General features: G+C 46.9%; 7 protein-coding genes, 2 long non-coding RNA genes and 1 other non-coding gene across 28 annotated transcripts in view; 5 read left to right on the forward strand and 5 right to left on the reverse strand.

Annotated features, from left to right (window-relative positions):
- AMBRA1 (autophagy and beclin 1 regulator 1) overlaps positions 1–13,330 on the reverse strand; it is a 166,224-nt gene extending 152,894 nt beyond the window's left edge. For 2 of the 6 annotated variants that reach the window (XM_043482806.1, XM_043482801.1), the window contains exon 1: positions 13,102–13,330. The gene's annotated coding sequence lies outside the window, so the exon portion shown is untranslated. Of the gene's footprint in view, positions 430–12,561; positions 12,626–13,101 lie in introns of those variants that run through there. The other 4 variants (XM_043482808.1, XM_043482807.1, XM_043482802.1 and 1 more) reach the window with 3 other exon arrangements.
- Positions 13,331–18,973: 5,643 nt separating this feature from the next.
- HARBI1 (harbinger transposase derived 1) lies at positions 18,974–28,533 on the reverse strand. Of its 2 annotated transcripts, none has more exons than XM_043482234.1 (3): positions 28,427–28,533; positions 26,605–27,422; positions 18,974–20,709 (listed from the first exon to the last, which is right to left on the reverse strand). In XM_043482234.1, the coding sequence occupies exons 2-3, from the start codon at positions 27,272–27,274 to the stop codon at positions 20,330–20,332; spliced, it is 1,050 nt and encodes a 349-aa protein (XP_043338169.1). In that variant the 5' UTR covers positions 27,275–27,422; positions 28,427–28,533; the 3' UTR covers positions 18,974–20,329. The 2 variants fall into 2 exon arrangements, with proteins under 2 accessions (XP_043338169.1, XP_043338170.1); XM_043482235.1 differs by lacking the exon at positions 28,427–28,533 and adding an exon at positions 28,344–28,422.
- Positions 28,534–28,701: 168 nt separating this feature from the next.
- Positions 28,702–74,772, forward strand: ATG13 (autophagy related 13). Of its 7 annotated transcripts, none has more exons than XM_043481462.1 (19): positions 28,702–29,184; positions 29,570–29,682; positions 52,310–52,391; positions 53,364–53,444; positions 53,828–53,947; positions 55,908–55,954; positions 57,424–57,564; positions 60,447–60,487; positions 60,878–60,974; positions 61,315–61,413; positions 62,230–62,323; positions 65,425–65,523; positions 66,285–66,395; positions 66,809–66,945; positions 69,129–69,243; positions 69,772–69,849; positions 70,015–70,131; positions 70,677–70,805; positions 72,517–74,772. In XM_043481462.1, exons 3-19 carry the CDS (start codon positions 52,323–52,325, stop codon positions 72,592–72,594), a joined length of 1,653 nt encoding a protein of 550 aa, XP_043337397.1. In that variant the 5' UTR covers positions 28,702–29,184; positions 29,570–29,682; positions 52,310–52,322; the 3' UTR covers positions 72,595–74,772. The 7 variants fall into 7 exon arrangements, with proteins under 7 accessions (XP_043337397.1, XP_043337400.1, XP_043337401.1 ...); XM_043481465.1 differs by having other exon boundaries at positions 70,057–70,131; XM_043481463.1 differs by lacking the exon at positions 29,570–29,682 and having other exon boundaries at positions 28,822–29,184.
- Positions 74,773–77,650: 2,878 nt separating this feature from the next.
- ARHGAP1 (Rho GTPase activating protein 1) lies at positions 77,651–97,038 on the reverse strand. Its single transcript, XM_043481850.1, has 13 exons — positions 96,883–97,038; positions 93,030–93,211; positions 92,681–92,776; positions 86,332–86,419; positions 82,058–82,189; positions 81,605–81,691; positions 81,312–81,410; positions 80,565–80,672; positions 80,408–80,484; positions 80,155–80,232; positions 79,694–79,822; positions 79,430–79,533; positions 77,651–79,292 (listed from the first exon to the last, which is right to left on the reverse strand). Exons 2-13 carry the CDS (start codon positions 93,160–93,162, stop codon positions 79,104–79,106), a joined length of 1,320 nt encoding a protein of 439 aa, XP_043337785.1. The 5' UTR covers positions 93,163–93,211; positions 96,883–97,038; the 3' UTR covers positions 77,651–79,103.
- LOC122449812 lies at positions 79,308–84,619 on the forward strand. 2 transcript variants are annotated; one of them, XR_006272029.1, is made up of 3 exons: positions 79,308–79,392; positions 81,698–81,783; positions 84,490–84,619. It is a non-coding gene; the product is annotated as an uncharacterized LOC122449812 (long non-coding RNA). The 2 variants fall into 2 exon arrangements; XR_006272030.1 differs by lacking the exon at positions 84,490–84,619 and adding an exon at positions 82,768–82,856.
- LOC122450696 lies at positions 83,888–83,992 on the reverse strand. The gene has a single exon (XR_006272193.1). It is a non-coding gene; the product is annotated as a small nucleolar RNA U13 (small nucleolar RNA).
- A 68-nt stretch (positions 97,039–97,106) lies between the features above and the next one.
- ZNF408 (zinc finger protein 408) lies at positions 97,107–102,964 on the forward strand. Of its 2 annotated transcripts, XM_043481855.1 has the most exons (5): positions 97,107–97,427; positions 97,714–97,991; positions 99,016–99,077; positions 99,301–99,560; positions 100,641–102,964. In XM_043481855.1, the coding sequence occupies exons 1-5, from the start codon at positions 97,379–97,381 to the stop codon at positions 102,161–102,163; spliced, it is 2,172 nt and encodes a 723-aa protein (XP_043337790.1). In that variant the 5' UTR covers positions 97,107–97,378; the 3' UTR covers positions 102,164–102,964. The 2 variants fall into 2 exon arrangements, with proteins under 2 accessions (XP_043337790.1, XP_043337791.1); XM_043481856.1 differs by lacking the exons at positions 97,107–97,427; positions 99,016–99,077 and having other exon boundaries at positions 97,817–97,991.
- An 8,450-nt stretch (positions 102,965–111,414) lies between these two features.
- Positions 111,415–125,817, forward strand: F2 (coagulation factor II, thrombin). Its single transcript, XM_043481858.1, has 14 exons — positions 111,415–111,578; positions 111,922–112,085; positions 112,683–112,707; positions 112,941–112,991; positions 114,405–114,510; positions 114,650–114,786; positions 116,039–116,353; positions 116,685–116,813; positions 116,898–117,024; positions 118,019–118,186; positions 118,706–118,879; positions 119,120–119,301; positions 125,349–125,419; positions 125,555–125,817. Exons 1-14 carry the CDS (start codon positions 111,500–111,502, stop codon positions 125,690–125,692), a joined length of 1,866 nt encoding a protein of 621 aa, XP_043337793.1. The 5' UTR covers positions 111,415–111,499; the 3' UTR covers positions 125,693–125,817.
- A 475-nt stretch (positions 125,818–126,292) lies between these two features.
- LOC122449816 lies at positions 126,293–137,910 on the forward strand. 2 transcript variants are annotated; one of them, XR_006272031.1, is made up of 2 exons: positions 126,293–128,119; positions 132,070–137,910. It is a non-coding gene; the product is annotated as an uncharacterized LOC122449816 (long non-coding RNA). The 2 variants fall into 2 exon arrangements; XR_006272032.1 differs by lacking the exon at positions 126,293–128,119 and adding an exon at positions 129,881–131,110.
- The window catches only part of CKAP5 (cytoskeleton associated protein 5), a 97,176-nt gene continuing 86,561 nt past the window's right edge, over positions 128,874–139,488 (reverse strand). For 3 of the 4 annotated variants that reach the window (XM_043481851.1, XM_043481853.1, XM_043481852.1), the window contains 9 exons: positions 136,078–136,257; positions 135,174–135,361; positions 134,584–134,659; positions 133,699–133,887; positions 133,470–133,607; positions 132,970–133,053; positions 132,721–132,880; positions 129,730–129,881; positions 128,874–129,589 (listed from right to left, as the gene is read on the reverse strand). In XM_043481851.1, coding sequence (XP_043337786.1) covers positions 129,347–129,589; positions 129,730–129,881; positions 132,721–132,880; positions 132,970–133,053; positions 133,470–133,607; positions 133,699–133,887; positions 134,584–134,659; positions 135,174–135,361; positions 136,078–136,257 — 1,410 coding nt within the window. In that variant the 3' untranslated portion in view covers positions 128,874–129,346. The remainder of the gene's footprint in view (positions 129,590–129,729; positions 129,882–132,720; positions 132,881–132,969; positions 133,054–133,469; positions 133,608–133,698; positions 133,888–134,583; positions 134,660–135,173; positions 135,362–136,077; positions 136,258–139,488) is intronic. The other variant, XM_043481854.1, reaches the window with a different exon arrangement.

The raw sequence follows: 139,488 nt of genomic DNA on the forward strand, positions 1-139,488 counted from the left end.
ACCATCAGCCCCAAAGGAAGACACTCTCTCACATTAGCTTCCTTACAACTGTTCTTAGTTTCAGTTCCATTCAGATATTCTACAAGTCACATGTTTCTCTCTGTGATCCTTGGCAAAAGGCGTGCAGTGGCCTTCTATACCAAACACTGCCCCAGACATGCTCAGTGTGAACGGAAGCTTGCCAGCTCAAAGCAGCAGAAAGTTCCTTAATGCTGTAATGCTTTGAAATTTTGGCAATGAAAAGAAATGAATGTTTTTAGTCAAATCATGGATGTACAGAGTTAAATGTGACTTAGACATCACTTTGAATACAGAGTCTTAAAAAGGTATAAACCCACTTGCCCATTTTTATAAGACTCACAAGGGCAGCTCTCAGACAAAAAGCCCAGGTCTCTCAACTCATCGTATGGCGTTCCTTTCCACCCTTTCTTCTTTATGGCCAATGAAAACAAACTTAGTGATGTTCAAGTTTTTCTCATTTCATCAATGATAGATGTATTCATGAATCATGTGCAGTTTAAAGACAAGCTTTGTCACAAACAGGAATGCTAGGCACCCATGGGATACACACACACACAGGGAAAGGAGACCCTTTGCTTCCACCCTGTCTACCCTTGATATGGAAGGAGCTCTTCAGGCATTTGGGAGGCAGATGTTAATACACTAAAAAATTGCCATCATCCACATATGTCATCATTAGCAATAGCTAGTACTGGAGGGATATCTATTGATACTATGAGCCAGGTACTCAAGAGTATTTACATCCTATTCCTTATCCTTACTTAGATATATATCCTCATCCACTCTTGAAAAAGGTGTTATATTGTCATGTATATTGGGGCACACCAGGTTTAAAGAAGAATCCCCAAACCCCACAGCTGCCCAGGGGCCGGGCTAGAATTTAAACTCTATATATAGAGTCCATGCTCTTTTCCCACTCCATGCTCCCTAGGAAGAGAATATCTGCCCTGTCTGTACATGTGGCTGTGACATCAAGTCGCCTCAAACTTTGACATTATTTCTTGAGTGGCAATTACGTAATTTAACCATCTTTTCAATCTTCAGGTTATCTTAACTAATTTTCTTTCATGATTCCTTGGTGGTCTTCCACGTTTTCCCTTTTTTTTTTTAAGAAGCAAAATCCTTTGTCCAAATGATCTGAGGTGAAAACACTAAAATATAAAACAGATCAAATCAAATATAAAAATACCATATTTATATATATATATGAAGCGCCAACCTGCTCCAGTCTTTTTCTTTTTTTTAGTTCTACCACGTTATTGCTCCCAGCCCAACTCCCTCCACCCTCGTGCACACACGCTCAGTCATGTAACCCCATGGACTGCAGCCCGCCAGGCTCCTCTGTCCATGGACTTTTCCGGGCAAGAATACTGGAGTGGGTTGCCATTTCCTTCTCCATCCAGTATTCTTAACTCAGAAATTCCATGGACAGAGAAGCCTGGCAGGCTTCAGTCCGTGGGGTCCCAAAGAGTCAGACATGACTGGGCACACACATATACACACACACACTCATTTGAGAACCAATGGACCTCACCACACGATTTTCATGAGAGCCCTGAGATCCCTCATGAGGCATCACTTCTTATCCTTTACAACAGAGATGTTGCCATCCACCTTATAGGTTTCTTATGACAATTAAGTGAAGGAACAAATATAAACTTCCCAGAATATATAAGTATTCAAAAGTTGGCTCCCCTCTCTTCTATCCTGCAGAGGTAATAGTTGTTGCCAATTCAAGAAAGCTCAATTTGATGGTATTTTCAGTAGCAGAGACATAAACAAGTAAATGCTCCCATAGCTCAACTAAAATAAATAACCTAGCAAACCTTTCATTAAAGAGACCACTGGTAATGCTCCCTCCCAGCCGAGTTTCCAGTCAATGACCCATGGATCTCAAAGCACAACTTTCCTAGCAGACCTGAGATACCTCATGAGGTACCATAACACAGACCAAAAGTGTCACGCGAATGAGTTAGTGTTGTTCTAAGCACCTTAAATTTGGCACTTCCTGAGCTGAGCATATAAACTGGCAACTTAATACTGCATTTAATGAGTAATTTTATGCTTATGTTCTACAACAGAATCTAATGTTCATTTTGCCCATCTTCTGGCTTCTATTCCTCCAAGCACTGTAAACCAAAAATGTGCTGATCTCATGTGCACCTTCACCCAGGCAACAGTAACCTGGCCCTTCCTAAACTCATCACTAAGAATCTATCACCTTATGGATGAACCTATTTGCAGGGCAGGAGTACAGACAAAGAGGTAGAGAAAGGACTTGTGGACAAGGTGGGGCAGGGATGAATTGAGAGAAAGTTGCAGGAATCACATACGTTACAATGTGTCAGGCAGACAGCTAGTGGGAATCACATATGTTACAATGTGTCAGACAGACAGCTAGTGGGAATCACATATGTTACAATGTGTCAGACAGACAGCTAGTGGGGGGTTGCTACACAACACAGAGCTCAGCCCTGCGCCCTGCGGTGACCTAGAGAGGTGGGATGGGGGGTGGGAAGGCGGCTCCGGAGGGAGGTGATACATGGGTATACTCATGGCTGGTTCACGCTGCTGTTCACAGAAACCAACACAGCATTGTAAAGCAATTATCCTCCAATTAAAAATACATTTTAAAAAAGAATCTATTATCTTAGCCTGCTACTGAAAATGTGCTCCCTTTTCTGTAAGTGTAACAGGAGACTGTCCATTTTCGCAGGAAATAGGTTCTCACTCCCAATCTAAACCCAACCAACAACAATTCTCAAATCACCAACTTTATGGAAACTGCAGGTGTTGGCTTTGATCCCTACAGCTTAGGAAGAATCACAACAATAATACATCATACCGTCATGAAAAGACTCGTTTATAATAAAGAACACACCCCTAAGCGTTCAACATGGGAGCCAAAAGGTTCAGAATGCTAATCTTCTATTTCACCAGGAGACCTTGAGCAATTCACCGACTCTGTAATGATGATTTCTTCATAAGGAAAATGAAAATATACTCATTAAAATGCCAGCAACACTGCTTGATTAACCATCACACTACTATTTCCTGGGGTTAAGAGGGACCTCAGCAAGTCATCTTTGTCACTGCCCTCATTTCTTAACAAGCCCACACCGACATCACCCTAGAAAGATCTTTACGAAGTCTTTGGGAAAGATATTTCACAACCTTCCTTGGTTAACATTTAAGTATCTTGTAGTCAGGAAGTTCTTTCTAATTTGTAACCTATACCCCTTCTGTTGCAATTAAAACTCATCTCCTCTTGTCCTGTCCACTATGGAAAAAGAACATCTGCTTACCACCACCTGAACAACATCCCTTCAAGAGATTATAAAACGTAGGAAGCCTATTTCAAATGATTTCATGTAAATGCAACATGGCTTTAAATGGGTCACCTAGACAAAGGACATAATTAAGAGCCTTAAACTACCAGTTCCATCACTGACTTGCTCTGAAGATGATAGGAAGTTAAAACCACGCAGATGCTGTACCTCAATTATGCCATCAGTAAAATGCAAAGAATAAAACCAGTAAATGAGAACTCAGTTCCTGAAAAAGTTATACATACAGGAAAGAGAGTCTCAATCCCAATCTAAGCCAACAACTCACAAATCACACACTCTCTATAGAAACCGTAGGTGTTGGCTTTGATCCGTACATTTCAGAAAGAATCATTAACAATTACATTAGCATAGGGCTCTGCAATTCCACTCCTAGGTACATACCCAAAACAATTGAGAACTAGTGCACACACACTCGTGTTTACAGTAGCACTATCATAATATCCAAAGGGGGAACCAGCCCAAAGGTTTGTTAACAGACGAATGGATCAACAAGTCATGGGGTGTGTGTGTGTGTGTGTGTGTGTGTGTGTGTATACACACCAAAGGTTACATATTGGACAATTCCACTTATATGAACTATCTAGAATATATCGATCCACAGAGACAGAATGCAGACTGCTGGATTTCAGGGGGAGGAAAAATTTTTAAAAACTGCTCAATTGGGAAGAGGATTTACTTTGGAATGATGGAAATGTTTTGAAACTAGACAGAGGTAGCAGTTGCACAATATTATGCAAATGCCACTGAACTGTTCACTTTAAAATGGTTAATTTTGTGTTATGTGAATTTTACCTCGATAAATTATTTTTAAAGAAAAAAAAAAAAACTGCTAGGAGAACTAATGTGCACAATTACCATAAAATCCTTAGCCTTTCCCAGGAGAGTCATCATACAAAATTCTACGTAGAATAGTAGCCAAAATGTTTAATATTACCTCAATATACCCAATTAGACTTTGAGTAAAGAGTGTGTAAAAGGCAAAAAAAATAGAAACTGAAATAAAGTCTATAGTCATAATTACACAGTATCCTACATAGAAAGAAGAGTCAATAAACAGGTGAATGAATAAAGAGAAATAAAATAAATAACCAAGCATATCAGCTAATTAGCTATGGAATGAGCTTTAAAAACCAATACTGAAGTAAAAAAGACCCACTAGTTAGGGAGTAAGACAGAAAGGCTAATGATAGCAAAGCTGAAAAGTACCTAAGCCTTAAACTCTGAGGCCACATATAAAGACTATGAGAATCTTTATCTCATCATTGTGAATATCCTCATTCCCTCTCCCCTTTCTGCTTTAATACAGCTTTTCTGCAAGACACCAAGGTTAAAGCAGCCAAGGACACCAAAATGAAATGGTATGGTTCCTACGTTCCCAAGCCTTCTAATATTACTTCTTCTTCTTAAAGTCTTACTTTAAAAAAAATTATTTATTTATTTGACTGCATCAGGTCTTCAATGTGGCATGAGGGACCTAGTTCCCTGACCAGGGATCAAACCCAGGCCCCCTGCATTGGGAGCCCAGAGTCTTAACCACTAGACCACCAGGGAAGTCCCACAGTCTTACTTCTTATGGGAAGACAGACATGCTAATCATCAAAATACACCAACCATCTCCACTTCCTCCCTTTTCACTTCTTCAACGCTGTTCTTGCTATGATCATCAGTGATCTCTGTTTTGCTAAATCAAACAAAATATACGGAGTCACTTCCTCTTTGAAACATGCTCCTCTCTCTGAGATTTTCTCCAAAATTCCTTGGAGCTTGGTCCTGAGCGACCTTCTAATCCTAGTCTTGGACACCTTTCGTCTGGGTAAAAGCATCGATTTTCCTTGGCTGTAAATACTACCTATGTACCACAGGCATCCAGATTTATTTCCAGCACCACTTCTGAGCATTAGCTCAGTAACAGCTTACTTGATGCCTCCATTTGTATTATTTCACAGATAATCCACACTCAGCACGACTGAAATTGAGGCCTTCCCAACTTGAGTTGGAATCTACTCCTCCTCCAATGCTTCCATCTCAGAACTAGCAATTTAATCTACTAGATACTCACACCAGAAATCTGGGAATCATACCTGACACCTCTCCCTTCCCACACAGCCAATCCATCATTAAGTCTTCCTGTTCTCATTCTATTTTTTTTTTCATTTATTTTTATTAGTTGGAGGCTAATTACTTCACAACATTGCAGTGGGTTTTGTCATACATTGACATGAATCAGCCATGCCTGTTCTCATTCTAAAATATCTACTGTATCTTTCTACCTTCCTCCATCTGCTATGCCTACTGCCTAATGCAAACCATCATCATCTTTTGCTGGACCACTATGTGTGCGTGCGTGCTAAGTTGCTTCAGTTGCTTCCAACTCTGCGACCCCATGGACTATACCCCGCCAGGCTCCTCTGTCCATGAGATTCTCCAGGCAAGAATACTGGAGTGGACTGGCATGCCCTCCTCCAGGGGATCTTCCCAACCAGAGATCTAACCGGCGTCTCAGGTGTGTCCTGCATTGGCAGGTGGGTTCTTTACCACTGGGAAGAACTACCGCTAGTTCTTTACCACTAGCACCACATGGGAAGCCCCTGGACCACTATAAACCACCCTAACTTCTATACGTCCCCCAACTTCCTCTTCTTCCAGATTTTCCACAATTTCCAATTTTTTCCCTCAAAGATTTCCAAAAATTTCCACAACATAACCAGAATAATTTTTAAAAAATCATATATTAGGTCACAACACTCATTCTTAAAACCTTCAAAGGCTTCCAATTATACTGAGGGGGAAAATACAGAATCCTTGACACAGTCCTGCCTAAGTCTCTCTCTTCTCCCTATGCTCCCATTCTCCCTCCTGCTCACTGTATTCAAACCACACCAGGCATCTTTCGGGTTCTCAAATGTGCCAAGTTCTTTCCCACCCCAAGGCTTTCACACCTGCTATTCCCTTCAGTTCCCCTTTTGTCCTTCTCACGTCTGCCTAAACCTCACTTCTGCAGAGAAATCTCCCCTGAAGCTCCAATACAATTCATGCCCCCCCCAACTAAAATCTTTTTTACTTTTCCATCATAAAACTTTGCACACTATATAATTATATACTTGCATATTTTTTGTTTACTGTCTCTCTCTCCCTCTGGATCACTCTCTCCATAAGGGCATAAACAATATTTTTTTCCCCCCTCACTGTAGTCCTGGTATAGTAGCAGTAATTTAGAGAGTTTAGAATTGTTTAAAGTAGTTTAGAATCAGTATACTTTAGGGATTAGGATCAGGGAGGCCAGGCTGCTTGGATTCAAATCCTGGTTCTGCCACTTACGAGCTCCATGACCTTGAGCAAACTGCTTAACCTCTCTGTGCCACCATTTCTGCATATGTAAAATGGGGAGAACCAAAGTCCCTACACCATGAGGCTGCTCTAAGAATGAGAAGAATCAGTGATGCAAACACTGAGAACAGCCCCTGGCGCAGAGCACGTCAGTCAACACTGGCCCTGATCGGCTCTTACTAGAGCATCCTCACCACCTACCACAGAGGCATTCCACAGACACTCAATGGATGCATGACTGGGAAAAAAGGCTTTACCATAATCTTTAAATAGGCTTTTGTAAATGATACAGCAGGAATATTATAGAGATTTGGAGATAAAAACATAAACAGTTAATGCAAAGAGTGAAGAAACCCACAGTTTATAATGGCATAAAGGGATAAGAGTAATAAAAAAAACTAACTCAACAGGATGCTCAGTCTTCATAGCTAAGCAAAAAAAAAAAAAAAACAGTTCACTTTTCCAGAAGTTTACCCAAGGAGACTTGGTAGCTTTGACTTTTCCCTAAAGTATCACCCTCTTCTACAACTTTAATCATTTTCTTCAAGATCCTTCAAGCACCAACCGCAGTCCAAATAGATGGTAAAATTCATCTAACTTTAGTAGATACTAATATTAGTAGAAATATTAGATACTAATACTGTCTACCTGTTTTGCAAAGAAGTGTTTTGCTGTTCCTAAAATAGCTCTGGACTGTTTTGCTACATACATTACAAAACCCTCCAAGCTTTGCCATCTACCTTGTATCTGGAATCCTTTCAGACACTGTTGCTTTGGAGGTTTCCTCCTTTGCAGCAGAGGTTCCTCCTCTGACTCTAAGTTACTCGGAAGAACACTGAGGGGAAGGAGGGGCAATTACGTGCTTGCCCCTTATTCCTACTTCTTATTCAAGCTTTCTCAAAAGACGCTAAACTTCAATCTCCACATCACTATTATCTGTTCTGCTTTTGAAAAACATATAATCTTTAGCTCACTATAATAATATTGAAAAACAATTTGACAGCTGGAGTATATAGTGCAATGTGCTATTCTAAATGCTTTACATATGTCAACTCATTTAATTCTCACAACAACCGTCTGGTATTCTACAGATGAGAAGAGGCACAGAGAGGTTAAATAACTTGCCCGAGTCACAGAGCTAGTAAGTACTGGCACTGTGATTCGGACCCAGACTGCCTGCCTTCAGAGTCAGGACCATTATGCTATTATTTCAAGAGTTTGGCAAGACATGTTTTTCTGCCTTGTTTTCACAGGTCAGCTAGATTGAAATACTCCGATTCTCTCCCCCAAATCAAGAACACATACGAATCCTCTCCAACTCGGCAAAATTTCAGATGTTTCATTATATCACTGGCATATATACCTAAAGCAACGTAATTTTGGTTCATGGGAGAATGTATGTTCTATCCTGGGAAGTAGAAATAAACAAACAATGAAATCATGAAATGTGAAATTTGCCTGAGTTAATTCTGCAGACATAAATATGATTCCAGTGAGTAGCTGAAAAAAATGTTTGCAAAATGCTTTTAATTTCTTGAAGGAAAAGTACCAAAGAAGATTGTGTTATTATTAACATATACACTCAACAGCAGCCTACATTTTCCTTCTCCTAATTTCACAATTCCCCTCAGTCTCTCCCTTTGCGAGCGTGCCAAGTCGCTTCAGTCATGTCCAACACTTATGCGACCCCATGGATTGTGGCCCACCAGGCTCCTCTGTGCATGGGATTCCCAAGGCAAGAATACTGGAGTGGGTTGCCATATCCTCCTCCAGGGGATCTTCCTGACCCAGGGATGGAACCTGAGCCTCCTGCTGCTCCCACATTACAGGCAGATTATTTACTCCTGAGTTATCAGGGAAACCCCAAGTCTCTCCCTTTACATAAAGCTAAATACTTCTGTTTATTCCCTGCTATGAACATATGAGGACCCATACGCAGTTTTCAAATTCACTGAACTCAACTTCCAAAGAATAGTTTTTTGGGGGAAAAAACTAATAAATGGAAACTATAAGAAGTAAAAATTAAATTCGTTAGTCAAGCATGCAGGATATTTATTAAGTCACAGTTATCCTTTACTAAGCCAAATCCAGTGTCATCATACATTAAGTAACAGACAAACATTACATACAGCAATCTTAGATGAAGACTTCCATTGTAATGGCAACAGGAGAACTTTAAATCACTGAATCGTGGTATATTGTGATTGCAACTTTTTAGGAGACTTAGTGTCAACTCCCACAAATGCCCAGTGCATTCCTCACGGCTTCCTCTCTCTCTCTCTCTCTCTCTCTCTCTCTCTCAGCCCTTCTCTGTTTCCTTAACAGCATAGCCTAAATTTAAATCTATCAGATACCTGGTCAATTCTGCTCCCCACTCGAATTAATTCCATCAAGTCAGGAACACTCATATCTTACTTTTATACCCCAGCATCTAATGAACCTTCCATAATTATTTGTTAGATGAACAAAAGTCTGAAAAGGTAAGGGTTGAAACATAGTTACAATCAAGAAAGAGTTCCAAAAGGTCTGACTGGAGTATTTCATACCTAAGGACAAAAATACAGTACCACAACAATGCTCAGTGAAGAAAGGAGAAAGTTTAGGTGAAGAAGTGAAGATCATCAACCCTAAGAGCAAAGGAAGAGACAGAGAACAAAAGCTAGAAAAGACTACTCCACAAACAAGCCAGGACTAACTGGAATAGAGGGATAACAGGCAGCACCTAAAGCCTCTTTCCCTAGCACGTCCAAGGACACACTCCTTGACACAAACACGTTAGTGAGCTTCTCCAGGGCACTGAACGTTCGTCACTTCTATTTTCCGCGACTGTCAGACACAATGCTGCCTTCAAAGAAGCAAATGGACCAAGAACCCAGATGACATCAATTCATTGTTGCTGCAAGATAACATAGAAGTTAACATTTGAAGAGCACCTTATCTTTTCAAAGCAGCTGCGTGTATTTTCTTTTTCTCAACAGAAGTTATTACAATAGCAGCATTATCTTTCCCGTTCTTTAAATACAGACACACAAAAGTGCTCTAAGCCTTCAATTTGAACCCTACCTCTGCTACTTATGTGCTGTGTGATCTTGGACAAATTATTCACTTCTCTGTGATCTGAGTATCCATGGGGAAAAATGATATGCACCTTAAAGAACTGTGCTGAGCATTAAGTGAGATTAACACTTGCAGAGAACACGACACAGTAAATTTAGCTTAATAAAGGAGAGTAACCTTCCCTATGGCCTCCTTCAATAGTTCGTACAAGGTTTCTCCGCTAGTAAGATGGTAAACCTAGGACTTAAACCCAGGCCGCCTGATTCCTTAATCTGTTTTCTTCCAGCCACATCACTTTGGCAGACTGCCGCATACTACTGACACATAAATATATTGACAATAACTGATCACAAAATTTTTATCTATCAGTAACTAAATTTAGCTTTGAGAAAAAGGGACCAAAAAAAACCCCTGATCTAATTAACTTGGGGGGAGGAGGGGTTTGAAAATATAAAACATAAATTATATCCCCAAGCCGCAGCAGAGGTGGTACCACAGCACTTCCGTACAAACAGAAAAATATGACAAGAAACAGACAGTTCTCTCTGGGTTTATGAGGAACAATTGGAGAAAGAAACGAGCATGGCTATGATTAAAGGAACTTAAAAAAACCTTAGGTTTTTTTTTTTTTTTTTGGTAAACCAAACCACTGGGCAAAAAGATTTACATCCCATTCCAAAATATCTCGATCAGGGCTGAGAAGTCTCTTTAAAAAAAGAGACCGCAGTGTGCTAACAACAAACTTTTTCTTCCAAGTCTTTTAAGAGGTCGGTAAATGGGAAGAGTGAAGATAAACCACCAATGTAAATTGTCAACATACACGAAGATCCTTGAAGACCATAAATGTTTGTTTTGGATTCAATATTAATAAACAGCATAAAGGAGCATGATCAAAAGGATAAAAGTTTCATAAGTAACCTAACACAAGTTGAAAATATTTTGAAAATTATACAGTATAAAACTAAGCTATTATTCTGTTAATAAAAATAACCAACTGCTTTCAAGTGATATATACATAACTAATCTTTTTCAAGTGGTATACATAACTCCTTTCAGGATATGTTCTAAAATACATTCAAAGAAGTTCACATCTTTAACGATCCCCAAGAACTTTTTTACTAAAAGAGAAGACAGAATAATTCAGTCACATTCGGAATTTGTAAATTCTGAAAAGAAAGGCCAGAAGAGAGCTTGACCTGACATTAGCAGAACGCAAGATTTAACCCAGGAAGGTAAAAGTTGAGTGAATGTCTACCACAAAGCAGGGGAGAAGCTGATAAGAAGTTCTACCCCTTTCCACCACAACCAAATTTCTTGTCCTCTTCAATTCAACTTAAACCTCTGCTAAATATTTTCCACGGAAGCATAACAAAATACTCCTAACATTTCTTCTGACACTCAGAGCGAATTTCATTTCCTATTTAGCATTAATTAGGAGCCACTAACTCCAAATTCTATGCAGAACCTATCAATCTCCAGGGGAATATGTCCCTCCCTTTTCTAAATTCTTAGCTGTTGTCACTGTTCAGTAAGTTGTGTCTCTTTTGCAACCCCACAGACTGCAGCCTGCCAGACTCCTCAGTCCATGGGATTTCCCAGGCAAGAGTATGGGAGTGGGTTGCCATTTCCTTCTCCAGACCTTCTTCCCGGACCAGGGATAGAACTGGGGAAGCCCTCTAAATTCTTTTTTCTGATATTAAATTCTCTTCTGTCATAGAAACTTTTTCAGAGAACACACATTAGCCTAACTTCCCAATACAGATTCTCCATAAAGACAGACTAGTGACTCTTCATTAATCTCTTCCTGGGAGCACTCAGGATCTGGCAATTAGGAAATCACTCAAGATCAAGGGCCCTACATTTAAATTCTGCTGACCTCACTAAAATGATGATAATAATAATACAAAGAAAAAACAATAACCCTTCCAAAACTCAAGTGAGAAGTCTAAATTTGTTAAAGTACATAGACTTGTATAGTCTCCCTCCAAGGACTACAAATTTAGTCCCTTCTCCCTTAAGAAAACCCAACTCCTACTGATTCTAAATTTGTACTATGGAAATACTTATTCAACCTAGAATGACCCCTAGGTTGATTATTTTTTTCAACAAAGAAATTACACAAATTAGAATCATGCCACTAAATCCAGTGAAAATAAAACGAGGAAGAACATTTAGTCTCCAAAGTTTCCGGGCTAGGAGAGAAAAGGAAAAGATAATGAGTTCCCATATTTAAACTTTCAATTTAAATATGTCAATATTTCAGTGATTTCTACACATAGCCTTTTTAACTCTAGTATATGCAGTAACTAAGTCACTAGTGAAATACAACAACCCTGGCACAAAAGCGACTCATTGGGTTTTATTTGATTTCTTCCTAGAAAGCAGTCTCTCAGGACAAATGTCTGACTTCAAAATCTTGACCATCCTCTTCAGGACATTAAGTACTTAACACCACAGTTGAAAGACTTCCAATGAGAAACAGGCTGAGGGGAAGGAGGAGACAGAAAGTATCAACCCGAAAGCAAACCAGACAGGGAACAAAATTTTCTATCAAGAAACAGAAAGAAATTGTCATGACTCCTCCCGCTAAAATGATACAGACTTTCAAAGCAAAACCAGCCCCAAGACTGCGTGTTCCCTTTACTTCTGAAGTCTCCAGGGACGGAATCTACCTATATCCCTCGGAAGGAGGGGCTTAAGAGAGACAATCAAACAACAAATCACTATGTGGATAAAATGACTGGTATGGGGCGGGGGGCGGGGGAGGCACACAGTGAACCGGTAAACAACGAAAAAATGAACTCACGGTGCATTTAATGATCTGTGCTGGATACGGGGGAAAGTCACGTCCCAGATCAACCTCAGTGTCCCTACCCAAAAAAAGGCGAGAACGTGACACTTGGCTCAGAGGAACCGGAGGGCCCTGCGGCCGCAAGCCTCCACCTAGTCAAGGGTCTCTTCGAAGGCCGGACTCGGAGACTGTCCCCAGTGCAACTGAGTCGTGACACCCGGAGCCTTTGGGGGGCGGGAGGCCAAAGCGCGCAAAGCTCTATCCGTTCCTGGAGAGCGGCTTCCCCCAAACACTGGGGGTACCGACACCCTCCCCGGACCCAACGAACCCTCCGTCCCGGACCACTCCAGGAGGCAGCCCCGGCATCCCTCCCTCCTTCCGGCTTCTCCCCCCGCTGCCCGCCGCCTCTCCGACCGCGCCCCCGAACGCCGCCGCCGTGTAGCTCCTCCTTTGCCTGAGTCTCCGCGGCCGACCGGCCCGCTGGCGCCAAGGTCTTCCGAACCCGGCGGCGGAAGGATGCCGGGCCCGGGCCTCCCAGGCTCCTCCTGGGCCTACCTGCGAGGCGGGCGGGGGCTCGGTTTGCAGTCCAACGGGTGGACTGAGCCGCGCACTAGAAGGAGAGGCAAGAAGGAAGCGAGGGGTCCGCTCCGCCGACCGGCGGGAGAAAGCAGCTTGAGCGCGGGGGCCTCGCGGACGAGACAGCCTTCGACCCGGCGCCGCCGCCGCCGCCGCCGCCGCTCGGGAGACATCAAGCGAGAAGACGGCGCAGGAGATCACCGAATAGACGAACGCCCCAGACCTCAAAGGAGGAGCGCCCAAGCAATCGTTCAGGGAACCGCAGTCGATCGTCGAGAAACAGCTTCGCTCCAACTCCGGGTCCGGCTCCTGTCCAAGGCATAAACAAACGAACCCAGATCATAAGCCGTGGAGTCAGAGTAGACTGGGCTTCTGCCATTTTCTGTGTCGAGTGCGGGCTGTCTAAATTGTTTAGAGAACTGGAATTTCTCTTGAGAATGTTGAAGATCAAGTCATAGTATAACACTTTGTTATTTAACTGTAATTCAGAGACTGCCTTATGGACTCTCGACAGTGTTTATCCCACCTGAGCCCATTTGACCTTATTGGCTCAGTGAGGTGAATTTCAAAAAAGATAGGTAGATAGATAAAAATATAACAGAGGCACAGAGAGAATCCAGGCTGAGGAACAAATAATATCTATTCAATCTCCAAATAGCTCCCATAAGCATAGCAGAGAAAAGCTGGGAACGTTCAGGGTTATGCAGTCTGATCTTAAGGCAGGAAATATAATACACATACTGCTTTTATTTTATTCCAAAGGCCTAGAACCACAGGTGTGCTTCTTAATAATACATAATAACCAATAGTCTCTTTGGGTTCTAAACTCAACAAAGTGTGTTATCGTCACAACTATGGCCTTTTATTGAACTCTCTTAGTAGACAGACTGCACATGGTCAGCACAAATACGATCCGCACAAATATGATAATATGGTCATATGGTCAGCACAAATATGATATGTTCATCCCAAGCATAATTTAATAAATCATGTAGATCACTGCAGTATGGATTACCAACTGTGAGCAATAAGTTTATCTTACCCTCCTTAGGTGTAAAAAAGAAAAGATAGCCCCAGCCCTTTATTAAAGAGTATATAATCCAAAGTGAAAGCCCACATACTTACAGCATAAGCTTTATTTACAATTATTTACAATTTACAATTTTCTGTAATTTTTAAAAAATCCTTTAAATGCATGAAACTATTTAAGGGGCAATTCATATATATATACATATATATATATGAATTATATATATATAAAATAAAATGCAGGATAAGACCAGCATCCAAAATATGAGGACAAAACGCTTTATTGTCTATCATTGTTTTAGAGGACTTTTCAAATGAGTAACCATTATAGCAACATTTATAAAGGCCTAAAACAAAAGAATGTAACCATCTTCCAAAACACAAAGTTTTAATTTATTCATATTCCCATGAAGTTCTTGGATATATCCTATAATAATTTTTTCCTTTTTTTTTTTTTTTTTGACCTCACTATGGGCTTCCGTGGTGGCTCAGAGGTTAAAGCGTCTGCCTGCAATGCGGGAGACCAGGGTTTGATCCCTGGGTCAGGAAGATCCCCTGGAGAAGGAAATGGCAACCCACTCCAGTATTCTTGCCTGGAGAATCCCATGGACGGAGGAGCCTGGTAGGCTACAGTCCACGGGGTCACAGAGAGGCAGACACAACTGAGCACCTTCACTTCTTCACTTTCTATGTGGTTGGAGCGACCTTAGTTCCTCAATCTGGGATTGAACCCAAGCCATGGTGGTGAAAGTGCAAAGTCCTTAACCACTAGAGGGCCAGGGAATTCCTCTACATAATTTTTGTTTAATTTAAGCAGAGATACAATAGCATTATTGTTTTGCATTGTATCATTTCCATCCTAAAGCCTTTAACACTTGTTACTTTAAATGATTGCACAATATCCTGTTGAGAAGATTTACTGACCATGCCCCCCATTTTGAATATGTATGTTACTTCCAAACATATTCCCTGTAATTGCAGCTCCTGCAAAGAGGCAGTTTTAATCTTATTATTTATGATGAGGACCTATTACACATAAACAAAAAGAGGAAGGAGACAAGGCAGAGGTTTATTTCTCTGTCATGTAAAAGAAATCCAGAGATGCACAGCCTATGGTAAGGTGCGGCCACTCAGCATCAGGGATCAGGCTTCTATCGTGTTGCTGTGACATCTTCAATAAGTGGTTTTCATCTTAGGTCCAAGACAGCTGCGCAAGCTCTAGTTATCATGTCTACATTCCAAGCAGCAGGAAGCTCAAAGAGGAAAGGCATGTCTCCTAGCCATAAGGACACATCTTGAAAATAGCACAGGACATTTCCACTTACATTCCACTGGCCAAAATAGAGTCACATAGCCACACCTAACTAGGAATTTGTCTTTACCCTGGGAAGCCATGTACCCATGAAAAGTCAGGGGCAAGAGGACTCTGGAGAAGAAAATGACAACCCACTCCAGTCTTCTTGCCTGGAAAATCCTATGGACAGAGGACCCTGGCGGGTTACACTCCATAGGGTCGCAAAAGAGTTGGACTCGACTTAGCAACTAAACAACAATAAGCAGTCTCTGCCAAGTTCCTGGAGCAAGTTGAGTAGCAGGCAAATTAACCTTGTTTTGCTGTTATCTCAGGGCTGGGCTTCTACCCCTAGAATACATGCTTTAGAGAAGCTTCTTTCTTGGAGAGACTTGTGGGGCTTAAGTATCTAAAGCTACAGCCCACACCCAAACTTGACCTATGCAATGACTTTACTTTGAAACGTTGATTTCAATGAGGAAAACTAAACAAACTAATTTCAAGGCGATAGGAAGCTTTTGGTTTTTTGAATCTGGAGACTTTTATTTTGGGAGAAACACTTGAAGGCTATGCAAATATAAATCTAAAATCCACATGTGAAAATGCAGATGTTTGAGGAGCTGAGGCTAGACTGCTCTGTGAAACCAGGGAAACGGTTTTTATTCTGCAGGCAGAGTTGCATCTTTACAGAAAAATTTTGTTAGAGAAACCTGTTTCAAGTGTGACAATAAACCACTACTTATTATTATCAAGTCTATTGGGGCAGAAGAGAAGATAACAGAAGAGCAGGGGCTGAAACCCTCAAACCTACAGAAATCTTCTCACGATGGAGGGAGACCTGAAAAAAGAAGCCAGATCATCCTGAGATACATAACAGACACCTTCAACTTGGTGTTAAAAAACTTAGTGACTCATTATTTTGTTGATTGTTCATTATTGTATCCTGGTAGGAGTCTTCTGGAGGAGTCACCCCCTTGAAAATAAGAGGAGGCTTCCTCTGAAGTAGGGTGACCAACTGTCCCAGTTTGCTAAGGACTAAAGAGTTTCCCAGGACACAGCACTTTCAGCGCTAAAACTGAGACAGCGGAGGGCAAACCAGGAGAGTTGGTCACCCTAAGAATAAACCAAGCCGCTGTCAATCGTATGGAAAAATTTGGAAAGACTAAGGCAGGAATGAGGCCTGGGATTTATTGACCTGGGGGAATTGCTTGTGATAAAGGGTGAAGGGAAGGGACAGGAAAGAAGGGGAGGAGACTGTTCCTTATTTTGCTCTGGACTCAGAAATTTAACACACTGGGTGGTAGGAATCAAGTCTGAAGCTAGGGTGAGATAACTCTGTAGCAGTACCACGAGTCATCTTCATAGGAAGCCCGGGAAGAGGGGGCTTCCCAGGTTGGTCAGTGGTAAAGAATCTGCCTGCTAAGTAGGAGATGCAGTTTAGATTCCTGGGTCAAAATGATGAGCCAGTCGGAGGCTCTGCGGTTGCAATTTTATTCTGTTCTTTTGTCATCTGGTCTCATGGCACCTTGGGATAATGTACACACTTCAGGCTGAACAGTAAAGGTAGAAGCAGTATAGCGATAGAGGAGCTGTTCCCAGAACAGCAACTAACCATTCACAGAACAATATCTGGGATTATTTATCTAGGATCAATTTCTAGTAGTGGAATTTAGTCAATGGATTGAAACATATGAACATTTTAAGACTCTACAATGGCACCAAACTCAGTCCTTCTATAAAGACAGCTGTATATGTAAGGGCTAGATAAAGTCTCAACAGTATGAAACTGAATGTTTTGCTGGGCAGACACGGAGATTCCTTTCCAAAGGACTTTGAAATTTACAATCCTATGATTTCAAGGCCTACTTTGCTTGCATCATATAATATCAGGGGATCTCATATTTTCTATTTGTTTATCACAAAGTGGGATCTTAGATGGTAGCCACATTAAAAAAAAAAAGCCTGTGAACTTTATGTGTTAGATACCTGGGGTGTCCCCAGCCTTCAACTCATATTTTCTCTTCCTTTCTGCACTATCATTCTTACTTAGTGCTGAGTCCATGATCTCTCATACTCATAATTTTGTAAAATCTAGGTGGGATCTAGGGGGAAAAAGAGCCCTGAGGATATGTGCATGCACAGTGGTTAAAACCCCTGCTTTCTTATTTTCTTGACTTCCTCTTAACTTCCCCTCCATTTGCTAGGGAAATCAACAGTTAAGCTTAGTTCTTGAGTTTTCAGTTTATTATTTCAGGTAGGGATACAATCACAGTATGTTTATTCTCTATCTAGGCTCTATTTTACTCCTCGTCTCTTATACTATTTCATATCTGATCCCATTAAGATTGTGACTTGTTTCTTTGTCCCTAAATTAGATGAACTTGCTATAGATCCTTTATAGTCCAGGAAAGGAGCTCCATCTCTGCTCAGTTCATTTTAAACTAAGAATATGTTCATGTTCCCTCGTCTGTATCATTTGGAACTGGTAAACCGATGGTAACCCAATATTGTAGTTTTTCCTTAGTATAACCAGAGACTTCTACTGTTTTGGAACAGCTAAGGGCAAATCTGGAAGACTCTCAGACTGGCCAGATGGAATCATCTATGGGAAGATGAAGCTTACATAAGACGGACAAAATCCTTGACTCTTTCCCAAAGCTATACCACGAAGATACTATGTATCCACAATAAGCCCCTCAAGAGAAGACTTCTCAGGCACATAAAAAGCTCCTATGAGCAAACCCTTGGTAATGTGGAAATACAGATCCTGATCCCGCCCCTAGATCATTTTGGGTAAAGTATAACTATGGACTGAAAAAAAACCCTGGCCTATAGAAATACATATCCAAAGGAGATTAAAGGAATAGATTTGAACAGTTACTCGGTGGAATTATTAGGAAATGAAATGCTCCTGGGGAAAAACACTGCCAGCCAATGTTGTCTTTTTAGCACTCAGAAATTACCTTTGGTGTGCAAGTAACAGACTTGAAATTGCTAATGAAATTCCCTCAGACTGTCCTTCCCATTGAGGCTTCCTGTCATCAACTAATGAGTTAAGTTATAAAAACCCCAATTTTCCTTTAATGTAGTTTTTGAAGGCTAAAAGTCTAGACATTTTTCAAGATTACACTCCACCTTGCCATTTAACATGCACAGGTGGCAGTAAGCCTTTCCTCTTGCAATATTCATAATGGAACCAAAACTTTATAGGGAAAAATACCTATCTCAGGAAACTTGGAAAGACTGTGAGAGTTAAAATATTGCCTCATGAGGGAGACAAAGCAAGCCTGGGTCACAAGTTAAAACTTCACAAAGAAAAAAAAATGAAAACAAACATAACCAGGCACCTCTATTTCATAATGAATAGAACTAAAGTTGCCAGTTTCCTCTTCTTTGTCCACTCCCAGCTCAATGATATCACTATACTTGTCAAGCTCCACCTCCTGCCAAATGGACCCACTCTTTATAGAGTAGGATGGTGATGGGAAATAGCATTTGGAGTAGAAATAAACAGCAGATAATAATCCATAATTGTTTTTAATCTTGAGGATGAGTCAGCCTCGATTTATTTCCAAATTTCTTCTGTCATCAGCTGTTCATTTCTTTACTTTGAAAATCACCAGATTAACACTGCCAGAGGCAGGTAGGAAAAGATCCAAGAGGACAATTCAGAGCGATCACATGGTGAGTGGCTGAGAAACCGGGAACAAAACAAACCTCAGGAAAGTCTCTTTTTCGTCCTGACAAAGGCACCAATGTGTGAACCTAATTCACACTTTCATTATTCCAATCGGGTTATTTTTATATCAGTATAATTTTAGAATAAGACTTGGTGGGGGATTATTTATTTCCTGAGAAATTCTGTCCATCACTTTGCACACAAGATATTCAAGTAGATCTAACTTCAAAATTAATTTCAAACCAAGAAATTATATCCCTTTGACCTCTTTTTTTCTTAATACTTTCACGCCTTTATTCCCTAAACTTTCCTTTTGAACAAGGAATTTCAAAGCAGAATGGCCAAACAGACATTCTAACATCCTGACCATAAGAAATGTGATCCATTTAGATGGGAACTGTCTAAACCTGGGTGAATCCCCTTTGCCCATCCATCTATCAGGGTCTTTAGACCCTCTGTAAAAGTGTAAGCTTTCTGTTTTATCTCTATTTGACTTGTCTTTTTTAAGCTGATTGAATTCCTAAACCCATTTAGCCTTTAGCGCCTACTCAGGGTTGGAAGTAGGAGATTGGAGTCCAGATGTTCTCCCTGGGAGCTAGGTCCAAGTCAGCTCAATTACTGCAGACAGATTAAGATGGAGGTTTCAGACTGTCCCTCACATCCTCTTAAAAACGCACACTGCAAACTCAGATTAATAGCCATTTACTTTTGTCAGAAGACCACTCCCCAGCTGAAATTCACTCTTCACGATTGCCTCAGATTATGTCTACATAGGTAGGAAATTAGAAAAGCTAAAAATACCATTCAAATAATTCAGGACAAATATTGCTTTCTTTTGAAATCTCTAGATAACTGCAACAAACAAAGCATTCTGTCTGGCTAGATGCTTTTTTCCTCTTTGATTCTGTAAGCATGATATAAATGTCTACAACCAAGGAACTTTCAAATGAGTGAATGGTGCTAACCTGGTGTTCAGTGCATAGCAGGGAACTGTTGGTCTTGGGGGTTTCTGTTTAGTTAATAAATTTGCAAATGAATCAAGATATTCTGGTGTTGACCAAACCCTTCTAAAACACGCAGATTATATATCAGTTTGTGACAAGTGTCCACACACTCAGTCATGCTAGACGATGGGACTGTGGAGGGGGTGCTGAGAGGGGAAGTTCGTCACAGCTCCTGGAAAGCCTCCCTCCTCCCCACCTTCCACATTAGCTGAAGTGAGTGAGCACCAGCTCTTGGCGGACGCGATCAGCCTCCAGGTCCAAGGTCTCCATGTGCTCATACTCCTCCTCGGGGGGCTGTTCCACCGGGCCAGTCGCTGGAGAGGACCACACATCCATCCCGTGCTCCAGGGAGATGTTGTGGAGGACACAGCAGGCCAGGATGATGTGGCTGGACTTCTCCGGGGAGTATTGCAGTGCCCCCTTGGATCCATCCAGGCAGCGGAATCGGGAGCAGAGCGTTCGGAAGGTCTTCTCAATCACACTGTGAGTTGCGGAATGGGCCATGTTATAGCGATATTCAGCTGGAGTTTCAGGAATGTGAAGTGGGGTCATTAGCCAGGTGCGGAGAAAGAAGGAACTGTCACCTGTGGGGAAGGCCCAGAGAAATCACAGGTTTATAACTAGAATACAAAAAAAAAAAATCCAGGTGCATATACAGAGAATGGACAAGAATATGTAACTGTTTCTGGAGCCAAAGCAGAGCAGGGAAACAGAGAGGGAAATGCTGTGGCATAGAGAAGGCATGCCCATGTCATGAGCAGAAAGACAGGCGTCTTGGCTGGGAATACCCTCGGTTAAAACCAACAGGGAAAAAAAGCTGACATGGCCAAAGAAAGCTAAGTCTGATGGAACGTGGGATGGAGATGAAAGCACTAGAGCAAATGAAATTCTTTAAAATTATTTTTTTCTTTTTTTGGCCGTGATATGTGGCTTACGAGATCCTAGTTCCCCTACCAGAGATTGAACCTGGGCCCCCAGCAGCAGAAGCACGGAGTACTAACCATTGGACTGCCAGGCAATTCCAGGATTTTCTAACTTCAGAGATATTGTTCTTTAATAAAAAGTTAGTAGAAATTATCACACAGCAAGCCAGTCTTTAAAATCTCCAGGGACTTCCCTGGTGGTCCAGTGACTAAGACGCTGCATTCCCAATGCAGGGGGCCCGAGTTCAATCCTTGGTCAGGGAACTAGGTCCCACATGCCACAACTAAGAGTTTGTATGCCACAACTAAAGATCCCCCGAGCTGCAACTAAGACCCAGAGCAGCCAAATAAATAAATAAATATTTTAAAATAAAATAAAATCTCTAAAGAGCAAGAGTGTAAGAGAGAAATAGGAAGTTCTGCCAGAAGACCTCGAAACATTTGTGAGGAAAAAAAATCTCAAACTCTACCATTAAAATGTCAGGTCTGAAGGCACTACTAGGGGATTTCAGAGGATTTTATAGACAATAATCATTCATTCTTCCAGTGCTAAGAAGAATAAAAGTGCCAGCAGAGATCAGAACTCAGGTGTTCTGCCAGTCTAGAAATTATACTCATTAGAACCACACCTTTGTAACAGAGGAACTGGTAGAATTTCACATTAACAAGGAAGCATAAATATAATGATGCAAATAGTAACAGTCAGGGATAGGGAGATAAAATCAGAAGTCAATTAAAATAATATACACAAGGCATTTCCTTTAAATGACTTCTATATCAACGATCCTGGGAAGCACTAAAAACAAAACTGGTGTGCAGTGTCCCATTACAATAGCACAATGTTTCTACAATGTTTAATTGTCTTGATTCACTAAATTTGGAAGGTGAAATGTCTCAGATAGAAGAACAAACCCTTAGAAATTTGAGACAAATAGACCCAAGGAATACCAGTTTGCATAATTGCTGTGTTCCTCACCCACCATCAATTTCAGTAAATAGTTATGGACTGTTCAGAGAGTGCTAGGCACTGTTCCAAATATATAGAACTCTTTTCTTTTAGGCGCTTACATTTCCAAGAACTGGGTTAACTTTAAATGCAGTTTTTTAACTAAAAACATTACTGAGATAGTGACATAAAACACTGTATTAGTTTTTTTATTTATTTATGGCTGCACTGGGTCCTCATTGCTGTGCGCCAGCTTTGTCTAGGCCTGGTGAGCAGAGGCTACTCTCTAGTTGCGGCCTATGAGCTTCTCATTGCAGTGGCTTCTCTTGTTGCGAAGCCCTGGCTCTAGGCACAAGGGCTTCAGCAGTTGTGGTTCCAGGGCTCTAGGGCATAGGCTCAATACTTGTGTCATGTGGGTTTAGTTGCTCTGTGGCGTGTGCAATTTTCCTTGTTAGGGATCAAACCCATGTTTCCTGCGTTGGCAGCTGGATTTCTTTACCACTGAGCCACCAGGGAAGCCCCTGGATTAACTTTAAGTATCTGAGATATCAAATATTTTCAAATTGTATATTTAGCTGACTTTTTTCCTCCTAAGTACAACCTTCTTTAATTGAACTTGTCCCTACTAAATACTGTATATAAGAAACTGATGTTGTAAGTCATAATGAAAATAATATCTATGACATTGAATACCTACTATGTAGTAGGCATCGTATTATCTCTTTTCCAATCCCAGCTCTGCCAGGCAGATATTACTGAACTCATTTTATAAATGAGAAAATAAAAATATATGTCAGCCATCCTATGATCTATCAGGCACAGGAAGAGGAAGGAGCTAGTCAACTAAACGCTAATAATGTCAGACTCAGAGTCACTAAAACAATGGTATAATGCTGCAAGAGACAATTTAAAAAAATTTAAGATGGATGTCGAGAGACTTCCCTGGCAGTCCAGTGGTTAGGACTCTGTGTTTCCAAGGAGTGTGGGTTTGATCCCTGGTCAGGCCACTAAGATCCCACATGCCTTGTGGACAACAAATAAATAAATGAATAAAAAGATGAATGTGAAAACACAGAGATGCTAAATATTTGTTAAATGTCACTCTAAGAAACAGTATGAGCTTTAATTGGGTAAACATACAAGACCAGCTAGTTAGTGGTGAACTTTTATAAAACACATCATCACCACTAACTGGTTATAATCCAGAAAGACACTCAGGAGGGGATTAGGATCAGAATTGCTAAACAGATTATAATTGCTTATATGATCAGTCATCCAAGAGACATTCTGGCAGAGCTTACCCGAAGCTGCTTAACAGGACTAGGTCAAGAGCTGAAGGAATAACTCAGGCTGAATTGTATGTAGGAACAGGTACATTTAGAGAAGAGGAATTAGCTGTTGCCCTCTGAAGGGGCAGACAAGAATGAGGAAGTGAAGGGATGACACCCAAGGTGAAAATATGCTCAAAAAACAAACAAACAAACAAACAAAAAACCCAAGGGGAAATCACAGCTAGTTCTAGGTTTAGCAAAGAACCACTCTACAAATCTGATGGTGTACTTAAGATACAATCAGTCATCTTATCTTTTTTTTTTTTTAACATCTCGTCATTCCTCAGAATCCTGCCAGTTTTCCCTACATGTCCAGACCAGTGTTTTCCAAATATCTATTCATTACAAATAATTTGGGGCACCTGTTAAAAATGATGATCGGATTCTTTTCTTGAAGAATCTCATTTCTGAAGTTTGAAGTGGGTCCCTTTATTTTAAACAAATTTCCCGGATAGGGGACTTCCCTGGTGGTCCAGTGGCTAAGAATTCACCTTGCAATGCAGGGGATAAGGCTGCGATCCCTGGTCAGGGAACTAAGATCCCACATGCTGAGGGGCAGCCTGTGCACTGTTACTACTCAGCCGGTACTCTGGAGCCCACACTCCACCACTAGAGTAGAGCCCATGTGCCCTGTGCCTCAACTAAGACTTGACGCAGTCAAAAATAAATAAATACATTTTAAAAATTCCCCAGATAACTCTTTTTGATCTGGAAAATTTGTGAAACACTACACTAGTTCACATGTTTTCAAACTAGTTTGCCTGTTACAGCTCATGGAAGCTTTTCAAAGGGTCTGTGTTAGAACTGAGGATACTAAAGGAATTAATTTCCATATCATCAACTTCTGTGGGTATACTTTCCTTGCATCATTAGTGTCTAGCATGTGGCCTGGTACCAAAACTGGCCTTAATAAACATTTGCTAAGTGTGGTTGCAATGTTTCCATTTCTGTCAAGAGGGGAATCAGAAAAATACATAAAAATTTGTCCAAATTTTTTCTTATTTTCAACTATGTCCTGTAAACAACTAAAAAACTACTGCAAGCCATAATTCCAACTGAATCTGGGGTCCCCAATTATGAAGGAAAAGAAAATCAGTAATTGGTACATGACCTTGAAGTCCTAGCAAAAAGACAATCTGCTAAATAGAGTAACTCCTCATATGATTCATTCTAAAAAAATAAACACAACTGGCACAGATGTTCTGTGCCTTAATTTCCTCTTCTGTGAAAATGCTGACATTAGTATATAACTCCTTACAAGTTTTTATAAGGATTAAGTGAGATAATCCAAGGCAAAGTACTTACAAGATTGCCTGACTAACTTGGAAGTGCTCAGTCATTTCTAGCTGGCTTTAGAGTTAGGGTACCCAGGTGATGTCATAAGAAATCAGCTTGGAACCCAAGTACTTCCCCAGCTGTGGAAGAAGAAGCTGGATGAGACATTTGCACAGTCTTTCCTTCTCTTCTTGGTACGAGTTGTATGATAATAGAATTTAAAAATTCAGAGTAGGCAAAAGGCAGGATTAAGACAAACAGCCAGTAGGGTAATGAGAAGGTGATGTACTGACAACAGTGTGTAGGAGCAACCTGAAGAAAATCAGTTAAGTCCCAAGATGTCACCACGGTGCCCTGGCAGCTCTAAACCAGCCAGTGTGACAGCAGTCTCTTTTTACCTGGAAGGGGGGAAGGGTTCTTTTTCTTCTTTTGACCACCTTGTCAGGCATGTGGGATCTTATTTCTCCAACCAGGGATCAAACCTGAATCCCACACATTGGAAGCACAGAATCTTAACCACTGGACTTCTGGGAAAGTCCCAAGTGGAGGTTTTTCTTTAACTGTCAGTAAGCACATTAAAGAAAAAAAAAAATTCCTTGAGCATCCATTACATGTGAAACACTGTGTAATGAGCATGTGCAGTGCAGACTGGCCTTAATAAACCAGGTTAAGATTCATGGTCTTGAAAGAGAGGTCTTCTGATGCTTAATGTGCTCCTTCACCTCTTACATATGTTGTATACAAGATAACCCCTGTCTTTCTGCTCAGAAAAAAGCAGTGCTTTAAAAATAACAAAAAAGAAAGCTGCCAGGCTTGAGGGTTTCATCAGTGCTAACTAACTGTATTCCTCTCATCTCTACAGTCACATTGGTTTGCACTGCTTCGTACTGAATGGGTTCTTGTTCTACTCAGATCATTAAGCCTGGCTTTCTGAGGGCACTTAGGCAGGCAGATCTATGAAGTGAGTTTCCATAAGAACTGTGTAAATGCACTGTCTACTATCATTTTCCTATAGACATCATGGTGACAGTCACCGATGGCAAAAAGAATACATTTGCACAATACTTCAGAGTGAACTTCCATATGTATTCCCTAATCCTAACAATAGATATTACTGCCCTTAACACTACTTTCACTATTTTACAGATGATAAAAATGAAGGCTCTGGGACTTCCCTGGTGGTCCAGGGGTTAACACTCCATGCTCCCAATGCACAGGACCCAGGTTCAATCCCTGGTCGGGCAACTAGATCCCACACGCCTCAACAAAGATTCCATGTACTGCAACTAAGACTGGTGCAGCCAAATAAACTCTAAAAAGTTAAGGCTCAATTGTATCTGCACTGATAAGTACTTTGGTTTATTTAAGGGGAATTTTTGTTGTTGTTGCTGCTGCTACTGTTGTTTGTGACTACAAAATACTGTTGTGATGCAAGTTCCTGTGTGTAATTTTGTCTTACGCATTTCTGAACATGTACCTCCAAGACAAATTCTTAGAAGAACTGAGTCAAATCATATGTTTTTAAATGTTAGTAAGTGTCTTTGGGGACTTCCCTGGTGGTCCAGTGGTTAAGAATCCACCTTCCAATGCTGGGAACTCAGGCTCGATCCCTGGTCCAGAAACTAAGATCTCACGTGCAGAGGGGCAACTAAGCCCATATGCAGCAACTCCAGAGAAGGCCCTGTGCCTAGAGAAGCCCTCACACTGCAAGGAAGAGCCTGTGTGCCCCAACTAAGACCCCCACACACACACAAAAAAAAGACCCCACACAGCCAAATAAATAAATATTTCTTCATGTTAATATGTGTCTTTTAAGTGTTGATTTAAAAAAATTAAGGCTCAGAGAGTTATCATCCGAGGTCGTGTTGAAAAGAGAACAGGACTGAGACTCAAGTCTATAGACCTCCATATTTCATCCTACTTCCCAAGCATCTTTTCTTTTTTTTTTTTTCCCAAGTATCTTTTCACTATCTACAGAATGAAGCATTTATACCTCAGACTTACCAAGAAGCCAGCTCTCTTTGTGCATCCCAGCTTCAAACTGACTGCTCAGAGAAGACTGCTGTAGCACAACACAGTCTTGGAGGCTTCCTGGCCAGCTTGTCTCCACAGTCATCAGTGCCCCTCTGATGTCACACACCATCAGGCAATTTAAAGAATGAAGACCTTTACGGTTCACATAGGAAAGGTCTTCAGCATTTGGTGCCTTGATTGCTACATGCATACAGTCAACTACCCCTATGACCCCTGGTATCCCTGCCAACCCGTAGAATTCATCCTTTAGAGCCTGCACAGAGGCTTCATCAGCTGGAAAGTGGATGAACTGTGAAGCTCTTTCCACAAGCGCTTCGGTGACGTTGGCAACACATCGACTCATAGATGCCTGACTGATTCCAATAGCGTCTCCCATCCGAGTCTGGAAGGAACCTGAGGTATAGAAGCCCAGTGCTGCAAGGATCTGTGTCTCTGGGCTAATAGCCCTGGATCTCTGAGTAGGTCTAGAAAGGCTTGCCCCCAAGAGCTCCACCAAGTAATAAATGAACTGTCGTGGAAACCCATACATGGACATCAAGTATTCATCTGTCACATCATCCAGCTTAAAGCGGTCCAATGTCCGGTGACCTCGGCCATATAGCAAGAGATCACAGTCAAGTACTGTTATTGGTATAGCCATGGTACGTGTAAATGTTGTCTCTTTCCCTCTGCTACTTTTCCTGAACTCTTCCCAGTGAAGATGCTGATGAAAGAAAGTATTTTAAGGAAGTGTCAGAATTCAACGGCTAACCTTCATTTAAGTGGCTGCGGTATTTATAATCTTCTCTCTGTAAAGGTTAAACAACAACAACAACAACAAAATCAAGACGTTAGAAATCCACGAAAGACTTTAAAGTGATTCAAAGGCCACGACAGATTCTTTTCTCAAATTCCCATTTTGTTCAAGCAAAAGGTGCTATAACTGTAACTCTGGGTTTTTCTCCACTAACTCATGACCACAGGACGGGCTTGCTTTGGCTTGGAGGAGAATGGGAGTTGAGTATTGGTGGCTCATTTAGTGCCTGCCTGGCTCTTGAACTGCTTCCCTCCTAGCTCAGTTGGTAAAGAATCTGCCTGCAACGTAGGAGACCCAGGTTCAATTCCTGGGTTGGTAAGATCCTCTGGAGAAGGAACTGGCAACCCACTCCAGTATTCTTGCCTGGAGAATCCTATGGACAGAGAAGCCTGGCAGGCTACAGTCCATGGGGTCACAAGAGTTGGACATGACTTAGCGACTGAACCACCACAACTTGAACTGGGAAGAGCAAAAGGTTAATGGAGGTGATGGCATAATTATTCACAAAGTAAGAGGTCTGCTCCTAAGTAGACAGGCCACGAAGCAGCTGACACAAGTCATAACTACTCAGGACAGTTATGACAGAAGTCATAACTACTCAGGACAGAGATTAGTCACGGCGGGATTCATGACACAAACCTCTCTGGCTCCACAGGATAAGTAAGGGGTAAAGAGACGCGGGGCGGGGGGGGCTTCAAACCGGTCTAACAGGGAAGGGGCAAAAAAAAAAAAAACCCGCCCACGACCCAGGCTTGTCGAGGCAGATTACGTGCTCTTAACAAAAGGCTTTCCCCTCACCCCAAGAAACCCAAGTCGTGGGGCTGAGGGCTAGGAAGCAGAGAAGACCAGGCAGGTGGGAAGGAAGGCACAGAAGAGGAGGCTGGGAGAGCTAGGGGCTGACAGGCGACTCCACCTCAAAGGCTTTGAAAAGCTGACTTAGAAGTGGATACGAAAGTGTGATGGTCCCGGCCCAAGTCAGCGAGGCCGCTCACCCACCTCTCCGCGGCTGCCAGGTTAGCCGTCACACTCCCCACCCATCCACCGGGCCCGCCTCCGGAACCGGCGGCCGAAGACAAGCCGCCACGGCGCTCAGTATAGGCCCCGCCCCTCCGCGTCAGCGCCCGCCCCAAGCCGCGTCCTCACTGCCGCCGCCGCCGCGACCTGCGATTCGTTAGCACACATTCCACACACGGCCCAAACTTTCGCGCTCTTCCAACCCCTCCTCCCCTCGCCTCTGTTTACGCCTTTCTTTTCTCAGACGCTTGAAGAGATTGGGGAGTCAGACTTGTATGGTAAGGAAACCAGTTTTTACGGGCACATCAAAGAGGAAGAAGATTAAGTAGGGCATCCACTTTGTGGCGAAAGTGCGACTGATGTTAGGTAGCTGTACTTCCCCCGTAGCCCTCTTCCTCCCCCGGCCGTCACCGAAGCGGATGAAAACAAACACTGACGATGGCGGCACCGGGAAGCGACCGGTGGCTGGGCTTAAGGCAGGAGTGATCGCTTGAGCTGTGAGGGAAGCCTTGAAGAGCGCCTTGTAGACGTGAGTGCGACGACTCGCGCAGTCTTGGGAACGAAACTCCTGGGGCCTGCGAGCCACGAGGCTCCCGAGGTGTGAGGTATTATCTGCGACCCGTGCTGTCACTGCAGCTCCGGAGCGCGGAGCCCTCAGCCAGGAGGCGCAGCTGGCCGGCCCCAGGCCCCGGCCTCCGTAATGAGAGCCCCGAGCCACACTCTGTGTCGCAGCTTCACAGGTACTAACTTGAGGAGGAAATACCGCCGCCCCCCCCCCGGGTCTCTCAGCGCCCCCGGGTGGGAGGCTATGGATCTGCGGTCTGCGGCCTGCGGCCTGTCGGGTATCTCCTGGCGAAGCCAAAGCCTGCTAGCTGTAGGTCAGTCCCCTGAGCTTTCTTTGGGAAGTCCGGTCAGTGTAGGCCCCATTGGCCCTTGATCATTCCCAGTCCTTACCAAGATCCCCAGAGCTTTTGACTACTTTTCTCAGTTCTTTGGGTTAAATCATAAGGCTTTTCTGGAGGGAATTTGTGGGGCCATACCTCTGTGGTTGGGTACCAGTATGAAAAACATAGGTTTTCAGTCAATCAAGATTTGTTGAGTGCCAAATATGTACTCCGCGTGTAGGTGAGGGAGACTGTTGACTAGTGAAAAAAGGGACCCAAGGTTCACGACTCTCTTACTGGCAGTGGAACGACCTGTGGAAACCTGCGATCCATTCTCATTAAATAAATCTCTGGGTAAGTGGCCAAGCACCTTCTTGGGATTCATCACTAACTTATCTCAGTTTTCACATTCCCAGTCAGTTATTTACCAAGTTTTGCTGATCAATTGAGGTAGCGTTTCACTTTTAGTATTTCTTCCTCTTCTGGCCATCCCACAGCCAGAGAGAAAGGGGTGGAAGGTGGGGCGGTGGGGTCGGGGGGAGATACGAACTAACTGAATATGTGAGAAACAAAAGTACCTATTTTTTCATTATAATTAGTTTAATAAGTTTAAAAGTCATCTCCTAAGGTAGTAGAATTTATTGAACACCTTCAATGGGAGATGTGCAATAATATAATAAGAAGCAACAGATCCTTTCTTTACACTAAATTAGCTCCAGGTTATTGTGTGTTGTTTTATGTGTTAGACCTTTTCAAAAAATGTGTGAATATTGTGGCTCCAACTAAATTATAAGTTTTTCTTTGTTTCTTTCAACTGCATTTTTCAGCTGAGCAGAAGTCTTGTTAAATGCTTGTGAAATGAAATCCTGAGTTAGTATTTTTAATACCTAGTGGACGATGAATAAGTGCTGAAGCAAGTGTCATATATACTGATCTGTACAGTAGAATGTGTGTGGTTAATTCTCTTGCTGTTTTCAAATTGTACCCCTTTGGGTCTAAAGTTATGACTGCTATGGCAACTTTTGAGATTTACATTTCATGAAAGTTGCAACTACTGTACTTACACCTAACAGTTCCTATTGTATATTTGTATTTTTTTCCTTGGGTTGTTATTAAGATCTGCAAAAACTGCAGGTGTGCAGCTATTAAACGACCCAAATTACATATTTTTTTTTTATTTAAAGCCTAGGAATCAGCTGGACACAGTTCAGTCTTACTATATACACATCCTAGGATTGTACTGTATGGAGGTAGAGGGCAATAATCTCTTTTTTCCATTGTCTTAGCTGCTTGCCTCTACCCAACTGCCTTAGCTTATGACCTCCATGACCCAGAACAGAGTGTCCATAGTCTAAATGCAAAAAGAAGCCTAAGACATTAATATTGAGCTTCCAAAGACCTAATTATACATGAGTGAGTTTTCAAAGATAATTTTAATCATAAAATGCAACCACTGTAGAACTTATTGCTTTCACTTGATAAGGTTCATTACTGATGTTCTGCAGTTACATTTTGTTCCAGTTGTAGTGGAAGTTAAAAAATTTTGAAATTTTTATCTGCAGGGAATTTATTTAATCTTAGTTATACCTGGAAATCCCTAAAACTTTATTTTTAAGTATTTATTTTACTTTTTAAACACTTTTTACTTTATTATAGAAGAGATGAAAATGACATCATAACACTATGGTTGAAGCACCGCTTAGATCACAGAGAATGAAGAGTACACCTAAAAAATTCCTCAGTTATGACCCTTTATTATTCAACTTAAGTGTTTTTTAATGGAAAAATGTACAGTAACTCACTGATAAGAAATACAAGCTATTCAGGTAATATTTGAATTACCATATTGTTTAAGACTCTTTTGACATGTTTGTTGACTTGAGAGTCTTAAAATATGTATACTAAAAGTTTATTCTTGGAAAAAGCTTACCTAAACTTTATGTGTGGATGATTTAGAAGTAATTTCCAATTTTTGGTGATGAGTAGAATAAGGTGAATTTCCATAGGGCACCATCTTTTCTTGCATGGATTTAATAGAGGAGAGGGTTCATGGGGTTTTGATCTTTGCCTCCTCTTTGTTAAATCATAGACAACAATAAAAACGGCAAGTAGTCACTGATGGTATAAAGGCAGTGTAGCCAGGGAGAATACAAAGAAGGCTAGCTAGTCCTCTGTGACCAAGGGAAATAGAGAAAGTTTTCTTGGGAATTGTCTAGCAGTCCAGTTGTTAGGACTCTGAACTTCCCCTGTAGGGGCCATGGGTTCTGTCCCTAGTGGAGGAACTAAGATCCCTCATGCCATGCAGCAGACAGACAAAAAAAAAAAAGAAACTTAAAAATTTAGGTTTTAAATCTTAAAAGGATTTTAAATCCCTTAAAAGGACTTAAAATTAGTTTTAAATTGTTTTAAACTGTAGAGTAAATGTGGGCCAGTTTACTAGCAAAATCCCCGAAATGCCAGAGTAAGTGGCACCAGAAATTTGTTTTTGCCCTGGTGGTGTCCCCCATATGCCCTTGGTTACAAGCAATGGGATAAGAGGATAAGAGGGAATTTCCCAGGTGGTCCAGTGGTTAAGACTGAGCTTCCACTGCAGGGGGCATGGGTTTCATCCCTGGTCAGGAAACTAAGATCCTGCATGCCCTGACACAGCCCAAAAAAAATTAATAAGAGAAAGGATAAGATTGTGAATCACCATTACATAGAAAAACAACTAAATTAACATTGAATAGTTAATCTGTCAATAGTAACTTAGTAAAAGTAAAGGTAAATAAAGAGTTTATAAGCAACCTAGATGTCCACCAACAGATGAGTGGATAAAGTAGTTGTGGTACATATATACAATGGAATATTACTTAGCCATAAAAAGGAATTAATCTGAGTTAGTTCTAGTGAGGTGAATGAACCTGGAGCCTGTTATACAGAGTGAAATAAGTCAGAAAAACAAATATGTATTAATGTATATAAATGGAGTGTAGAAAAGTGGTACTGATGAACCTGTTTGCAGGGCAGAAAGAGAGGCTTAGACATCGAGAACAGACTTATGAATACAGTGAGAGGAGGACCCGGATGAATTGAGAGAGTAGTGTTGAAATATAGGCATTACCATGTGTAAAATAGATAGATAATGGAAAGTTGCTGCATAACACAGACAGCTTAGCCTGGTGCTCTGTGATGACCTGAGAGGTGGGATGGAGTGGGAGGTGCCTGGTGCTCTGTGATGACCTCAGAGGTGGGATGGAGTGGGAGGTGCCTGGTGCTCTGTGATGACCTGAGAGGTGGGATGGAGTGGGAGGTGCCTGGTGCTCTGTGATAACCTGAGGGGTGGGATGGAGTGGGAGGTGCCTGGTGCTCTGTGATGACCTGAGGGGTGGGATGGAGTGGGAGGTGCCTGGTGCTCTGTGATGACCTGAAGGGTGGGATGGAGTGGGAGGTGGGAGGGGGAGGTTCAAGAGGGAAGGGACATGTGTATACCTATGGCTGATTCATGTTGTTTTATGGCAGAAACCAACACAGCATTGTAAAGCAATTATTCTCCAATTAAAAATAAATTGTCCTCCAATTATAAATAAATAACATTTAAAAGTATTATGTAAATTAAAAAAAGGAATTTATAGAAGTTATAACCCAGTATTCTTGTTTTGGAAAATACTGCTTTCATTTTCGACTTTTGATTCATACAAATATAAAAGAAAGTAAGTTAAAAATCATATTATACCTTTCAGGCTTAAGGTTTGTCCCCACCCTCACATTCCTTCTGTATTGCCCACAGCTATTAGGTCATTAGAAGATATTATATTGAGAAATACTTGTAGAGGTTTAGAAGTCTTGTTTTAAGTATGAGCTTAAGGGGGTTTTTATCCTTTAATCTATTTCTGTTGGATTTTTCAAAAAATCAAATATTGGCCTTATTTATTCTTTAGACTAGTTTTTAAATTGTTCATAATTAATCAGACACAGCTTTTATCTTTATTCCCACCTCCTATTTTCTGTTGGTTTATTTTACTCTGGTTTCTTAAATTGAATACTTATTTGAGGCTTTTGTTTTTTTAGTTATAAATGCATTTAAGGCTGTAAATTTTCTTCTGACTTCTCATTTGTTGTCATGTATTCTTCATTTTGTTAATTTCTGGATCATTTGTAACTGGTTTTTATTTCAATATTTATTATAAAAATGTTTCTAATGTATACATAGTTAACTTTTTATTATGTTTCTAGTTTGCTTGGAAAGAAAATTTTTTAGATGGTCAAGAACATGATCAACTTATGGTGTCCCTTGAACTGAGATCCCTCATGCCACACCGAGCGGCCTAAAAAAAATTTTTTTAATAAAATCAAAACAAAAACTCTATGTTAAAAATTATAAAACATAGAAGTTATTTTTTCAGTGATCAGTGTTAACTTTTCCCAATTTTAAGGGCTAGAGATATTATCTGGGATCATTTTTGTATGGTGTCATGCCAAATTATTCAGCTGTTGCTTTGAAATTATTGGCCTCTTCCTTTCTTTATTGACTGTCTCACCTTAATCCAGTGTTATCACCAACTCTCATCTGGATTATGGAAGTAATTACTGTAGTCAGATTAATGTCCTTAAATTGTTACCTGTAGAAGAATTTCCATTGACTCCCTGCTGATATACTGTTAGTCTCTTTTGCCCACTTTTATGTCTCCCTACTAATCTGGACTGATTGTACTTACCTAATTTATTTTACTTTATCTCTTTACATGAAAATTCTCAGCTATATAGTTCCTAATTTGCTTCTCCCCTTTTCTTTTTCCTCTTCCCTCTGGCATTCCAGTTACACATATGTTAGACCTTTCCCTGTGTCCTCAGTATCTCAGATAACCTCACGTATCATTTTGTACCTACTGTCATGATATAACTAAACACCTTAAATAGTGCCCTTTCACACTCAAAAGTATCCCCAAAGTTAGTGGTTACTCCGTATCTCTCATACAGTTTTCCGTATCTCCCATCCTTTTGTCTCTCTATGCTTTGTTCTGGATATTTTCTTTCAGTCTATAGTTCCTTTCAGTATATCTGTCTTCTGCTGATCTGATTTGCTATTAGACTCAACCATTGAGTTCTTAAATTAGCGTTTTATTTTTTAGTTCTAGAATTTCTGTTTGGTTCTTTTTATAGATTTTTGTTCTCTATCCAGATTCTCAATTTTGTCCTTCATTTAATTGAACATACTGCATAGTAATTTTGAGGTCTGTGTTGGTAGCAGTTAATGTTTCTAATGTCTTTTGGATTTTGATCATTCGTGTTTGTCTCCGTGAGTGCCTAATTCACTTTAACATTTGCCAGAAATTGTATATGAAAAATTATAGAGATAATTTGTGGGCTAGGATAACATAATTTTCTTTTAGCAAGAAATTGCCTTTGCTTTTGTCAGAGGCTAAGGGCCCACCTTATTCAACACTGTTGAAGCTGAATGATGTTTGAAATTTTTCACACACAAGTGAACTACAGCTATAAGCAACTATTATCAATGATGCTCACAAATATAATGTTAATAGTAAATGAAATAAATCAGACAAAACCATTTATATGAAATTTTAAAACAGGTAAAGCCAATCTGGTGACTGAGTAAGAACAGTGGCTTCTGTTGGGAGGTGAGTGCCTAAAAGGAGACACTCGGCGAGTCTTGGGTGCTGATGCTGTACCTTATCTGTGAGCCAGTTGCACTGGTGGGATTGGCTTGTGGAAATTTATCAGGTTGCAATCTAATGATATGTACACTTCACTGGGTGTATATTTTCAATTAAAAAGCTTACTTTAGTGAAAAAACTTTCATAATAAAACTTAAAAAAATTAGCTTGAAGTCATACTAATTAAAACTACATTGGTTTTCTGAGAGAACTACTATCCACTGTTTTTGGAAATTAAAAAAAAAAGTTAACAAATACAGCAACAGTCTTTTTATCTGGGTTATTTATTATGGGTTAAAAGGGAAAAGAGTAACAAGGAAATACAAGAGAATCATATGTTAACACAAAAACTTGCCAATGAGTGTTCTTAGCAGTATTATTCACAATAGCTGAAAGGGGGAGGCAACTTAAATGTCCATCACTTGATGAGTCAGTTAGCACAATGTAATCTGTCCATTCCGTGGAATATTATTCAGCCATAAAAAGGAATGATGTACTGACACATGCACCAATATAGAGCGAACCTTGAGAATATGCTAAGTGAAGGAAGCAGGTCACATTTTCTTTATGAGAAAATTCCAGAATAAGCAAGTCCATAGATATAAAGTATACTAGTAGGTTGCCAAGGAGAATGAGAAGGGGAATGACAGATAACAGATGTGGGATTCTTTTCAGTGTGATAAAAATGTGGGGATGGTTGCACATCCTTGTGAATATACTAAGAAACACTGAACTGTAAACTATAAAACACTGAATTTTATGGTGTGTGAGTTATAACTCAGTTAAGAAAAGCTATATAAAGTGATTTTTTAAAAAATTTTGACCCACCACCTTTCTCAGCATTCTAAATCAGCATGTTTAACAAGTTCACAAATAAGCATATTTTCTCCTAAGGTGCCGAATCTCCTACCTCAGATGTGTAGGCTATTACACTTTCTTGTTCTTTTGAGTTCTTGGTGTTTTATTTCCATGTGTAATCCATAAGTTTTTAAATTCTGAAATCATCTAGCTAAAAGTTGGAGGGAAGGGTTATAAGTGGCCTGGCTGTCAACAATCCAGATCTGTGAAAGCTTCTCTCAAGGGCTCCTTCAAACTTTCTTCTGCCTGTTTCTAGGGGTTTCCGTGGTTCTAGACAAGTTTTTAGGTTAGTTTCTTGGCTTTTTGTTTCCTTACAATTCACATAGGTGATGTAAATTTTGGATCTTATATCTTTGTAGACTTATGGTTTTGAAGTTTTATAGTGACTTCCCTGCCTCTGAACCTTGCCCTGATAGATGGCAAACCTGTTTATTGCTTCTCTAGGGTTCTTCTGGCCTCTGATCAGGGAGCACTTGACTCTGGGGTTTTATGCAGGTTTCTACCTGCTTATAAGCTTGAGATACGATTTCCACCCCCTGCAGTCTTGTTCTCATGTGTTCATTACAAGAACCTGAGCTTGCTCCCCATAGGCCTCAGCTCCCTGTCATCAGTTTTCCCTTGTATTTATGGCGTTAACTCACCTTTCCTCTGGAACCTGGAATTTTTCAATCTTTCTAGTTTAGCTATGTATCAAGACCTTTTTTATTTTCATATTTTATCTGCATTTGTATGTGCTTGTAGTGGCAGGTGGTGGGGGCAACTGATAACATCAGTTCAGTCCATATTGCTGTCAGACCTCCTCCTCAGAGATTTCAAGCTCATGTCTGTCATGGTGCAGTGCATTAAACTCTTTGTCTCATTTACTCTCAAGGCAAGGATATCCTGTGACGGGATCTTAGAAGTACAGCTAGAGCAGTCATTCCGATGTTTGAAAACTTGTATTTGCAATAGATGTACAAGGAGATAGAAAACTTCTATGCTGGGTGAAAGTTAGTTACGATCTTTACCCTACTATAGCCCATTTGATGAGAATGAATTTTGTTTCTGAATTTAAATTTTTTTTAAAAAATGAAAGAAATACAGAAAAATTGTGAAAATATAACAGTGAGCGTTCATATACTCTACAGCTTGGTTCACATATGGTTCTCTCTTGGCCACACTGCTTTACTTTTCTCTGTCAGTATCACACAGTGTATAACAGAGTAATACACAATTTCTTTTTTTTCCTGGACTCTTGAGAAAAGTTACTTGTATCTCTTTAGAATAAGAACATGACCAAAGTATAATTGTATCAAATTCAAGAAATTTAATATTGATGCAATGCCTTTAGTAGTGTATAGTCAGTATTGAAATGTTGCCAAATAGTTTTCATACTGTCCATTATAGCAAGTTTAAAAAAAAAGTCCGGGATCAAGCATTGCATTTAGTTGTCATACCTCTTCTATTGCCTTTATTCTATAACAGTTCTTCAGACTTTTTCTCACATTAAGATTGACATTTTTGAAGGGTAAAAGCCCCTTATTATGTAAAAGTTCCTGTCTTGCAATATAAGCTCATCTGATTGCTTCCTTGTGGTTAGATTTGGATTATACAATTGACTAGAAAAGCGCCGTGTCAGGTCATTTTCACTATATCACATCAAGAGAATGTAATGTCAGTTTTTCGGTTGTTGGTATATTTCTCTGATTACTTTATTAAGATTGTGTTCACTGATGACTCTGAAATTAGTAATCATTCGCAGGAAGACTGTTAATATACCATTTGCCGACAGACACACTTTCAAGCCATGAATTTATCATCCGCTGGTGATTTGCTTGAACCAGTTAGTCCTGCAGTGGTTGCAAAATAGGTGCTTTTTCTAATAACTTTTATTTCTTATACATTTACTACTTGGCAGTTTACAGCAAAGAAGTATTTTTTTTTTCTGCCCCCATTTATCATATAATTGCCTTTGAAACCAGTGTTGGAGAAAATACGAAAATTCTTGGTATATAAGAATGACTATGGCAAGAAAAGATTATCTCTGCTCTTCCACTGTTAGTGGAAGAAGCAAATGTAAAATTGTCAGTTTTAATTTCAGTGTTCCCCAGATTTACATACTGCATGATAAACATGAGTTTAAAAACACTTGATGGTACAGAGTGTTATTTAAATACTTATCAATCTTGAAAATGTTTGTGCTAAGCGTTTGTCAGCCAAAAAAAATTTTTTTTAGTTAAAGGAAAAGTATCCTGTTATCTCTGTAATAGTTTTGAAGTTAATATTTTGTAGAGTATTGTGAATAGAAATAGGCATTAAAGAAATGTGAAAGCAATATTGATAATATGCCAGGAGATGTTACTCAAAATAATGGCATTTGCTTAATAACATTCATCCTTAAATCAAGGAAACTTTAACTCTTTAATGTTAGAGTAGTTCAATATATAAATATGCTTTAAAAAAAAAAAAGCTCAAGTTGTCTAAGAGAATTAGAAAATAAGCTACAGGGGCTTCCCTGGTGGTCCAGTGGTTAAGAATCCATTTACCAATGCAGGGGACACAGGTTTGATCCCTGGTCCAGGAAGATCCCACGTGTCGCGAAGCAGCTAGGCCCCTAAGCCGCAACTACTGAGCCTGCTCTCTAGAGCTCACGAGCCACAACTGCTGAAGCCCTCACGCCCAGAGCTCGCGCTCTGCAGTAAGGGAAGTCATCACAATGAGAAGCCTGTACACCGAAATGAAGAGTAGCCCTGCTCACTGCAACTGGAAAAAGCCCGTGTGCAAAAACTAAGACCCAGGACAGTCAAAAAATCTAATAAATAAATAAATCTTTTTTAAAAAGAAGAAGCTACAGACTGGGAGAAAATATTTGCAAATGACATATCTTTTAAGATAACAATGAGTTGCCATCTCACACCTATTAGAATGGCCAAAATCCAAGAACACTGACAGCACCAAATGCTGGAGAGATCATGGAGCAACAGGAATTCTCTCATTGCTGGTTGGAAAGCAAAATGGTTTAGCCACTTTGGAAGACCATTTGATGCATTCTTACAGAATAAACATACTCTTACCATATTATCCAACAGTTGCATGCCCATTCATCACTGAAAGGAGTTGAAAACTTGTTTTCAGCAGGAGACTGAGGGCTTCTTTGGAGAAATACCCTCAGAGGGAAAATATACTGTAACAATCTTTCTGTTTATAGGTCCCTCAACTAGAGTCATGGGTCTTGACTGTATTAGGACTCCCCACTCCTATCACGTTGTGATTCCTTCTTTCTATCTTTAGTTGTGGAAGATCTTTTCTGGTAGGTTCTGGTCTTTTTCCTCAATAATTATTCTATAAATAATTGTAATTTTGGTGCTTGTGAGAGGAGGTGAGCTCAGAGTCTTCCTGTTCCAGTACCTTAGGACCTCCCAAAGGCCAGTTTTCTGACATTAGGGGGGAAGGGTTTAGAGTGGGCTCTAACTGCTTCTCCTGGGACTTTGAATCTTGTTTTCAGCCCCATCTGCCACCCTACTTTAGGAGCTATCTGGTAACTAATTCCTTAGCCTTTCTCAGGTTATTTGGTTCAGATGAGCTTTCTTTGCTTAGGGTTTCTCCTGCTGCTGGCTTGGATATCAGCTATGCTTGGCTTATTCAGTTATCTGTTTGTCCTACTTTGCTGGACTTTGATGCTGTTATCTCTTTAAGTTCCTCACTCTTTGTTTTTTAGAAATGAGTAGAACAAAATAGAAACATCGAAACGTTTATCCTTAACCAGTCCGTTTGCCTCTCCCCAGTATTTTGTTGACATCTTTCATTGTTATTTCCTCTTCTTGCTTTATAGCTTTTGTATTTCTGTACTTTGAATTCAGGATTGGTAAAATAATGAGATGAATGGTTTCTATCTGTTTATTTAAAAGATTTATTATTTATAAAACATTTATTTAAAATGCTAAAATTAGCATTTCAATGTGAACATAAGTAAAAGATCTGGAAAACCTGTCTAGCCAGATAAGTGTGCTTAGCTGATTATATTATTTGCAGTTAAGGCATGTTGTAGAATCTCTGTCTAGTATTTGGATGTTGGTACTTATCTACATCCATTGCGTAACAGTGGGAAACTTTATTTATTTAATGGCATCTTTGTGTGTGCATTAAAATATAAGTCACCTAAAATTTACCGTCTTAACCATTAGTGATTGTGCAGTTCAGCAGTGTTAAATATGTGCACACAGTTGTTCATCCTTCTCTACTCTACATCCTTATAACGTTTCATCTTGTGACGCAAAGTTGACCTACTACACAGTAACTCCCCATTCTGTCTTATCTCCAGCTCCTGGAAACCACCATTATACTTTCTGTCTCTGCAGTTTTGACTTTTAAGTACTTCATGTAAGTGGAATCTTGCAATATTTGTCTTTTTGTGACTGACTTATTTCACTTAGCATGGTGTCCTCAAGGTTCATCCATGTTGTAGCATGGTCAAATTTTCCTTCCTTTTTATGGCAGGCTAATATTTCATTGTATGTATATACCACATTTTGCTTATCCATTATATTTTCAGATAATTATTTAAAGACTTTAGTATTGTACAAACACTATGGGAAGCTGACAGACTTACTGGTTATAGCAAACTTCTGTTAATGAAATGAAAATGATGTATAGAGAATGTTGCTAAATTGAAATTGAAATTGTTAATCAAGGTCCAGTAAATAGTTTTTGTTATTTGTTGAATGTATTAAGCCTTAATTAAATGAGGTATTTGCAAGTCTGGGAAAATAGGTGTTGATGAAGCTTGAAGGGACAGCAGTATTTGTAGGAGTTTTATGATTCATAAATATACTTTTGACCTAATTAACCCATTTCAGGAAAGGTGACACCTGATAAATTTAATCAAATATATTATATGGGTGGGAACCACATAGAACTTCTTGTAAATATCCAAAATTATACATAGTAACTGGGTCATGTCCCTAAGGTGAAAAAAATTTAACAAAGAAGGTATTAAGTAACTCCAATGAATTTACCCTTTCAGCATATTAACAAGAAAGGGAAAAGAAATTTGAATGTTTACAGAGGAGTTTGCTACATAATTGAGAGACTAGACTGTTAAGAGGCAAAATGACCTTGACTTAAACTGAGTGGTAACCTGAAAGCCCTCCCCTTCTTGGCTCACAGTCTTGTCATGGCATGGGGACTTGTGTAACTCAATGAAGCTATGAGCCATGCCATACAAAGCCAACACTCAAGACAGACGAGTTGTAGTGAAGGGGTCTGACAAAATGTGGTCCACTGGATGAGGAAATGGCAACCCACTCCACTCCAGTATCTTTGCCTTGAGAACCCCATTAACATTATGAAAAGGCACAAAGATATGACACTGGAAGATGAGCCCCCTAGGTCGGAAGGTGTCCAGTATGCTACTTGGGAAGAGTGGAGGGCAATTGCTTAAAGCTCTAGTAAGAATGAAGTGGCTGGGCCAAAGCAGAAACGTCGCTCAGTCATGGGTGTGTCTGGTAGTGAAAGTAAAGTCCGATGCTGTGAAGAACAGTATTGCATAGGAACCTGGAATGTTAGGTCCATGAATCAAGGTAAATTGGACATAGTCAAGCAGGAGATGGCAAGACGGAACATCAACATCTTAGGAATCAGTGAACTAAAATGGATGACAATGCGTAAATTTAATTTAGATGACCATTATATCTACTATTGTGGGCCATAATTCCTTAAAAGAAGTGGAGTAGCCCTCACAGTCAACAAGAGTCCAAAATATGGTACTTGCGGTACTTGGGTACACCCTGAAAAACTACAGAATGATCTTGGTTCATTTCCAAAGGAAACCATTCAACATCATAGTAACCCAGGTCTGTGCCCCAACCACTGATGACAAAGAAGTTGAAATTGACCAGTTCTATGAAGACCTGCAAGACCTTCTAGAACTAACACCAAAAAAAGATGGCCTTTTCATCATAGGGAATTGAAATGCAGAAGTAGGAAGTCAGGAGATACCTGGAGTAACTGGCAAGTTTGGCCTTGGAGTACAAAATAAAGCAGGGTAAAGGCTAACAGTTTTGTCAAGAGAACACGGTGGTCAAAGGAAACACCCTTTCAACAACCGAAGAGATGATTCTACACTTGGACATCACCAGATGGTCAATACCAAAATCAGATTGATTATGTTCTTTACAGATGAAGAGGGAAAAGCTCTATACCGTCAAGAAAAGCAATGCTGTGAGCTGATTGTGGCTCAGATCATGAGTTCCTTATTGCAAAATTCAGGCTTAAATTGAAGAAAGTAGGGAAAACCATTAGGCCATTCAGGTATGATCAAAGTCAACCCCTATGATTATACAGTGGAGGTGATGAATAAATTCAAAGGATTAGATCTGGTAGACAGAGTGCCTAAGAACTGTGGACAGGGGTTCATAATATTATACAGGAGGCAGTGACCAAAACCATCCCAAAGAAAAAGAAATGCAAGGAGGCAAAGTGGTTGTCTGAGGAGGCTTTACAGATATTAGGTTGGTACCAAAGTAAATACAGTTTTGGACCATGAATTTTAAATCCTTATAACTAGGCTCAAACACATACTTATTAATCAAAATAGGAACCATTCAGTCAGCACATTTTTGCCAATGAGAATAAGTTTGTTCATTTCCATAGCATAAAAATCTGTGCTTTAGGATTTGACGAGCTCTTGGAAAGCATTTTCTTTCTTTTTTTATTTAATTTATTTTTTCATTTATTTTTATTAGTTGGAGGCTAATTACTTTACAATATTGTAGTGGTTTTTGCCATACATTGACATGAATCAGCCATGGATTTACATGTGTTCCCCATCCTGATCACCCCTCCCACCCGCCCCCCCATCCCATCCCTTTGGGTCTTCCCAGTGCACCAGCCCTGAGCACTTGTCTCATACATTCAACCTGGGCTGGCAATCTGTTTCACACTTGATAATATACATGTTTCAATGCTATTCTCTCAGATCATCCCACCTTCGCCTTCTCCCACAGAGTTCAAAAGTCTGTTCTATACATCTGTGTCTCTTTTTCTGTCCTGGATATAGGGTTATCATAACCAACTTTTTAAATTCCATATATATGAGTTAGTATACTGTATTGGTGTTTCTGGCTTATATCTTTCTGGCTTACTTTGCTCTGTATAATGGGCTCCAGTTTCATCCATCTCATTAGAACTGATTCAAATGGTTTCTTTTTAATGGCTGAGTAATATTCCATTGTGTATATGTACCATAGCTTTCTTATCCATTCATCTGCTGATGGGCATCTAGGTTACTTCCATGTCCTGGCTATTATAAACAGTGCTGCGATGAACATTGGAGTACATGTATCTCTTTCAGATCTGGTTTGGGAAAGTATTTTCTACCTCCTGCTGGTTATGGAAGTATTTTCCCTGCAAAAAGTTGTTGAGATACTTGAAGAAGCGGTAATCAGTTGGCAAGAGGTCAAGTGAATATGGCAGATGAGGTAAAACTTCATAGCCCAATTCACTCAACTTTTGAAGTCTTGGTTAGCGACATGCTGTTGGGTGTTGTCTTGCAGAAGAATAGGGCCCATTCTGTTGACCAATAGTGGGTGCAGGTAATGCAGTTTTTGGTGCATCTCATTGATTTGCTGAACATACATCTCAGATGTAATGGTTTTGCTGAGATTCAGAAAGCTGTAGTGGATCAGACGGACAGCAGACAACCAAACACTGACCATGACTTTTTTTGGTGCAAGTTTGGCCTTGGAAAGTGCTTTGGAGCTTATCAGTCCATCAACTGATCTGATCATCGCTGGTTGCTGTATAAAATCCACTTTTTGTCACACGTCAGAATCTGATCAAGAAATTGTTTGTTGTTGCATAGAATAAGAGAAGACGACACTTCAAAACAACAATTTTTTTTTATTTTCAGTCAACTCATGAGGCACCACCTATCAACCTTTTTCACCTTTCCAGTTTGCTTCAAATGCCGAATGAGTATAGAATGGTCAGTGTTGAGTTCTTCAGCAACTTGTCGTGCAGTTGTCAGAGGATCAGCTGCAATGACTGTCCTCAGTTGGTCGTCAACTTCCAGTGGCCAGCCACTACACTCCTCATCTTCAAGGGTCTCATCTCCTTTGCAAAACTTCTTGAACCACCACTGCACTGTATGTCCCGTAGCAGTTCCTGGGCCAAATGCGTTGTTGATGTTGTGAGTTGTCTCTCTCGCTTTACTACCCATTTTTAACTCCAATAAAAAAGTCACTCAAATTTGCTTTTTGTCTATAACATCATTTCTATAATCTAAAATAAACGTAAACAGCAAGTAATGTCATTAGCAAAAACACATAAAGCAAGAAATGTGCATTATAATAATGTGTAACATAGCCACCTTTATTTAAAAATGTATTCCAGTATCAAATGGCAAAGTTCAACAACGCAAAACCAAAATTACTTTTGCACCAACCTAATAGGAAAAAAGAACCAGAAGACAAGGGAGAAAGGAAAAGATATAACCAACTGAATGCTGAGTTCCAGAGAATAGTAAGGAGAGATAAGATGGCCTTCTTCAATGAACAATGCAAAGAAATAGAGGAAAACAATAGAATGGAAAAGACTAGAGATCTCTTCAAGAAAATTGAAGATATCAAGGGAAGATTTCCTGCAAGGATGGTCATGATAAAGAACATTAATGGTATGGACCTAACAGAAGCAGAAGAAGTTAAGAGATGGCAAGAATGCACAGAGGAACTATACAAAAAAGATCTTAATGACCTGGGTAACCATGATAGTGTAGTCACTCACCTAGAGCTGGACATCCTGGAGCATGAAGTCAGTGGGCCTTAGGAAGGATTACTACAAACAAAGCTAGTGGAGGTGATGGAATTCCAGCTGAGCTACTTAAAATCATAAAAGATGATGCTGTTAAAGAGCTGCCTTCAGTATGTTAGCAAATTTGAAAAATTCACCAGTGGCCACAGGACCGGAAAAGGTCAGTTTTCATTCCAGTCCCAAAGATGGGCAATGCCAAAGAATATTCAGACTACTATGCAGTTGCACTCATTTCACATGCTTGTAAGGTTATGCTCAAAATCCTTCAAGCTATGTTTCAGTTCACTTCAGTTGTGTCTGGCTCTTTGCAGCCCCATGGACTGCAGCATGCCAGTCTTCCCTGTCCATCACCAACTCCCAGAGCTTGCTCAAACACATGTGCATCGAGTTGATGATGCCATCCAACCATCTCATCCTCTGTCATCCCCTTCTCCTCCTGCCTTCAGTCTTTCCCAGCATCAGGGTCTTTTTCCAGTGAGTCAGTTCTTTGCATCAGGTGGCCAAAGCTTCATCATCAGTCCTTCCAATGAATATTCAGGGTTGATTTCCTTTAGGATTGACTGGTTGTTCTCCTTGCAGTCAAGAGATTCTCAAGAGTCTTCTCCAACACCACAGTTCAAAAGCATCAATTCTTTGGCGCTCAGCTTTGTTTATAGTCCAACTCTCACATCCATACATGACCACTGGAAAAACCAAAGCTTTGACTAGACGGACCTTTGTCAGCAAAGTAATGTCTCTGCTTTTTAACATGCTGTCTAGGTTGGTCATAGCTTTTCTTCGAGGAGTAAACGTCTTTTAATTCCATGGCTGCAGTCATTATCTGCAGTGATTTTGGAGCCCAAGAAGAAAAAGTCTGTCACTGTTTCCATTGTTTCCCCATCTATTTGCCATGAAGTGATGGGACCAGATGCCATGATCTTCATTTTTTCAATGTTGAGTTTTAAGCCAGGTTTTTCATTCTCCTCTTTCACTTTCATCAAGAGGCTCTTCAGTTCCTCTTCGCTTTCTGCCGTAAGGATGGTGTCGTCTGCATATCTGAGGTTGTTGCTATTTCTCCCGGCAATCTTGATTCCAGCTTGTGCTTCTTCCAGCCCAGCATTTTGCACAGTGTGCTATGCATATAAGTTAAATAAGCAGGGTGACAATATACAGCCTTGACGTACTCCTTTCCCAATTTTGAACCAGTCCGTTGTTCCATGTCCATTTCTAACTGTTGCTTCTTGACCTGCATACAGATTTCTCAGGTTTTGGCAATAGGTGAACTGAGAACTTTCAGGTGTTTAAGTTGGGTTTAGAAAAGTCAGAGGAACCAGAGATCAAATTGCCAGTATTCATTGGATCATGGAGAAAGCAAGGGAATTCTTTAAAATCCATAAAAAGATGGGAATACCAGACCACCTTACCTGTCTCCTGAGAAATCTGTAAACAGGTTAAGAAGCAACAGTTGGAACTGGACATGGACCAACAGACTGGTTCAAACTTGGGAAAGAAGTATGACGAGGCCGTATATTTTCACCCTGCTTGTTTAACTTCCGTGCAGTATACGTTGTGTGAAATGCTGGTCTGGATGGATCACAAGCTGAAATCAAGATTGCTAGGAGAAATATCAGCAACCTCAGATATGCACATATCACTCTAATGGCAGAAAGTAAAGAGGAACTAAGGAGCCTCTGGGTAAGGATGAAAGAGGAGAGTGAAGAAGCTGGCTTGAAACTCAACATTAAAAAACTAAGGTCATGGCATCTAGTCCCATCACTTCATGGCAAATAGAAAGGGGAAAAGTGGAAAGAGAAAGTGAAAAAGTGGAAACCCTGACAGATTTCCTTTTCTTGGGCTCCACAATAACTGTGGACAGTGACTACAGTCATGAAATTAAAAGACACTTGCTCCTTGGAAGGAAAACTATGACAAACCTAGGTACGGTATTAAAAAGCAGAAATATCACTTTACTGACAAAGGTCCATATAGTCAGAGCTATGTTTTTTCCATTAGTCATGTATGGATGTGAGAGTTGGACCATAAAGAAGGTTGAGTGCTGAAGAATTGATGCTTTTGAATTGTGGTTATGGAGAAGACTCTAGAGAGTCCCTTGGACTACAAGAAGATCAAACCAGTCAATCCTAAAGGAAATCAACCCTGAGTATTCATTGGAAGGACTGATGCTGAAGCTCCAATACCTTAGCCAGCTGTTTTGAAGAACCAGCTCATTGGGAAAAGACCCTGATGCTGGGAAGGATTGAAAGCCAAAGGAGAAGGGGCAGCAGTGGATGAGGTGGTGGGAGGGCACCTCTGAGTCAATGGACATGAGTGAGCTAACTCCGGGAGATGGTGGAGGACAGGGAAGCCTTTTGTGCTGCAGCCCATGGGATTGCAAAGAGCAACAACAGACCTAAAAGCCCTACTGTGGCTTAGTCCTCTAGAAGCCGATATATTTTCTTAGGCTTCCCAGGTGGCACTCGCGGTAAAGAACCCTCCTGCCAGTGCAGGAGACTAAGAGAGACAGGTTTGATCTCTGGGTCGGGAACATCCCCTGGAGAAGGGCATGGCAACCCACTCCAATATTCTTTCCTGGAGAATCCCATGGACAGAGGAGCCTTGCGGGCTATCATCCATAGAGTCACAAAGAGTCAGACAAGACTGAAGCGATTTAGCAGCATATTTTTCTTAAAACCTGTCCCATCAGGGGTCTTAATGTAGATAGTCATTTTGGCAATTATAACATGTTGGTAACAATGACTAATATGGGTACTTGTCTGTAAAGAAAAGAAAGTCAAAAAAAGAGAAAGAAAGAGAAAAGTCAAATACGTGCCTTGTCGGCCAAGAAGACGACCCTCTCCAGTCTCTTGGTGTAGAATTCCAACATGCCCCCAAGGTGGTGAAAGCTATATGAAGCTAATTGTGGATTGATAGAATTTTAGTTTCCCCAAAATGGTCTCCTTTTAAGAAAGGCGACATGTCAATCACTTGATGCTTCCTTTCTATCTATTTAGCAGTTTTATTTCTCAATTAATAAATTGCATAAATTGCATTTATGTATATAAACTGTCTCCTGTAACTGCTGCTGCTGCTCCTGCTACTGCTGCTAAGTCGCCTCAGTCGTGTCCAACTCTGTGCAACCCCATAGACGGCAGCCCACCAGGCTCCCCAGTCCCTGGGATTCTCCAGACAAGATCACTGGAGTGGGTTGCCATTTCCTTCTCCAGTGCCTGAAAGTGAAAAGTGAAAGAAGTCGCTCAGTCGTGTTCGACTCTTAGTGACCCCATGGACTGCAGCCCACCAGGCTCCTCCGTAAATGGGATTTTCCAGGCAAGAGTATTGGAGTGAGGTGCCATTGCCTTCCCTCTCCTGTAACTGAAGTCCCCCCAAACCTTGACTGAACTAATAAAATTAGTTTCTTTTGAGCATGTACATCCAAGCACTAGACCCTGGGCCAGGGTCATCCTTTATTTGCTAGTTTCAGTGTCCAATATCTTTCCTGAAAGTGCCAACAGACTTCCAATTACCTTTTCAAAAATCACTTCCCTGTTTTCCCTATTGATTTTGCATGTGGAATATTAAAGGTCAGACTGAGGAATTTAGCCAAAATTCTGGCACATAGGAGCAATATGACAACACAGTGCTGTACTAGTCTAACCGTTAAGTGGTTACCTGAGGTTTGCCATATAATCTAGAGGGTTGGGGAAGAAACTTTTCCTGTACCCTCTTAGGTTCAGTAGTTCAGTGTGTGCAAATTAAACTAACAAACGAGATTAGCAAGAGAAAAGATAAGAGTTTATTAAAGCCTGCACAATTTATACCAGAGGAGTGCTCAATGATGAATAGTTCAAAGAAGTGGTAAAAATTTGGAATTTCTATGCCTAACTTAGTAGAAGAAAGAGGGGGGAATAGGCTTTTATGGGAAGAGGAAACAAGTTTCTTAAGGAAACATGAATGTTTAGGAGAACAAATGGGAGATAAGAAAGTTGGTGATAATATTTGCTTCTGTGGATGCAAATGGTCTTTTATCTTTTTCATGACCATGAAACTCCCCCAGATGGGGGATTTATATTAGGTTTACTCTTGGTCTCTCTCCTGGGAGTAGACGCCAACCTGAAATGAGAATTTATGGCAGTCCTCATTTCTTAGAAGTTTCTGCTTTTAGTCAGATAAGGGAAGCGCTGAAAAGGTTTTCTACATCTGTTGAATCTCAAATGTCTTTAGCTTAAAATAATCTTTATGCCAAAGTAGCATATTTTAGAATGGCATAGCCTGATCCTCTTCAAAGGTAAAGTGAGATCTGGTGTCTCTTCCAGATAAGAAATGAGGCTTGAATTAAGGTGGTTATCTATGGAAATGAAAATGCCGCAAATATAAAGGCTTTTATATAAGCAAAAGTTTGAAGGATTTGGTAATTGGTTAGCATAGTAAAGGGCAGGGAAAAAAGTTCAACTGTGGATCTCTCTTTAATGTTTGTACCAAATTTCCCTTTATAATCCTGGGAGCACTCAAAGAAGGAATTTTCTAAGAGCAAAGCAAAGGTAAGCCACCTATTACGTGTATATTGTAGAGGATGAATTAACATCCTTGGTATCCTCGGCCTAAGGAGACAATAAGTGCTGGTGTCTTTCTCTCTGTGGAGACAACCCGCCCCCCTACCCCCCTCCACTTCGGGGCCAATAACTAATTGTAGTTATTGGATAATCCTTCTGGTGCTTCCAGTGGTACAAAAAGTCGAAAGAGTCATGCCATTATGGTGTTCCCATCGGTAGATTCTCTGATGGTAGGAACACTTCCCCACTTCAGGGGCCGCACAGTCCTCCAGCACTATTGTTACCTCAGGTCTATGGCTGGGTTGCTTCAGGGCCTTGAGCTGTTTAAAGCTTTAAAAGGTCTTTTTATTTTTACTTTAATATTTGTTTAAGTGGGCAAGAGGCTTGAATTAGCACTTTGTAAAAGAGGAGGCTATCCAAATATCTAACAAAATGACATGAAATAACATGAAATAACGAAATAACATGAAAAAAGTGCCAGTAGCGGAAAGGCCGTCATCATTTAAGCATTAAGTTAATGCCTTTAAAAAGGCATTTAATTTAATCATCAGTCATTCAGTGCAGATTAAATGAGATACCACCACACTCCTACCAGGATGGCTAAAATGAAAGAACCAGCAGCTCCAAGTGGTGCTGTGGCTGTGGATCTGCAGGAGCCCCGGTGTGTTTGTGGTGGTGATGTAAACTGGTACAGACCCTGGAAAACCATTTGGCAGTAATTGTCAAAGCTAAACACAGGCAGACCTTGGATGTATTGTGGGATGGTTCCGGATCACTGTGATAAAGTGAATTACATGAAATTTTTTGGTTTCCCTGTGCGTATAAAAGTTGTGTTTAAACTATAAACTATTAAGAGTAAAATAGCATTATGTCTTTAAAACACAACATGCAGGAACTTCCCTGGCAGCCCAGTGATCCCAGTGCAGGGGCACGGGTTAATCCCTGGTTGGGGAACTAAGATCCCACATGCCCCACAGTATAGCCTTAGAAAAACAACAACAACAAATGTACAAAACTTCATTTAAGAATACTTCAGGGCTTCCCTGGTGTCTCCCTTGTAAAGAATATACGTGCAAGTGCAGGAGACATGTTCAATCCCTGATCCGGGAAGATCCCACAGGCTGCAGAGCAGCTAAGCCCATGCACTACAGCTGTTGAGCCTGTGCCCTAGAGCCCGGGAGCTGCAACTCCTGAGCCCACGTGCTGCAACTACTGGAGCCTCCACGCCCCAGAGCCTGTCCTCCACAACGAGAGAAGCCCTCACACCACAACTGGAGGGTAGCCCCCACTTTGCTGCAACTAGAGAAAAGCCCACACGGCAACAAAGACCCAGCATAGCCAAAAAAAAAAAGAGTATTGCTAAAAAATGCTAACCATCACCTGAGCCTTCAGTGAATTGTAATCTTTTTGGTGGTGGAAGGTTTGAAATATTTCAAGAATTACTAAAATATGACACCAAGACACAAAATGGCGCTGATAGACTCGTTCAACACAAGGTTGACACAAACCTTCAATTTGTTTAAAAAAGGGGGAAGCAGTATCTGTGAAGCACAGTAAAGTGAGGTGCAATTAAACAAGGTATTCCTGCTGATCCAAAATCAGTGCTCCTGGCTTTACATCTGATACCAGTGAGGGTTTTTATTCACCAAAAATCTCATGTAAGAGTATAATAGCTGAAAGCAGGAAACAACCCAAATGCTCATCAACAGTAGAATTTATAGATTGTGGTATATTCATAAAATGGAGTGCTACATAGCAATGAAAAAGAATGAACTGCTACATGCGGCATTCTAAATGAATCTTACTGAATATAGGAAGCTACACAACAGGAGAGTTCATACTATTTGATTCCATTTATTTATAAGAAATTCAAAACAGACAAAGCTAATCTATGGTGATAGAGGTTAGAATAATGGTTACTTCTCGGTGGGTTTATTGACCAAGGGGACACAAAGGAGCCTCTGGCTTATAGGAAATGTTCTATAACTCTATCTGGGTTGTCATTGTATGAGTGTTTACATATAAAATATTTATTGAGCTGTACACTAAAGATTTGTGCATTTAACCGCGTGTAAGTTCACACCTCAATAAAGAATAGTGTTGTTTTAAACTTGTATTTAGGATTTCCTGCTTCAACTCTATCCTTTTCTTAAAACTAGCTTTCCCTCTCACTTTCTTTTTTGTTAACTGAAACCCACTTAAACTTCTTGCACTCAGTCCTTGAATCCTGTCAGCTCTTCCTTTAAAACACCTCCCATCCATATTTCCAAATCATGTCTCTATTGGACTTTTAGCCCTGACCACAAGCCTGAATTATTGCCAAGGACCTAATTGATTTCCTTGCTTTCCGTACTCAGAACTATTCTGCAGTGTGCCAACAGTGCTCTTTCTAAAGCACCGTTTGGATTGTGCTGCTTCCTCTTCTCAAAAGCCTTGAGGGTGCTCCCCTTTCTGGCGTCAGTCTCTAGCACTGGATTTGAGACGCTTGTGCTCTGGCCCAAACCAGCCATACCCAATCGCTGGAAAATTGGAGTACTTAATAGTTCCAAGCCCATTTTTCCCCTGTGGCTTATATTCCTTTGTTCATGCTCTTCTCTCCCCTAAATGCTTTCTTCTTATCAGCCCCTTCTCAACCCACCCCCACCCTACTCCGGCCCAAAGTTAAATTGATTTAGTGGTCTTTTGAAGGAATGTTGGGCTTCCCAGGTGGCGCTAGTGATAAGGAACCTGCCTGCCAATGCAGGAGACCTAAGAGAAATGGGTTTGATCCCTGGATTGGTTGAAGGGATGTTAATTTATTTTATGTTTTAATAAAGTTTTCACCTCATTAAAACTTAGTCTTCCATATGCTGGGTAATAAAACTTTTTTAATGAATAAGTTTAAAAGCTCAAAGTTTCATATGCAGGTAAAATGGCTTGTCTCATCTTTTTTCTGGGTCTGTAGATTTAGCTCTTTGTGTGGAGTTTATTTTCCTCAAAAGATAGTATCTTCTGTTTTTCATGTTGGTGTCTTTAGTGGAGGGGAGGGGAGGTTTTACCTCCTACAAGACTATTCATACAGCTAGTAGACAATGCCATCTCTGTATGCTTTGTTGTAGCAATCCCTTTTAAAACACAGTCACATTATTCAACACTTTTTTTTTTCTGTTTTAGATTCCCATAGGCAATGGAAACTGATCTTAATTCCCAGGACAGAAAGGACCTGGACAAGTTCATTAAGTTTTTTGCCCTCAAGGTAATATATCCATTCTCTTGAGCCTAGAACTGTTAGAAATAACTTCCATGCCTCTCCCTTTTTGGAAATACAGCATAACAGCTTGCAGCTTGCCCATTTTAAGGGATACTTCTGTCTGTTGTAAACCAAACTGTGAAATTTGGGGGCGGTACTGGGGGTGTAACTAAAAAGCTTCCAATTTTCCAAAGCTACTTGTTAAAAAAAAAATAACATTTTTTTTTTGCAAGCCTGTTTGCAGAAATGTCAAACTTGTTATGCCAGGTTATTGGCACAGTATGTTCCCTTGGGGTGAGAACAAAGATGGGACTAGAATGGACAGCAGTTCGGGCATCTTTCCCTAAGCATCAACTAACTGCCTCTGAAGTGTCTCACTTTTCACTTGTTGTCCCCTTCTGTGTAAATGAAAAATTAAAACTTGGATTTTGAGTGCTTTAGAAGGCATATTTTCCTAAATCTAAAAATCATTTCCACCTCTATCTCTCCTTCCTCTCAACCATTGCTATGTAAGAACAAGCCATGCAGTAGATTCTGGTTGTAAAATTAGCCGGAAGACTTTTGCCATATGGGCCAAGTCATATGCATAATTGTGGCTCCCTTGGTTTAAATCTCCTATGATTACATAAGTGTATGGCAGTGCATATTTAAACCTACGACTGGACTTGTTTCTTTATGAAAGTCAGAGCCGCCATGTAGCTCTCCTTCTGCCATGTGAGTGTGTTATAGATTACAGGCCTCAAACTGTGGTTTCTCTTAATTGGTTGACACTAGGTCCTCAGGAATATTTACAGTATTATTTTTGTGCCATGTTTTTTCTGTTCTTGATGGTTTTAAATCTTATCCTTTCCTGAAGTATAGTTATGGTCATTGGCATCTTTTTAACCCTGCACTGAGAGAGTTTTCATCCTGATTAGGAGCCAAGTCAGTTTGTTGAAACTTTTCATCTTTGATTTTTTGTTTGTTTGGTCTTTGTAGACTGTCCAAGTGATTGTCCAGGCTCGACTGGGAGAGAAGATCTGCACTCGCTCATCTTCTTCCCCGACGGGCTCAGACTGGGTAAAGTTCCTGTTCTCTGCTGGGGGGTATACTATGGTGTTTGTCACAGGGAATCATGGTAGTAATAAATAATAATATTTCTAGCATTACTAAGTCATAACATTAAAATGCCTAATTCTGTTTGATCCATTCTCTTGCAAAGTATGTTCTTCATTGAATGTTAGTCCTGGATGTTTTTTGGTTTTCCTCTGTGATGAGTGAAAACTTATCAACCTGAGTTTTGGGGCCTTGGTACAAGACATCTCTTAAGGGGAAAGGAGAAGTGAATGACTGTCCTTAATCAGTCAAGGGCAAGGCCTATGTTATTCAGCATCCAGTCTTACTATTTTGATTCCATAATGTTCCTTGCGAGTGTTTAACACAAAGTTCTTCTTGTATTCTAGTTCAATTTAGCGATCAAAGACATCCCAGAGGTTACACATGAGGCAAAGAAGGCCCTGGCAGGGCAGCTGCCTGCTGTTGGGAGGTCCATGTGTGTGGAGATCTCACTCAAGACTTCCGAGGTAAGGTTATGGCCAGGATAGGGTCTTAACTCAGCACCCAAAGCACTTTACCCTTTGGTTCCAACTCAGCCTTGTTCCTGCGCTTTCCCTCTCTGATTGTCTCATGGCTCTCCAGGGAGGTCATGGTTTTTGTACTTATTCTTCCAACCACTTGAAGTAGACTCTTCACTCTCCTCTTCATATATCATCTGTAAGTGATGTGTTTCTACTTATCCTTCAACACTCGTATGCTCTAAAAGATCTCCCTTTCTAGCCCCTCTCGAGACTTCCCGTGTGCTTTGTTTATATTTGTTTCTTAGAGTATAACTTGCTGGAATGTGATTTTTTTTTTAATGTGTTTTTCCACCTTTTTCCATGATGCAGATATATTTTTGTGTATGTTTATTAATCTGTTTCCACTACAGGATTGTGAGGCTGCATGGAATAATAAAAGGCTAATGGAGTTTGGAGCTATACAGACCCAAATTCAGAGCCTAGCTGAGCAACTCTGGCCAAATTACTTAGCCCCTTCTCTTCCACCACCACACTTCACAGTCTTGTGGGGCTATACTTCTTCATTTAATTCTTATTTGTAAAGTACATAAATAAAATATGGTAGGCAATTATTACATGTTCCTGTTGATACTTTACACTTTTATTCTTGAGGTCAGCAGCTATGCCACATCTTGTTTATCTGTATAGTTCTTCAATTCTTTTTGAAATGAGGCAGGATATAATAAATAATCATCTCTGCACCTATCACAGTGCCTGGGATGGCACATAGTAGGCTCTCAGTTTTTCATTGTATGAATGATTGTCAGTACTTATTCTGTGGAAATCTTAGTACTAGATAAAACAAAACATCCTATTCTCTTTATTGAATTACCAGTGTATACTGTGAATTATTTTCCTTAGTGATCCTTAGGGAGTCCAAAAGGAAGAACTCTCTCCTCTCTCAGGCATCTGTGAAATCAGATTCTAAACTGTTGTCACTGGACTTCCCTGGTGGCTCAGTGCTAATCTGCCTGCCAATGCAGGAGACACAGGTTCTACCACTGATTCGGAAGATCTCACATGCTGTGGAGCAACTTTTGAGTCTGTGCTCTGGATCCTGTGCTCCACAACAAGAGAAGCACCACAGTGAGAAGCCCAGGCACCTCAACTACAGACTAGTCCTTGCTTTCTGCAACCAAAGAATTGCCCTCACATAGAGCCTGGCTCTCCTGCATTGCAGGCAGATTCTTTGCTCCTGAGCCACTGGAAAGCCCTGGTAGAATACTATGCGGCCATTAAAAATAATGTACAAATTTTAATTTTAAGGAGAATTCCATGTTGTACTTATTAATTAAAAAGTGATCAGTTCAGTTCAGTTGCTCAGTCATGTCCAACTCTTTGCAACCCTATGAACTGCAGCACACCAGGCTTCCCTGTCCATCACCAACTCCCCGGAGCTTGCTCAAACTCATGTCCATCGAGTGGGTGATGCCATCCAACCATCTCATCCTCTGTTGTCCCCTTCTCCTCCTGCCTTCATTCTTTCCCAGCATCAGGGTCTTTTCCAAGGAGTCAGTTCTTCAAATTAGATGGCCAAAGTATTGGAGTTTCAGCTTCAGCATCAGTCCTTCCAATGAACATTCAGGACTGATTTCCTTTAGGATGGACTGGTTTGATTTTGCAGTCCAAAGGACTGTCATGAGTCTTCTCCAACACCACAGTTCAAAAGCACAAGAAAAGTGATAAAAATAGTATATACAAACAAAACAAAAAAGATAAAGAATAGAACATGTGGTATGACCTTACTTTTATTTAGAAAAATCACTGATTGTATTATAAGTGATGTCTTCTTTTTGCTTATTTATACTTTGTAATATTTTTATAGTGGCTGTATTGTGCTTTATAATAAGAAAAAAGATTATCAAAAGCAAAACTGAAATATCTTTTAAAAATATCTTGACAATACCTTTTATTGTCCCATTTACAGGGAGATTCCATGGAGCTAGAAATCTGGTGTCTGGAAATGAATGAAAAGTAAGTGCTCTAGGGAGCTCAAACTGATGTTCTGTGACAACCAAGTAGGGTGGGATGGGCTGGGTCATGGGAGGAAGGTTCAAGAGGGAGGGGACATATGTATACCTATGGCTGCCTCATGTTGATGCATGGCAGAAACCAATACAGTATTATAAGGCAGTTATCCTTCAATTAAAAATAAATAAAATTTTAAAATACGTAAGTGCTCTGTCTTAGAATCCTTGGTTGTGGTTGCTGAGGATAAAGTGCACGACAGCGCATGAAAAGCAGGGCTTCTATCAGTCATGGAGAGTGTTCTGACCGCTTAACAAAGCCGGTAGGTCTTTGCTACAGTTGGCTTCACGCTTGGCTTCCAGCCCAGGCACAGCAATGACCTTCAGAAGGAGTGTCGGTCCAGAGAGACTCAGACAACCCAGGGAGAGGAGCAGAGAGAAGGCTGAAAAAGGATTTGTTGTTTTCCCAGAGTACACATAGTTCTCTGATTCAGTCCCTTGAGCTCTTGTAACATGACTACTCTGTTTTGTCTATTTCTGTGTGGCAGACATCCAATGAGATTTCCCCTCACCACTCCTTCAGACATGCTGTGTTGGTCACGGACTGGGAATGCCTGTTATTTTCCCCTCCATTTTCTTTTTTCAGGGCAGATTAGCTGAATTCCTGCCCGAAATTCAAGAAGAATATATAGGAAAATTGAGGAAATAGCGACACATAAAAAAAAAAAACTTTTTAATAAGTATGAGTGGTCTAGGCACTCATATTATTATTTTTCTTTCTTAAATAAAAAGCAATTGCCAGGTTATAGTCCAAAATTTTTGTACCAAGCACTTCTCCAGATTTCCTATTAGATGTATGGAAGTAGACTGACGTAAGATAGTACACTGAAATTATGTTTGTACTTTCAGTAATACAACTGCAGTATTGAATTAACTGTTTTTAAGTGTTCTGCTTTATTTTTAGAAAGATAACTGCTTCACAGCTAGAAAAAAATATATTGGAGACCTTTTGTTGCCCACCTGACTTTGCCTGGTGCATGGGAAAGTAAAACTTTGGTTAACATCAACAATTTGTTGATAAACTGACAGAGCACTCTAATTACAAGTTTAGTTCAGAAGATGTTTCAATTATAAATTTAATCTTATACAGTTCCAGCATTTAATTAGCAACTATCTCTTTTGACTGTAATACTCTGTACAATGTTATTTAGGCTGCAGATCAGGTTATATTCTATCAGAATTTATAAATAATGCCAACAGATTTTTTTAAGACTTTTTAAAATTGAAGTATTAAGTTGATTTTTAATGTCGTATTAGTTTCTAGTGTACAGTAAGGTTGTTCAGTTATGTATTCTAATGCTGACAAATAATGTCAGTCACTCCATGGAACATAACTAATGTCTCTATCCATTGCATTTTTGTTCTTTGTTTTGTGTTAGACAATTAGGAGAACTCTGATGTGTCTTTGCTCCTCAGGTGTGATAAGGAAATCAAAGTTTCCTATGCCGTGTACAACAGATTGTCATTGCTGCTGAAGTCTCTGCTTGCTATAACTAGGGTGACTCCAGCGTACCGACTCTCCAGAAAGCAAGGGCATGAATATGTCATCTTATACAGGTAAACAACTCACCTTCATGATTCACACTTTGGACTCAACAATTTGCACGTTGTCTGACCAGCATTCAGGTATTCCATAATTAATTTTTGGACAGATGTTTGGATGGTTGATGCTATACCTTTACTGTGATTGCCTATCTATTCTCCTTTAGGAACCTCAGCTTTTTCCAAAGCAACCAAGTTCTTTATCCTTTTGTTTATACACAGTCTTGACTGCTGTGGAAAGGATTTTTAAATCCTCAGTCAGTTTGGTCGCTCAGTTGTGTCCAGCTCCTAGCGACCCCATGGACTGCGGCACACCAGGCTTCCTTGTCCATCACCAGCTCCCGGAGCTTACTCAAACTCATGTGCATCAAGTCGGTGATGCCATCCAACCATCTCATCCTCTGTCGTCCCCTTCTCCTTCCGCCTTCAATCTTTCCCAGCATCAGGGTCTTTTCTAGTGAGTCAGTTCTTTGCATCAGGTGGCCAAAGTATTAAGTTTCAAATTCAGTATCAGTCCTTCCAATGAATATTCAGGACTGATTTCCTTTAGGATGGACTGGGTGGATCTCTTTGCAGTCCGAAGGACTCTCAAGAGTCTTCTCCAACACCACAGTTCAAAAGCATCAATTCTCTAGTGCTCAGCTTTCTTTATAGTCCAACTCTCACATCCATACATGACCACTGGAAAAACCATAGCTTTGACTAGACGGACCTTTGTCAGCAAAGTAATGTCTCTGCTTTTTAATATGCTGTCTAGGTTGGTCATAGTTTTTCTTCCAAGGAGCAAGCGTCTTTTAATTTCATGGCTGCAGTCACCATCTATAGTGATTTTGGAGATCAAAAAAAGAAAGTCTCTCACTCTTCCCCCACCTATTTGCCATGAAGTGATGGCATCACCAAATTGGACGTGAGTTTGCGGAAGCTCCGGGAGTTGGTGGTGGACAGGCAAGCCTGGCGTGTTGCAGTCCATGGGGTCACAAAGAGTTGGACACGACTGAGCGACTGAACTGATACATGTTGTTGACTGGACCAGAGTGGTGGTGAAGAGGATATATAGCCAAGTGTGAGAGCAGAGCCTGGAAAGTCAGGGTTCCCAAATCGGCCAGGCCTCTGTTTCATGTTAATGAGGAGCATGGGTGTTGGCCTTTGGCTTACATGCAAAGAGCTGATTTTGAAAAGAATTGGTGTAACAGGATGGAAGGACCACGGATTAGAGAATTAACTAGTTCTGTTGAAGTCATCTAGCAACCCTACATGTGTTTACTTTTCAAGGCCTTTTTTTTCTTTCAGCCAAGTTGTAGAACTTGCAGGATCTTAGCTCTCCCCAGCAAGGGATTGAACCTGGGCCCCTGACAGTGGAAGCAGAGAGTCCTAACCACTGGACCACCAGGGAATTCTTCCCCCATCTGCTTGTTTTTATAAATAAAATTATTTTACAACATAGCCACCCCATTCACTTACTTATTATCAGTGGCTATTTGTATGAGAGCAGAGCTGAGTAGATGCCCTAGACTATATGTCCCACAAGTCTAAAATATTTACCAATTGATCCTTTAGACAAAAGTTGGCTAACCCCTGTTTTATGGTGTCTATCACTTTCGTGCATGTATTTCAGATATGTATATACGTTTCTTTTCTTCCATTCCAGACTGTAATCTGTGAGACCTAGGTTTCAGGTTCATCCTAGGGCTTGTCCCTAGTTTATCTTTATCTCATCCCTAACATCTAACCATAGGGCTTTGTAGATTGTCAGAGCTTAGTTTTTATTGAACAAACCCATGTATGTGTATAATTTTCAACAGTATTACTTGAAAAATATAAAAATACATTGTAAGTGTTTTATAATTCAGACTTTTTGCTAATATAGACTGACCTTCCCAGGGAGATTCATGGAAAGGTTCTACTGTGTTTAGATTTTTATAGTTTTAGAATAGTCTTGCCTATTTATTCAGTGGTGGAAAAGATACTCTAATTTCTTAGTCAGTTTACTTTGGAATGATGGAATGACTTTTGATAAGCAGAGTGAGCCCACTTTGAATGAAGATCACACTTCAAGATCTAAGTGACTTCTATTCCATATTTGAAAGTTGCTAGGAAAGTGGACCTTAACAGTTCTCATCACAAGAAAAAAAAAATTATGTTACTGTGAATGATGACAGATGTAACCAGACTTAGTGTGGTGATTGTTTGCAGTGTGTACAAATATTGAATCATTATATATCCTTGAAACTAATATAATGTTGTGTGTCAATTATAGGTCAATTCTAAAAAAAAAAGTCATATCTTCTAATAGAAGTTCTATCTTCTAATAGATATATTATATATTATATCTTCTAATAGAACTATCTGCCAATTTTGTTTGTATATTCTCTATTTCCCAATAGGTATACTTTACAAAGGGCTCCCAGGTGGTGCTAGTAGTAAAAAACTCACCTGCCAATGCAGGAGACTTGAGATGCGGGTTCAATCCCTGGGTCAGGAAGATCCCTTGGAAAAGGGCATGGCAACCCACTCCAGCATTCTTGCCTGGAGAATCCCATGGACAGAGGAGCCTGGCAGGCTATAGTCCATGGAGTCACAAAGAGTTGGACACAGCTGAAGCAACTTAGCATGCAAGCATGCATATAACTTTACAAATATGCTGCAGAAGCAGGAATAAGAAACTTAAACTGCAAGTCACACTTAATTTTTATTTTTCTAATTTTTTAACCAGTCCTCTCCATAACTGTCCTCATGCCTACAGCTTAATCAAGTAGTAGCAATACTGCTCCATTCGGAGAGATGTTCATGCAGATAAGAAAAGAAGGGTTGGTTTTGTTGATTCTGTTTCTAGGTGTTTAGTGTGCAGGCCCTTAGAATAAAGAATCAAGTAACATATTTTTCTGTCTTCCCTACAGGATATATTTTGGGGACGTCCAGCTGAATGGCTTAGGGGAAGGTATGTGTCAAGGTTAAAAGCATTTGTAGTGTTGCTGAGTGTGCTCCTGACTTCAGAGATGTGCTTGGATGCTGCCTGTAATAATACACAGCTTGTGATTTTAGTATGTGTGATAAGTAAGGAGAAGACAGATAAGTAAGAAGAAGATAAGTAAGGAGAAGACACGTAGGGGGTCTGGAGAGCCACCAGCGAATGACTGAATAATTTTCCCAAAAGTTCTAGGAACTCAGAGTTCTTTGTTATCCTTCATACGATTGTCTGCTGCATTCAGGGTAGCTCAGTGGGTCATGCCAAAGGTTGCACAAGCGGCTGAATGGTTCGGGGAAAGACATACTGATGGTAGTGTCAGCATTGTCTGGAAAAAAGCTAATTATTTATCTCTTTTCCTAGGTTTTCAGACAGTTCGTGTTGGGACAGTGGGTACCCCCGTGGGCACCATCACTCTTTCCTGTGCTTACAGAATTAACTTGGCATTCATGTCCACCAGGTGAGGAAAGAGCCTTGGAATCCAACAGAACTCTTCCAAAAAAAAAAAGGAACTCTTCCAAAGATATTAAAGTTGTTTTTCTTCCAACCCCACCTCCTCCTCCCCTCAGCTAGGCCTAGAGTTCAGCGTTGCCATTGCTGAACTGAGAGAACCCAGTTTCCAGATTGGAGAAGCTGAGTGTCACAGAGCCAACATAGAAGTGATGGTTCATTTTCAGGGATGCAGGAGTTGAGGTTCTGTGGTTCCTTCCAATAGATAAGAGGCAGAGGGATCTCTGAGGGCTTCAGGGGGCGTGGCAAGGCATTCTAACAAATGCGGCGATCTGCTTACTGCATTACAGGCACTTTGAGAGGACCCCACCTATCATGGGCATTATTATTGATCACTTTGTGGACCGTCCCTATCCCAGCTCCTCGCCCATGCACCCCTGCAATTACAGGTGAGGAATGTGGAAAACTCTTTTCCAGACTGGCTAGCGGAAACATCCATCTCGCCCAGGCCTGTAGAGCACCTTTATCCACACTCACTGAAAGGCAGGGCACACGTATGGAGACCCCACGGGGAGGGAAGTAGAGTGGCTGGCTGTGTCCTTGCTGCTGCCTGTCAGGTACCCCAGGACGAAAGGTAGACCACGTCTCAGAAAATCCGTGGATATTTTGACCTAGACAGTACTGATTGACTTTTGGTTTGATTTTACTTAGAAACTCTGAGAATGGAAGTAATGTGGAGAATGTCCTTTGCAAATTAGGTGGTTTTCAGGTCACCATTGGCACAATTCAGTTTTATTCCTCAGAATCAAACATCTCCAGGCCTAGATCCCAGAAAACAGAATTGTTGAGAGATTGGAATAGGTGTCTACCTATTCCAATGCTACCTATTCCAAAGATGCTACCTTTCTGTGACAGACTCGAAGTTGGATCGGTTTTTGTCTTTAGAGTCTAGATTCTTATTTCACTGCATTCTCTGTTACTGATGGTTCTTTGACCCTATACTGGCCAGGCTTAAAAAAAAATGCTGTCAAATGATATATCAGATGCAATGTTTGGAGTAAAAAAAAAAAAGCCATTGTCAACCTCTAGATGCTGCTTTCTGAACATGTTTAAAATTATCAAGGACTCAATACACCTTGCTTGACATTAGGAACTGCCAGAAAGAATTCTCCCCACAACTTGCATCCCTATCTCCGCTCTCTTTGGGTCCTCGCTGAAACTGACTGCCATCAGTCAGTTCATGATTTCTTTCCCCCTCACTGCAGAACTGCCGGTGAGGACACTGGAGTAGCATATCCTTCTGTGGAAGATTCTCAAGAAGTGTGCACCACCTCCTTTTCCACCTCGCCTCCCTCCCAGGTAGGGGGAACAGGTTCTGGCGTGGCGATTGTTATTTGGTATATAGATGGGCCTTATGAAATGAAAATTTCATGTGAAAATTTAGATAACAACCTCTTCTGGTGGTGGTGGTGGTGGTGATTATTTCAAGGGGTTATTTTGAGGAGTAAAGGAGAACCTTCTTACCCAGCAGATAATACTGTAGTATTTCTAGTCTGTAATCTTAACATGCAAGATTCCATGTAACTTTTACCTCCCTGGCGACATCTTAAAATTCCCTAGAAAATCAGTCACAGAAAACCCCTACAAAATCAGAATTGTGTTCTGGTACCAGAGAGGCACTGAAACCTACACTTGTTAGGACTAGTAGCTACTTCTTCCTTTTTTTTTTTTTTTTTGGCCGAACCCAGTGGCACGTGAGATCTGGGATCTTCATTCCCTGACCAGGGATCGAACCCATGCCCCCATGATGAAAGCATGGAGTCTTAACCACCGGACAACCAGGGAAGTCCCAGTAGCTGCTGCTTCTTTGAAGTGGTTCCTAAATATGGTTCCTGATAATGGAAGGAGCAAAAAAGGAGCCAGTGATCATTTAGCATAAAATGCCATTAAGACCCCAGCTATGCAGTTTTCCTTAATAGTTACATAGATATCTGCTTGTCTGCATTCCCTCTCTGAACATGATTAACCATTAACTTTTCCACTAGGATCCATCTTCAGTGTCACAGCCAGTTTCAGTAAAACACAGGCTCCAAGCGATGTGAACACTTTCCCCAAAGAAGTGTTGTATGATATACATGTGGTTCTTAGACTGCTTCAGATAAGGAGTCATTTTTTCCAGCTGACTGAATTTTAGGGCACGTTTCTTCTCTTCCACCCCAAATTGTTCATTGTCTACCTGTTGCCTGCGCATCATCTCTATTTTTTCCCTCCTCTTTTCTTTCATATTAGATGGTTCCCTAGGTGAATTCTACTTTCCTTTAAATTAGACCCATGCATGTGTGCATGCTACGTCACTTCAGTTGTGTCCAACTCTGTGTGACCCTATGGACTATAACCTGCTAGGCTCCTTTGTCCATGGGATTCTCCAGGCAAGAATACTGGAGCCCTTCTCACTTGATCTTAGCCAAAAGGCCGAGAAGCGATTACTGGAGCCCTTCTCTAGGGGATCTTCTCAACCCAGGGATCGAACCCACGTCTCTTACATTTCCTGCATTGGCAGGTGGGTTCTTTACCACTAGTGCGCCTGGGAAGCCTAAATTAGCCCCCAATTATCCTTTTTCACCATCTTACTTGGGGGAGTGGAACCCAACAAATTAATTAGCTATCCATACATTTTTATCCTCTATATTTTCTTCATTAAGAAAAAAATTTAATTTATTCCATCCTATGCTTTTAGATACTAAATTAAAATCATGGTTCTAATTTGTTTTAAAAGCGGGGGTTAAGCACAAAAGCTAACTTATGTGTGAAGGACTTTACAGAAATTCATGGATCACTGCTATTTCTAATGTGACAATTTAAAGTTTTAAGAGATTCTTGTGAAATTGTTTCAGTTTGGTTTGGGGGCGTAGGAATTGTTATTCTTCCCCCCTCCCCATTTATATATATAGGCATACATTTTGCTGTTGCTCTGGAAGAGGGTGGCTTCTGGTATGCTTGCTGACAGGGAGCAATACTGACCCAAAAAAGGAGGAAAGCCCACTTTCTTACTAGTGCACATTCATGAGTTGATGGTTTTTTAAATCATCAAAATATGAATATGTCATTTAATGCTCATTTAACAACTGATAAACTCATAAACAATATGTAAACTTGGGCGATGTTAGGCGATGTGAGCTGGGGGCTTTAACACATCAGTTTTTCTTTTTCTCTGGTACAGTGGAAATTCAGCCTGACCCCAAAGGTAAATGGAAGTTCAGTCGTTTCTGTAGCTGAGGTTTGCAGAAAGGTTTATTAACCTGTGTAAGGAGAGCCTGTATGTTTCCTGTTATCAGTTGCCTATTGTGTCTTGTTACAGTTTAAAAGTAGATCTCGTCAAGATTCCATCAGAGAAAGCACCCAGTGGGTGAGCCTTGGCACTGCTCCCTGAGAACCTGTAGTCAAGACTATAGTTTGGTGCAGACACACTCATTTTGAAGCTTGATGGTAGAACAGAGAGCGGAAAATCATTTACCACCTGGTCTCTTCATTCCTGTAAATACTGAAACAGTTTCTTCTTTGGTTTAATCTAGGGAATCGCATAATTGTTCAACAATTTGTTTGAGCTCTTGCTGTGATCCAGTAAATACCTGTGAATGGGCTGGTTTGCTTTTGTTTTTCTAGTAAAGTAAGGATCATTTTATCATTTGGCCACAGAGCTGAGTTAAGAAATAGTTGTGACTCAGAACCTATACGGTTATCTTGAGGTCCTACCTCCAATTCTAGGCATTAATTAATTAGGTAATTGGCAAGACTTAAAGATGGAACAGCAAGACCCAAAACAATCGTCTTGCCCATAATTAGCTTTGAAATCCTGAGTTCTGAAACTGCCCCAGCCTTCGCCCCGTCAAGTCCTTCTGCACCCTCAGGGACTGAGCGTGTGCACGCACCCTGACGCGCATCTTCCCTGAGCTGACGCAGGAAAGTTCGCCGCTGGGTACCTGAGCATTCTAAAAGTGCAGCCATCAAACATCAGCTGTTTAAACCTGAGCCTGTAGATTCTGAGTCCCCAGAAAAAGGCTTTCAGTCTAATATCTTAGTCTTAGCATCGTCATTCCTGTTGAGCATACCCTGTGTCCGTTCTCAGGACCCTCCTATTGGAGGTTTTCTAAAAGAGACCCTCTTTTGATTAAAGGCAGGCTAATGCTTGGTTCAGGTTTCACCAAGTCATAGCTGCTCAACTCCACTTTGCTTTCCACCTGCCCGTCAGGGAGAACGCCAGGGATAAACTCTCCTTCACACCTTTCCAAGCAGTCCTCTTCAGAAGGCAGTCATACGGCTTTCTCCCTGCTTCCCTCCTGACTTCACTGTACATTTCAGCCTCTGTTGCTACTGCCCTTTGCAGAGTTTTTTCACATCTTTCTCAAGTCCCTTTTCTTTTCTCTTCTCTGTCTCTCCTGTCTGTGTGTATCTGTGCCCAGTGTGTGTTTACTGTCACAAAGGCACATTTTCAGACCCCTACTCCTGTGGTGACGGACACTCTGAGGGTCCCCACGGCAGGACTGGCCTTTTCCCATCAAGTGAGTCCATACTGGGAAGAAGGGGATATTATCAGATGGTTTCTTTTTATTTGAAAACTATAAATAAAGCACAGGGCATAGTTATTTAAATATCCGCAAGTGTTCTGTGGGTTATTCTGAGGTGCGGTAATTGATTTTTAACAGGATGCAGCCATTGCACAGCAGCCCAAAATAGGATTCATCATTCACCCCTCCTCCATTGATGTGAAAAGTACATGGAGTTGTTTAGATCTTTTTTTTTCCCCAGATAAACCTTCCAAGAGTGGTTTTCTTTCTTTTCCACTATAAATAGGAACCCTCCCAAAACCAATGGTAATGGAGGGTGTGATTAAAGAAGATGCCTTGTGTTTCAAAGGTACCTCAAGGTCAAAGAAGAGACTAGAATGACCTGGGAAAACTGATGGTCTGCCTCCCAGTTCTGCCCAGACGGTACTCCACAGATCTGCTGGGCTGGAAACTGAACCAGTTAGCTGAACCCCTGGGAGAAGGGGGAGCAGGCAGCTCATCTGAGGCCTTTGGAAGGCACAGAGCTGAGACTGTCAGTCCCCCCGCAGATCAGTCTGTTTTCTTACTTACAGAGTAATGGCCTGGTCTGTCTTTAACCCTCACATCAGGCCCTCCCCTGCAATGCACACACTGTGAGGCTGCGGGCTGGGATCCGTTCCTTACTCTCTGCTGACCTGGGTCATTGGTCATGCTCTAGGAGTGCCTGTTTTTCCCTCCTCCTTTCCTCTGCCCCTCTTTGTTTTTCTCTTGCTTAGCTATCCAGCTCTCGCCTTTCCTATCAGCCTGCTGCCCTGGGCGTTGGATCTGCTGACCTGGCTTATCCAGTAGTGTTTGCTGCTGGCTTAAATGCCACACACCCTCACCAGGTATCTTTAAAGATGGGGAGGACACTAGGGGTTCCTGTGCTGCCTCCCTTGCCCAGACACACTCGAGGGGCCTCTTGAGACACCAATGTTCTAAGTGTTCCGAACCAAAGCTCTTCTGTAACTTCGGAGGACTAAGATGATTCTGAGAGGCTGCCTCTTACACTTCAGAAAGGAAAGAAGAGCTTCCCGAGTGTTTTCCCCCCTCTCTTTCCCTCTGTAGTCACTTCTGTGCATGTCTTCCATTAACTGAGCGAGTCCCAGAAAGGATCAAGATTTCCAGTGTTTCCTGCCCACGTGGTGGGAGCACTGGTGATGGGAAAGCTGGAAAGCCGATGCCATCATGCTAGGCAGCAAGTCTCCCCTCCTGCCTGACGTTGCCGTGATTCACTGAATTTTCTTGTTTTTCCCCAAAGCTAATGGTCCCCGGGAAGGAAGGTGGGGTACCCCTTGGTCCCAACCAGCCTGCCCACGGTGCCCAGGCTGACCAGGAGAGACTGGCAACCTACACCCCTTCTGATGGGGCCCACTGCGCCGCCACGCCATCCAGCAGGTGAGTTCACGTCTTGGCTCGGCCGGTCTTCAGACCAGCCAGGGGCCTGTCCTCCCCAACACATCTGCTTATTTGGTATCAGCAAGTAAAGGGTAGCTTTCAGCATTGGCTCAGGCTTGGCATTTGCAGGGAAAATGTGGAATCCTTCAAATGCCCAATAAGAATCTTGCATTGCAGCTGGTGTGTGAGGGGGGCTTGCCCGGGGCACCACTACTGGCTTCTGACAGCAGGCAGCCGGGCTTGGCACGCCTCACCCTGATGCAGGGAAGGTGTTTTGAGATGTTCCTCTCGTCCTCTGAGATGGATTCCCTGGGCGTCCTCAGTATTTCCTGAGACCAGAGCAGGGTGGTGTTAACCACACCCGTGACATCAGAGTCATGGTGTATCTGCGGTAGGAGTTAGGATCCATTTTCTTTTTCTACTGTGTTAGTGCCCCCTGGAGATCCTGTAGAAACAACTGTTTTTCCTTACTAGAATACAAAAAGAAATCTTTGTCTTTTCTGATTGCAGAAGTGATACAGTCTGTAGGTCAAATTTTGAAGAACACAGATTGGGTGGAAAGTTCTCATAATCCCACCCTGCAAAAATCACCATGTTACCTCCTTTTAAAAGGTGACAGGATCTCAGAAGGGTTAAGTGATTGGCCTAAGAGAGCAGTTAGCTCACAGAATGGCCAGGCACAGGCCTGGCTTCTCGGATTGCAGAGCCCAGACTTCCTCTTTCCATTTCACCCAGAGTTCTGTGGGAAGCTGGGCCTGTCTTGACCTGCACTGCCCTCTCTTAACTGGAAGGCCCCAGAGATAATGACGTCAATTGCCCCATCGCATCTTAAATGAACTTTCAGATATTAGAAATTCCTGGGTTTTTTTTTTGTTTGTTTTTTTTTTTGGGTTTTTTTTTCCATTCCCACAGTGGAGTTGGGGGAGGGGGTTTGTTTGGAAGGATCTTTCCATGCCATCCATCAGGAAAAATAATTACTTTCATGCCTGGCCCCTCAAATTCCATCCTCTTATCCTTCCTCTTATTAGATAATCAAAGGGGGATCCTCTTAGTGTTGTTTTTTGGTTTTTTGGCCACACCTTGCAGCATGCAGGGTCTTAGTTCCTTACCAGAGATTGAACCTGTGTGCCCTGCAGTGGGAGCACAGAGTCTTAACCATTGGACAGCCAGGGAAGCCCCACTGTAGTCGTTTTACACTCACATATTCCGAGCCTAGATTCCTGGGGTATGACCTGGAGTAACTGAAGACAGAGGACCCTGTGTAGGGGGTTCCCAAATGCTGGTCGTCCCTGGTGTCTGGAGTCCAGGAGCCACTTGGACGGCATAGTTCTCCCCATCTGAGCCCCTGCTTTGGGGCTTTCCCGTCCCCGGCTTCTCGCAGGGCTGTGGCTGACAGTCTGAGCTCCTGTTTCTTCTGCTTGGCGTCCCCCACCTTTCGGGACTCAGCATCAGCCTGGAGGGAGGGGGCAGTCGTTCAGTTGCTTCCGTCGTGTCCAACTCTGTGACGCCCTGGACTGCAGCCCACCAGGCTCCTCTGTCCCTGGAGTTCTCCGGGCAGGAGTACTGGAGTGGGCGGCCGTTCCCTTCTCCAGGGGTGTTCTTGACCCAGGGATTGAACTCGCACCTCCTGCGTGGGCAGGCGGATTCTGAGGAGGGGGAGGGGCAGCCAGATGGATGTGTTGTTGAAAGACCTTGCTGAACAGAGGGAGGACTCGGGGCAAGGAGAGGGGAGAAGACGTGGTGTGGCGCTTCAGATAGCAAAACAAAAAAATGAGGAAGGGGAAAATGTAAAATCTTGAGTTTGGCTCTGTAACAGGATTGACATTAAAATTAGTTGTTTATGAGAGCTGCTTGCCTTCATGTATGAGAGCTGGATGCACAGTGACTGATGCTTATCCCTGGTATGACAGGGTAAATTTTATGGAAGCTTTGTGCAATTGTAACACCGAGTTTCATTCACATATGCATATTTTTAGCTCTTCCAGGAAATGCAGTCCTCTACTCTCAAAAGTGAGGGTGACAGGGGCCCCAGGCAGGCTTCACACTGCCATTTCCCACACGCCTGGGCTGGTGGGGGCAGCTCCTTCCTGGGCTGTGGCCTCACAAGCTGGTGGGTTTACGGGGCACCCAGGAGGCTCTGCTGTGGTTTGAGAAGGAGAGCTGACATGACCTTTCTTTTCCAGCGAGGACACTGAAACTGTATCAAACAGCAGCGAGGGACGGGCCTCCCCCCATGACGTCTTGGAGACCATCTTTGTCCGGAAAGTGGGGGCTTTTGTCAACAAGCCCATCAACCAGGTGATTTCTCTGCCCCTGCAACCTGTGAGGCTGTGTGAGCCCTTAGGGTGAAGTCTTACCTGGGGCCTGTGGAACCACTGAAATCACACGCAAAATGGTGTGGGTGTGGGTGTGAATTTTCTATGGAGAGGATTAATAGCCTGTGACATCACTCCAGAGAAGTTAGGAACCATTGCTGTATGGTCTCATAGGAGAGGAGACCACGCTATTTAGTACACACGTTGCACTGCAGTGTCATCGCCTCAGCCTCACTTGAGGCAGGAAGGTCCTCCTCAGCTCTGCCAGTGAGGATCACTTGTTACTGAACTGCTGTGGGTCAGGGTCCTGTGGATGCTGTGGGCACGTGGTGGGAAGCAGGGCAGACTGGAGGGGCCTCCAGCAAGACAGGAGCCTGAGGGTGGCATGGTCAGCTGAAGTGTGTGAACCTGCTGGACGCGCCCCCCCCCCCAACCCATTTTCTGGCAGCCCCTAAGGAAGCGGACGAGCTGGGGGAAGGGGGAGCACTAATACTTCCCCCCGCGTCTCCAGGTGACTCTGACCAGTTTGGACATACCTTTTGCCATGTTTGCTCCCAAGAACCTGGAGCTGGAGGATGCGGATCCCATGGTGAGTCCGTCGCTGAGTGAAGCTTGCAGGGAGTCAGCGCCACAGTGGTCGTCCTCCTTGGTGGGCCACTCACTGTTCCTCCGCGGGCTGTTAGCCACGCCCCTGGCTCATGGTTTACAGCCAGGGCCCAGGACCAGCCCCTGCCTCCGCCTTGTTCTGAAACAGGTGAATCCGCCAGATTCCCCAGAGACTACGTCTCCTCTCCAGGGCAGCCTGCACTCTGACGGCTCCAGCGGGGGCAGCAGCGGCCATACCCAGGACGACTTCGTCATGATTGACTTCGTAAGTTGCCAGCACCTTCGTTGCCCGTTGCTGCTTCAGGGGCAGTAAACCTGGAAGCCTCTGTTGCACTTAAATAGGCCTTCGGGAATCAGATGGGCCGGTCCAGGCAGAGGGAAGGGACTGTGGGTGCCGGCTATGCACTTTACGTGGGTGCCCTTATACACCGCTTGGGGAGACATGTGGAAGCCCGTGAGCAGCAAGGCATTTTGTGCTACGTCTTTGAAATTCACCTCGAAATGGGATCGGATTGTCCAGTGGGACCTGCACAGATCCTATTCATGAATGGATAGTCCTTTGCTAAAGACAGGAATGTGAAGGAAGGGGACAGAAATTTCCCCAGGGTAGAGGGAGGTCATCCCCAGGATGCATTTAGCTGCCCAGAAGAGAAAACTGTAAAGATTCCACAAAGGTCAGCCTGGAGGAGCCCTTTATTTTCTAATTACTGAAAGGAAAGAGGGTTGTTGATAGCTAAGCCCCTCTGATTTTCTGCTGTGGTTTAAGGCAAGCTAAACTTGAGTCGGTCTCTTTTTTTTTTTTTCCCCAAGAAACCAGCTTTTTCTAAAGATGACATTCTTCCGATGGACCTGGGGACCTTCTATCGTGAATTTCAGAACCCCCCTCAGCTGAGCAGCCTCTCCATCGATATCGGGGCCCAGTCCATGGCCGAGGACTTGGTACGGAAACTCCTTGCCCCCCCACACCTCGTCCTCTGGCCTCCCTTCCTCCTTCCGTGGTCATTCCTGCTCCACAGGCCTGGAGATTTCTTCCAGCAACTCCCCCACGCCCACACCTCCCACCTTGCGGTCACAGGAGAAGACGGTTAAACCCTGCTGTTAAACCATTACCTTCCTGCGATCACACTTGAGATTTGCATTGCGCCCTGCGGTCATTATCTTGAATTTGCTTGCCCTCATTTCCTCCTTTTCTCTGCACTCCCATCCCAGCAGTTCTCACACTCTCCTATTGTTTGCCTGATGTCCTCCACTCGCTGATGCCACTCAGCCAGGCTTCCTCAGCAGCTCTTGCCATCAGCTGTTCAGCTTGCCAGGCAGGTGCCAGGGATACAGGGCAGAAGCAGCAGAAGGACCGAGTGGTGGTGGTCTTGCCCTTTCGTCACTCATCGCCTTGTTCCCGTGTTCAGCCAGATGTCCTGATACTGACTGTAATGACCACATCTCCGTTTAGGGTGTTTTTTATTTCCTGTCCTCAACGGGCAGATGAGTGCCTGGCCCAGCCACAGATCCAGGGTGCCCCATGCCACGAGATGTCGGGGTCCGCCTGCCTGAGGTGGAAATATCACCTCCTATACTGAAATCAGGAGTGGCTTTAGGAATAGGCATCTCGGCTCAGCTGCCCTTGATTTGCCTTAAACAGAAAAGCCTGCTCGGTAATAATAATATAGCAAAAATGTCATTATTAACATTTATTGAAGCTTTCTAGGTGCCAAACATTTTTTAAGTGCTTTCCATGAATCTTCAGTGACCCCAAGAGGTAGGTTTTCTTATTATCCTAGTTTACAGATGAGAAGAATGACGTTGGAAACAAATAATTTGCTATTGTGCTGAGCCAGTAAAACAAAGGTTTGACCCCTGAGAGTGGTACTTCTGATTTTAGGCTTTTAATTGACTCATTTGAAATTTGCTTGGAAGGAGCCAGAGTCCTAAAGCTCTTAAGATGAAGTTGTAGCCGGCCCTGGCCATTGCCCCAGCCCCCCGAACACACCCGGGCAGCCAGGGTGCCCGTGCAGCTTCCAAAGTGCCCCGCCTGCAGGGTGTCCTCTGTGGAGGGTGGACCCTGCCGACGCGCTCCGCAGTGGAGCCAGGCCGCCTGGTCAGGGCCAGGTTTTCATTAGCGGTTGGTGCCTGCGGGCAGTTACACTTAACTCCTGTTTCTGCCTCGTTTTCATTGTTCTCTCTCGGTGCCCCCCAACCCATCCCCTTCTCAGCTGGTGTAAGGATGCAGACTCCCAGGCCTGGCCACCGACCTGCCGGGTCAGAACCTCCTGGGAGTGTGGCTGGGACAGCCCGGTGTGTGTGCCCCCGCGGGACTCTGCCGCCGGCCCAGCGCGGGCTGTGAAGACAGCGCTCGCTCTCTGAACCTGTGGGGCTCTAAACCCACTTAGACCAATGGCAGTCTAGTCTGTGCCAAAGATATTTCACACTGGATTTCTCCGTGTCGTCCCGCTGTGGGCCTGGCCCTTTTCCGCTCGTCGTGTGTGTGACCAGCCTGGTTCTCTCGGCGCTCTGTCCCCCTCCGCAGCCCCCACTGGCCAGTGCCTGGTCAGCTGCTCCGCAGCCCAGCCCTGCGGAGCTGCCTGCGGCCCCAGCTGACGGCTGGCTTCCCGGCCTGCTGAGTAAGCAGCTCTTGTCTCCCCTCCCTGCACAGGACTCACTACCAGAGAAGCTGGCTGCGCACGAGAAGAATGTCCGAGAATTTGATGCCTTTGTAGAAACCCTGCAGTAAAAGTTGGTGTCCTTGAGTCCCAGCAGCATCCCCTTCTTGTGGTCCCAGGAGACAGAGCGCCTCCCCCTTTCAGCTGCTCCCACCCCTTGTCCTGCTCCAGGCCAGGCGGCGGGGAGGCTGGTCCCCTCGGGGGACCCGGAAGTCCCTGCTCTGGCACCTCCCGGAGACCGGTGGCAGCAGCGAAGGCCCACAACGGCATCCGCGAAGACTCCTCATCTGCCCGCCCTCTGCGGGCCTTCTGCTCATGCCACCCGCAGCGGCGGCCTCATAGAGGCCGTCCTCCTGCCTCTCCTGCCAGCCCCCCACCCTGGGTCTGCCCAGCAGCTGGCCCCTTGCCGGCCTGCTGTGGCCATCCGCCTTCAACATTCCAGCTGGTAGCCCTGAGGCTGGAGCGGAGGCAGGAGGAGGAAGGAGACCGGGCTGGGAGGAGGGAGGCAGGACGCTCTCCTCCAGGATCTTTTCCTCTTAGTTCTGGTATCTTCTTCCTCTCTCTCTCTCTCCCTCCTCTGTCCTGGGCCTGTATTTTTGGCAGTGTGGCGGGCTTCCCGCCCCTGGTGATGAGAACTCTAAAGTCAGCCGTGCCCACCATCCGGGCAGCCCTGGCGGCTGCCTGTGCCCAGCCGTGTGGAAGCAGAGTCCTGCATCTCTAGGAGTTGTCACTGGAGTCACAGCACAGGTTCTCCTTTCTCCTACCCTCTCCCCCTGTTACAGGACACAGTCACTATTTATTACTTTCAGAGAAATCAGATACTTTATAGAGAGAACATGTTTGAGGTTAGACGTCTTCACTTGGGAAGGTTGGAGGGCCCCCGGGGCAGCACCTCTTCCTCTAGAAGCTCCTCAGACTTGGGGCTGCTGCTCTCAGATCTTCCTTCCCAGGCATAGAAGGTGGGATCCCAGAACGTGGCCGGGGCGGGGCCACAGAGCCTCCCAGAATTGCTGCATTTGAACTGACAACTGACCACAGACTCTACCTTAGACACATGCATATTCCTGGGGAGAAGCTTCAATCTCCCAGCTCCTGCAGAGAGACAGAAGCCCTGTCCTGGCAGCCCAGGAAGTCTTGGATTCAAAATGTGATGACTCACCAGGGTCATGCCACTGGTAGTACCCACGGGGTGCTGTGTGTGTCCCCGGCTATGGCCCTGGGGAAGGCTGGGCAGCCCCCTCTTCCTAGGAAACTTGTTCCGGTTTCTTGGGGCAGGGTCATGGGCCTTCTCCCCCTTCCACCTGGGCCTGGCCACCAGCTCTCTTTAACCCCAGGGTCTGTACACTGCCCTGAGGTTTACTAGTTGGATCGATTCCTTCTTGAGAAACCAGAGCTGGGCATTCAGTTGACTTAACCCTTCAGGTGTTACTGAGTCGGCCGAGGGCCCAGCCTCACTCCCTGACTGTCTGTCCCTCGTCACCTCACCTGTAGCCACGTCCGAGGAAAGCTGGGCGTACCTCCCCGCTGTGGCCCCCTGGGTGTTCGTTGGCAGAAGCTGTTCTGCGGCAGAGCAGGCGGCCCTCCGTTGCTTGTTAGCGGGTGCAGGGGGCGGCGTCCCCACCTGAGAGGCTGATCTCAGGGCTGGGCTCGGCTCTGTGCCCGCCTCATGGGGCTGAGCCCAGCCTCGTGCACACCCCCTGCTGCCACAAAGGCACGTTCCTCGTGGCATCCAGCTGGCCCTCCTGGTGTGGGGCTGAGCGCACCTGTGGCCTGCCACGCCAATCCCGGTTTACCCCCCAGGGCCCCAGCACTGAGAGGGGTGGAGGCCCCGGTAAGTTATTGATGCCCCCCACTCCCACCTCACCCAGCCTCTCAGCCCTCCTTCCAAGGCCAAGCAGGGGAAGACCTCTGCGCCGCCGTCCTCTTTGACTCTGAATTGTTGGCCTCTGCAGGCAGCAGCCTTTCTTCAGGACCCCTTCAGTGAGAGGCCAGGGAGGCTGAGCCCAGACTTGGAGCCGAGCCTGGGAGGAGCAGAGCAACTGTCAAGGCCGGCCCCTGTCCCTCAGCCCTGTGCAGCGGCAGGTGTGAGCCCCAGACCGACTCCCGCAGCACCCCCCAGACAGGGCTGGGGCCAGTCGCGTCTCGGGGGGAGAGCCCCTCCGCGCCTCCAGCCGACTCCGTTTGGAAATACTAAGCTATTACTTTAAAATGTATTCAAGAGATTTCCAATAAACTTTTTCTGTACTTTATCACTTCCTGTCCTGCAAGTTGTCAGAAAACCTAGCCCGCCTCCTCCCGTGTTGCACAGCCCCGTGTCGCTGACAGGCTCCAGGGAGGGAAGAGAAGTGCCACGTGAGACACGCAAGGGTTCAGAGCCTGACCGGCTGCTAGGGGTCCTGGGCTGCTCGGGAAGTCTCGCTCATTCTCTTTTTTTGGTTGCACCGTGGGGCACGTAGGATCTCAGTTCCCTGCCTGGGGGTTGAATCCATGTCCCCCCTGCAGTGGGAGCTGGTAGTTTAACCACCGGATCACCAGGGAGGTCCCAAGAATCTCCTCTTAGAGCTTCGTTTTCCTTGTCTGTAATGTTCCCATTTCAGGGGTTGTGTGTGAGCAGTGTGAGACACGTGTTCAATGAGGTGACGTGTGTGACGCAGACATGCATGTGAAGCAGAGCCCTTGGGACGGCAGGCCGTCATCTTCAGCTCCTCCCGACCTCACCGGCTCACTGCGGCATAGCTCCCCACTCACCCCGGGCGCCAGCCTTTGGCTCAGAGGGAAAGACAGCAAAAGACAGCTGGCCGTGCTCTTGTCCTGTTTCCAGAGAGACCAGGCAGGGGGCGGGGGACCCCCCAAACCACCGGGATGTTTGCCGATCTGGTGTGAGGGGTTATGGCTGAGCAAACCAGACAGGAGGAGAGGGGCTGAGTGAAGTCCAGGGCCCTGCCCCGATCTGACACACAGCTGGCCCCAGGGCAGAGGAGAGCCCTGCGGGTGTTACTCCTGCCTGGCCCTCTGGGAGCGGCCAGCTCCTTCCTCTGCCTTGCCCGTGGTAGGAGAGGGAGCAGAAGGTGGAGCTGCCGACAAACCCAGGCGAGTGCTGTCTTGGTTGCCTCCCACGCCCCTCAGGCTGAAGCCAGGCCCCAGGGGAGAAAAGGGCAGGTTAGAAAATTCTAAATTCAGCTCCAAGGGGCTAAAAAGGATGGGCCCGCCCACCGCTGCCACTTTGAGCCCTAGAGCCCTTGCTTGTTAGCGAACTGCATGTGACGCTGCCCATGACACCTGACCATACAGGCGTCCCACCCCAGGGTCAGAAATGGTGCTTAAGACTGTCCTTGGAGTCCTCACTTTGAATTGGGGTCCCCCCAGCCCCCCGGAAAGCAAAGCATTCAACTGCCCCATGTCTGGTAGCGTCCTGCCCCTTTAAAGCACGTCCCTACGCTCTGCCCCTAGAGACCCACCGCTGCCAAGGCAGGGGTAAACTGGCTTTTGAGTCACTCATCAGAGGCCCCTGCCAGAGGCCAGCCCAAACCAACAGCTGTCTCCCGACCGCCTGCCTCATCGTTTCCTTGGGTCACCGCCCCTCTGTTCCAAATAGTCCCCCAGCTTACAGTTGAGCAGACCCAGGGAGACAGGCAGCAGGCACCTTCTATGTGAGCTACCGGGACAGAGGGGCTTGGCTGAGGGGGACTGGCTTCCTGGAGCTCAGCGCCTCAACGTTTATAACCATTGCCTTGATCATACAGCTTTGGCCCGCCTTCCTCCGCCAAATCAAGCAATGAGGAGATAAAAAAACAGGCCTGACGGAGGCCACCGTACCCTCCTGATTGTAATCCGCCGGCAAGCAGCTAACAGCTGGAGCTTGGCCACTGTGCCAAGTGAAACTCCGGCCGGTGCTCCCTGTGACATACCACTTTTTTTTAGATTGTGTTAAAATACATATAAGTTTTACCATCTTAACCTTTATTGTTTTTTTTTAAATATTAATTTTGCAGCACCAGGTCTTAGCTGTGGCACATGGGATCTTTTAGTTACGGAGTGTGAACTCAGTTGCGGCAGGTAGGATCTAGTTCCCTGACCAGAGATTGAACCCAAGCCCCCTGTGTTGGGAGTATGAAGTCTTAGCTATTGGAGCACTGGGAAGTCCCTATCTTAACCTTGAAAGCAAAGCCAAACCCGCTCAAAAGAGGAACGCTGGATCTTTCATAGCCTCCACGTGACTGGGTAGCAGGAGGAAACAGCCAAGCTCTCTGGCTGAGGGAAGTATGAGCAGGACCGCAATGGTCAGGAGATAAGGGCTCCAACCCTGGCTGCTACTAGAGGTTGGGACTGTCACTTCATTCATCTGCGACATGACCAGCATTCCCATTTCCAGTGGGCACTCATTCTGTTATGCTGTGTGTACATTATGGTTGGCCCCTGCACCTGTGGCTTCCACATCTGAGAGCTCCCCCAAACTTGGATAGAGAAATACTTGGAAAAAGGAAATTCCAAGGAGTTTCAAGAAGCAAAATGTGTATCTGCTGCATGTTGGCAACTATTTACATGGCATTTACATTGTATTAGGTATTCTAAGTGATCTAGAAATAATTTAAAGAAAAGATGTATGTAGGTTATATTGCAAATACTGCGCCACTTTATATACGGGACTCAAGCACCCTTGGATTTTTGTATCTCGGGGTGGGGGTGGCTGGAACACATCCCCCACATCTAGGAAGGACAACTGTAGTTCTGATCTTCTGAGACACAAAGCAACAGTCTCAGCGATGGGACCAGCTGCATGACAATTACCAGTCAGAGCTGGTTGTGAGTGATGGAACCAGGATTCAAACCCTGGCCTGACTCCAGAGCTCGTGCCGTGGCCCACCACAGTCCGCTGTTTGGGGGACGGAGGTCCTGGTTAATAGGATATAGCGCTTGGGGGCCAGCTGGAATAAAGGTGACTGTTCATGCTTCTAAGCCTGGAAGATGCTCAGAAAGCTGGCTTCATCCCAGCGCGATGTGAAAGGGGTCAGACGAATGGAGCGGGGGCTTCCTGTGGCCCTATCTGCCCCTCTCCCACAACCACCCTGCACCTCCCACCCAGATCTGAGCCTCCATGCCCACTTCTATGATCAGCCAGATGCAAAGTTTTCCATCTCGATTTTTACTGAAATATAAAAAGTGCAAAGGTAAAATACACGATTGGTGCCAAGGAAGTCATTAAGTATGAATGTGAACACTTGATTCATAGTACAAGTCCCCCGCGCCCCCAGGTAAAGACTAGCGGTGAGGGCCGGGGGAAGGGGGACAGGAGAGAGACCGAACAGATCCACGAGGCTCCCCAGTAAATGGAACGGCGAGCAACACCTGATGTACTAAGGCAGGCAGACAGCAGAAGCCTGGGCCTGGCCTGGAGACACACTGGCTGACAGCAGCCACATCCGTCCGTGGGGGCCCTGACACACCACTGTCCTGGGGACAGAGCTCGCAGATGGGGCAGGGCTGGTCAGAGAGGCCTCCACGGTGCAGGCTCCGGCCGAGGCCTCAGGAAGGAGGTTCACCAGGAAGGGACAGCTGGAAAGAGGGGCCTCCGCCATCACCAGGTCCAGGGGGAGGCTGCTAGAACTTACCTGGCAGGGGCCAATCTAATCAGCAAAGTCTCTACCTGGCCCCTCCAGGAGTCTGCAACTGGAGGAAGGAGCCACCACCCATCTGAGGCCCTGAGTCAGGCCAGGCCGGAGCAGGGCCCCCTGTGACTCCAGGACAGACTAGGTCAAGGATGTGTCCAAGTCGGGGGGAAGGAGAGGCAAGGCAGGGGGTGGGCGGGGAGCTGCTGGTCACCGGTCTGACTGGACCCTAGGGGGCTGTCAGGGCTGAGAGTGGGGCGTCTATTGTGAATGGAGGCAGGGTCCCAGCCCCGTCACCCAAGCTCCCAGTCCTGGCAGGAGAACCAGGGGTGTGAGGATGCCCGGGGGGGCAGTACCATCTGGGAAAGGCTGACCCAGGATGTGCGGAAGAGAAGGCAGGCGTGGGACTCCAGCCTGCCGTCCGTTTGCTATGGAAGTGCCAAAGGCTGAGCCGTCAGAGGGGAGAGGACAGGAACAGGGTGTCTGCCACCGGGCCTTCCCCCAGACAAGGAGGAGCCTCGGCAGGGCCAGCCCAGCCAGCGCAGCCTTTCGTTCCCCCGAAGGCAGAAGGGAGAGGACCAGCCCCAGCTACCAGCCCAGCCGGCAGTGATTCTGGCATCTCCAGTTGCCAGGGACACAGGCAGGAGGAAGCAGGGGAGCGGTTGCTGGGGCCAGGCCTCCCGCCTGAAGAGCCAGCTCCGCAGAGCCTCGCAGGAGCCAGGGACCCAAGGAGGCAGTGAGAAGTATAAGGCGAAGAGACAAGGTCTTGTGGTTACAGTGAGGCCACTGGAGCCGGCTAGGTGAGCCGGCCAGAAAGGGAGGAGGAGCTGTCCCGGGGGCGGGCTCCAGCTTCCCTCTCCCGGGGACTCAGGGCCCCTTTTCGGGGCAGGAGCCCCAGGCTCTCATAAGGCTGGAGCCAGGAAGGAAAGTCCAGAGTGGGGGCTGTCTGAGCAGGGGGCGGGCTGGGCGGGCACTCAGAGCCCCTTGGCATTGGGGCTAGGAAACAACTCTCCTTGGTGATCCAGGAGGAACTTAGTGAAGGTGTTGATGGGATTAATAGCCTTGAGGGTGATGGCGGCGTCCTTGGCCCACAGCAGGTTAGGGCCGAAGACGACGGCCAGGTTAGTGTTGGTCATCTTGTTCTGGTCAGAGAGGGCCGAGACCTGTGTGAGGAACCGCGGGAGAGGAGGGTGCGCTGCAGCCGGAAACCACAGACCCCGCCTCCCACGGAGTCCAGGAGCAGCGGCCCCCACCCCACTCCAGGTGAGCGGGAGAGGGAGAGGCCCGCCCCGAGTCTCACCTGCACCAGGAAGGCAGTGAGGAAACGCAGCACCAGGTAGTTCTCCTCGGGCAGCGTTCGGAAGGCCTGCAGCGTCGCCTCCACTCTCTGACTCTCGTCAACGTCTGTGCGGAATGGGGGCCGGGTCACACGGGTTCGGGAAGCCCTGTCAGCAGGCCCGAGGGAGACCCCCCAACCAGACTTTTCCCGGGCGGACAGACTCGCTCTGAGGCCAGCTGCGACCCCACGCTGCGGACGCCGGGGAGGGGAGCGGGGGGCACTCACTGAGGAAGCCCACCACGTGGGAGTAGAGGTCAAAGGTGAGCAGGGGCTCGGGAAGCTCCCGGAGGAAGGTCTTGAGGATGACTGCCGGCAGGTGCAACTCGTTGTACTGCTCAAAGTCCACGGGCAGCCCTGGAGAAGAGAGGGCGGGGCGCGGTGCAGAGGAGCTGGGCGGGGCCTGGAGGCCGGCAGCCAATCCTGACCGCCACCTTGGCCACAAGCCCCGCCTCCCACGCGACAAGGGCACAGGGCCAGGCCATCTGCGGAGTGGGGCCCCTGAACACGCACCACGGCTATTCCTCCCCTCCCTCCAGAAACCTCATCTAGGAGGAAGTAGGTCTGGGACAAGCAGGCAGGCGTGAGACGGGTGTAATCATACCAAATGCCACAGAAACTACACACACAGCCACGCACGCACACCCACACACGATTTCGGGTTCAGCACACCCCTGGGGGCCACTCACCCATGTTGTACTTGTGCTGCACTTCCCGGACAATCTGGGTGTTGGCCGACCTCCGGAAAATCCCCTCAGTGGTGAGAGCTGAGGGTGGCCGGGCCTGGTGAGTCTCAGGGCTCTGGGACGCCGTGTGGGCTCCCCCAACCCCTTCCGCGCATCTTGGGCTTCCCATTTGGGTCAGAGCGGGTACTGGTGCACGTGTGACCCCGCCCGGCCCTGCCCCGCAGCTCCCCGAGGGCGGAGGGCACCCGGCACTCACCGTGGGCCCGCAGGTAGGCAACAGTCTCCCGCAGCACGAGCGGAATGGGCTCCTGCTCTGGGTTCTTCTCCCGGAGCCTGTGGGCAGGAGGCCGTGAGGGCCCTGCCGCCCTCCCGGCCCCCGGATGCCCGCCCCACCCCACCTTTCCCGTACTCACTGCTGTAAGGAGACACCGAACTGCTGGTTGGGCAGAGGGGGCCGTGGTGGCATGGGCTTGGGGGCAGTTGCGGGGCTCTTCTGTGTGGACTTGAGGAAGTCATCATACCTGCGGGAGCAGTGGGGAGGGTCGGCCCCAGTCTGGCCCCGTGGTCACTATGGCAACTCTTGTGTGTTAGACACTGGGCTGCCTTACATGGATGACCTCATTCAGTCCTCGCAGCAACCCAGCTCTGCCCAGCAGCAAGTGAAGACTGCAGAAAGACCCATCACCGAGCCCGGAGCCGAGCTCCCTGTGTCACTCGGCAGCTTCCCACTGGCTATCTGTCTTACCCACGGTGGTGTCTACACGTCAGGGCTACTCTCTCTCTCACTTACTCCCCACCCCCTCCCCCGTGTCCACCAGGGAGGGGGGCTCCAGGGCGAGGGAGCTGTACCGTGTCCACAGAGCGTATTCACGGGGCTGTAGGACAGAAACGAACACAACAGTGTAAAGCGACTGCACACCACTTAAAACTAAAAAGAAGATGAAAAGATGCAGTGACAGCTGCTCAGCGGCAGATACGGGACCTGAACTGGCTCACTCTGACCCCATGTGCTGCCGCTTTCCCATTACATCTGCATCCTCGGTGTATCCTGGGGGTCTCAAGGCTGCTTCTCCCCTCGGCTGGCATGCGCTCCCCCCACAGCCATGACCTGTGTGTACAGAGTGCCCGCTGGGCACACACAGCCCCCACCCCGGCCTCACTTGAGCACTTGGCGGGGGATCCCCAGTTGCTCCAGCTTCACATGCTCGCTCAGCTCACTCAGGTAATTCACGTAGAAGATCTTCTGCCCGAACTTGAAGCTGTCGGTGGAAGAGAGCGCATGTGGGTTCAGGGCAGGCCGGCTCCAGCAGGCCTCCACACTCTCTCAGCGGCCCACCCGACTGCAAGGTAGAGGCCTGACTAGTCTGTCCCCAGGATGGGTGGCTTCCTGGGGACCTGCGTCACAGCTCACAGAGGGGCATGAGAGATCAGTGCCCACCCTGGACCCACGCACCTAATGATGGGCTTGAAGAGGATGAGCAGGGTCTTGATGAACATGGTGGGGTGCACGATGTAGAGAGCCTTGATGTTCTTCTTGTACCTGCAGAGGCGGAACAGGCGCTCGGGGGACAGGCACAGAGCCGGGCCTTGATGTGTGTTTCCTGACTTGATGACTCCCAGCAAGCTTGCCAGGTGTGTGCCACCGCGGCCCTATCTTACATGTTAGAAAACAGGCTCGGGGAGGTTAAGGAGCATGAAAAGTCACGGAGCGACTCAGCAGAGAAACTGGGATTTAAGCCCAGGCTGTTCCAATTTGAGAGTCTTAGTGTGCCGTCACCAGGCTGGGGGGCACCCACCTCCCCCGGGCATGGAGGACACACTCCTGCCTGAGCAGAGGGCAGCCCATTATAGGGCCGAGATGCTGGCCCCCAAGGGCCCTGGAGCTTCCCCTGAGGCCCCCACCCACTTGCGGTCAAACTCCCGGTAGGCATCCCGGAGCCAGCTGAAGGAGGGCTTGTTGTCGCTGGTGAGGCCGTGGTGTAGGTACAGCAGCGTGTAATCGCTCTCCACGTACTGGTCCAGGGTGTGCTTCAGGTACCTGCAAGAGACACCCCCACTCAGGCGTGTCCGCAGGGGAGGCCCGGGTCAGACCGACCCCGAGCACCCAAGAAGCTGCCCCTCCCGCCTCCGCCCGCGAACAACTGGTCACCGTGTTGTGGTGGATGAGGAACAGCTGGGCTGGGAGAGGAATAACGGTAACAACAGTTCTCCTGAGCACTGACCAGAAGTCAGGAGACCAGGACTCTAACTGGAGCCACCTCACATACCTCCAGTCAAAATGGGAATAGCCTTTCCCCTCACGGGGGTGCTGTGAGTCCATGGTGATCAGGATTAAGCTTTCAGTGTCCACCGAGCACTTTGCATACACTATCTCACGCCTTCCTCATTATAATGGAGGCTGACACTATTCCCTTCTTACAAGTGAGGGCAGTGAGGCTCAGAGAGGTCAAGCTTGTGGGAGAGCCTGGAGGTGAAGTGACTCCAAGTTTGGCCGTGTTGATCATGGGACAGGTCTGCCTTTTACACCCGCAGGGCTGGCTACAGAACACTGTAAAAGGGGATCAGAGTGGATACAGAACCTCCTCTCCTGCTCCAGTCTTTTTTTTTTTTTTTCAGGACATCTTGTGGACCAAGGACCCACAGTTCAAGTTCTCAATCCTCACAGCACAATACCTACCATCTAATACAAACACACACGTGGATGCTGGGCTCATCTGAGGTGGGGAAGTAGGAAGTGAATGAATATGAATTCCAGAGAGGGAGAGGAGCCCTGGGGAAAACCCTCTTCCTGCCTGGCCAACAGCTCCCAGGTCCCAGGAGGAACGCTCCTCCAGGCTGGGAGGCTGGGCACACAGGAATGCTAAGGGCTTCCAAGGAGATGCGGGGAAGGAGGAAAGGAGCCAGGAAAAGTGCCCAAGGACGGGACTAAGTGCCCAGACACAATCTGACCTAACCCAGAGAGGGTAACCTGAACACTGGTTCACAGGTGCCAGGCTGGGACAGCACTGGTGGGGGTGTGAGGTGTCTGATGCCAGATTTACTATCTTAATTCTGATCATCGTCACTGCACAATAATTTACCCCTCATACACATTGAGCACTTTGCAAGAAAGCTGTCACATAAAAAGAGGGCATTTTGCAACTGTAAAACAGCAAAAGTGAGGGACTTCCCTGGTGGTCCAGTGGTCAAGACTCAGAGCTTCCACTTCAATGGGCATGGGTTCAATCCCTGGTGGGGGAACTAAGATCCTGCATGCCACACAATTGATTTACAAAGATAAATAGGTAAAACAGCAAAGGTTGTAGTGAAAATACACTCATCCTTTGATAAATGTTAGGACATTTGGGAGGGCAATGAAGTGATGTTTATCAGAAGCTATGAAACATTCATACTGTTTGACCTGGTAAAAATGTGTCCAGGAATTTATCCCCAGTAACTAATCAGAGATGGACAGGAGTGTTTTAATAAAAGGCTGTTCATTATAGCCTGTTTTATAATGGGGGGAAAAATGAGCAGCAAACTAAGTGTCCAAGAATAGGGAATTGGTTAAATAAATCACAGGACATCTATAAACAGAATACCCCACAGGATGCTTCTGCAGACAGAACCAATCTGTGAAGCTTGATGTGAGAACAGTGGTTACACTTTGGGGCAGTGACTGGAAGAGCGAAGGGAGGTTTGTGGGTGTGGATGATATGGGTATATTTAATTTTTGAAAAAAAATTTTTTTTTTTCATGTCAGACAGGTAATGTGCCGATGTCATAACAAGGTTTGGAGGGAGGCACATGTCACGCAGCAGCGTGAGCACCCAATCATCATGCTCATGAACTACAAAAGGATCTAATTTTTGAAAATTTATCAAGTAGTATACATAATGTGCTTGCTTTCCTGGATACATATATATCAATAACAATTTTTTAAAAGGATGTCCTTGAGGAACGTCTAATGCTCAGAAGATAAAAACATTATGTAACATATAAAACTGACTATAGGGTACAATATATGTTACAGAAAAAAAAATAGGACGTGAATACACTAAAATATTAACAGTGGTTTTTCTCTCCAGGTGGTTGGTTTATGGGACACTTTATCGCACTTAAACTTCTTAATCGCTATCTCCATTTTTCTAAATCCTTGAAATCTGTGATACAGATGAATACAATAGCATTTCATGCATATTTTCTTACCTAAGGCCCACACCAACCGGTAAGCACAATTCTCATTTTTATAGGGCTCAGGAGAGACGTGACCCAGGCACACAGCTAGTTAATGGCAGGGCTGAAGTTTCATTGGTCTTCTGCATCCAAGCTTCAGGCACTTTCTATTTCAACCCCCAGATCTGACTGGACAGCTGGGAAAAGCCAAGCCTGAGATAATCAGACTGGAAACAAGATGACAAGACTGATGCGAGATGAAAGTGCCTCCTTTCAAGGCCGGGTGGAGGGGGTAAGATCCTGCTGGGAAGGAATGCAGGACGGATGGGATGGGTGACAGAGGGCTTCCTGAAGCCCCCAAGTGGGGGGGCAGCCTTACCCAGCAAGCTCTCTCCTGAAAACTGGGTGCGTTCCCACCTTCCCTCCCTCTGACTTCCTCCTACTCGGACCATCATCAGGCCAGGGGTCTGTCCCATGCCTTGCCAGTTGCTGAGAGAAAACCAGAGAGGAGGGCATGTGACTCAGTCCCCCTCAGGCGGGCCGCAGGACAGGCCCGGGCAAGGCTGTGCCTGCCTGCACGGCCGGCCGAGGAGCCCTGGGAGGAGGGCTCCGGAGACCAGAGGGAAAGCAGTCACACAGGACTGCAAAGACTCTGCAATCCACCACCCCCCGCCACGCCCCCGCGCCTTTCTGCTGCCGCAGCCCCAGACTATCCCAGACCCCACACCAGCCCCTCCACATACACAACCATTCAGGACCCCCAAAGAGCCAGTAAGGGCAGGGCAGACATTACCAACCGCGGGGAGTGCTTTGAAGTGGTCAGGAAAGGAGGGCAAGATAGGAATCTGTGCACACACGGAGGAGGAGCTTCAGGAGGAAGGCAGCTATGGCCTTGCCTCTGGGGGTCCTGCACGCGCTGTGGACTCAGCGCAGGCCTGGTGGGGGCCCAGGGACCCACACTTAGCAGGACAGAGCCTGTCACACTTCCACTTTCAATCAGCCTTCGAACTTGCCTCCGGAGATTTCCAGACCAACCAGAGCTATTTTATGTACTTAGCATTCAGAACCCACATAGTTGTTTCACCAGATGTGGCACAAAATACAATTAATGGTAATTACTCATGTAAATAGTGAACAACTGCAACCGCCTCAGACTGATCATCATCTTAATCAGGCCTCGCGTTTGGACAGTATTTGACTTTTCAAAGTATTTTCACATGGGATATCTCACTCCCACGAGGAACGAGGGCTGTATCATCCCCTAAGAAAAGTGAAAAGAAGCTGGAAGAGATGAAGACACTTGCCAAGGTCACGCAGATGGCTTCCAGGACTGGAAACCAGGTCTGATTCCTAGCCCCCCACCCCCCAGATGTAAAACGGCTGGCTGAGGAGCTGCAGCTGGTGCAGCCTGTGTGCCCACGAGCCCGCGGGCCACAGTAGGAGAAGCCCGTGCACTGCCAGGAGGAGACTACAGAAAAACCCACACGGCAACGAAGCCCCAGCACAGTCAGACTCCAATAAAATCATTGAAATAAAAAAACAGGGCCTCCCTGATGGCTCAGTGGTAAAGAATCCCCCTACCAATGCAGGTTCAACAGCTGGTCTGCGAAGGTCCCAGATGCCACGGAGCAGCTAAGCCCGTGCACAGCTACTGAGCCTGTGCTCCAGAGCCCGGGACTGCAACTCCCGAGCCCGCGTGCTGCAACTCCTGAAGCCCGGGCACCCTCGAGCCTGTGCTCTGCCACAACAGAAGCTACTGCAATGAGGTCCCTGCGCCGCCACCAGAGAGGAGCCCGCGCCTGACGCAAATAGAGAAAAGCCCGTGCAGTAGTGAAGACCCTGCGTAGCCAAAGACAAATGAATAAATAAGATGAAACAGCCCCCTCAGCAGAAGAGGGGAGGCCTTGAGGGAGGTGGCTGGCTTGGCACTCCCAGGGCAGGAAGGGACAGGAAGGACAATGGCCTCCCGCAGCAGGAGGGATCCAGGCACGGGGCCCACCACCCCACCCCACTGTGGGTACTCACCCCAGGAGCTTGCTGTGGTCCAGCTGGTGGCTCGGGGGCATTCGGCAGGCGCTGAACACAATGATCTTCCGCCCGTACTTGTCATCTCCTAGGTGTGGAGAAAGACAGAAGACAGCGGGTGCGCCATCAGCCACGAGAAGTCAGGCGAGGATCTGAAAGGGGCCAGGTCTGGAGACCCATGCCGTTTAGCACTGGGGCCAGGCAGACAGACCTCTGCACAGCTGCCTGCACTCAAGGGCGTGTCGCTGAAGGAGGGACAAGGTGCTCTCAGGGCTGCTGACCCAGGGTACAAAAAAAACAATATGACTTTCTGAAAAGTCACGCCTGGTGGAAAACAACCCAAATGTCCGTCAGTGGATGGGTGGATAAAGAAGATGTGGTGTCTCTGTGCAACGGACTACTGCTTGGCAATAAGAAGGAATAGAGCACTGATGCATGCTAGGCTGTGAATGAACCTTGACACCAGGATGCTCAGTGAAAGAACCTGAATGGAAACACGTGGTTTGGTTCCATTTATATGAGCTACTTAGGTAAATTTGTAGCAAAGGAAAGCAAATCAGTGGTTATAGGTACTGGGAGGAATAGGGACTGATGCTTATGGTTATGGGGGATTGGCATGGGTGAAACTATGGATGAAATGATGGAACTAGACAGAGGCAGTGGTTGTTCAACAGTGAGAATGTACTAAACACCACCAAATTAAACACTTTAAAACAGTTAATTTTACGTTATGTAAATTTCATCGTAACTAAAGAAAACAAAACAAAACAAAGTCACAGCCACCAAAGCAACTGCCCCACATCTTCTTATAATTCCACGCTTATCCCAGAAGCACCTGCTCTGAGCAGCCTGTATGTGAAAAACTTCTTGGAGCCACCTTCTTAGAAAGCCTGGGGCCACCGAGGAAATCAGTCTGATGACTTAATAGTCATGTCTTGCTCTTGACTACTAAACAGCACTTTCTGATTTTTACTATCAGAACTACTGGCCACAGTTGATTGATCTCTGGACATTTCTACAAATCATTTCTTTCTCATTAAGGATATTCTAAAGAAAGTGGCATTCAGAGGAGTTTATAATGCTTTGGAAAAGTGCTCATGGTGTAAATCCCTGAGGGATGTCTGTCCAAAATGAGTCACTATTCTATGGTCTGACCATCTGGCCTTGTCATGAAGCCGGGGAGCTTCTGAGACACGAGACAGCCTCCTGAGGAGAGATGCTCTTCCAGGGTCAGTGTCGACCAGGGACCCCAAGCAAAGCCGGGAGGGGATAAGGCCTGGTCCCCCACCCCCCATGTCCCAGGGCCCTTCCCTTCATCTTTAGCCTCAAGCTCTCCAGAGCCACCAGACCACACTCACCTAATGCCCCTGCTTCAGAGGAAAATAAAAAAACCATTTACACAGCCCACACGGCCTGTCTGCCTCTCACCTCTGAGGACTAAGGGATTCCTTGACACCTTACTACTGAGTGTCTTCTCCATTTAAAGAACCATGGTCTTCATGATCCTTCTGGTCAGTGACTTAACCCAGGACTCAGTGCTTTTCCAAAGCAGTTGCCAAGGCTCTGCCTTCTTCTCAAGACTGAAGCAGGCTTCTGGAATGTGGGCGTGTGGCCTCAGTCTCTGCCGGGGGTCAGCCTGGTGCTTTGGCCTGAGCCCACACCTGGCTCCCACACCTGACTATCGTGTCCAGCCTCGGCATCCACCCCTCCAACAATCCCATCTCCACTCAGAACACTGCCAAGCCTCTGTTGGCCCCGAAAGGTGCCAGCCGGGACCCTCCCAGAATGTCCTGGGTCAGGTTTCCCATCCAGCCCAGAGACAGGCTCCGTTCTCCTTTTGAAACGGCCCCACCTCCCAGCCGTGGAGAATTAGAAACATCTCCCTGTGCCTGTCCCTCCTGCCGTGACGCCCCTTTCCTCCTGAACCCCATGCTGAGCTGTGTAAAAGCCCCTCAGAGCGCTCACAGGGCTCTCCAGGCTTGGCCCCATCTCCCCCCGTGGCAGGCTCACACTCCACACATTCAGGCCAGTGCACAACAGGCGGCTTTAGCGTCTGCCTCTCATGCCAGACAGACAGGACTTCCTCCAGGCAATTCTCCTCTCCTCTAGGCTATCTCCTCTGAACCCTTAAGACTCGTCCCAAGCAGAAGCCTGTGTGTCTCCTCCTTCCCTGGGGCAGGCAAGGGGTCACTGTGTGAGCTGTCACGATGATTTGACTCTCCTGTATAACAATCTTCGTGTCTGTCTCTTCTGGAGGCGATGAGCAGCTCAAAGACAGGTGCTGCCTTGTCTTTGAATGTCCAGGGCTGGTCCAGAGCCCAGAAGCGTGACGGGTGTTCAGTAAGCGCCAGTAGCCTGGCCCAGGTCAGCCTGGCGCGGTTCTATTTCCGAGTTTGCTTGCAGTGCTATCTGGGTTATGAGCCTGCTCTAGGCAGTCTCCCAAAGCGTGGGGCAGACTTTCTCCAGACTTCACGAGCTGAGCTCCGTCTGCAGGCGTTCCTGAGGCGGACACAGTGCAGCTCCGTCCAGCAGCAGGTCTATTTTGAAGGAGCAGGTGTCACCTGTTCTCCTTCACAGCCTGGCCCAGACCCTGAGGCACTGGGTTCCTTAGTGGCCAGCAGGGGGTGGCTCTGCTGCCTGCTCTGATTCACTTCCCACTGACTCCGACAGAAGGAAGAGCAGGCTGGCAGGGGGCAAGGACGAAGGTGAGACTGGACAGCCCAGCCGCATGTACAGTCTGGAGCTGAATAAATCCCTCGGCCTCCTACTATGAGCCTGTGGCTGGGGGGCGGGGGAGGGGGAAGGAGGGTTTGGGGGGGAGGGGAACGCATCATCTCTCTACTCTTCTCTGAATGGAGGAGACACCCAGGGTGCAGGGGAATGCTGGGAGGAGCATCGAGGACTCTTAAAGGTTGTCATCGCTGCTTTCCAACAGTAAGGTGACCCTCGTTGGCTGGTGGCTCAGATGGTAAAGAATCTGCCTGCAGTGTAGGAGACCCAGGTTCGATCCCTGGACCAGGAAGATCCCCTGGAGAAGGGAATGGCTACCCACTGCAGTATGCTTGCCTGGCGAATTCCATGAACAGTGGAGCCTGGTGGGCGACAGTTCATGGGATTGCAAAGAGTTGGACACGACTGAGTGACCAACACACACACACTGGCAGACTTGAGGACTTCAGCAGGGCAGGAGGGCTGAGCTCACAGGGCTCTGGGATTTAAAGAGCTGGTAACTGATTTAGCAAGCGGCCGAGGTGACAGGCCAGAGGCCCGTGGTTCCACCAATGAGCTGCCCCAGCACCTTGTAAATGGGACACTGGATCCTCAACTGGGGTTCCACCAATGGGCACCCACCAACACCATGATGTTAGAGAAAAGATATTACCAGCCTGTGTGTGTGTTTTCTGCAAAAGAGGGCCACACCTTTCATATCCCCAAGGAGGCCTCCTGACCACTTCAAAAACCACTTCACTGGACTGTACACTCCGTGAAAGAAGGAGTGTGCATTTTTCCTTAATGAATCCTCAGTGCTGACTACTGGGCTTGTTCCAGAGTAAATGTTTTACAAATGCAAGTGAAATCAGGATGGGGATGAGGGACAAAGTGGGGGTGAGGGTGCGGTCAGGGAGACACAGGATGGCAAGAATCTCAGACCAGTAAGGAACAAGACATGGGTAAGCCCAGGGCCCAGCCCCTGCCCTCTCCTCGTTGGAGTGGAGCCCCAGCTGCCCATGTCCTGTGTGGCTTGGGCATCTGCCAGTAGGCATGGTAACTGCTCCTCCAAGACGCATGCGTAAAAAAGGCCTGGGAGTGCCCCACTGATCTCAGAAGAGAACAGATTTCCACCCTGGAGGCTGGAAGGAAAGAAGGAGCTCTGTCCCCAGAGCACTGAGGGACAGGGCTCAGAGGGCAGGCCCGGCGCTTGTGGAAAAGCACCAGGAAAAGACCAGCCGCCTGAGAATGAAACCTCTGCCTTCCCCCGACAGCGATCAGGAACTTCCCAGTGGAACCCGGGGGTTAGTCAGCCACAGCGCGCCTCCTCCAGCAGGCATTCTGGACAGGCCGGACCAGCACCTTCCCACAACCTGAGAGAGGCCGCCAAGGAGATGGGAGGTGGGAGCTGGGGCGCGTTCGTGCAAAGGTTAAACTGTCGGCGATACTGCAAGCCAGGGACATCACTGTTGGTGGCTTGAAATCTACTGACAATTTGAAACTGCTACAAATATTACAATAACAGTTTTTGTTTTTTTCCTTTCTGGAGAGCCAACTATTAAACATTTACCAGCATGCCACTGGAAAGAACCCATGTGGACCAGTCAGGTTTGACCATGGAGCACGCCAGCAAGGACAACAGAGGACTGCAGAGGAGTTGGGGACACAACTCACTTTCCCCTGCAGGAGGGGCTCCAAGGTTAGGAAACTGGACTCCCCGGACATTGCCATAGGCCTCATCAAACAACTCTTGCTCGGGCAGTGCCAATCCGAACACCTCTTGGCAATCAGGCACACATATGGAGGATGCGCCCCCAGAGGGGCCCTGAGCCAGCACTCAGGCCTGGCCATGGCTCACAGCCAGCCCCATGACCCCCCATGGACAAGGCCCCCTCCGTCCTCTGGGGCGCCGTTCCCTTGGGGCTCTGCATGTGTCTCCCCGCACAGCCCCCACGCTGTCAAACCTCCTATAATCCTCTGCGATCTCCACCCGCTCCCCCACCCGGCACCACCAGCTTCCAGCTCCCGGGAGTGGGGCTGCAATTAAGCTGGCCCCACCTGGCTTCCACCAAGAGCCCTTCTTGATCCACAGCCCAGAGAAGGCCAAGCACGGACAGCCAGCATCACACCTACCTGGCTGGGCCCCCTCAGGCTCATCACACTCTGGAGAGACAGAAACAAGTTGCCGCTCGGCTCACGGGGGTCACACCTGCGGGGGGCTAGGGGCAGCCTGCCCTGCTCTGCCTGTGACTTGGGCACGCGCGCCCGGAGGAGGTCAGGAGACAGACTCCTTCACATCAGACACTCCATCTCTGGGAGCGGGGACAGAATGTTATAAACCTTCAAGGGAAACTGCCTGTGCTCAGGGCAGGACCAGATCACTAAAGAACTCTCAGCCTTGCTTTAAGTAGGGCTGAGAGAGGCCAACGCCAAGTTCTCCAACCCGGACCAGGGCAGGCGTCAGGGACATCGATGCCAAGGAAACACCTTGAAATGTTAGGGACAACCCTCTCAACTTCCCCACCCCTCCGAGCCCAGCATTCAGGAGAGACGGGGCTTCCTGCCCCTTCCCTGTGGCCGGATGCCTCCAGGTACCCCGTGGCCAGCACGGCGCAGGGCTCCAGGGGCCAGAAGCCATCTGGCTCCCCTCGTCCACCCCAAGACCTCAGAGCAGGGCCACGCTGTCACCCTGCTTACAGCTGAAGCAAAGACAAAGGATCCCACAGTTCCAACTTCCTCTTTCAGCAGGAGGACTAAGGGCAGAAACCAGGTCATCTATGTCTCTGCTTCCTCCCTGCTGCAGGGGTCTTGTGGGCCCTGTGTTATGAACAGCAGGGCGGGCGCTCACTGTGGCCAAGACTCGAGGGAGCCACTACACCCGTTCTTCGCAGGCAGCACATGTGTGGGCAACCCGAGGCCCCAGGAGTCACACGGCTCCTAACTCCCGCAAGGAGGCTCTGCCATTCCAAACTTCCTTAGAGTTGGGGTTTCCCCAGAGGGACTGGCACCTCCCTGGGACTCCTAGTAACTCCTGGGGTAGAAAAGTTGACCTGAGGGCAAAGGGAAGGGAAGCAAATGAACACATGTTCAGGGCTAACTACGTTCTGGCTGTGGGCCAGGCCCTGACATATGTTCACCGCCGTCATCCTCTCAGCAACCCTGGGAGGAGGAAAGGCGCTCAGCGAGCAGACCTGGGAATCACACCCAGGGCTTTCAGCATGCCTCCCACACGCCATCCACCAACAGAGACCAGGTCACAGGTCGGGAGGTGGCTGTGGGTGACCAGACCCAGCGGCCATCACAAGTGAGTCTGCCCCTGAAACTGCCGAGAGGGGGGAGGCGGGGGGGGGGGGCGAAGGGAGGTCCGAGAGGGAGGGGGTGTGTGTATACACATATACTCATGGCCGATTTCCGTTGCGGTATGGCAGAAACTGGCGCAACGCTGTAAAGCAATCATCCTCCAATTAAAAAACAAAAATAAAGTGAACTCGAAAAGGAAAAAAAAAAAAGGTACATGGAACCGGAAGAGGTCCGGGGTCAGGGCTGAAGCCTGCCCTCAGGCAGGAGGGGCTGGCATCCTTAAGCCAGGAGTGCGGACTGTGGGGGACAAGGTACAAGGCTGGGGGCGGGGGGCGCTCACCTGCCACCTCCACGATCTGGTGCCGGGCGATGTCGTAGTAAGGGTCATCCCACTTCAGGTGTGTGACAGGCTCTGGGGAGCTGCTCTTGGAGTCATCTGAGGAACACAGCAACGTCAGGGGATGATCTGGGGGCTGGGACAACACCCTCCCCCGAGATTCGTGCCCTCTGGCCCTTCCCCAGGTAAGGCCTATGCTCCAGCCCCACCCTCATCTGATCTGATCAGCTCTCAGACCGGGGGCTGATCTGTTTGCCCCCACCCCATCCTCCCAGGGTCTTCATTCCACAGAAAGTGCAGGGGGTCTCCCCTTCTAAGGCTCCCAAGGCTGCTGCCATCCAGCCGTGCCCACCTGACTTGGGAAAGTCAGGCATTTCGTCTGAGGGCCAGTTCTTCTCATCGATGGAAGCTAGCTTCAGCTGGTTCAGAGCCTGGCTGGGGTCATCCAAGGTCAGGTCATCCTGCAGCTCTGAGAGCGGGTCCATGGCCAAGCCTGCACCCCACAGCTCCACACGGCAGAACCCACAGAGAACCCTGAGCGGCAGAAGGGAGTTGGCTGGTCAGCGAGACACTCTCTTCACCCATAACTTCTATGGCAAGCCCTCTGGCCCCCACTCTTTGCTCCCCTGTTCTGTCCCTGTTCCTCAACATCTCTCACCCGTGCCAAGAACGCCATGGAGCGCCTGGCTTTCCTGGCTCCACGGTTTTCTGGCACGTTGTCAGGAAAGGCAGCTGGGGCAGAAGAGCCACAGCTCAGTGCCCATCTTCAGGGCCCTCCAGCTGGATGTGGAAGGGCTGCGCCACACCCTGCACGGCCCATCACCCCACCAGGTCAGCTGTGCCATCCCAGCTGCAGAGGGTTGAGGCCCATGCCCCTCTCCTCCAGGGTCATAGAGCACGGAAGCCTCCTAGACCCCAGCAGTTACTGGGAAGAGACAGCACAAGAATCTAAGGAGCACAGGGTTGCTCCAGACCCCTGCCTGAAACAGGTCAGCTGTGGTTCCGGGAGCAGGAGGTGACCAGAGGCAATAAGGCCGAAGGAAAAAGGCCACAGCCAAGGGGCCCAGCTGGCTTTGCCCCAGAACAGGATCGAGGAACAGGAAATGCAATCTGCCTGCCAGTCACCACGGACAGTCTGCAGGCTCCCGGAGGCTCCTAAGCCCACTCTGCTCTGTGGGGAGTTCCTGATGCCGGTTTCAGACCACCTTCAGGCTCGGAGGGTACAGGTGGGGAAGGAGGAAGCCCACGATACCCAGAGTGCAGAGATCCGGGAGGCGGAAACGAGCACAGCAGCGGCCACAGGCGGGCAGGGAGAAGAGCCAGGACGTTGGGTCTGCTCGGGTATGGGGTCTGGCTTTAGGGATGAGGCTGCCTGCAGCCTAGAGGCGGCACCTTCTGCCCTTGGCCCTAAACAGAAGCCACCGCTTCTCCCTTCACCAGCTCACTAGATGTGTGAGGGAGGGGAGTTTTAATTCAGTCCATTCGGCCAACCCCGCAGGAGAGGCTGCTCTAAGTCCACTGCATTCCTGGAGCCCCGAAAAATGACATATATGGTCAGAGACTCAGCGGGGCAGATAAGGAGTGCAGACAAGACCCAGACGCGGGTAGCAGAGAAAAGAAGAGAACTGTGAGCCCAGATCCAGACCCTGGACACCTCTGAGCGACGTGACAACCTCCTGTGCATGTCTCGGCAAAGATTCTGGATGGCAAACCGGCGGCTCCCTACTTCCTTATGTAGCAACAACCTAGCAACAACTACCCTGTTACCAGAGCAACCACACTGCTTCAGTGGTAAAAGCTCTTTGAAGGTCTGGAGCCAAAACTGAGCTGCCAAACAACTCTCCTGCCCCACCCAAAAAATACACACCACAACTTCTTTTTCTTCCTCTTCCTGTCCTCTGGCCTTACCTGCTACCCTTATTCACTGCTTATCACCAGAGCACAAGTCCCTTCCCACAAACACAAGAAAGATGTCCTTCCTTGTTTGGGAATGCATTTCTCCCGCTGAGTGCTGCTGGACCCTCACCCCAGCTCCCCATTCCGTCTTGACCCTCCAACACCTAATTCAGGAATAAGCATCGCCCCAACATTCAGCCAGGAGGCTGTGAAGGCTCCCCCAGCGGGGGCCCCTCTGGCCAGGTATCGGGCAGAATGCAGCCCACAGAAACCCTCTCCAGGCCCAAGCCTTCTCTCCAGCCCTTCTGCCAGGTTATTGCCCAGACACCAAGCGTTCCTTCAGCCTTGCCCCCAACTGTTCAGAGAAGTCTTCCTGCTCACGGTGGGTATTTGATGCTGTGAAAAAGGCCTGGGATGAGATACACCGAGACCTGGGCCATAGAGCTGATTGGGTCGCAAAATGCTGAGCAAGTCCTCTTCCTATCTAGGCCTAATTTCCTCATCTACAGAAGTGAAGGTTCCTCCCTGAAATGTAATTGTCCAGCATTCTAAAATACTTATGCTAAAGTGGACGCCGGGATTAGAAGAAACAGCTGGGAGTTGAAGTATGTGTGAGGGAGGGAGAGGGACACTTTCTGAAAGGGAGATGAGCTTAACCCCACCTCTTCCAGTAACTTCTATTCTGTCCGTTCTTCCAAACTGACCTCTCCCCTGCCCCATAACCTCTTTTTCCAGCACAACTAATCGTTCTTGTTTCCACCTCCCAGCCAGTCTGGCCTCTCTCATCACTTTCCAACCAATAGCTCTTGCCCAAGTGAGCCCAGAAGCTCAGCTCCCATTCAGTGGGAGGGGAAGGGAAGCTAGTACAGGAAAATTGGAATATAAAATAGTGGAAAAGAAGTATCCTGGCTGCCCAAGACTCCCATCGCTTACAAGTCCTGCACCACTCTGCAAAATACTCCTTTTGTTGTTATTCAGTCACTCTTCTGTGACCCCATGGACTGCAGCCCGCCAGGCTCCTCTGTCCATGGGGATTCTCCAGGCAAGAATACTGGAATGGGTTGCCATTTCCTTCTCTAGGGGATCTTCCCAACCCAGAGATGGAACCCATATCTCCTGCATTGCAGGTGGATTCTTTACCACTGAGCAACCTGGGAAGCCTTTACTCTCAGAGTAAATTTTCCCTTCTCAGTTGGTAAAATATCGACCTTTACAAAAATCTTCAAGAATCACTTTAGGCAGAAGTATTAACCTTTGAGAAGACCTGGAGCTCTCTGAAATTCTGGAGAAATTAGTGGCTTTTTCCCTCAGCAAAATCAGCACGTGTGTGAAATCTTGCATGAAATTTAAGGGATTCACAGGCCCTCTGAGAATTCCTGTTTAAGACATCCTGCCTGACCTACTCAAAATGACATTTGGCACAGAGTACATGCTCAGTTATTTTTTGAGTGACAGAACAAGTCAATTTGTATCCTCAGAGGAAAAGGGAACCAACCACCCATGAGCTGGATACAAATTATCTTTTCACAACAGCACCAGTGAGGTATGTAAAACAGGAGAGGTATGTAAAACCCTTGACAGTTTGAGAAACCTAGCACCAGAAAACAAAAGAAAAAGGCCATTGCTTAGGGTCATACAGCCAAGTCCAGATTCTAATCCATGTCTACCTTAACGCGGTCCCTTTGTGCAGGTCAATTCCTTCAATACTTCTCTAAGGGACTGCTATTCATGCGATTCTCAAAGTTCTACAAAAAGGGCAAAGTAAAGCTTCTTCCCTAATCTCCTCCGTGGACAACTGGAATAAACACGAAATCGTATTCTCTGGCGTTGGGATCGCCCTCCTCGGTGGGACTCCAGAATCGTGAAAACGCAAAACTCACAACACAGCGGCAAAACTTCCAACTACAATGACATCTGCACAGAAACTCATGGTTTACCAAACCCGGCTTGGGTGTCATCAGCCCATATCACGAATACGAAAATGGGACCCGAGAAGTGGCAAAGGTGGAATACTTCTTCCCCCAAACCTCTTGGTCTTGCTGCTTGCCCAGAGGAGACCAGGGAGATTTCCCCTCCCACGAGCTGGCTCGATGACAGTCAGCGAGGAAGCCAGGAACGAGGAAGTAAAGTCCTCTCACTTGAGACGCGAGCGGAGCAGAACCCGCGCAGCGGGAAGGCCAGGTTCCCAGGCCCCACTCCACCCTCGCTCCCGTCCGCGGTTCTGCTCCGATCCTCCCCATCCGAACCCCCTTCCTTCAGAAGATCTGCCCCCGTCACCCCCCAGGGAGACCCCGCGCCCCGCAGCTCACCGTGGAGGGGCACCGCTCTCCCTGCCACGCCTGTCAAAGATCGGCAAACATCCGGCTCCTCTGTCTCACGGGGAACCGCCCCCTCCCCGTCCCTTCACTCCCCAGCCACTTCCGCCACACCTCCAACCCACTTCCGACCTGCCACCGGGTCCCAAAGAGGCCTGCCCGGGAGCTCCGCCCCTTCCGTACGTGCCTGCGTACGTGCCCGCCAGGAAGGAGGAACAGTGTCACTGTCCGACTGGTCCCTCCCGGGGGAAGCGTCTAGAACAATTAGTTCCTCTTCACCGGATACTCAGATCCCCGGGAGGACCTCCGGAATTCTAAGCTCGTATTGTTCTCGGACAGAGATTGGCCTCACCAAGTACTCCCAAACCTCCGGTCCTGTGTACCCATGAGGTCTGACTCTGGATTTCCCGAGAGGAAATTTGGACTGTTTCCGGGGGGGAGCTGAGAAGGCGAAGCTCACTTCCGGCAGAAGGAGGCTTTCTGACCCGGGATGGAGGCGACCGAGGATCTGCTCTTGGGGAGGGGGAGACTGCAATTAGGTGAGTGACCTGCGGGTATCTCCGACCCTCCGCCCTGGTCTGGCAACACTGAACGTTCTCTGGTCAACTCTTTCTTCCCTGACCCGTTTCCTCCCGAGCCTGGCATCCTCCTCCGGTGCTCTTCGAATCGCTGGGGCCTTCTTAAGAGCTTTCGAACCGCAGGCCCCTCTTAGAACCCTTAGAGATTCCTCAGACTCCTAAGGCCTAGCTGGACCTCGGGTTTCCTTCCTCACCCCACCTTTCGGCACCCCTACCATCTCTTGGGCCGCTTCTTCTCTTCCCGCAGCCCCCGATCCACGCCTGGGCCCGGACTCGGGATGGAGCCTTCCCAGAGAAGACTGTGCACCGGGACTCAAAGATGTCCCGCCCGGACAGACCCGAGCCATCCTCGCTCTAAAGAATCTCCCTCGGGGCTTGGCCCTTGGCCCCTCACTCACTGCGGAACAGCGCTTGGGGGTCTGGTGTGTCGGGGAGCCCTTGCAGCCGGGACTGCTCTGGGGGCCGCTGGAAGAGGAGTCTGTCTCCAAGCAGAAGGAGAATGGAGTGGAACCAAAGCGGAAGGAGGTATTGAGGGATAGGCGTCTCCTCATCGTGGTTGCCTAGAAAATCCCATGGACGGAGGAGCCTGGTAGGCTGCAGTCCATGGGGTCGCGAAGAATTGGACACGACTGAGCTACTTCACTTTCACTTTTCACTTTCATGTATTGGAGAAGGAAATGGCAACCCACTCCAGTGTTCTTGCCTGGAGAATCCCAGGGACGGTGGAGCCTGGTGGGCTGCCATCTGTGGGGTCGCACAAAGTCGGACACGACTGAAGCGACTTAGTAGCAGCAGCAGCAGCATCGTGGTTGAAAATCAGATGTTTCCAGATAACGTTCCAGTTTGTTAGAAGGTGCAGGATATTTCAAGAGATAGGAGGTGGTTTGTGCCCCTCTCTCAGGGATTATTGCTTCCCTTCTCTTGTGCTAACCAAGGAGGTGCAAAAAGTTGTTAAAAGGTAGGTTAGTAGAGGGAACTGACGGTCCAGAGGTTAAGACTCTCTGTTTCCACCGCAGAGGGGAGGGGTTTCATCCCTTATCCTCTTGGAACCAAGGTCCCACATGCCACTGTAGCATGGCCAAAATGTAAAAAAGAAAAGAAAAGGTGGATTAGTGGAGTGTCAGGAGTCCCAAAAGTTAAGAGTAAAGGTTTTTGGAATTACAAAGCCATGGAGTTAAAACCCAGCTTTGTCACATAACTAGTTTGATGCCATGCCTCATTGAACTCATATGTAAGTCTTACTGCTTGTGCTGTTCAGTTTAGTAATCCTCCACACCTTGGGAGGAGGTGAGGGGTAATTTTTTTTTTTTTGCCTTTATTGAATGAAAACTCAAACAGTGTAGTCCTGAAGAGGCAGACCAGCGACCATTAACCTTCCAGGGACTTCATCTTATTTTTTTATTTTTTTTTGGGGGGGGGGGCGCCTGAACAGGGAACTTCATCTTAGATCTGTCTCAGGAAAGCTTTCATCAGGGTTTTTTTGTTGTTGTTTGTTTCACCCTGGCCCCCTCCAACACATAGGAGAAGGACTTTTATTGGTTTATTTCAGGCTGTGTCACTAGGCTCATGGGGAGACGTGTGTGCTTGTGAGCAGAGTGCAGGCTGGACTAGGTAAGTTACAGGAGAGTGTGTAGTGGAGATGCTCTTCTGAGGCCTGTTGTAGTGGCATGGGGTGGAACCGGAAGTGGTCTGTAACTCCCACCCAGGGATCTTTTGCAGTGAGTGTTCCCCAAGGCATGGGGTCCTGTAGGACTCAGACTGCTGAGGAGCCGGGGCTTCCCGGGAGGGCCGCTGGAAAGGGAGCTCCTGGGCTAGCCCGTGCTCTGCTTTGCAGTTTGGTGCAGCGGGGCAGGCTGGAGGGCGAGGGGAACGTGGCCCCAGTGTGGATCAGCGAGAGGCTCCACCTGCAGGTGTCCCGGCTCGTGCTGCCGGGCTTTGAGCTGCGGCTGTGGCCCCAGCGTCCCTCTGAGGGCCTGAGCCCCACCCAGCCCAGGCTAGAGGAAGCGGCATCTTCAGCGGCAGTGACAGAAGTGGAGTCTGCTGTGCGGCCGGAAGTGGCCTCCCCCAGGGAGGAAGCAGCGGAACCTGGCCCAGGTATGTGCCAGATAGACGCTGGCTTCCCACGTTATCACCTGAATAACCTGTGTTGGTAAGACAAAGCAGAGCTCGTGGTGTAAGACGTCAGGGGAGAACAGTAGCTTTTCTGAGGGGAAAGGGCAAAGCCTGGATGTTTATTGAAATTTTAAAGTCTGGTATAAGGTGGATTTTTCAGTGTGGGATCGGGGTGGGGCGTGACCAGGCTTGGGGTAAGGATCATGACATAATGGCAGTGGCTTAGGATCATGGACGCAGCAAGACTAGATTTTTCAGGTGAGAGGTTTGAAGAGTTTGGGGATGTAAACTGTCACTGGAAGCTTTTTTTGATGAGTAATGAGTCTTTTCCATGGAAAGAACATTATAGTTGACTCTTGAGCAACAAAGGAGTTAGGGACGTTGGCTCTCTCTGGGCAGTCAAAAATCTGAATATGACTTATAGTTAGCTCTCCATATCCAAGGTTCTATATCTGTGATTCTGCATCTACAGATTCAACCACGTATGATTGTATAGTGCTGTGGTTGAAATTTCTCTTGAAACAAATCCACGTATAAATGGACTGTGCAGTTCAGAGCTATGTTGTTCAAGGGTCAACTGTATAGATATTTGCATGTTTTATCTTCCTGAGTTAAGTTTCCTGCAATAGTAAAGTCTCCTGGATGAAGACAGCAAGCTGTGTGTCAAGTTTCCAATTTTTTTTTTTTTCCCGTCTGGACTGGGGATGTGGGTTCCTTTATTTTCAGATGAGCTAAAGTGAGGAGGTGGTGGTCTCAGCTCATCAGAAATGCCTGCCTGTCCCCAGAGGGAGCACAAGGGCACTTAGATGGCCTTCCTCTAGGGATCACTCAGATGTCTAGAACAGCGCGGTTCTCAGGAGAGCCTCCCCAGAAGGCCCCTGAGTCTGGCCAGAAGGATAAACAGAGCATGTGGCTCATGCTACAGGGAAGAGATTGGTGTCATGGCTCCCTCCGCAGTTCAGGGACTGAAGAGAAGACGTATTCTTATAACTTCCTGGTGAGATCACCGTGACCACCTGCTACAGACTCTACTCAGCCCAGTGCCCTACTCTTGCCTTGCAGATCCTGGTCACTGGTCACCCCCCAGCATCCAGGCAGAGAGTGTGGTGAGCCCTGGACTTACGCCCCAGACCCAGGCCCCGGTTTCTAAGGAGAGCCAGCCACTCAGCCCGCTGCCTGAAGATGGCCGCATGGGTGAGGAGGGCCCGCCCCAGACCCCACCTGGACCTCAGAGCAGCTCCGCTCCCCAGCAGGGCCCTGCACGGGGTGAGGTCGCTTCCGCTTCTTCTGACAGGGCCCCCCAGCTCTGTGCTCCCCTGGTCAAGAAGCTGCGGAGCCCCAGCGGTCCGAGCCCACCCAGGGGGAAGACCTCGGAGCCTGGGGCCCAGGCAACTGCAGAGCAACAGCACGCTGAATTCCCCGCACGCCTGCGGAGCCCCCCTGGCCTGGCGGGAGGCCCCCCGAAACAGGGCCGGCGGCACCGCTGCGGGGAGTGTGGCAAGGCCTTCCTGCAGCTCTGCCACCTGAGGAAGCACGCGTTCGTGCACACGGGCCACAAGCCCTTCCTCTGCACGGAGTGCGGCAAGAGCTACAGCTCGGAAGAGAGCTTCAAGGCCCACACGCTGGGCCACCGCGGGCTGCGGCCCTTCCCCTGCCCGCAGTGCGACAAGGCCTACGGCACCCGGCGGGACCTCCGGGAGCACCAGGTGGTCCACTCCGGCGCCCGGCCCTTCCGCTGCGAGCAGTGCGGCAAGGCCTTCGCCCGCCGGCCCTCCCTGCGGCTGCACCGCAAGACGCACCAGGCGGCGGCGGCCCCCGCCCCGTGCCCCTGCCCCGTGTGCGGGCGGCCCCTGGCCAGCCAGGGCTCCCTGCGGAACCACATGCGGCTTCACACGGGGGAGAAGCCCTTCCTCTGCCCGCACTGCGGCCGCGCCTTCCGCCAGCGGGGCAGCCTGCGCGGGCACCTGCGGCTGCACACGGGAGAGCGCCCGCACCGCTGCCCGCACTGCGCCGCCGCCTTCCCGCAGCGGCCGGAGCTGCGGCGCCACCTCATCTCCCACACGGGCGAGGCCCACCTCTGCCCCGTGTGCGGGAAGGCGCTGCGGGACCCGCACACGCTGCGCGCCCACGAGCGCCTGCACTCGGGCGAGAGGCCCTTCCCCTGCCCGCAGTGCGGCCGGGCTTACACGCTGGCCACCAAGCTGCGGCGCCACCTGAAATCCCACCTGGCCGACAAGCCCCACCGCTGCCCCACCTGCGGCATGGGCTACACACTCCTGCAGAGCCTCAGGCGGCACCAGCTCAGTCACCAGCCCGGGGCCCCCGCCAGCCCGCCCTGTGTGCCGCCCGCCACTGCCGAGCCCACCGTGGTGCTCCTGCAGGCCGAGCCAGAGCCGCTGGACGCGGGCAGCGAAGGGGACGGCACCCCGGCCCGGGACTTCTTCCAGGTCACCATTTCTGAGAGCCAGGAGAAGCGCTTTGCGGCGCCTGAGGAGCCGGGCCCTGCCCCCGGCCTGGTGCTCATCCACAAGGACCTGGGCTTCAGCACCTGGGCCGAGGTGGTGGAGGTGGAGACGGGGACCTGACAGCCTCGCCTCACCCCACAGAGCTCTGTACGGAGGCTCGGCGGTCTGAGCTTGGGTGAACTTCCTCTCCGGTTCCCGATAGAGGCCAGGCTGTGAAAAGCAGGTCAGGGACTTCCCTTCCCGTTTCCAGACAACCACATTGTTCCCCAAGACCCTTAATAAGGTAAACCACTTATGGATCTTCTATGAAACTCTCCTGTTGCCTACAGGGGGGCTTGTCCTGCCCCCTCCCTGGGGGCCTCGGGGTGCCTGTCTGATCACCGCGGAGGTGACCCTGCCCAGGCTGTCAGTGCCGGCCTCTGTCTCTCCCGTCCAGTTCCCTGAGGGTCGTGTACTACTCTGTGGTCCTAAACAGAATGACTCTGCGGGTTAAAAGGCCAGAGAGACTCGGCTCACAAGTCTGAGTCTGACTGAAGGTTATTTTGGCAGCTTTTCTCACCCTAAGGGCTGTGAGGGTGACTTCTGTTCTGTGCTGAGCTCACCAGGATCGCTGGAGGTGCCTGGGGCCAGGTCTGCACCTGTGCGTCTGGCCAAAGGCAACCCTGTGAAGGGAAGGAACGAAGGACAAACGTGTTTTGAATCAGCTGTGGGCCTGGCCTGCCTGAGTTGCTGGGGACACAGCTGTGACCGAGGCAGAGCAGAGCTCTTTGCAGGGCTCAGGTCTGCAGGGGCAAAGAGCGCGGGATGAGTGCAGGGAGGAGTGCTTCCCAGTGCTGGGAACGTGTTTAATGGGGTGGGTCAGCTTGGCGTCAGGGAAGGTCCCCACAGGAAATGGTAATAAACATCCTTTTTTGTGGGCCAGTCCATTCTGTGAGTTGACTTATGTAATCCTCATAGCAGTCCAGTGAGGTAGCTAAGACGAAACTGAGGAATCAAGAACTTTCAGCGTCCTGTCCAGGGTGACAGAGCTGAGGTTCAGACCCACGGAGCCTGGCGCCGGAGTCAGGCTCTTGCCCTCCTCGCTCTACTGCCCTGCGTTTCAGCGGCCACGTGGTGGATGAGTCAGTTCGGGGGAAGGTGGGGGTGTGGGGAGCTGCGTGTGAAAATGCCCCAGGTGACGGTCTGGGGCGTGAGCCCCCGAGATCAGCGTGGCTGGAACGGAATGAGGGGCAAGAAGGCAGGGCCCAGTCACACAGGCCTTGCTTCAGGAGTTTGGGGTTTATTCTCAAACTTGTTGAGGGGCTCTTTGAAGGGTGGTGAGCAGGGTGATGGTGAGATTGGTATTTGAAGACACCCCTGGAGAGGACGAGCGGGCGAGGTGCAGGTGTGGGAATCCCGTGGCTGGGAAAGTTGGCAGCAGAGGGAGTGCAGTCACGCAGCAAACAGCGCTTCCTGTCCGCTGGGCGTCGGAGGTGGCAGTCACAAGGTCTGTGTAAAGAGCCGGGGAACAAACACATCAGATCACGGTCCTTGCAGCGAAGAAGAGTAATGCAAGGAGGGGCTGGAACGGGGGTAAGGCTCCACAGAGGGTGGTCAGGGAAGGCCTCCAGTAAGGTGACCCCGCACCGTGGGGAGGAGAGGAGCCAGGCCAGTGTCTGCAGACAGAGCCGGGCTCCAGGCGGAGGGAGCAGGGCCGCCAGGGCCCAGCAAGCTAGAGCAAAAGCAAGGGCCAGCATGGCCACGGTGGGGTGGGGAAGGAGGCGAGGGCTGGGCAACGACTGTAAGTGGTGGCAACGGCTTGGTGTGACATGTTCCCTGGAAGGTAGAAGCGACCGAATTCAGAGAGGGGGAGAAAGCTCTGGGTCCAGCTTTCTGACTTGGCAAGTTAGGTGGGCGTGGGGTGGGAGCAGGGCAGCTGTGATCTGGGCTGGGCTGGGTTGAGGACGGAGAGATTGCCAGTTAGCAGGAATGGCACCGCCTGCCGGGAGATGGGAAGCCCTGCAGGAGGGACTAAGGCAGCCTCTGATGAAACAGGAAAACCTGACGCGTGTGAGTCATGGAAACTGATGGAAGAGCATCTCGGCAAAGGGAGAAGAGGAGAGCACCAATGCCTGTTGAGAAGGTGGAAATTTGCAGAAGCTGCCAGTGAGCTGAGTGAGGGCAGCTGGAAGCCAGACTGGAGATTGCTCTGAGAAGGGGGAGGCAAGGGAGACAGGGGGGCTCACATTCTTGTTCCCTCCTCCTCCTGTCCTGCAAATTGGGTGTCGTGCCCCCATTTCACAGACAGAGAAACCGGTTCAGAGCAGGGTACCATCAGCCAAGACCACACAGTCAGAGCCAGGATTGCAACGTGGCATGTCCTCTGGCTCCCCATCACTCGATCACGGCACCACAAGCAGCCTTGTGTCTCCTGCTTGGCCACTGACTAATTCATCCACCCACCCAGCCTGAATAACTTCTTGGCAGAGCGTCATTCTGAGATTGTCCAAAGGAGAGGGAAGACAGCGAGAGACGGTGACGATCTGTGGAAAGAAAGCCCTCACCATCCAAAACCTGAAAAACAGCTTCTAATAATAGTTTTGAGTCAGCCAACTGCCTGACTCAGCCTGGTAGGTCTTATTCTTTTCCGTCTCCAGTTTCGGGCAGGTCATTCCAACTCAAGTGACCACTCAGCTGTGTCTAACCAGTGTTAGGTAACCTGGGATGTGACTATCACTTGAGATTGAAGTGTGCAGGGAAACGGGGGTACTTTGGGTTGCTGGGGAGGCCTGTCGATGCCCACAACCATCCTCAGGCCAAAAGCTGGGGTGTTTATCTCCCCCTTTGGTACATCCTCAAACAGATGGGGACCTTTCCTCTCCATTGAGATTGTCCCTGGTGATGCAGAGCTGTGTCAGATCATGTCACCAAATGCAGAGGCACCTGGATTAGGAGCCTGTCCTCAGCGCTAACAAGTGGGAATGGGTATCGAAGAGCATTGTCCAAATTCCTCCCATTTCAGATAAGACAACAGAGGCCAAGAGAGAAGTCCCCCATGGAGGCATGAGACCAGTGAAGAGCAGAACCAAGACAGAGTCCCGGGCCTTCTGAAGCCCACCTTGGTTCCTCTCCAATGGAAATAAAATACAGGGACAGTTCTTGGGAAAACTGATCACAGGAATATGGTTTGAGAAAATATCCCCTCCCCCATATCAAAATTGTTCCTGTTTCATTACAATGTTGGAAGTCCTTTATTCCCTACTTCTTTTCTCCATCCACCGATGAAGTCACTTTGAACTGTTTGGTGTATTTAGCACCAAATTCGAGTGCTGCTGCTTGCTGTGGAGCAAAGTTGCAATGAAAATGTTGCTGGACTCCTTTTTACAGATCTAACCACGCAATATGTATAGCTGCTGAGCCACACATCAGAAAGGGCGGGAGACAAAGGATCTTTTATCCTGACTTACAGCTTTGATACTGTGAGAAAAATCTTCACAATAGAATAAAATTTGATTCGTGGACGAGACAAGTGCAGGTGTGGATCACAGCTCCACCCCGAGCTAGCTGCGTAAGCTCAGGCAAGTTACTTATCCATGCCTCTGTTTCCTCATCCATAAAATGGGACTAGCCGTCGTTCCTGCCTCATCAGTGCTACATATCTGGAACATGATGAGCACCTAATAAGTTGCCTCTGGTTATTAATAGTATTAGAGGGACTTCCCTGGTGGTCCAGTGGTGAAGACTCTGCACTCCCAATGCAGGGGTCTGGATTCCATCCCTAGTCAAGGAACTAGATCTCGCATGCTTCAACTAAGACTTGGTGTAACCAAATTAATTAAAAAAAAAAAAATTAGTCTTGGAACCAGCCCCCTTCACTTGGAGGACAAGGTTGAGGTCCATGTTGCCTGTAGGTAGTGCTTTTGGGCAGGTCAGCATCTCTCAGTACGGTTACATTCAGGCACACGTCCTGTGGATAGACGGTAGTCCCCACACACCCCCCAACATCGGTTTCACTTTCTGTGGTTTCAGTTACCTACAGTCAGCTCTCATCCAAAAGCATTAAATGGAAAATTCTGGAAATAATTTGCAAATTTTAAGCTGTGAACTCACTCTGAGTAGCACAATGAAGTCTCTCGCCCTGCCACCCAGGATGTGCGTCATCACTTCATCCAGTGTAGACGACCTTCCCTTTAGTGTAGGGAAAAGCAGTATGGACAGAGTTCAGTACTGTCCATGGTCTGGGGCATCCCCTGAGGGTCTTAGAACGGATCCCCCTCGGATAAGTTTGTAGCGCAGCTAGGCTCTACCCTGCCAAATGCCAAGACGGGGTTGTATGAGAAGAGCGATGGCCCAGGAGGCAGGAAGCAGGTCCTGGTCCTCGCTGGATCACTACCTGTCTGTAAGACCTTGACCACTAGCTTCCCAGCTCTCAGGCTCCCTTTCTTCAGTGACCTGGGAGAGGATCAGATCAGTGGGTCCCAATCTCAGCTTCATCATGAAGCCTTTTTTGGCTCACTTTTTCTCTTCTGTGGGTCTTATATTTTTTTAAAAAATCTTATTAAGAGAAATTGATATATATTTTTAAATCAAAATAGAAAATGCTGATCAGCTTAAGGAAAAAAAGACAAGGCAACCACCTAAAAAGATATAATTTCAGCCAAAAGGGAGAAAATTCCTTTTTTATTTTTTGGCCACACCATGTAGCTTATGAAATCTTAGTTCCCCAATGAGGAATCGAATCAGGGTCCTCGGCAATAAAAGCTTGAGTCCTATCCACTGAACTGACAGGGAATTCCTGGGGGGAAAATTATTAAAATTACTTTTAGAATTTTTTGAGTTGTTTTTTTTTTTTTTTAATATGCAGAAAGATAGGCCATCATGTAGTCCATGCCCAGAGGCCTAAGTTTCAAAATATCTGGATTTAGTAATATCTGATCTCCTTTCAGGCTCTGAAATTCTGTAATTCTATGTCCTGGAACACAATTTGGCTGATTTCAATGATTATAGAGCTTCACTTTACAACATAATGTTGGCTTCAGCCATGATTTTCTTTGATGCCAGCATGCAACCCCTCATTATGGCCTTGTTCTCAGAGAAAAATTCAACCTGCTTGAAAGGTACAGGTATGTGTGGTGAAAGCAGGAATGACAGGCTTGACGATAGGTACCTCCTGGCCCCAGAGAATTCCAGGGAAAAGATCCCTGGAGGCTGGGCGGCTTGCGGTGGGCCCTGAGGCCTGAGCCTGTGCTTCGTCCGCTGGGGTCCTGCGCCCATGGAGGTGCTACCCTGACCCATAGAACTCTCGGATCCCCCCAGAGCCACATTCACAGAGGGGCGCTCTCCCCCAGTCCTCTCCACAAAATAGCGAGTGAGTGCATCTTGTGTTCACTCAGGAGAGCAGGGAGGCTGTCCAACTAGGACCCCCTTGATAACCCCGGCCTCCATTTCTTAAGGAATTAAGCCCACTTTCACCATGAATGTTTTCAAACACAAAACAGGTAAAAGAATAATGTAACAACCCCTACCACCCAGATTCAATGATCATTAACATTTTGCCCTGCTTGTTTCATCTGTTTATTATAAATCCCTAAGTATAATCTATAGCTTATAAGGATTTAAAAAAATAAAACCATATGTCAGCTAACACTTGGCAAACTAAAAATAATTATTCCATATCATTGCATATCTAACCTATGTTTGGACTTTATTTGTCCAAAAATAGTCTTTTTACAGTTGATGTGTTCAAAGGTCTGAGCCAGCCGTGGTCATCCTGCTCCCTTTCGCATTTGTTAGGTCTCAGGCTTCTGCTCTGAACAGTCTCTGCTGCCCACCCCTTTCATTTCCATGTCACGGATTTGTTAGAGGAACCAGGGGCGTTTGTCCTGTCGCATGTGCCTCCTTCCTCGGGGCTGGTGTCTTACTTACTCTTCTGTTGTCTGTCCTTCCTCTAAACTAGTAACTAAATGGACAGGTTTGATCCAGGCTCACTCTTTTAGGAAGAACCCTTCATTGGCATCATTGTGGATTCCTTGTTGCATCATATCCCATAATCCATGCTGTTGATTGAGTGCTTACTGTGTGACAGGCCTTGTGAGACTTTACAAACAGTATAATATGCTTGTGGGGGAGTAATTTAGTTTTGACTTCACACCAGTAAACTGAATCCAACTAGGCCTGGAAGGAGACAAGAGGTATTTGGAATTCAAAGAATTGCAGTGAGAACACAAACATAGCAGGATTTGAGAGCTGGGAGGTGGTCTCTGCAGGGACAAGAGGAACCATGGAGATAAGATAAAACACAAAATCAAATTTATCATAATGGGAATTCCCTGGTGATCCAGTGGTTAAGACTCTATGCTTCCAATGCAAGGGATGCAGGTTCAATCCCTGGTTGGGGAACTAAGATCTCACAAGCTGGGTGGCATGGCCAAGAAAATACTACCCCCAAAAAAAAAAAACAACAAAAACAGAATGGCCGAGAGTCTTCTTGCTGGTCTTGCCGTCCCTGGCTCCAAGTGCTCATGGCCTCCACAGTATCCATGCCGTCTCTCTCCTGACCGAAGAACCCAGTCTGGCCATCCAACTCATTGTTCTTAGCTGCGCTAACAACCAACCGAACCATTTGCGTTGGGTCCAGCATTTGCCAAGGACCAGATGTCTGGACATGTTCAAAATGAAGTTCTCATCAGAAAAGTTCTCCCCCCTAAATGGATGTGGCCGTGGGTACTATCATGGCTTGTAACTTCATCCTGATTTATAAGTCCAGGAACAAGCCTGGGAAAGCAAGAATCCTTATACCCAAACCTCATGTTTTCTCCTTGGGAACATCGTCTGAAAACAGCTCGAAGAAGACATGGCCAAGCCTTGCCCCTGCACGGCCGTGTCTGTGCACGAGCGTGCCATGGACTCAGCAAGGCTGCAAGTCCGAAGAAGAGCCTGTGGAGAGGCCAGTGTGACCTTAAGCTTTTCAACAACAGCCTTGCGCAGTGAATGTTGTTAAAGTTCTGGTTTTACAGGTGGTGAGACCCAGGACCAGCCTCCCAAGCCGGCACTCTCCTGCAGGCTGCGGGCCTTGGCTGTCAGGACGGGGGTTTCTGACCGTGAGGAAACAAGGCAGGCGCTCGGCCGGAAATCTCCAGAGAAGGGGGCTGTTGTGATGAGTTGTGTCCTTCTCCTGGCCAGCACCCCCTCCTCCCTCTCAGGATGACTCAGCACTGGCCCTGGCTGCTGCTCTGCAGGAGGAAGAGCCCTGCCTCTGAGCAGGCAGGATGAGGACTTAGTCCAGGGGTTAAGACTCTGCACTTCCACTGCAGGGTCCACAGGTTCCATCCCTGGTCTGGGAAGTTCCCCCCGCTTCAAAAAATATCCGGGAAGGATGAAACTACATCCCTCTTCAGCCCTACCCCCTTCCTTCCTTGTATGGAGTTTTTAAAGAAGTTAATGAGGTGAGATCTTTTCACCATTCCACTATAAGAAAAGAAAAAAAACAGAGTCGGCTCAACATCATTAGTCAACAGGGAATACAAATTAAAACCACAAAGAGACACCAACACACCCCTCAGCATGGTTGCTGTAAGTGGATAGATGAGCTGGTGTGATATGAGCTGCTGAAAGTCTTCAAACATTGCTGGTGGGAGTGTAAACCAGTACAACCACTCCGGATGACTATTTGTCAAAGTGTCTTAGTCAAGACAAATGCCTGCCTTGGGACCCACTCCTGGATCTTCTGTACACAACAGAAATCAGTGCTTATCTACACCAGAAGACCTGTCCACGAATATTCACAGCAGTACCATTCATTATAGCCCCATGTGGAGGCCTAATTCTGGCTCCTCTGTCCTTGGGATTCTCCAGGCAAGAATGCTGGAGTGGGTTGCCATTTCCTTCTCCAGCGGATTTTCCCAACCCAAGGATCGAACCCGTGTCTCTTATGTGCCCTGCATTGTCAGGTGGGTTCTTTACCACTAGCACCACCCAAGAAGCCCACCGACAGGTGAATGTATAAATGAAATTACAATATTCATGCAATGAAATACTACACAGCTTTAAAAGGAGCAGATTGCTGATACACACAGCAGGAATGAACCTCAGAAATGTGCCGAGCCAGAGAAGCCAGACAAACAGGTATATGCCGGTGGTTTCCATTTATATGAAGTGCAAAAGTAGGAACACTGATCTCTGGTAATAATGACGGTGGTTCGAGTAGTGATTATCTCAGGAAGGACTCGAAGGAGTCTGTTGGGGGCTGGAAACATCCTCTTCTTGAGCTGGTGGTAGTTACATGTGTGTGTGCGTAATAACAGTTTGAGTGAAACACTGTGAGTTGTTTCAACATTGTTGTATACAAGCTGAACCTCAGGTTTTAAAATACATAGAAAAATAGGAATGAATATAACATAAATATATATACGGTGGTGGAACTGGGCCACCCAGGAGCTGAGCTGACTCCTAGGAGCCCTGGCCCCTAGCTCCCTGATGCCCCTCGTCCCCTGCTCTGCCCTGGGCCTCTCCGTGTGATCTTCCCACACTGGACATGACCCCAGTCCAGACCCCAGACGTCCAGGCCGGGAGGATGGGGAGGCGAAAACCTGTGCTCCCTGCGTTCCTGCTCTTTGGCCCTCTGTCCTAATTAGACCCAGGACTAATATTTACCTTTCTACTGCAATCGGGAACTGGGGGAGGCCGGGCAAGGGGTCATGTGGGAGCAGCAGCCACTCGGGGCAGACAGGTGCAGGGAGAGCAAGGGCCCTGCCTTTGAGATCCGCGGGCGTGGGGGTCTGAGCTGCCCCTCCGGCCACCGGTCCTGGGCAACCTGGGAACGAAGACGGACTGGAGGCCTGGGAGGCCCAGGGCCCGGCTCCTCCTCCCGGCAACCGCTGCACACGAACACACCTCCCTGGCTCCTAGGCCGCGGGGAAGGGACGTGGGACCCTCCATCCACAGCCGGGTGGCCGGCCCTGCCCCGGGCTGTCCTGGGGTCACAGGGTGGCTCGCATCTGGCCGCATCCCCCCCCCCCACTTCCTTACGCATGCACGGTGGACTCCACAGACCTCCCCGCGGGCTTTGCTGCACACAGCCACTGCCTACTCAGCTCCCCCTCGAAGTTCAGAATCTCCTTCAGTCCCCACCGCCCAGAGGCGGAGACAGGCTAACAGAGGTCAAAGCGACCATCACCTTGCGTTAGGATGGGGAGGAGCCTGCAGGAAAGCCCTGTGACCCCACGGACCCCGGAGAGCGAGGGGCTGGACGGTGGCAGCTACTCTGGGCTCCACTCCGTGGCTTCCTCCCAGGCCCCCCGTGCCCGGTTCCCGGAGGACCTGGCTGTCCTCCCGGATGGCGGGGGTGGGCTATGCATCTGCTTGTCCCCACGGCCCTGACCCGCTGACCTCCGCCTCCCGGCTGATTTCTTCACATTGGTTCAACATTAACCCGGAGGGGTCAGGACCAGCCCGCAGAGTGCTGGGAGCGGACACACCATGGTGCACGTCCGAGGCCGGCGGCTGCCTGGCTGCCTGGCCCTGGCTGCCCTGCTCAGCCTCGTGCACGGCCAGCATGGTAAGAGGGGCGCTGGAAGCTGCAACAGGCCGGAGGACGGGGGTGCGGGCCCGCGGGCTGGGGTCTCCCCTGAGAGAAACAGGGCCGGCCCCCAGGTCCCCGCTGTGTCCAGCTCAGGGAAGGAGCCGGGCGCTCCGGGCCAGACGGACACTGACTGCGGCTCTCAGGCAATATGGACGGCAGGCTGACCCGTGAAAGGAGGGGGCTAATGGGCTGCCTTTAGCCGCCTTCCGGGTCCTGCCGCCGTCCCGGAGGCCCGTCCTCTGTTTCGGAAGCCAGCAGGCCGGCCGGGCTTGCTTCCTGCCCCCACGGTGCCTGCCGTCCCACCCTCCTCCCCCTGCAGTGTTTCTGGGCCATCGGCAAGCATCCTCGCTGCTCCAGAGGGCCCGCCGCGCCAACAGGGGCTTCCTGGAGGAGTTGAGGAAGGGCGACCTGGAGCGTGAGTGCCTGGAGGAGCCCTGCAGCCGCGAGGAGGCCTTCGAGGCCCTGGAGTCTCTCAGCGCCACGGTGAGGCCCCAGTGAGGCAGGGCCCGGCTCCCCCCAAGGGGTCCCCGCCGCAGGAGCACAACGGAGGGGGCCGAACACGGCAGCTCTTTGTTGATCACATCATGTGGGCCCCGCTTCACTGGGCCGCTGGGATGGACAGCTCAGTCTCTGGGGGAGGGCCCAGCGCCTTGGCTCTGTCAAGGCCCCAGGGTCCGGCGAGGCTCCAGGGCTTCGAGGGAAGGGGGCTCCTCAGTCTTTAGACGTCTGTCTACCTTGGGATCTCTGCAGCTGCTGGCGCTGGCCACATGTCTCAGCTTTAGCTCTGCTGCGACATCTGTGCCCTCCTTGGGCGCTGGGGCCTCAGAGTCCCAGGAGCCCCGTGCAGCCTTCCCTTCCCCGGGGCTCCGCCTGGGCCCCTCCTCGCCAGTCTACCCCACCCACAGAAATCCCTTCCAGTCTTGGCTGACCCGGCAGGGCAGAGGGGTAGAGGCAGCTCGCCTCACGTCCCCAGGGTGTGAGCAGAGTATGGGAAAGGGGGACGTGTAGGGAGAAGACTAAGTTGACTATAAAAAGCAAAAGGGATCCTGCCACAACCTCATACTCAGCCTTGTTTTTCAGGATGTGTTCTGGGCCAAGTACACAGGTGAACATTCGGAAGACTTTGCTCTGGGAGGGGAGTCCTGGGGACCCCAGCTGGAGAGTGCTCCACCCCAGAGAATCTTCTGGTCCATCCAATCGCCCGCCCCTCCACCCCTGCCTCGTTCGTTTGTTCGTTCCTTCCATCCGTCTGCCCATTCCTCTGGTTCTGAATGCTGTCCCACCCTTACTTGTCCCGTACCTACCTCAATCTCAGTGGTGTCTCTGCGTCTTTTCTAGCTTGTGAGTCGGCGAGAAATCCTCGAGAAAAGCTCAATGAATGTCTGGAAGGTGAGGAACTGACATGGGGGCGGGGAGACCCCCGTGCAGGACATGAGGGGTCAGCCTGAGACAAGCGCAGAGTAGCGGTGGGGGGTGGTGGCCTCTGGCAGCTGACATGGCCTTTCTGTTCCTGAGGTCAAGGATGCATCTTTGCCCCTGGATGTGTGCCTGGCAATCATCCGTAGGATGATTCATTGTGGAGGAGGAAATGAATGAACGTGTCATGAATTAATGTTAAGACCTCATTCTCAGCCAACCCCCGGCCCATGCCAGTCTTCCCTGTGCCCCCAGGGCAGAGCTTCGATAAGGTCACATTCATTCCCCAACACCGTCCCCATTGTCCCCAGAATAAAGCACAGGCTTCTTAGCCTGGTGAATTTGGTGGGTTCTGACCTTAACCTTCCCTTCTAGCCTTCTCTCCTATCGCACCAACCCTGAAGCCAGAGCCCCTGCTGCCTGAAAGCATTTCTCTAAACAAGCCAAGATATGTCCAATCCTGGCCCCTGTTAACACGATTATCTTCCCCCCCCCCCGCCCCCCGAGAGCCCTCACTGCTGAACCACCCCACCCTGCCCCGTCCTTCAAGAACCAGTGCAAATAACACCACCTTGCCGAGCCTTCCGGGCACATCATCCCTCCTCCACTGCATTCCGAATACACCTTTAGTATGACAGTAGGCCCCTCAACGTGGCTTTAATCGCGGGCCATGCTTTCATGGGTTAAGTAATTTATTCGGTAGACCTCTCACTAAACCTCTGCAATGTGTCAAGCTCTATGGTCAAGTGCTGGGAATTTTAAGAGAATGAGGGAGCTCATAGTTTCATAGGAAAGCAAAAATACAAAACATCAAATTAATGGATGGAAAAGTTCTGTTCCAGGTGCCCAGAGAATTCCAGGAGAGGGAGCGTTTCCTTAGCTGGCAGAATCAAGGACCACTCCCCAGGAGTAGTTTTACTTGTATGTGTGGGATGCACCGATGAATAAATAGGAAAGCATTCCAAGGCCAAGGCCCGAGCATGTGCAAAGGCCCTTAGGCTTGAGGACTAAGATAACAGGCAGACCAGGGCCGGATCCTAAGGACCTCGTTCACGTCTTCGTTCTGCTGTGGGGAGCCACTGGACACGTGCTCCGTGGGGGCAGGGGCCTACCGTGACTGACGGCCGTATTCATTGCTGTGTCCTTAGTACTGGGCACAGCGCCCGTCACATGGGTGTCACACAGGGGGCGCTCCGTGAACGTTTGGCGCCTGCTGCTCAATGGACTGTAGCCCTGCTGGGCACAAAGGAAGTGCTGAGTACAGGCAGGCTGAGGGTCGCGGAGCAGAAGTAGGCTGGAGGGGATGGGCCAACAGGCCTTCACGAGGAGAGAAGGGCGGGTGGCCGAGTCCTCGGCGTCAGGCACCCGGGCTGGGGGTCTCCGCAGGAAACTGCGCCGAAGGCGTGGGGATGAACTACCGCGGGAACGTGAGCGTCACCCGCTCAGGCATCGAGTGTCAGCTGTGGAGGAGTCGCTACCCACATAAGCCGGAGTGAGTGACGGGCGGGCCTGTCTGCTGAGACGCTGGGGGCGAGGAGACGCTGGGCGAGGAGACGCTGGGCGCGAGGGGACGCTGGGCGTGGGTGGGGGGGCGGTTGGGGGAGGCTTCCTGCTGAGCCACTCTGTTCCAGAATCAACTCTACCACCCACCCGGGGGCCGACCTGCGGGAGAATTTTTGCCGCAACCCGGATGGCAGCCTTCCTGGGCCCTGGTGCTATACCACATCCCCTACTCTGCGGAAGGAAGAGTGCAGCATCCCCGTGTGCGGTGAGCGGGGGCGGCCACGGCCCATGGGTCTGCGCAGGCTGGCAGCGCAGGGCGGGGATCGAGATGCCAGTGCCCTCTGACCGGGGTTAGTTACTGACACTTCCCGGTTAGTGACGTCAGGAGGCCAGAGCGAGTCCACTTCCAAGCCTCCTCCTCTCCCTCCACAGCTTTTGCTTCCTTACAATCCAGGACGTGGCTCATTCTAAATATGCTTTCCTTCCTGCTCAGGGCCTTCTCTCCAGGAAGCCCTTCCTAACCATCTCAGTCCACATACCCTGTTTATGAGCACCAACAGCAAGCCTCGTACAGTCCAGCCTTGCCCTGCATGAGTCTCATGATTAATTCTCATCATGTGACAGCTAGCTATAGTCACAATAGTCCCGCAAAGTCCACAAAATGACCAACAAACCACAAAAGCTCGGGGGCAGACACCAGTAAGCATTTATTTTTTATGTGTCTGGGGGTAGGCTGGGGTGGCTCTGCTCCTTGCAGCCGCACTTGATCATGTGTCTGTGGGGTCCAGATGTAGGCTGGGCTCGGTCGCTTCAAACAATGGGTCCCGCTGAGCTCGGCTCCATGGGTGAGTGGATCCAGGTCTGCTCTTTCACAGGTGAGGGAGGCAGAAAGGCTGCAGCTTCTTCCATGGGATGGCAGAAATACCAAACAGTAAACAGAAGCACACGGAACTGGCAGAGTCAGTTCTGCCCACATGCCTTTGGCCAGACCAAGTCAAGTGATCAAGGCCAAGGTCGAGAGGTGGAGGCTACACTTTGTTTTTAAAATAACAGGACAAAAAAATAAATAAAATAACATGACAGAGGGTGTGGAGATTCAGGCAGGGGTAATGAATTTGTGCCAGTAACTCAATCTACCAAACACTGGTTGCTCTCTTTTGCCATCCTCGGTGGATCCAGCTATCTGTCCTACTGGGCCTTTGTGAAAACACAGAATCCCTTAGACTCCCGGCAGGCACTAGCAATGGAGTACAGATACCATAGGAGGTGAAACCTGGGTACTATCCCTGGCTAGTCACGCCCCAGACACTTGCGCCAGATCTTTTGTTTAAATCTCAACAACCCTGCAAAAAAAAAACCTCATTAGTGATCCCTTTCACAGGCAAGCGGACTGCGGCTCAGAGAGGTTAAGTGACTTGACATCATATAGGTCAAAGGTCACGGGGCAGAGCTTCCCATCCTGTCTGGCTCCACTGTGGTCCGACGCTCTCTGCCCTCCGTGTCTCCTCGCCCACCAGGCCAGGACCGAGTCACAGCGGAACTGATCCCGCGGTCGGGAGGCTCCACCCCTAGGCAGTCGCCCGGACCGGAAACGTGCATCCCCGACCGCGGCCGGCAGTACCGGGGGCGCCTGGCGGTGACCACACACGGGTCCCGCTGCCTTGCCTGGAGCAGCGAGCAGGCCAAGGCCCTGAGCAAGGACCAGGACTTCAACCCGGCCGTGCCCCTGGTGGAGAACTTCTGCCGCAACCCAGACGGGGATGAGGAGGGCGCCTGGTGCTACGTGGCCGGCCAGCCTGGCGGCTTTGAGTACTGTGACCTGAACTACTGCGGTGAGAGGGCAGGGCCGGGGGCCTGAGAGAGGGCAGGGCCTGGCGGTCTGAGCAGGAACAGTGCCTTCCCTGGTCGCGGGCTCCCCAGGTGTGCAGAGGGCTTTCCTGACCAGCCCCACCTGAGCCGGGCAGGGGCGAGCCTGGCCGCTGCGCACAGCTGAGGCCAGTGAGGCCGGCCAGCTGCGGTGCGCTAGTAACCCAGGTGCGCCTGCACGCTTAACCTCCACGCCACACGGACGCCGCGGCCGCCCCGGGGTGGGGCTCGGGGAGGCCCAGGCGGCGGGTGAGGCATGGCCCGGCCCAGCCGCAGCAGGTGTCTGGGTCCCTGCAGGGGAGCCGGTGGATGCGGACCTGGGAGATGGGCTGGGTGAGGACACGGACGCAGCCATCGAAGGACGCACGTCCGAGGACCATTTCCAGCCCTTCTTCAACGAGAAGACCTTCGGCGCCGGGGAGGCCGGTAAGGCGCGGGGGTCACGGCGTGCGGGCGGGCAGGCGGGGGCGCGGCGGCCCTCTGCTTCTCACGGTCCCGCTTGCCGCTTAGACTGTGGCCTGCGACCCCTGTTCGAGAAGAAAAAGCTGCAGGACCAAACGGAGACGGAGCTTTTCGAGTCCTACATCGAGGGGCGCATCGTGGAGGGTCAGGACGCGGAGGTTGGCCTCGCGCCCTGGTGCGTGCTCCTCGCCTCCCCCGCCCCCCACCCCGCGCCCCGGAGCCTTCTCCGCGCTCACAGACTTAGGCTCCACTGGTAACCTAGCCCAGCACCAGCATCGCATCGAATCCTCACTGCCACCTATTTAGATTTGAGTTTGTTACTTCTCCAAATCAGATGGTGAAGCTGAGGCTCAGAGCGCTTAAGGGACTCCTCTAAGTGATGCTCTTAGTGAATGGGTTACATAGCGGGACTCAATTCCAGTTCTTCTGACCCCAGAGCTCTGCTAAGCTGTGCCAACTCTGGCCTGGAAGAAGCTCAATGAGGGGAAGGAGAGATGCAAAAAGCAGGTGGCTGCCCCTTGGTGTCACATGCATGCTCTGTCCCCAGGGGTAGCCAGGTCAAGCTGGGGTCTGGGCCCAGCCCTTAGCTCTGTCCTTAGTTCTTAAACTTAGGACTTTCTGCTTGTTCTTGTTGTTAATTCACTCAGTTAACTGTGTCCGACTCTGCAACCCCATGGACTGCAGCACGCCAGGCTTCCCTGTCCTTCACTGTCTCCCAGAGTTTGCTCAAACTAATGGCCATTGAGTCGGTGATGCCATCCAGCCATCTCAGCCTCTGTCGTCCCCTTCTCCTCCTGCCCTCAATCTTTCCCAGCATCAGGGTCTTTTCCAATGAGTCAGCTCTTCTCATCAGGTGGCCAAAGGACTGCAGTGTCGGCGTCAGTCCTTCCAATGAATATTCAGAATTGATCTCCTTTAGATTGACTGGTTTGATTTCCTTGCTGTCCAGGAGACTCGCAAGAGTCTTCTCCAACACCACAGTTCAAAAGCATCCATTTTTCGGTGCTCTGCCTTCTTAATGGTCCAACTCTCACATCTGCACATGACTACTGGAAAAACCATAGCTTTGACTAGATAGACCTTTCTGCTTGCAGGGCTGGTGAATGGGGCAGCCCCCGCCCCCCGACCCAACCCTGCCACCTCCTAATGCTTCCCACTTCTTCCCTCAGGCAGGTGATGATTTTTCGGAAGAGCCCCCAGGAACTGCTGTGTGGAGCCAGCCTCATCAGTGACCGCTGGGTCCTCACGGCTGCCCACTGTCTTCTGTATCCGCCTTGGGACAAGAACTTCACTAAGGATGACCTTCTGGTGCGCATCGGCAAGCACTCCCGCACCAGGTACAGAGGGGGGCCCTGGGTGTCTGGCGGGGGTCTGAGTCCTCCAGAGGGACTGTGAGGGCTCCAGTGGCCCTGAGACCCGGGGATATGTCTGTACGTCTCTCACGGTAGAAAACCCAGCAGTCTCTGCTGTAAAGTCTATTTGGCCATGTCCTGACTAAAGCTTGGACCTGGGGACAGAGAAACTAAGCCTTCGCAGAGAACAGACTCCTGGCCTGCCCTTGGCGCCCTTCCAGGCATCAGGACGTGGCCCAGGTGTGACCCCTGAGTAGAGGCTGTTTGGGTCAGGGCCCGCAGCCCGTGTCCTCCTGCTACCTGCCTGGGCTGCTTGATCCTGAAGACTTGGGGCAGCTTCAGGCCTGGAAGAAGCTGCCGGGGGTGCTGCCAGGGCAGGAGCTGGCCCTCTGGTTACCCTGACTTCCAGCCCCTGAGGGCAGGCAGTTTGCCTCCTTGAGGAACCTGCCGACTTCCCTGGGTGGCCTGCAGCTTCTCTTTCTTCTCTGCTTGGGGTCTGCACAGGTATGAGCGGAAGGTTGAAAGGATCTCCATGCTGGACAAGATCTACATCCACCCCAGGTACAACTGGAAGGAGAATCTGGACCGGGACATCGCCCTGCTGAAGCTCAAGAGGCCCATCGAATTCTCCGACTACATCCACCCCGTGTGCCTGCCCGACAAGCAGACAGCAGCCAAGTGGGGCAGCCAGGAGGGCAGCCGGGGGTGGCGGAGGGGGCGGCTCGTGGCTGATGGGGCCTGGGCTGGGTTCTGGGCCCGACTCTGACATCCTGTCGCCTTGCTGAATCTCCTTCCCGTTTCCAGGCCTCGGGCCTTCCTGCACGGGGGTCTTAGACTCGGGTCTCTAAGGGGTGATGCTGGGGCCGGGAGGCTCCTGGGGGGGTCTGTTCTCACTGGGTCCTTCTCCCTTCCCCAAAGGCTGCTCCAGGCTGGGTTCAAAGGGCGGGTGACGGGCTGGGGCAACCGGAGGGAGACGTGGACCACCAGCGTTACCGAGGTGCAGCCCAGCGTCCTACAGGTGGTCAACCTGCCTCTCGTGGAGCGGCCGGTGTGCAAGGCCTCCACCCGGATCCGCATCACCGACAACATGTTCTGTGCCGGCAAGTCCCCTGGGCGTGGCCGGGCTGGGTTGGGAGGATGAGAGGAGTTAACAGCGCAGGCCTGTGTTCAAGTCCTGGCTTCTCTTTATTTGTTTACATATTATACATTTTATTTAAACATAGTTGATATACAATGTTAGTGTCAGGTGTACAACATAGTGATTCAGTGTGTTGATAGCTTATACTCCATTTAAAGTTATTACAAAATAACAGCTGTGTTTCCCTCTGCTGTTCAGTGGATCTTGGTTATTTACTTTGTATGTGGTGGTTTGTCTGTCTTAACCCCCGAGCCCCGTCTTGCCCCTCTGCACTTCCCGTTCCCCACTGGTAACTCCTACTTTCTTCTGTCTGTGAGTCTGTTTCTCTTTTATATTCATCTGTTTTATTTTTGGCATTCCACAGATAAGTGATAACACAGTATTTGTCTTTCTCAGTCTGACTTATTTCACTAAGCATACTGCCCTCTAGGTCCATCCATGTTATTGGAAATGGCAGAATTTCATTCTTTTTTAAGGCTGAGTAATATTGTGTGTGCGTGTGTATACACACACACACACACATATATATATGCTACATCGTCTTCGTCTGTTCATTTGTTGATGGATGCTTAGGTTTTTGCCTTGAATTATTGCCCTTCCCAGATATTGTGTTTTCTTTTTTTCCCACAAATTGAAGGTTTGTGTCAAGCAAGTCTATGGGAGCCATTTTACCAACATTTGCTCACTTCACGTTTCTGTGTCACATTTTAGGAATTCTTACAATGTGTCAAAATTTTTCCATCATTGTTATATTTGTTAATGGTGATCTGTGATCAGATGTTACTGTTGTAATTGTTTTGGGGCATCATGAGCTGCACCCATATAAGACAGCAAACTGTGTTCTGACTGCCCCTCTTTCCTCGGGCCTCTATTCTCTGAGACACAAGACTATGGCAATTAGGCCAGTTAAGAACGCTACCACAGCCTCTAAATGTTCAAGTGAAAGGAAGAGCTGCACCTGTCTTATTCTAAATCAAAAGCTAGAAATGATTAAGCTTAAGGAGCAAGGCATGTTGAAAGTCAAAGCCTAGGCCTCTTGGGTCAAACAGTTAGCCAAGCTGTAACTTCAAAGGAAGACTTCTAAAGGGAAAGTGCAATTCTAGAGACTTCCCTCGCGGTTCAGTGGTTAAGAGTCCATGCTTCCACTGCAGGGGGCACAGGTTCAATCCCTGGTCGGAGGACTAAGATGCTGCAGGCCATGCAGTGTGACCCCTCACCCCCCAAAAGAAGTGCTATTATAGTGAGCCATAAATAGTAAGAAAGTAAAACAGCCTGATTGCTGATACGAAGAAAATTTCAGTGGTCTGGATAGAATTAGCCGCAACATTCCCTTAAGCCAAAACTTAGAAACTCGCAGAGATTGATTCATGAGATTTAGGGAAAGAAGCTGTTTTCATAACATCCAAGTGCAACGTGAAGCAGTAAGTTATTCAGAGGATTCAGCTAAGATAATTTATGAAAATGACTATACTAAACCACTGATTTCCAATGCAGACAAAACCACCTTATATTGGAAGAAGATGCCCTCTAGGACTTTTATAGTTAGGAGAAATCAATGCCTGGCTTCAAAGCTTTAAAGGATAGACTGGCTCTCTTGTTAGGGGCTGATACAGCTGGTGACTTAAAGTTGAAGCCAATATTCTTTTACCCTTAAGAAAATCCTAGGACCCTTAAAGAGTTAGTTGCTCAGTCATGTCCAACTTTTTGCGACCCCATGGACTGTAGCCAGCCAGGCTCCTCTGTCCATGGAATTCTCCAGGCAGGAATACTAGAATGGGTAGCAATTTCCTTCTTCAGAGGATCTTCTTGTCTCGGGGATCGAACCCAGGTCTCCTGCATTGCAGGGAGATTCTTTACCACTTGAGCCACCAGCCCTTCAGAATTATGTTAAATCTACTCTTCCTGTGTTCCCTAATTGGAACAGCAAAGCCTGATGATAGCACATCTGTTTACAATATAGATTACTGAATGTTTTAAGTCCATTGTTGAGACCTGATGCTCAGAAAAAAAAAAGATTCCTTTCAAAATATTCCTTCTCATTGACGATGCTCCTGGTTACCCAAGAGTTCTGATGAAGACATACCACAAGATTAATGTTTTCATGCCAACTAACACATTATCCAACCTGCAGCCCATGGATCAAGAAGTAGTTTTGGCTTTCAAGTCTTATGATTTTAAGAAATACATTTTATAAGGCTATAGCTGCCATAGATGGTAATTCCTCTGATGGATCTGGGCAAAGTAAATTGAAAAGCTTATGGAAAGGACTCACCATTCTAGATGCCATTAAGAACATTTGTGATTCATGGAAAGAGGTCAAAATGTCGACATGAACAGGAGTTTGGAAGTTGTTCCAACCCTCATGGATGACTTTGAGGGGTTCACAACATCAGTGTAGGAAGTATTAATAGGTTGATGTAAACGTAGTTGCATTGTGTTTTTTGTGGTTTTGGATCATGAGTTAACTCATAGCTAGGCTCAAACACATCTTTATTAATCGAAATTGGAACCATTACTATCAACATGTTTTTGTCACTGAGAAATAAGTTTGCTTATTCCTGTAGCATACAAATCCATGCTTCGGGATTCAGTGAACTCTTAGCATCTTCTGCCTCCTGCTGGTTGTGGAAGTGTTATTCCCTGCAAAAAGTTGTTGAGATGCTTGACGACATGGTAGTTGGTTGGCGAGAGGTCAGGTGAATATGATGGATGAGGCAAAACTTGAGCCCAATCCGTTCAACTTTTGAAGCGTTGGCTGTACAGTGTGTGGTTGAGTGTTGTCACGAAGAAGAGTTGGGCCCTGTCTGTTGAGCGATGCCAGCTGCAGGTGTTGCAGTTTTGGTGCATCTCATCGATGTGCTGAGCATACTTCTCAGATGTAATGGTTTCTCTGGGATTCAGAAAGCTGTAGAGATCAGACGGGCAGGAGATCAACAAACAGTGACCATGACCTTTTTTGGTGCAAGTTGGCTTTGGGAAGTGCTTTGGAGCCTCTTCTTGGTTCAGTGACTGAGCTGGTTGTCGCTGGTTGTCATATAAAATCCACTCATCGAGCACATCACAATCCAATCGGGAAATGGTTAATTGTTTTTGTATGGAATAAGAGAAGACGATGTTTTTGATTTGTGGTCAGCTCATGAGACACCCACTTATCAAGCTTTTTCACCTTTCCAATTTGCTTCAAATGCCAAACAACTGTTGAATGGTCAGTGCTGAGTTCTTCAGCATCTTCCCGTGTAGCTGTAAGACGACCAGCTTTGATGATCCTCTCAGTTATTCTTTGTTAACTTGCAATGGCTGGCCACTACGGTCCTCATCTTCAAGACTCTCGTCTCCTCTGCAAAACTTCTTGAACCACCACTGCACTGTACGTCCGTTGGCAGTTCCTGATCCGAATGTGGTGTTGATATTGTGAGTTGTTTCAAACAGTTTCATGTGATCAGGAAGGTTTGCATTTCTGTTCTGGTCATTATCTTTGGTCTTAGCCTTTTTGAAAGGCCTTTAGTTCCTTCTAGTCTTTTATTTGTTGTGTGGATGGGGAAACAATGGAAACGGTGACAGACTTTATTTTGTTGGGCTCCAAAATCACTGCAGATGGTGACTGCAGCCATGAAACTAAAAGACACTTGCTCCTTGGATGAAAAGCTATGACCAACCTAGACAGCATATTAAAAAGCAGAGACATTACTTTGCTGACAAAGGTCCGTCTAGTCAAGGCTATGGTTTTTCCAGTGGTCATGTATGGATGTGAGAGTTGGACCATGAAGAAAGCTGAGCGACGAAGAACTGATGCTTTTGAACTGTGGTGTTGGAGAAGACTCTTGAGAGTCCCTTGGACTGCAAAGAGATCCAACCAGTCCATCCTAAAGGAAATGAGTCCTGAATATTCATTGGAAGGACTGATGCTGAAGCTGAAACTCCAATACTTTGGGCACCTGATGTGAAGAACTGACTCACTGGAAAAGACCCTGATGCTGGGAAAGATTGAAGGTGGGAGGAGAAGGGGATGACAGAGGATGAGATGGTTGGATGGCATCATCGACTCAATGGACATGAGTTTGAGCAAGCTCTGGGAGTTGGTGATGGACAGGGAGGCCTGGCGTGTTGCAGCCCATGGGGTTGCAAAGAGTCGGACACGACTGAGCGACTGAACTGAAATTGACACTGAATTGTTGTGTAGTCAATAGGAGGGAGTTACAAGCAGTGAGTGTACTTTCTTTTTTCCTCTCATACTTTTATTGTATTTTTCCTACTTGTTGGAAGTTAATCAGCCCTTTTGCTGAGGCATCCATCTCCTGGTTGGATGAAGCTTGTACACGAGTAGATTTTTCAAGAGGGTTATGAGTAAAGAATTTCCTGAGTTCTAACCTGTAACTAACTGGTTTTCTGTAGCCTTGATACCTCAAGTTCAGCAGCATTGGATATAAAATCCATGGTTTAAGTTTTCCTCCCTTGAATTTGTTGTTACTTACTTTTTATGTTGTTTTCAAAGTCTGATGCCAAGTGTAATTCTTTTGCTCTTGTCAAGGGAGTTGGTTTTTTTGCTTGGAGGCCTTGAAGGTTTTTTCTTCATCTTTGAAGTCTCAGTTTTTTAGGATAGGTCTCAGAGTTGAGTGGTTTTTTTTTTTTTTCCCCCAGAGTGTTTTAAATCAGCTTTGCCAGGTTCCCAGTGGGTCTTTCAATATGCACATCTGATCTTTTATTTCTATGAAGTTTTCTTGGACTGTATCATACATATTAATTCTGTTCCATTGCTTCCTTTCTTCCCTTAGTCTGAGTTCCATTTCAACCACTTTCAGCTTTTAACTACTTATCATTGTTTTGTCCATTTAATTTTTGAATTTCTGATTCATTGTTTTTCAGATACCAAAATTTTGCTTGAGGATATCTTTTCTTGTTTTTGGCCGGCTTGCAGGCCCTCAGTTCCCTGACCAGGGATTGAACCAGGGTCACGGTAGTGAAAGCCTGGAATCCTAACCACTAGGCTGTTAGGGAATTCCCCGCCTGATATTTACTTCAGTCACAGTTTTCTTCCGATTCATGGTTATGTTTGGGGAATTTCTGTTAGCTGAGCTATTTTTGTTCATATATGTTGTTGTCCTGTTGTATCTTTGTACAGGACAATACAATAGTTTTCATCTATTCATTTTGCAGATTTGGGGTTATTTACAAGATTCCTAACTCATATGCATCTATTTCTTTGATCTAGTAGATATTTTTCCCTCATCTCCACATAAGTTTTGATATTAAATGTACAGTTAGATACATTAGTAAATGTACATTAATTAATGTATCTAACTAACAGCTCAGATGGTAAAGAACCTGCAAATCTGCCTGCAAAGCAGGAGACCTGGGTTCAATCCCTGGGTTGGGGAGATCCCCTGGAGAAGGGAATGGCAACCCACTCCAGTATTCTTGCCTGGAGAATCCCATGGACAGAGGAGTCTGGTGGGCATCAGTCCGTGCGTTCGCAAAGAGTTGGACACAACGGAGTGACCAACACTTTCACCTTTAGATACATTAAAGCGGTTTGAAGTCTGGGTGTTCTCTGGGTTACACTTAGGTTGAAGGTGTAGTTCTTGTGTAGCTTTTGTTGTTCTTTGAGTTCCTCTGCGTTGTTTGTGGAGGATACTTGGGGATGTCTGGATAAAGGCAACTGCCATTATTCTCAGCTACCTATCAGTCTGACGTGTTTTGTAAGTCACTCGGCCTGTTGGGTGGAGCCTGGATTGTAGGTAGCGAAAGGAGAGGGAGAGAAAGCAGCGGTTCAGGGGAGAGTGGTATGTGATGGGCCCGGGTGCAGAAGTGGTGAGGAGTGGCGGGACTGGGGCTGTACATTGAAGACAGAGCTGACAAAATCTGCCTGGGTTTGGCTGTGTGGGGTGAGGCCATGCGCAGAGTCGGGAGGGCTGGAAGCAGCCGGTGGGCACTCACCCGCAGGATCTCTGGAGGGGAGAGTGGCTGGAGCGTGAGCTGGCCCCTCCCTGAGCACTGCGGTTCTCTCTCAAGGTTACAAGCCTGGTGAAGGCAAACGAGGGGATGCCTGTGAGGGCGACAGTGGGGGACCCTTCGTCATGAAGGTAAGCGCCTCAGAAGGCCCGGAGCTGGTGGGTAGATCCTTCTAGGCGGACGGGGAGGGACCTGAGTTTTCAGGAACAATCGCTTGACCCTACCTTGGACTTGACTCTATTGGAAACCCCATGTTTCTTCCTCAGAGCCCCTATAACAACCGCTGGTATCAAATGGGCATCGTCTCATGGGGTGAAGGCTGTGACAGGGATGGAAAATACGGCTTCTACACACACGTCTTCCGCCTGAAGAAGTGGATACAGAAGGTCATTGATCGGTTCTGAAGTTAGGGAGCCACCCACATTCCAGGCTCCTCACTGCAAAATCACAGAGGCCAATCCAGTGAAAGAATTATTTTTGTGTTTGTTCCTAAAACTATCTTTCTCAATAAAAGTGACTCTATCAAGGAGCCTCGGGACTCCCAGTGCTGTTCATGGGGCAGCTCAGGAAGAGCCAGTCCCACCACTGGACAAGCGGCACACGAAAGATCCGCCACCCCGAGAACAGGGCCAGGTGAGGGGGAGATGGCAGCCTGAACTTAGGAGCATTTCAGACGTTCCAGGCTTGCGGCCTTCATGGATTATGTCATGTAATCCTCACACAAGGTAGTAAACTGAGACTTGCAGAAGTACCTTGTCCAAGGTCACATGGCTACGAAGGGTCAAAGTCTGACTTGAAATATAGGAGATATTGAAGCCTGTGCTGGACTGTGAAGAGCTTGTCCTGGGACAAGCCTCCAGAGAAGAGGCTGGAGGAGGGCAGGCTAGTGAGGGGTGAGTAGTCACATCCATCTAATGTCATTAAGGGACTTCCCAGGTGGTGCTAGAGGTAAAGAATCCACCTGCCAATAAATGCAGGAGAGCCAAGAGGCAGGGGAGGGGGAGTTCGATCCCTGGGTTGGGAAGATCCCCTGGAGTACCCTTCTCCAGTATTCTTGCCTGGGAAATTCAACTGGCTACTTTGTGGGGCTGCAAAGAGTCGGATGTGACTGAGCACAGATTATTAAAATATCAGATCTACGCCCCCAAAGGCTCAGTATTTTAAGTGTCTTCACTCTAAAGGGTTGTGGGATAGCAGATTGGAGTAGGGGCCCTAGCATCAGACTGCCTGAAGGTGTTAGTTGCTCAGTCGTGTCCGACTCTTTGCGACCCCGTGGACTGTAGCCCACCAGGCTCCTCTGTCTGTGGAATTCTCCAGGCAAGAATACTGTAGTGGGTAGCCATTCCCTTCTCCAGGGGATCTTCTCAACCTAGGGATCAAACCCGCGTGTCCTGCACTGCTGGCAGATTTTTTACCATCTGAGCCACCTGGGAAGCCCATGTTTGGGCGTCAGCCTTAAAAAGGATAATCATGGAAATTTCCTGGTGGTCCTGTGGGTAGGACTCTGTGCTTCCAATGCTGGGGCCCAGGTTTGATCCCTGGTCAGGGAACTAGGATTCTTTAAGCTAAAAAAAAAAGGGGATAACCATGGTTAAGTCACTTGCCCTCCCAAGCCTCGGTCCCCTTGTGCGTAAGATGTATAGAATGACGTCGCTTACCTAGTAAGGCTTTGAGGGCTAAAGGTGGCTGTTGTGCACTCAGCAAAGCGTCTGGCACCTGGTCCGCTCTCCGTGGGTCACCGCTGCCCTTGTTCTGCCTGCTGCCTGGTGTGGTGAAAGTTCCTCGGCCACTTCCCTCTCTGGCCCCTGAAATAGCCCAGTGGTGGGGTTGTTGCTGCCTGGAATTTCCACTCCCACAGTGGTTATCAGACTTGAGTAATTTGTTTTCCTAAGAAATGGGAACAAGAAGTTGTGGAAGTGGATTCTGAAAGGGTTTGGACTCCTAAGAGCCACAGAACCGTGAAGGTGTCTTTTCAAGGCACATGCTTCGGTGTGCCGTGGTTGGAGGGCGGTGGTTGGACGGCGCGGAGCTCTGACACGTCGTCGCCCTTCTGTGTGGCTCTAGTTTCTAGCTGAGCTCGGCGTGTTGCTCTTCCTGTTGGGTGCATGTATGACTCAGGGAAGCGGGCACTATAGCCTGTGATATGTGTGGCAGGGAGTTGCCTCTGCTGTGAGACGCTGATCTCTCGGCAACCGCCTGTAGGACACGGAATTCTCAACTCCAGGCTCAGAGCAGGGTGGAGCATGGGTGGTCACCTTCTGGGCCTAGGAGCTAAGGTCTTTAGACTTCATGGTTTAAAGCTGGAGGGGACCTAAGGTAGGTATCTTTACCCACCTCTCCCCTTCCTCTCCTCTTTTCCCATTCTCCTTTTTAAAATCACATCAAGGAAGAATTAGGACTGAGTTCCTCATTCTTAGGTTCCAGTTGACCAGAAAGTAGGATATAAACTGGAAACTCGGTGAGTGTGCAGGATCTTGGCAGCCCAGAGCTTTAACCCAGAGCAGGGGGATGGCATCAGGTTAATTGTAGTACCCCAAATCTGCTTTTTAAACAAGGGCGCACCTTCTCACAAGACTGATGGCCACTTTGGTTTTTCAAATTAGCTGTGTTAGTTCAGGATCCAAGCACAGCCATTCTTTCTAAATACGTTCCTTCTCCTCTGTCCCTTTCAGCGAAAGGCTTGCTTCTATATATATTCCCAATAGAAGGGAGAGGCAAATTTAATTTTTTGTTTCAGGCAGCATGTGGACCATCTGAAAATCATGACTAGAATCAACAGAAGATTAATTTCTCATCACCCTTTCATTTCTTGAACACCAGTTAAGTAAGAGGTGTGTAGAAAGGTTCCTTTGACTTAAATGTTTTCTGACTGTGGAAGGGGGCCTTGTGGAATGTGCTGCAGAGGTGAATCCTCAGTTTATTTCTAGCTTTTTTTAAAAAAACATGATTTATTTGACTATCAGGTCTTAGTTGTGGCTAGTTGTATTTTTAGTTGTGGCATGAGGAATCTAGTTCCCTGACCAGGGATAGAACCTGGACACCTTGGAACTGCGGAGTCTTAGCCACTGGACCACCAGGGAAGCCCTATTTCTAGTCTTTACTGAGACAGAGTGTGAAGCAACTGTCCGTCTAGATCCAGAGACTCGGCTAACCAGGCAGGAAGCCCCTGTGCTCTCCGTCTCCCTTTAGTAAGATGACCGAGTCTAGTTGTGGTGTGACGGCCGCGGCAGCCCAGCTGACCCCTGGGCACGAGGTCACATGCGCCTGAGCGGCAAGGTGGTAGGAGACCTGAGAGCTCCTTGGAAGCATGGTGATGATGTGATGGAAGTCGCGACCAAAAATCTCAAAACAAGGAAGAAAGATTTCTTTGCTCCCCTAGGAGCTGCACGTGGAAAGCAGGAGAGTTGAGTTCCTCTTATTCCAAAGGAGAGAAAGACAGCATCAAGCCTGTGGGCCAAGAAAACGCAGAGCTCCATCAGCAGCGATGATGACCCTTTCTCTAACTGGCTGAGCACCTAGCAGGTCTCAAGAACCGGCAATGGAGAGCTGCCCAACACTCCCCGACAGGAGCATCTTGGAACACAGTTATAGTTAATGCAAACTTTATTTATAAAAGACTCTTAAATTAGTTGTATCATGCCATGCATTCATACAGAATACAGTGACCCTTCAGGGCTACAAGGAGAAGAGCTCACAAACTCAAAGGAAAACTAGTCAAGAGTTTCTAATAGTTAAAAGCTAGGAAAGATTAGGACAACTTTACAAATGAGCAATTAAAAAGAAAAAGGATATGGAAACTAGTCTGAGCTGAGAGGAGGCCCGCTGTTTACAGGTCTGTACACTAAACTAAGACACAGACAGTCTTCTAGAGAGGCAGGATGCTGGCGGAGAGAAGCGGACGATGTGCAAAAGACTCGTGCCACGACGACTCCTCCCCCAGGCCCACAGTATGATACACACAACCAGTCTGTGTACACTCGGCCTGCCGAGGCCGCCTGAACTATGAGGACTCCTAGTTTAGTCAACTAACGCGGCAGGGCGCCGGCAGTGGGGCGGCTTCATTTGCGACTGCTCTTTATTCTCTCCAGTCTTTTTTTCAAGTCGTCGATGTTGGCTGTGGAGGGGGAGGAGGTCACGGGGCCTGTGGGGTGGGTCTGGCTGGGGTCCGGGTCCAAGTGCTGGTGCTGCTCCCGCGACTCGCGGAGCTGGGAGAGCTTGCTATGCAGCATGTCTGTGGAGGAGGCCACCGTGGGAACTGCCGGTTTGGAGAGCAAAGAGCTCAGCGGGGGCCGGTCATCCTGCTGTTGAGAGGAGGAGAGATGCTGTCAGGCAGGGTGGGCCTGACCTCAGGGCAATACCCTCCGAGGCTGGGTCTCGGCCTCTCTGGCCAGCCTGCTGGTCATCACCCTCCCTGCCCCACACGGAAGGAGACTAGCAGTACCTTTGTATTGTCCAGACCGCATCGCTGTCGGAGAATTTTCAGTCTCTCTAGATAGACAGACGGTCCCACCTCTTCTCCATTTGTGTTACCTAAGGAGGACACTGTGCTTGTAGTGGTGGGCACACACGTGACCTCCATCTGAGGGGAGATGCCTAAGGGGGAAACGTAGAAGGAGTATTCAGATATATACCCCCTGCCCTGACTGCCCTTGTTAGATCTCCCACTGAAGGGAACAATTTGGGCCTTGATTATCACCATTCTACCTGATGATTACCTGGCATTGGTGATAAAAGGTACTCTGAAATATATAAGATATACTTAATGAGAATTTCCAAAACTGCTAAGAGAAAAGCACTGAATTTTTTTTTTTTGGCCTCATCCTGTGGCATGTGGGATCTAGTTCCCTGAACAGGGGTTGAACCCACACTCCCTGCAATGGAAGTAAGGAGCCTTAACCGCTGGACCACCAGGGAAGCCCCCGAAGGGCACTGCGTGTTGCGCTGGGCCCTCCCGCTGCCGTCTGAGCTCTGCAGGGGTTTACCCTGTCACCCCTGGCTGAACTGGGCAATCCAAAGTGCCTGAGCCACTCCGAGTAAATGCTAAGTGCCCAAGTGAGGAGTCTAAAGGACTTTAAATACTTTCAAGAATCAGACTTGATTTCGACCAGGTGATACCCAGGGGAACACTTTTATTCCAACCAGGGAGGACAGCAAGGAGCTCAGGAGGAAGAGGAGGAAACAGGTGTCCAAAGAGGAGGAGCAGGAGCTGGAGCATCGAGATCAATATTCTGGGAGGAGTGGGGAAAACCAGAGCCAAATCAAACCAAAACAAAATCTATCATAGTTCTAAGTTTCTGAGCAGAACCACCACAAAATGCAAGCATTTAAAATATCCAATTTGATATCAATGAAAAGGCATCACATAAGCCAAGAGCACTGGGAAGAAAACCCTCTACGGTAAACAGAAGAAAGTAAAACAGGCTACTCCTGACAAAAAGGGATCCTCTCACGTACAGATGAGAATACTCTGAGAGGGTGAAAAGTGAAGAAGAACGCAGCGATGCAGGAAGCCTGAGCACTTTCAGGCATTCAGTTACCGGTGGGGTCACATGCCTGCGTTGCAAACATTTAGCTTCCTCAGAAAGGACTCTGGACATAAGAGACGGAGGCCCTGTCCCGATGACCTCAACTAGGAACGCCCGCATGTGGCCTTTGACACCGCTCACTGCGCTTCCAGAAGGGACTCTGGGTCGTGGAGAGGCGTAACTTACAGGGTTTAAAGACAAGACCAACTATCGGGAAAGCAAAAACAAACCAAAAAACCCAGTAACAACAAAACAACAAGAAACAAGAGAAGATAAGGGACAGTGCAGCCTAGAAAGGTACGTGGTGAGAGGGACCCCGACCAGAACGGAGACGCGCGGAAGGATAGTTTCACAGGCACAGAGTCTCGGGCTAAGAGTAGGTGAGCGTCCCTGCACCTGGAAAGAACTAAATACAGGACCACTGAGAGGGCTCTGCCTGGTGAGCGGCCTGCAGCAGTTGGGCCTTGTTTGGGTTTAAGCCTCTGGACAGCTATTTTTTGTCACTGATACCTCCGAAGTCTTCCTTTTGTCTCTAGATCCTTGAGCAGTCATTCTCTAATACAGGCTTTCTCACTGTGCGGTCAGTAACGTTCCAGCTTAACAGCAGGACGGGCCTCACCCATATACATTCAAAGTGCTACTGAGTGCTGTTATGTGCCAAGCAACAAGGAGGATAGAAATCTTTACCCCTGTGAATTTTAGATTTTAGCAGAAACAAACATCAATCAGTCAATCTAATGAACAAGATGTTCTATGGTGTGTCACGGGAGGTAAAGTACTAGGGGGAGTGAGGGGCAGGTTGCGAGTTGTAAGTGAGGCCCCCCTGGGTGACGCCGATCAGGAGGAGGAAACAGGACTGCCGTGGAGAAGAGCAATCTAAAGGCAAGAGGAGCCAGTGCAGAGGCCTTAAGGGGTGTGCCTGGCGTGTCCCAGGAACGGGGAGGGGGCTGGTGAAGCCGCAGTGGAACCGAAGTCAAGAGAGGGTAGCAGGAGGGAGACAGTTCTAAAGGGATCAGGAGGCCACATCATGTCAGACTGCACAGACCTTTCGTGTAAGGCTTTCTGCTCTGCTGAATGAAAGGGAGAGCCTGTGGAAAACGCTTGAGGAGCCTGTTTAGATGCTCTGCGGGGGACGTGACCATGGGAGATGGGAACAGAACTGGGGGTGGCGGGGAAGGTCACCAGTGTGGGTGGATCCTCTGTGTGTCTGGCAAGGGAAGTCAGAAAGCTCTCTCTGTTTCTTTCCTTGGCTGTAGGCAAGGCAAGTGGGCTCTTAGTGCCCCAATCAGGGACTGAACCTGCACCCCCTGCGCTGCAAGTATGGAGTCTTAACCACTGGACCACACGACAAGTCCCTCAAAAGGATTCCCTGACAGGAAGAGAAAACTCAAAAGCTGGGGGCTGAGCAAACCGGAAGGACAAAGTTGCCATCCAGCAAGATGGAGAGGAACGCAACTGGAGCAGGTTTTGGGGACTACCAGCAACTTGGTGTTTGATGTCAGGCACGGTCTCTCAGCTGGGAGCAGGGAGGAGAGCTGAGCTGGACAACAGAGAAAACTGGGCTTTGCTGGCACAGAAACTGTATTTAAAGTGCTGGGAGAAGAAGTTAAGGGGGTGAGGGTGAGAACCCAGGGCGACACCAACATTAAGAGCTGGAGCGCCCTGGGGGCAGCAGTGAGGGGGAGGGGACCGAGATCGTGGAGGCCCAGGGCCCGGGAGAGGCCGTTTCCAGGGACAGAGAGCGCGGCCGATGCCAGACCCTGACACGGATCGAGGCTGAGTGAGAGCTGCCACTCTGCCTCACTGTGGCCGTTAAGACTGAGAGGCATGGACAGAAACGTAAGCCCGGCGGAAGCCCTAGTGGCCGAGGCGGGGGCGATTCTGAGCTTTTCCTGGAGTCACCGTACCTGCTGAGGACGGAAGACGGCCTTTACCCTCTCTCTCCATCTCAATCACCCGAAGGCCTCTCTCAACATAGCTCTGGAAAAACTGGGAGGAGTTTTTCAGAAACGGTTCAATGTCAGCATCTGAATATTTCTTCTTGTACTCATATAACTCTGCTAGGCCCTGGTCAACAAGGAAAAGGAGGTGGAGACAGATGTTAGTGACTCTTCCATAAAGCAGATCCCCATCTGGGTCAACCTTTTCCCTCTCACCTCTTTAGTGTTCTCTTTAGAGCCAATCTTCTTAAAAATCTCAGCTAAGAAATCATTTACTTTGGCCTTTGATGATTTTTCATCCTAAAGACACAAGGAAGGAACCATTGGTTAGATCTGAGTTATTAGGTAGGAACCAGTGGTTGGATAAGAACTGAAAATCTTATCTCAAACTTCAGCCCTTCCTTGTATGTTGCAGATAACAGAAGCCGCAGAGCTGCAGAGGCTGCAGCAGAAACGGTAACAAGTCTCAGGTTTTCAACTAAACTTAGGGAGGAAAGTCCCTCCCTAAATTTATCTAGAGACACAGATGCCTTAGGCATGGACACAGAAACTTTTCTTAGGGACAAAAAGCACAAGGTTAGAGTTTATATTTGAAAACTTCAAGGTGATTGGACTAATCCCTGAGCCTTCACCTTAGGCCCTAAGAAAGACAGGCTCCGGTGACTCATCCCTTTGGCAAGACCACTGCTCTCAGTCTTTCAAGTCAGGACACTCACAATCCGAGAGGCTCCCTTCTCTGTTTCCTTGTCAGACTTGCTCCCGCTCTGCTCCATGCTGTGCTTCATCATCCGGCAGAGGTGGGCCTCCAGCTCTGACTCGTTCTTGTTGTCAATCATAGTCAGGTGGTCTAGAATCTAGGGACAGACGTGTGCGTTGAATGGCAGCGGTCCCACATCCGTGATGTTCTCTCAAGCTACCACGGGAATGGTTGCTGTTCTCACTCACCTTGGGCCCTTTTAGTTTGCATAGAGTGTGCAGCAGCGTTTTTAGGGTCCTTATGGGAAATTCACTTTTGCATTGCTTGAGCTTTTCTTTGGGGAAGACCTTCATGAAAATGTGTATGTCCAGGAGAATTCTGTCCAGATTAATGCTGTTGATGGTATCAGGCAGCAGTCGAACCATCCTCCAGAGACACTATTTAAAAAGGAAACGAAAGTCAGACGGAGTCACCGAAGAATGAGGATGATCTCTGTCACCACTGTTTTCCCTAAGCTCTGGGATCACCTCTAAAGGATGGTCAGGGATATGAAAGTGGCACCTCACGAACCTTCGAGTTCAGCGGCTAACGTGAACAGTATCATCTGCTTCACCCACGTGACCGGGTGAAGTGTGACAAGTCACCCACCTTCGTTCCTCTCCCACACCCTAGAGATGGGGCCTTAAACAGTAAGTAAATGAGGAAATTCTGTCCTGGGTTTGTTTGACTCCTGAGAGTAGTTCATATTACCTAATCAAATCTACTCTGAGGAAACAAAAATATTTTACACTATGACAGTGCAGTAACAGTATTATAATGTTACAGATATGTTCATCTGCAGTTTTTCAAAAAGAGACCAAAACATAAGTCTATACATATTTTTCCCCCCATGAGAAATGAAATTTGTCTCATCAAACTTCTTGCCTTTAGATTCTAGGAAAACAAGATATTCACAAAATAGTTCTATCTTTTCACTGTTTGAGACCAGGAATTTTTTTAGGCCTGAACTGGGGGTACAGAAGGAAAGGAAAAATGGAGAACAACTGTATTATTCAGGTGTGCCTGGCTGACTTACTTTCAATCCTCTTTCCCTACACTTTAAAAGAAAAGAGATCAAATTATGTCAACTTCACCTTCATAACAAGCTCTGAGAATTTGGGAGAACTGGCTGTTGCTAGGAGGCTGTCTTGCAGCAAAACAAGAAGGGCACTAGAAAACAAACCCAACACAACAGCATTAGTAAGTTTCAAGCCTGCATTCCAACTAAAGTCAGTAACTGAAAGGCCAAGTGTAAGCAGTCTCTATCCACCCGAGAAATGAAGAGCTCATGCATCAGGAACTGTCCTTGATTACTCAGTCATTAAGAAAATAAACATCACTGAAGCTTAGTAAGTTACCAGTTGGTAAACGGTAAAGCTTGTAGCTATTTCTCATTGTTACTGGTAGTTAAGAAAGGAATGTACATGAAATGAAATGTATACCAAAGAGGAGGTAACTGACAAATTCCATGGTCCTGTTCTAGAAAACTCGTAATACTGGCTGGCTTCTTGAGTTGTTACTTACTATAACTGCTGTCTCAGGTTGGAATAACTGGTTCTTGAGGAAGAGAAGAGTAATAATTTATCAGACAAACCTAAACTTACAACTGATCTAGTACCTTTTGGTTTCTATGTGTAGACAAGAGAGGCTGTTCCAGACTCTAATGCTCATAGTACAAATATACCTCAGGATGTTGGTCTGGTCTGACTTCTCCAGAACTTTCACCACCAAGAGGTTCACAGAGCGGATCACCTGCTGCCCTTCCTCCAGATCTTCAATTCGAGAATCCAGCATTAAGGTGATGAGGCCATGCATCAGGTCTTTCAAAACTCCAGTGGAGGCCTCCCGGGCGAGGCTTTCTATCTGAAACAGCTATCCAATGATAATTCTGTTAGAGAGGCGTGAAACTCAACATACACAGTGAGGAAGAGAAACATGGGCAGCATAGTCTAATAAACGATTATACTGTATTTATAAAAATTCAAGAGGGAGGCAGGAGGGGGGATCAGGATGGGGAACACATGTAAATCCATGGCTGATTCATGTCAATGTATGGCAAAATCCACTACAATATTGTACAGTAATTAACCTCCAATTAATAAAAATAAATGGAAAAAAAATTCAGAGTACTAGGAAAAAAATAAAGATCACTACTCTCCCAAACCTCCAGTAATAGTGAAAATTAATTGGCATGCTTCCTACTCTTATAAAAAGTATTTTTAATGTGAACACATACTTCCTATTCACAACTGTAAAAAGATCTTATTTTTATGATTACATAAATTACACCCTGAGACAATCATTACTGACAAATCAGTTTCTGTAAAAGCCAACCAAGGCCCAACCATGACTGATGAAGAAACTGGCAAAAAGCAGAATTTCAGGTAGTTTGTAAGTCTCCTCACAATAAGATGAGCTGGAATGTTGTCCAGCGTCCAGTGGAAGCAGTCAACAGCTTACACGGAAAAATCCCACAAATGATATGTGTTTCCCACGTTTCACTAGAACATCAGAACCGACTCAGGCTTGAGAACCTGGGTGGGATGAGAGACTGAAGGGAAACTCGGGATCTGCAGAGGTAGCCTTACCGAAATCATGTTGCCAATGATACAGCTATACAACTTGATGATTTCATCCTTCTCCAGTTTCTCGTCTGCCATATGCGTGTTGTAGATGAGTCTCAACTGCATGAACGTAGCTATGAGGAACTGATCAATATGGCCAGACATGGCTTCGGCTTTGTCTTCCTGTCTCAGGACCTCATCGATCTGATAACAAAAATCCAAGATGTATTTTCCAAGCTTTATACTTCTAGGTAGCAGGAAGACACTACGAGTCTTTGCAATATTTATTAGCAAAGCACTTCTAATATCTTAACTTGAAAAAACTCAATCACTTAACAAATAACTAGTCCTTAGGGACTCATTCAATAAATATTTACAGAGCAAGATACTATGGTGTGAATTAACTGTAGCTCCTATTCTAAGAGGCTTGTCATCTAGTTTAGGGGATAATAATCCTTGTGTTTAAATGCTAATTTATTAAAGAGAGTGTTTTTATACCCAGTATGTCATTTGATTATTCCAACAGCTCTGAGAGGTAGAAACAGACAGGGCTGGATGTAAGATCTTCATTTACCAGATGAGAAAAATGAGGCTCAGTAAAATCAGGCTACTTAGTTCAAATTCAATACCCAAGTTTTCCACATCTTGATCCAGGTTTTTTTTGGTTCAGTAGACTGGATGTCACTAATAATAAAATGTTACTATGGGAAAAACACATACTTCCTATTCACTACTGTAAAAATATCTTATTTTTAAGATTACATAAATGACACCGAGACAATCATTACTGACAATTCATGACCACTTTTTCCTGCAGGCTGCTACGCTGCACAACTCCAGAGGGCACCGTCTACGCAAAGTGCAACGTGACTGGTGCCACCTTGTGCTGAGAAGCTGGTGGTCCTACTTTAACTTCTTTACGCATGTATACCCAAAGCACATACAATTTTATATAACTGGAACAGTTTAATAACACTTTCAACATGGACAAAATTTTTAAAAAATATAATATATATATATATATTACATATATTAAAAAAATACATATAACCATACATGCACACATACATAGGGTCAAGGTTTAGGGCACTGTTTATTCCATATTTATAGTATATACAGTTCTCTGCATCTAGCTTTCCTAACAGAAAATTATGAAAATCCTTAAAGTCAACAGAAACAATTCTACTCTTAAAGGCTGTATTATGTAGTCCACATACAGACACACCAAAACTTCATCATTCCCTGACTGATCAACTAGTTTGGATATCTTGCCCACTATAATTTTATAATAAACATCTTTGTGTACATATATATATCCCAAGGTACTTGTCTTTTAGTTTCTAAAAAATAAAGGTGTGCCCAGAGTTTAACTTTTTAGGTTGAAGGATAAAACATTTAAAATTATGCTATGTTGTTTTCTTTAAAAATGCACTAACGCTAATTCTCATTTCTACATGTAATGTGTAAGAGTACTGTTTTTTCAGTGTCTCTATCAGCTGGAAGTATTATTACTCATTTTCCTTTTTATCACTCTGAAAGTTTAAATGTGATGATCTTATTATTTTAATGTGCATTTCTGTGGTGGGGAGGTGCTGGACATCTTTTCACAGGTATTTACTGGCCATTTGGATATTTTCTGTGATTTGCCTATTCTTATCCTTGAGTTACTTTCTTTTTTTAGGTTCTCTTTTTCTCAAGAGTTAGTAAGAGTTCTGCTTACTGTAGTTATTGGTCCTTTATTGGTCATAAGCAAATATATCCCACAATATAACACTTGTTTATTGAAAATATACAGTAAATTTCTCCAAATTAAAATCTTAAAAACTTTCATATGATTAAATTTGTCCTTTCATTTTAGGTTCTGGGTTTCCTGCCTTATTTTTCAATGGTTTCCCCAAATTCCTTGGTTATTTCAAAAAATTGGGATCGGGGATCAGTTGAATCAAGTTTCCAGAGAGTGGCATACATGCTTAGTCACTTTAGGGTTACATGTGTGTTATCTTATTTTTTTAAAAGAATCTCTTCCACATCTATGGTTAGTTCCTTTTTCACCCCGGTACTTATATTTTTGCTCTCCAATCAAGCTAGTAAGGGATTTTTAATTTTAAATCTTTTTTTAAAAATAAGAACTGGCTTTTAGAATTTCATGAGTTTTAGCTATATTACCTACTCTCAAATTTTTTATTTTTTTATTTTTCTACTTTCTAAGTACTAAGTTACTTTATTTTAGCCTTTCTTCAATAATAAATGCACTTCAGGCAATATATTTTTCTGAGTTCAGTAGCTTCAGTATAGTTGTAGAGGGAAATTATTTCCTTTAAGAGTTTTGATTTTTTTTTTCTCTTTTTTATTTTTTAAACTATGAAAGTATGATAACACATTTACAGAAGACTTGGAAAATACAGAACAAAGTTACACATAGTGCCCCAAATATTACAATTACTTTTTGAGCCAAATTAAGATTTTTAGTTGGGAGTTTCGATATCAAACTCTCAAAAGTTAGTAGAAAGAATATACAGAAAAAGCAGGATATAGTAGACCTGAAAAGCACTATGAATCTATTCAATATAATTAAGATTCATACAATTTTCATACAACAGTAGGATAGACATTCTATTTAAAGTTCGCACAGACAATAAACTAGCAGACACTGGAACATATCCAGGGACATAAAATAAGGTGAAAGTTTCAAGGTCTAAAGGTGTTGAAATCATAGTCTGTCTCTCATCACTGTGGAACTATGTTAGAAATCAATATTAAAAGATATTAATAGCCCACATATTTTCAAGTTCAGTGTGACATTTACCAAAGGAGATCTTTGACTTAGCCATTGAAAGCCTCAATAAAGTTAGAAAACTTAAAAAACAGAGGCATGACTGCAGAGAAGAAAGTGTTTAAATGAGAAATTAACATAAAAATGAGAAGTTAATACTAAATACACTTTAAAAACTCCATGTGTTTGGAAATTAAATGTCCACTTTTAAATGATGGGTATACCTAAGAAGCCATAACAAGGAAAATCAGAAAATATTTGTAACAGAATAAAAATGATATGGGAATTTACCAGAATCTGTTACATGCAGCTGAAGCTGCTCAATGCAACTAAATACAATGTGGAATCTTGAATGAGGTATGAAAACAAATAATGGACACTAGCCTAAAATTTTGTGGAATCTGAACAGAATCTGTACTTTAATAATACTTTATCATATGTTAATTTCTTTTTTTTTACAATATAATATTTCTTTATATTTTCAGAATTGAATTAGAAATTTCAAGCCTCAAATTTTTTTTTAAAATCACTAAGATAATAAACTTTCTAGTTTTTTATCAATATATTAGATGCCAAAATGTATGGAACAATTTTGAGTGAATAAAAATAAAATCTTTTGTGATATTAATATTATTTATTAACAATTTTATTGGGTTATCAGC

This window comes from Cervus canadensis, chromosome 11 (genome assembly GCF_019320065.1).
Source record: "Cervus canadensis isolate Bull #8, Minnesota chromosome 11, ASM1932006v1, whole genome shotgun sequence".
Taxonomy (NCBI): domain Eukaryota; kingdom Metazoa; phylum Chordata; class Mammalia; order Artiodactyla; family Cervidae; genus Cervus; species Cervus canadensis.

What these genes read in the sequence shown, in the direction of transcription:
- HARBI1 (XM_043482234.1), bottom strand. Translation starts at nt 27,274, where the DNA reads ATGGCTATACCAATAACAGTACTTGACTGTGATCTCTTGCTATATGGC. An exon ending in CAAAGAGAGCTGGCTTCTTG is followed by an intron (nt 20,710 to 26,604) that starts GTAAGTCTGAGG and finishes CCTTCCCCACAG; the next exon opens with GTGACAGTTCCTTCTTTCTC.
- ATG13 (XM_043481462.1), top strand. Translation starts at nt 52,323, where the DNA reads ATGGAAACTGATCTTAATTCCCAGGACAGAAAGGACCTGGACAAGTTC. An exon ending in GCTGAATGGCTTAGGGGAAG is followed by an intron (nt 60,488 to 60,877) that starts GTATGTGTCAAG and finishes CTCTTTTCCTAG; the next exon opens with GTTTTCAGACAGTTCGTGTT. An exon ending in TTGGCATTCATGTCCACCAG is followed by an intron (nt 60,975 to 61,314) that starts GTGAGGAAAGAG and finishes ACTGCATTACAG; the next exon opens with GCACTTTGAGAGGACCCCAC.
- ARHGAP1 (XM_043481850.1), bottom strand. Translation starts at nt 93,162, where the DNA reads ATGGACCCGCTCTCAGAGCTGCAGGATGACCTGACCTTGGATGACCCC. An exon ending in TACCGGGAGTTTGACCGCAA is followed by an intron (nt 81,692 to 82,057) that starts GTGGGTGGGGGC and finishes CCGCCTCTGCAG; the next exon opens with GTACAAGAAGAACATCAAGG. An exon ending in CCACGTGGTGGGCTTCCTCA is followed by an intron (nt 79,534 to 79,693) that starts GTGAGTGCCCCC and finishes CATTCCGCACAG; the next exon opens with ACGTTGACGAGAGTCAGAGA.
- ZNF408 (XM_043481855.1), top strand. Translation starts at nt 97,379, where the DNA reads ATGGAGGCGACCGAGGATCTGCTCTTGGGGAGGGGGAGACTGCAATTA. An exon ending in CAGAGTGCAGGCTGGACTAG is followed by an intron (nt 99,078 to 99,300) that starts GTAAGTTACAGG and finishes TCTGCTTTGCAG; the next exon opens with TTTGGTGCAGCGGGGCAGGC. An exon ending in AGCAGCGGAACCTGGCCCAG is followed by an intron (nt 99,561 to 100,640) that starts GTATGTGCCAGA and finishes CTTGCCTTGCAG; the next exon opens with ATCCTGGTCACTGGTCACCC.
- F2 (XM_043481858.1), top strand. Translation starts at nt 111,500, where the DNA reads ATGGTGCACGTCCGAGGCCGGCGGCTGCCTGGCTGCCTGGCCCTGGCT. An exon ending in GAGGTTGGCCTCGCGCCCTG is followed by an intron (nt 117,025 to 118,018) that starts GTGCGTGCTCCT and finishes TTCTTCCCTCAG; the next exon opens with GCAGGTGATGATTTTTCGGA. An exon ending in GGGGACCCTTCGTCATGAAG is followed by an intron (nt 125,420 to 125,554) that starts GTAAGCGCCTCA and finishes TTTCTTCCTCAG; the next exon opens with AGCCCCTATAACAACCGCTG.